The following is a 141,189-nucleotide window of genomic DNA, read 5'->3' as shown; positions in this document are numbered from 1 at the left end:
CACGTCTCATACGTCACACAATTTTAAACAATTTGCACTTTTAAGTTATTGTACAAGTATTTTATGTAATGTTCGCAAAAATATAATTCAAACTTACTGCTGCACGACCACAATTCTCACAAAACGTAATTAGGTACATATAGTCAACATGAGATGATAAACAATGTTGTGTAAATGTTGGTGACTGTCTGAAGAAAAACAAATTGTTGCCAAAAAATTTAATTGTTTGCTATTACCGAAAATTGCATAATAGTAGTTTTAAAATATTAACAATATGAAATCTCTTGCATAATACTTATAAAATAGTTAAAATTCATCGCTTGAGGAATACCCAGTTTGTACGACACGACAGCGCGACATTTTCCTCCGTTTTTCACATCGCGGGCGCGACGTGCGTCATGGGGCTCGCGATCTGTAGCTAATACCTAACTGGTAGTGCCTTAGGGTTGTCACAAGTTATTACTTAAAACAGTCATAATATATTTATAATACGTATAATATAAACTTATCAAAATAGCTTTTGGGAATGAAATGATCGCCTCCAGGCTGTTTCAAATAACTAAAATATAATTATTATTGTACATGCAAAATGGAAAAAAAAAAAAATATCCCGCTGAGTTTCTTTCGCCGGTTCTTCTCAGGTCCGAGGTGCTAAATTCCGAACCGGTGGTAGATTTTTGACAATCAATAAGCAAGTGTAAACACTTCTATATTGAATAAAGATTTTTGATTTGATTTGATTTGAGCTTATCACGGCAAATCGGTTTTTAACATCACACGAGCTAGATACGAATTGTAGTCTTGCAGAATAGTAATAGTCTGTTTAATTTAATTTCCGTATAGCCTATTCCAATGGAAGTAGGGAAATGATAAACAAACCTTAGATTTGCGTATTTCATGCGATTTGCTAATAACTCAGCTATATTGTGCACTACTGAGAGGATATCATTAATATATCTTTATTTATAATAAGTACAACACTATTGCACTAAACCACTTATTTCCACTTTAATTTTACTTTCTAAACTCCAATAAAAGTTTCGTCAACGTTTTAAACGCCATTTTCTCGCAAATCCATACTGAATATCATTCAGTTCTATCAAATAAATAAATATTGCTACTTGGCGGTAAAACACGGTATAGTATAACATTTGATTGGTTGGATAAATTTAACAATTTATAAAACCCCGCCGACCGATCATACAAATTCACACACTCGTTCGCAATAAAATATCAAACTTATACCACATTTATACGACACATATAGCTTGTATAATGTAAATATGTATAAATTGTATTATAATAAGTATTTATTGGCCTGGCGGGTGTCAATCCTGCGTAGAGCGCGCCGAGCTGACTATACGTGGTGCGACGTCAGCGGGGAAATATCTACGTGTGGAGTGGGCGACGGAGCGAGCTATGACACGACGATCTGTTGCATTCTGTACCGTTTTACCTTTTAACATTCATCAATGCAGTTTCATGAAAATAAATATCTGTACCTACAAGGTGACGTGGAAATGATTTATTTCATATTAAGGAATTTAAATTTTATTTTTCTTTTAAATACTTATATCACGAGTTTTGTAGATACCAACGAACTACTTTTCCTTTTACTTTTTCTTACTTTTAAATGGGGAAGCATTAGAAGATACGCCAGATTCTAGATACACCAGAACTTCTTGCTAATAGGTACTAGAGATTCTAAGCTCCAATGAAGCCCCCATATTGAGATTGGCGTCTAGCCTCAACTGTGCAGCCATCGCGGCAAAACAAATTACACTGATGTTGATAATGCTGGCTTAGTGTATTTCAGTTATTTCCACAGTAGGTGTAGTACCTACATATAAACAATTTGTTATGGAATTCTACTTTGAGGTAGTGCAGCCGATATCACCGCCATTTTATTATTGCAGACGAGGGCTATTCGTACAATCTATAACCTGGGCCCAAAGGATTCGTTTAGATGTAAATTTTAGCTAACGCAACATAAACATTTTTTTCAGAAATTGTGACGTGCATACTAAGTATTAATACTAGGAACAAGCGTAAACTTGTTACTTCAATTACCCGCCTACATAGTATTAGTAACTCTTTTACGGGACAATGTACCTAAGTATACGTTTTTACAATAGGATTGTTCAACTTTAAAGAATATTCTATTGCAAAATTTAAAGGAATCATTGAAGAGCATTGTTGTTGTTAAAAATATTATAAAACTAATGACTCCTTAGCTAACTGCACATCTTTGGAATTAGTGATGAAATGATCGCAAAAATAATTGAATGATTATCAAAATTCTGCCACCGGTACGGAAAGACCACCTCAGACCTAACAAGAACCGGCGAAAGAAACTTAGCGGGACTTTTTTATCTCAAGTTTGTGTCAACAATGATATACTTATTATTTATTTTTAAATCATTTTTATTGTACGTAACTCTTGTACAGCAAAATAAGACTAAGTATAAGTTACTACATTTCAAATTTCGTTATCTGTTTTAGTAATATTACTTTAATAAAATCTTCTTAGGTATTTCTTAGGTATAGGGATCACACGTTTATGAATTGTATTTTGAAAAATTATACCAATACAATTTGCTAAATTAAAGGAATAGAAATATACATTTGACTGAAACGATACAACAAAAACAATACGTACTCGTTTTACTTAGGTATGTAACCATTTTTTTATTTTAATTTTTAATCGCTTTTATTAATTCTTTAAATTCTGATTTAAACTTTGTCTAATTGTATTTTGTATCAGATATTTGTGGACACTTGATTGGTTTATGTGTTATTTGATTGTTTTTTTAATATTACTATTCTATGAGTAAAAAGTATAATTTGTAAACAGTAGGTACTTAATAAGACTTAACAGTGAAAAAAATCTTGTTTGTAATCTTACAAAGACTTAATATGTACCTTTGTTTTTGGGATGGACCGAAATGTATTATACATCCAGTTCAACTTTGACATTCGGCAGAAATTCGGTTGAAATGCCGAACATTCGGTGTATAAAAAAGTAAAATAAAATACCTACTTACGCTATTTTGACTTAAATTAATGAATCATGGTCGTTTATTTTAGTAGAATTAAGTAAGCCTTAACTTACAATGTGGTAAACATTAAATTTAATTAAATAATTTTATTAAATTTCACTTCTCCATACAAACTCTATCAGCTGCTCTGTTATGCGGTATGGGCAAAAAAAACTTTTTTTGATATTTTCATTTTTTTCAAAATTATTCAAAATTGAACATTTGAACTCTACAGTCAGTATCAAGGCGGCTATTTATATTTTTTCAAATAACCCTGTATAATATATAATACTTATATAAGAGCAGAAGATAATTTAATTTTTATCACATTGTAAGTCTAGTTAAGGATTACTTGTACTTGAACCGAAGTTCTCAAACTTTGTATAAAGTTTAATGCTGTAGTAGCCGGTGGGTCTGCCTCTACGACGCATTCATCCCTCAGGATATTTACCACTTGGTCAATTGCTTAGTCAATTTCGGTTGTGGTTTCCAAGGCAGCGAGTCGTTTACGTGTAGGTACCTAACTGATGTCTTATCGTAAGCTTTTAAGCAAAAAGTTTCATCTAAATCGGTTTAATAGTTTTATGTTCGATAAACTGACAAACCTTAGTATAGTTATATTCCTGTTTGAATGGAAATGAATCAGTGTAACTACAGGCACAAGTCGTGCCTCACAAGGGACATCACATCTCAGTTACCAAGGCTGATGGCGCATTGGCGATGTGAGGAATGGTCAATGGTCGGTTGGGAGTGGTGACTACCAACCATTATTCACTATTTGCTCGTCCACATCCCTATATAATAAAATAAAAATAACAAAACATTTCCTAAACAAACCTTAACCATATTAAACATAAGTATATATATCATCATTAACTATACCAGCTGAACCCGCGGAATTCAGTTTATTGCGAAAATCCTTCAAATCTGCCATTTCAATGTTTTATGATTACTATTTTCCTATAGTCCTTTATGTATTAGGTATACCTACGAGTAGATGTACAATTATTTTTTTTTATTAATTCAAGCTTGCTCCGTAGGTAACTCGTAATTTAAGTAAAATCGATTCAATGTGTTAACCGTGAAAAGACAACAAACGGCCACACAAAAAAAAAATTTTTGGTAACTTGAAAATAGACATTATTTTAAAAAGAGAAAGATTCGATTGTTCAATTCAAACAGACAGACAAACAGAAATAAAAATGGTTGCTTTGCTAACTCGCACTCAGCTGTTTGAACTTAAAAGGTTTGAGTTACTTAAACAGACACAGATTAATCATTTGTATAGAGTATAATTTATAATAGTATTCTTAAGATTATAATAATCTAACCGCCTTTTTCCCTTTCTGTAAGAGTACCTACACATCAAACGATTACAGTAATTGTAATAAGTCATTTTTAATATTTACAATTTTAAATGTCTTAATAATAAATACCATGAAGAATTTGTCAGGGACCAGACAAGTCAAGCCAGCGCACAGGCAAGTCTACAAAGCCGAATGCTCAGAATAAAAATTTTGATAAAATGAATAAACAATTTCAAACAAAAATAAAATATAAAATCATTTCAAATAGTCAGGCCAAAGACATAACTGAAATATATCTGTCAAACAAAGGGTCAGAAGGATAGGTTACGTAATAGTAAATAAATGTGTATTTACTAGAATCTCTAGATCGTATAAAACATAGTCGCTTCCCGTCGTGTGTACACGTAGATCTTTCAAACTAAGCGACGGATTTCAACGCGGTTTTAATCAATGAACCGTGATTCAAGGGAGGGTTTATATGTATCTACTTCATGGGATTTCTCTTCATTACTGAAAGTCCCGTCTTTGAAATTCCATCTCGTTCGGTTTTATGTATATTATAACGCATACATATTATAGTAGAGAACAGCAGAGAATTTCAAATCCTCCATAACAAAATCAATAATTTTTATTTTTATGTTTGTGGACCCTTATTAGGCCGTGACAGATAGCTATTAATAAACAAAGATTTAAAACTTAAATTATGTAGAAGTAATTGTCTGATAGTAGTTAGACTCAGTCGAAGAACTAAAGCCACGCAGAATGTTTTTAATATAATCCGCGCACTATAGGAACGCAGTGGAACTTTGTATGAAATTTCTTAAGCAGAGGAGCGTCAACAAAATAATCTATTCAATAATTATACGACTAGCAAAGGAAAAGGGGAAAATAGTATTAGCGGATGTGTATTAGACTGTATCGTATGTGTTAAACTTTTAGAATTATTTCGTGTGTATGACTTAAAAATATTTTTACTTCCTCCACTTATTATTTTAATCAGAATCACCAATTAATCAATTTAAAAAAAGGGTCTTACACGTTTTTATTACCTGTTGTTAACAATCTAATAATAAACGTTATTTCTTTTTACAAAAACAAAGGAGTACACAAATAAAATATTCCAATCTATAGTTTAATTTCCAAGCAGTACTCGCCCGTTAGGACCGCACCCTCGCAGCCAGAGGACACTTCTCTATCGCTGACCTGTCAACGAGCGATATATCCCAACTGGTATACCGGTAGGCTGTGCGATGCCATTCAGTTTAAATACATACAAAACAAGAAAGAAAAAAACAATGTATTTATTAAATAGCTTTATTATAAAAATATATTATACATAACTAAAATTTAACCATCAAAGAGACAATCAGTGCTGTCGAGGGACGGCTCCGCATCGAGAATAAACATTTCCTCACTTATGTTAAATACGAAAACATGAAATATCGACACATTATCACGAAATCGATGACACGACATTTGTAATGAACAGTTGTCAAATATTAAATATATTAACCGAGTCAATAACAATACAAGATAGATGGCTGATTTTGATCGTGTGATTGCTATTCCCGCACTCTCGAAGCGGATTCGGAATAGAATTCAGGTGCCATTTTTTACGACCACGTTAGCTGCTGTAGGAGACGCCCCCCCCCCCCTATAAACTACCTTGTACATTACAATGCAACCGCTCACTGTACCGGACGCGACGGTTCTGTTCAAAAAAGTAGTGTAATATTTTCAGGGTTCATGTATTTATGTGGATGGTTTTGGTTCCAACGTAAGTTTTTATGGCCTGAAAACATTTGAGTATCATTCGGACCCTTACACCATAATCCCATGTTACACCGGTGTATTTTAATTGAATAAAAAAATATATTTACAAATAGACAAAAAATATTCCAAGGCACTTATATAAACACAACGAATGTTATTAAAATTAAACAGTTCATTTTATATAATGATGTCCATAAAATTAACGGGTTCTTTATGTTTAAAGGTAAATAAACAAATGCCTCGTATTGTGATATGTAATTATGTATCATCAGACTCAAATGTAAGAGGAGGTAACATTTCAAAAATAATCTAATCGTAGGCAGCACTATGTGTAGCCCAGCCTCGCAGTCTCGTGCAATACTGCGTTATAAATAGTTATTGGCACTTTAAATACATAGTATTGTCGATATCGATGCTGTATACAAATCCAGGAATCGAAGCGAGCAAGTTATAGCGGGTCATAGCAAATATGATCATCTTCGAAGTGTCCGAGGTAGCGCGGGGCGGCCGGCGGCGCTCACACGGCCTCCGCGTCCGAGTCCGCGTTGTCGTCGCCCTCCTCCTCCTCGTTCTGTCCGCCTGCGCACAAACACACGTGGTTAGCCGGCGGGGGGAGCGGGCGGGTGTGGGGCGGTCGGGCGGCGGGCGGCGGGCGGGCTCACGGTTGCGGCGCGTGTAGTGGCGGCGCGCGGGCGGCGGGCGCTCGTCGGGCGCGTCGGTCAGCAGCGAGTTGCGGTAGGCCAGCAGCGGCGCCCACTCCTCGCCCCACTGCATCGTCGAGAAGCGAGACTCTGCGAACTGCGAGCGACATGAGAGTGGGGCTCGATTACGTCCGAAGTTTGAGCGGACGGCGGGGTGGGGCCGGGGGGGGGGCTATCGTACCTTGAGCACGGCGCGCTTGTCCTGGCGCAGCAGCTTGCCGGAGAACTCGGCGAGCGGCTCGAGGAACAGCAGGTGTCGCGGCGGGTCGAGCGCGGCGAAGGAGACGCCGGCGCGGTGCAGCGCGGTCAGCGCCTCGCGGTTCTTGACGGCGTCCAGTCCGAACATGACGGAGAAGCGCTTGGCCAGCTCCTTGAGCTCGAGGAACTCGGGCAGCTGGCGGTGCGGCGAGGCGTGGCGCTGCACCAGCTCGGCGTACAGCGCCTGCATGGCCAGCTCCATGGTCAGCGCGCAGCTCAGCTTGTTGATCTCGCGCGCCTTGCTCAGCGTGGCCTTGATGATGTCCCCGTAGTCGTTGTAGCACTGCGGACGCGAGGATCATGGGTGGGACGGCCAGGCGGGGGGTGCGAGGGGGTCGCGGGCCCGACACGTACCTTGATGTAGTGCTTGAAGACGTCGGCGGCTCGGCGAATGGGCGCCACGTTGTACACGATGAGCTTGCAGTACGCGGCGAGGAAGTTGCGTCGCTTGTGTAACTCCTCGATGCGTCTCTCGTCTTGACCGTCTGCAACGCATCTCCGATCTTTACGACCGCCGCCTTTCGTTACCGTCGCCGTGCCGTTCGCTGAAAACGTAACGCTCTGCGACGAAAATCTTTGAAAATCTTCGAGTTATAAAACGACTCAAAAACGATTCCAAAACGAGATCGACGGGGTCGTTTCGTAGCACCAGCGTTACGTTTCTACTAGACAGTTAGCTCAAGCGAAAAAAAGGCTACGTGATACGGCAGCTTCGATACCATCGAGCGGTCCTAGACATCGAGCAAACGTCAGGTACGGGTAGTACTAGGGACTACGCAACGAGTGCGGTCAGCGACCAGTGTGGCGAGTTCTACGTGCGTCGTGTACAAGCAAGTCTCGCATGCGGCAAGCGGCTACTCGTAGCATGCAGGGCGCGAGCGTTTCCCTTAGTAATGTCGCGGGCGCGGCGGCGGAGACAAAAATATGCATTATCGGAGCGGGCTCGGCATTACTAAGGCAAAGGGCGCGGGGGCTTACCGGGGTCGCGGCGCCGACGGCAGACATGCAAGCAGACACAGCGCGTTACGTATGTCTATCTCGTTTCGCTTCCGATCGATTATTTGTAACGAAATAATGCATATTTTTTCTCATCGTTACAGGTCCGATTCGTTTGCGCAGTATGGCGTTCGAGACGACGACTATTTACTGACGTTTCACACGAAAACGTTGATGTGGGAGGGTGACGAGTCGCTGTCGTTCGAGACGCCCGGGTATCGCTCGTAATATGTGCACGAGTGTGCGTGCGCTTACGTGTAAGCGTGCACGCGAGCGTGTGTGTGTCTGTGCGCGTGTTTGCGGTGTGCGTGTGTAGGTACACGGGATCCGAGAGTATACTTGTATGTGTTCGTGTTCTGTAATGTCCAGTACAGAGTGCGAGTGCGACCAGCGGTTCTGCATAGAAACGGGGGGTCGATAAGGGATCGCGGATTTAGCAAAAATATCATCCGGAACGCCATACTTGTCAAACTACAAATAAACGTAGACACCAGTGTCGCAACAATTACTTTTCAATCACCTATAATAATAAGTAATTAATTTTCATGTGATATATGGGACAAGCGAACTCGTTCGATGTATACATGTCTACGTGAATTTGTGAATACCGTAGTTTGGCATCAAAAGTCGCCACACGGTTTACGTTCGAACACCCTACACGATCACACCGTAGAGTATAAATCGACGAGTCGACAAGGAATCTCGAAAATCTCGAAGTAGGTAAATGAATAGAGACGAGACTACTCGAGCGCAGCACACGCGTCATCGTCGTCATCGGTACCGTAGTTGTGGTGCACGAAGACGAACTCCTGCACGAAGTCGTTGAGCAGGTCGCACAGCGCGGCGTCGGCCTCCAGCGCCGGGCGGCGCGCGCCGGCCTGCTCGGCGAAGAAGATGAGCAGGTCGCAGATGCTGGTGTAGGCCTCCTCGCGCAGCTCGGCCGACAGCCCGCGCGCCACCACGTCGCGGCACAGCGCGCAGTAGGCCGCCAGGCGCTCGCGCAGCGGCCCGCCCTCGCCGCGCTCCTCCAGCTCGTGCAGCGACCACAGCACGGAGTAGAAGCAGGCGCGCACCGCGTACACCAGCGCCTGCGCCGGCATGCCCGACTCGTTGCCCCGCACGCACTTGGGCAGGTCCTCGAACAGCGAGTCCCAGATGTTGGTGTCGTTGAGGTTGTGGCACATGTACATGATGGACACCTTGCGCAGCGAGTTGATGACGTTGAACAGCTCGTCGGCGTCGGGCGTCTCGCCGCCCTCGACGAGGCTGCGGTAGTCGTCGATGGCCTCCTTGTAGCGGTTGACGCACATGTCGGTGACGGTGGCCCGCGCCACGTTGCAGCGCGTGTACACGGCGTGCTGCTCGCCGCACAGCACCTCCAGCGTGCGGCCGCACGTCTCCAGCACCTCGGCCTCCGTCTGCACCTTCACGATCTCGCGGATCTTGTTCAGCAGCAGCGTCAGGTTCTGCGAGAGCGAGCGGTCAGCAGCGGCCGGCGGGCGGGCCGCGGGTTAGCTACGGTCAGGTACGTACGCCCTCCTGCCGCTGCGTGGTGTACAGCTCCAGGTCGAAGTACTGCGGGATGGCCACGAGGTTGGTGAGCTTCTCCGGGTCGGCGCCGAACTTGTCCAGCAGTGCCGGCAGCGTCACCATGAAGTGCGTCGTCATCTTGGCGCGGTCGTCGCTCACCATCTGCGAGACGCGTTCGTATCGTAAGTATCGTAAGTATCGTGTCGATCGTTCGCCTACGTCGAAAGCGGATTCCCTCGTTCGCATCACGGCTCAGAGGCGGCACCCGACCGACGACCGACGTACCTTGGCCTGCTCCTTCGACAGCATGTGGTGGTGCTTGCGCGAGGCTCCGCGGCCGACGGGCGGCTCGCCGGTGCTGGCCTGCCGCACGCAGCACACCATCAGCTCGATCAGCGACGACTCCTGCCTGTTGTCCAGCGCCTCCTCGCCGGCGCCCGCCTCCTCCAGCAGCAGGTCGGTCATGCACTCCCAGTCCTTCATCATGGGGTTGGACTCGATGAGCGAGTCGACGAGGTAGGCGCCGTGCTCGTGCAGCTCGGACTCGATGAAGAACTGCACGAGGTCGCGCACGAGCGGCGTGTTGGGCAGGCGCGCCTTGCCGCGGCGCGAGCGCGCGGGCGGCGGCGCCTCGTCGCAGCGGAACAGCCGCACGTTGAGGAACTCGCCCGCCGCCGCCGCCACGCCGCGCCACGACGAGTACACCAGCTCGTACACGTTCTCGCAGTCCTTGTCCGTCAGCACGTCGGGGTGCATCCTGCCGGCCGACATCTCTCGTTAGTCGACTTCCACCTGTGCCTGGAGCGACGACCCCCCCTCATCTCATACTCACTTGAGGATGGCGATGACGAGTCGCACGGCGTGCACGGCGACCTCGGTCTCCTTGTCCAGCGACATGGACACGATGCGGTCCTTGAACTTGGACGTGAACAGCTCCAGCTTGCCCTTCAGCTCCTCGCACTCGTAGAGCGGCTGCAGCGCTTGCAGACATCGCAGCCGGACTTCGCCCACCTGAGATGAACGTGTTATTCATTAAATATCAAATCTGAGTTGTCGAACTGTATGATGTTGTTTTCTTACTTTGTCGTGAAGAGTCCATCCAATATATTTAAGATACAGATCGTCGAGAAAGTGTGCAGGGAACTTCTCCATCCAGATACCTATTTCTGACATCGTAATGGCTCTGATATCGGGCAGCGTATCTCTGTATCAAACAGGAAACCAAATTAGTTCACAACATTCACATTTCATTGCCATCGGATTCATACAAAATCTGAACAAATAAGTACCTGTATCGGTGCACAAAGACGGACTTGAACATGTAGGAGAGCATGTTCTTGATCTCCTCCATGTTCTCCTCCAGCTCCTGGCGCTTGGCGACCAGCACCTCGAGGCGCTCGCTGGCGCGCTTGTCCCGCGCCTTGAGCCGCTCGGCCTCGTACTGGCGCAGGCAGTTGTCGCAGTTCACGCTCGTCAGCAGCGCCACGTCCACCAGCGCCGTCATCAGCTTCATCACTAGCGGGCGACACGACTGGCTATATAGATTTTGATATAGATAGATGGATAGATCAATAGTGCAAAATAGTTTCAAAGATTACCAGCGAGTGTAGCTGTGTGCCTGAAAGCTCTCACTTGCGAATCTGAGAGGCCAGTGAGCAAGGAGATGATGTTGTCCATCAGGTACTGGTCGTAAATAATTGAATACTGACACATTTTCACCAGTGTCTGTATAAACTCGCAAAAGTTTGAGCGGAATTTCTTCCATGTCTGTCCTGTCATAATGAGAGGATATTCCCCACTTTCCTGTTGATAAAATATTTTACAAAATTTATTAGAATTTTTACCAGAAGATATGTTTATTTCCTAAAAAATATATTGACCCATCAATACACTTACTTATGAATAATTACATAATTGTAGAAAAATTGTTTTGAATAAAATTTATAACAATTCTTTGTTGGTTTACTTGACATTGTCTCCAAATGTGCAACCTTTCACAAAATTTATTATATATTTTACTTATTACCCATTATTAACAGTTTACATAACCTTATGATAGTGAGATTGATATGGCTTCAAAAGAAAAGACGTATCTTAACCAATATCATGGATTCTAATCCAAGGAAAACACTACAGAGCAAGAGCAGAGCATGTCATGTGCAATCTGTATTTCTGTATTTATAATAAGTGAGTATACACTGTTAGTATCACTCATAGACAATGTTAACATCTAATATTAACAATGGGAATTAAAATATTGTATCTCTTATGCTATCTTATACTCCTATGCTCTTGTTACACTCGCTCAATCACCATGCACACCAGACCATAAAAATTCAAAATTTCGTTGTTTGGTTGTAGAATATGTGATGAGTGGAAAGTATTGTGGGTTATATTAGTAACTGTAACCTGAATATTTAAGTCAATAAATTAATCACCATCGCCACCATCTGTCAGATCTATAAAGTTAATCAAAGAGTATATTTAAATACCATAATACAATGATAATACCTCATCAAATTCTTGTGTCATCTTCTTGATAATAAGTGTGTGGTCCATCTGCGCCATGTCGGGGGTGACCTTACCGCGGCAACCAGATGAGTTAATAAAGAACTGCATCAATTGCACCAGGGCACTCTCCCTGTTGCTCTTGTACTCTTCTATCCACATGTCTACCACTTGCTACAAACATTATAATTCTAAATCAAAATTCAAATAAATGATTGTTCTTATGCATCATAATAATTTAATGGTTGAAATGGTAAAAATTGTATGGTTTATTTTACCTATTTCATAATTAGTAACTCTTCTTTAACTATTATTTTTTTTTATAAAATGCTTCTCTAAGTCTTATAATCAGTTAGTTTCTTAAATTTTAGTTTGATTATATTGAAAGTTTGCTTAATAAACAAATCAATTTAAAAAATAGGTTTTATTTAAAAGTGTTTCAACAATCTATGTATTGAATTAGGAAATACACCAGTATGAAGTAGTACAGTTATGAGTAAAATATTCAAATAAAATTTATATATAGTTAAAATATTCTCATAGAGCCTTACTTACTTTGAGTGTTTTATGATATTATGACTGAATAGAATGAAGTGATAGAATATTTATAAAAACATTTCTCGTTAGTAAATGTGTGTTGTAAACTTAGTGATATGCAAAATAACTTACATTTATCGCTGTTTTGTTAAAACGAAGTATATTGTAGAGACTGTTTTCATCATCCCCCGGTAGTAGAACGGGTGGCGGCGAGTACGCTGGCGGAGGAGCAGCACCTCTTCCACGGCCTCGCCCTCTTCCGCCGCGCCCACGTCTTCGAAGAGGCGGGGGAGGAGGAGACTCTGCTAATCTGCCGACATACCCACCATCACCGCCTCGTCCTCTGCTTCGTGTTATTCGTTTTGTTGGGGCTGGTGATGGTGATCTCGTCTCTTCCTCGGTGTGATCTTCACTTTCTTCTCTAGGGGCGGCTTCTGCTATGGTAGAATTAGCGACGGCCCCCACATTAAAGCCCGAATAATTCACATTGGGTGTTTCCGGTTCATGTACAGACTGTCCGCCATAGTCAGTCATAGGAGTTGCGGGAGTCATAGGGTTAACATACTCCGGTGGAGGATCATCCATCCGAATGCGTTTCCCGCCTCGTCGATGCATTTTGATATTTGTTTACTTACTATTTGGTCCTAGCATTAGGCATTTAAAACTTGGTTTTAGATTTTCTCATTGAAAACATCACTATTTAACAATCTTTTAAAATAAGGAGCAAGTACGCAAGACTATATAGTATTGATCCACTTTACCTATATCCCAAGCTTGATCAATAAATGAAAACACAACGTCAAAACGCTAAGGACGCGAGGTAATACAGCTAAACAGAGAACGAAGTAAAAGATACGATTTCGCGCCGCTTATGACAGAGACGAAAATAAGTAGTGTCACAGAGACTATAATATAGTCGAATCGAATCCACAGATTCTATAGGTATGGTATATATGGATAATAGGTATGGTAGATTAACTTAACATTTTTTTTGGATTGTAAGTCATATCCACAGGTTAGCGTATAGAGAATAGTGTTAAATGCTACTTAATTTGCAGATGTATTCATATTAAAGTTTTTATATGAAAACAAGGTTTACATACATACACAAGTAATAAAATTATTTAATATCAGAACGTTACCGCTATTGTAACAGAGTATTTTTGATGGACTTTGTTTTGTTCGTATTTTTGTAGTGGGTCACTTGATTTTTTTAATGTAGCCTTGCATAAAAATACAGATTTTTTTTACATATAGCAATAATGTTACATGGCTGATGGCTGAGGCTGAAGTATTAGCTGTCACATTTCTGATCGAATGATTTTTGATATAGAATAGCTTCGTTTATTTCATATAAAATAATAAAATGGCCAAGAAAACTTATGATCTGTTATTTAAACTGCTCCTTATTGGTGACTCTGGTGTTGGCAAAACTTGTATATTGTTTAGGTTTTCAGATAATCACTTCACAACGACATTTATTTCCACTATTGGTATGAAACTGAACCATCTTTGTATTTTTGTGTCCGTGCAGTGTTTAATTTCATGTTCATTTATTAATATATCTCATTGTTAAGTAAATTTAAATGTATTTTGTATGAATATGAAACAAATTTTTTCGTACGTTATATATTGGTAAAAAAAACATGGATTGATTATATTTTGATGGAATTATATTACTATGTTAAGGTGTGTAACAAAACTTATTTTTTTTTAATGTCTCTTTTTATTTCTTCAGGTATAGATTTCAAAATCAAAACAGTAGAACTTCGAGGTAAAAAAATCAAACTCCAAATTTGGGACACAGCTGGACAAGAACGATTCCACACGATCACTACTTCCTACTACCGTGGGGCGATGGGGATAATGCTGGTTTACGACATAACAAATGAAAAAACATTTGATGATATTGTCAAGTGGTTAAGAAATATAGATGAGGTTTGTTAAATAAATCTCTATTTGTTTTAATTTTGAATTAAGAAAGCTAAAGTATTCTATACCATCTTAAACTTTACTTTATAGCATGCCAACGAAGACGTGGAAAAAATGATACTGGGTAACAAGTGTGACATGGAAGAGAAGCGAGTAGTCAGCAAAGAGCGGGGAGAAGCAGTGAGTTTCAATATTTTTAACAAAAAATACTTGCAGTCATTTCACAAACATTATCTAAATAAATGGCCTAATGGCAAAGAGCCTCGACCAACACCATAAGAGGTTCTCGTTAGGCAGCTGGGTCAAGAGCCTGATGCAGAAGGCAGTACTCCTCGGCACGGCGCATATTGTGAGGAAGTTCCTCTCTCTGGAGCCCTGACCACCGGTGGCTTGGACCCTGTTCCCGCCACTGGTTGGCCTCTGTATTTTATATTTTTAAATATATTTTGTATTTTATATTTAAAAATGTATTATACATGAGTGAGAATAAATAAAGAAATTGAAATATAATTTTAAACATATATTTTTAAACGTAAAATTACAAAACTTCTGCCACGGGCGAATAAGAAAACAAACAGTCTAGAATAGAGCAAGATCATTGGACCTCACCGGCAGCCCGACACGCCCCATGTACGGCCGCGACGTTTCAGATCGCGCACGAGCACGGCATCCGGTTCATGGAGACGTCGGCCAAGTCCAACATCAACATCGACCGCGCCTTCTCCGAGCTGGCGGAGGCCATCCTGGACAAGTCGGCGGGGCGCGAGGCGGACGCGGACCACGCGCGCATCGCGGTGGAGCGCCGCCCGTCGCGCGCGCCGCCCGCGCGCGCCTGCTGCTCCTAGAGCCGCCGCGCCGCCCGCCGCCCGCCGCCGCGCCGCCCGCCGCCGCCCGCCGGACACGCTGTCGTTTTTATTTATTCTATGTATATAACCGTTTCGAATGTAGATAAATGATTCGCCCGGCTCTCGCGTCGCGGCCGCCGATCGCTGTTTTTCGGAACGCACGCCCTCGGCGTTTCGGTCGGACGCGGATCCGTCGCGATTGGCTCTGCGCGTGCGGAATGCCCTCGTTTGCGTCGCGATCGCTTTTTAAAGTTACGTTATCTTCGAAGCCACGATATAAGCGTGAGGTCTTTAGCTTATAGTCGTAGTCGGTCTCGTTGTATTTCAACTTAATCCTCGCTTCTTTGCATAGTACGTGTTACTTATTTGTTATGATGTCTCTTATATATGTCGGTGATCGTAACTGTTGTGTAGATGCGAGCCTCGACACCGGCTGCAAGCTGGCAACGGTGTCGTGTCGCGACGGTAGCCGCCTCGGCTCCGTCTGAGCTGTAGGTTTGAGTGATGCGTGTGCAATAATTCTCCACGACGACGGTGTTCAACATAAAGTAACGATGAACGAGATATTTTATTTACTACATTATTAACTTTTATTAATCACACGTCGGCTTGTTGGAAAGATAAAGTGCAATTGAAACAGGTAATTTACGGAACAATAGCAGATTACTTGAAAACTCCAATAGCGTATAGTGAATAGTTTCATATAAAGATTTATATTGAGGATCGAAAGCTACATGCTTCGTTGCATCTAACTCCAAAGCGCAGCTTAGCTATGAACAGCGACATATCTGCGGAAGCAATAGGTATACTTAAATTACTTTTATCAGCCAATATTTATGGCGACATTTTTAATAATACATTATAACTTACGTATAATCATAGTTTAATTTAGTGATCGCTCTTCCGATCGTATCGTTGTCGATTTCGTTGTATTCGTGTCGACTGTACTTAAACTTGTTTATAAGTCAAATTCTTATGTGGAGTCTTAAAGTTGAAGGTATTTAGAAAATTAAATTCTAAACGTTGTCGTTCGAAACCTACCTCCAGATTTTTATCGCTGATCAAAATCAGATTACTATCGCTCTAACTTGGCTTTAATTTGTATGGTCATTGGTCGGTTGCACCAGATGACGCAATACGCGACCAATTAGCGATTAGTTATTCACATTGGTAAAGCTGACTTTGATCAGCATTTCGAAAACTAGAAATAATTTCGGGAGTGAAGAGATTTTACTAAATTAGACTAATGAAATTTAGGTTATTATATAAGTGAACTTGTACTTTATTATAATGTACGTTGATGGATTATTAAAAAAATACTATTTTATCGTACGGTGTATGTGTCTCGTCGTCGGTTTTTACCCGCTTTTATAAATAAACATCGGCATTGTATATTATGTTCATAATAAACAACCTATGGTACACGATTGTTTTATTTCACTCAAAGTAACCTTTCCTTCTAAAAATTGTCTATTTTTTAACTACATAAGTCTATGTGTACATTTAAAGTAACTGTCATAGAAATTTTATCGGAATGGCCTTATTATTTAAAACAATATTTTATCATCGGTCGTCTATTTCAGATTGCTAGAAGCAATGACACTAGTGCACAAATTCACTCATATCTAAGAATATAGAGTTAACCATTCTATCATAGAAAACAATTTGGATTTACGAGAGGTCGCTTGACTACCGACGCAGGTATCTTATAAGGTAGCTTATAAGGAATATCTATGAAGCCTGGGAGGAGTCTCAGGATGCCTTAGGGATTTCTGCGACTTATCCAAAGCCTTTGATTGTGTTCAACATGAAACTGGTCAGGAAACTATATCACTATAGAATTGGAGAATGTGCGCTCGACCTTCTGACTTCTCATCTTAACAATAGAATTCAGAGGTTTCACGTTAAAGGAAAAAGGTCTCCCAGAGTCTCAGTTGGTTGGTAAGGTCCAAGTATTAATCCATGAGGGAGGTCCCTCAAGGATCAATACTTGGACCTTTTCTATTCCATATATTGTTGGGAATAAACATGATATAGTATTGTTTGCTGATGATACCTCTTTAGTTAAAATTACTAGAATTATAAATTACAGGTACAGTATGACAATGTAAGCAACGCTATCTCTGATTTAGCGTAAATAATCTTGGGCTAAATAATAATAAAAAAAAACTAAAATTTCCCTCATATCAACGGATTGGCGAGTAGACAGAGTTCTGCGGCATTTGCGGTAAAAAAAAATTGATTATTTACCGATGATCTATAGCCTATACATCTTCAGTTAAAAAACAAATTAGATTATATTTGTTTTACACATTGATAATTTAACGTGAGGGGCGCACATTCGTGAGTGAACAGGCCCATAATTGTTAATCTAATGCAAGCACTGAGACAATTATTCACTTACTGACCGCTTTTACTACAAATATTGTAGAAAACAATCAGACGTTCTATGAAGGATGTAGTCGGGGAGGTTATCGCGCGGTCACGAGTCATCGAGCTGCTATCTTAGAGCTGCGTCGCCGCGACCCAGTACTCGCTTAACAATGGACTGGACACAGTGCCTAGTACTACTATATTGTTTTTGTCACGGAGCGATATCAACAGAACGTAAGTCATTTCATATTATTGGGTTTTCTACGATGATAATACATATTTGACCGAACTCTGGTGTACTCTGCAGTGAATAATGTAAAGCAAAGATTACTTTATATCTATGATACACGTAAACTGGAGAATAAATTTGTAGTATTTCGAGTAAATTTGTAGAATTACTGTCGTTTTCGAAATTGCAACGCTCCAGGGGGCTGCCGTGGCACACTGCAGTCAGAGGCCAGTTAAAAATAAGAATTTCCAAAAAGTGATCCCATGTAATTCGACAACATGTAAAGTTTCCCCCCGGGCGGATACAGCGCCATGCGTGATCGAGCTGCAGTGCGCGGAGTGCGTGCCCGACAACATGCCGCTGGTGACGTCACAGCGCGCGGCGCACGGCGACGAGGTGGCGCTGTCGTGCGGCGCCGGCCGCCTGCTGGCCTTCCCGCTGGCCGCCGGCGTGCTGGCGCGCTGCGAGGCCGGCCGCTACCGCGTGCCGCTCGACGGCTCGCTGCGCCACCTGCTCGAGCTCGGCTGCCAGGAGAACGTCTTCGAGGACGTCCTGCACGCGGTACGTCGTCGTCGCTGTCGAGCGGCGGTAGATTCGACTTTTGACGTCCGACACGTTTCGGACGGCCTCGTGGAGTCACGTTTATGTCGGGTGAAAAAATTGATTTCTCGTTTCATCAGGTCGAGTATTGCTCTCCGCCGCTGAGGGGACGCGTCTACCAACTCCAGGAAGAAAATTCTAACATTCGGCACATGGCAACGCTGTGCTTCGACGAGGACCGCGGCATCGCGACGTTCGCCCGCGTCAGCAACGCCCCCGCCAACGCGCTGCGCCTGCCGCCGCACTCCGAGCAGCGAGCTCCGCTCTCGCTCTTCGGCAACTTCAATGACATGTTCGATTCCAACACCAGGAGCATCGCCGAGAAGCTGTACTCGGACGACGACAGGATGAACAGACGCCTCCGCGAGCTGTTCAAGCACGAGAAGTTCTCCTTCGCGGGGCAGAACCTCACCGCGGCCGGCCTGCTGAGCGCGCACTACTTCGACGACCAGAACATGCGAGTCGCAGACTTCGTGTCGAACAAGGTGGCGGTGTGGGCGAGCGTCGCGACGGGCAACCTCGAGCACATGCAGCGCGACGTGGCCAAGTTCGCGAAGATGACGCGGCCGCACGCGACCATAGACGTGTACGCGGGCACGCACGGCGCCATGTCGCTGCGGACGGGGCACTCGCGAAAGGAAATCTTCCTGCGGGCCTCGCGGTTCCCCGTGCCGCAGTACATCTGGACGGTCGTGCACGACAAGCTGGGCAAGCGCGCGCTGGCCGTGGCCGTGCTCAACGACCCCTTCGTGGCCGTGAGCGAGATCCGCGAGGCCGTGTTCTGCGAGAGCGCGTGCGCGCACGTGTCGTGGCTGGCGGCGCTGCGGCGCCACCGCAACTACGAGAGCCCGCTGTACGGGCTGGCCTTCTGCTGCGGCGTGCACGACTTCGCGCGCGTCGTGGCCGAGCTGCCGGCCGCGCTGCTGGCCGACGTGCCGCCCGGCCGCGCGGGCTTGCTGACGGACTTGTAGTGGTGATGTCATGTCGCAAATAAAACGCAAATAAAACGTAGGATGTGAAATACATTTTTTATTTAAAAAACATTATATCATTCATTGTTGTGGATTCCCTCAATCCTTTTCCGCTATGGCAGTTAGGTGCCTGTCGATTTCACTTTCTGGCAATACTCTAAAAAACAAAAGAAAACCTTATAAATTCGAGCAAACTTATGCATCCACGGTTTAGTTTGACTGATAATAATTAATTTTATTTTTATATGTAAACATAGAATCAATTTAAATGAATAACAGTAAAAATGCTATTAAATAAAATCATGGTAATTGATAAAAAAAACAATACCTGAATTTTGGATTTTCCTTTGAGACTACCCCAACCTCAATCTCTGAAGACTTGAAATCGACAGAGAGCACTTGTGAAAGACATGAGATAGCTAGCTGTATGGCATCATCCGAAGACAAGTCTGCACGTTTCTTAAGCTTTTTCTCGAGATAAGCATTTGCATCAGTGGCCTTGGATCCCGCGGCCACAGCTTTGTATGAGCAATAGTAGCCTGATGGGTCAGTCTTGTAAACGTTGGGGCCAGTTTCATCATCATATGCAATGAGCATCATACCTTTAAAAAAAACAAAGCATTGTATTAACTATAGCTAAATATTACAGTAGTAACGAATCATTATACTAAAAATATTGTATCACAACATCCAAACAATTCAAACTTAATATTTCAGGCATAATAAAATGGAAAAATTAACTTGTTTCTTGTTAAATATGCTAAGTAAGTTATGAGTAAGCAAATTCAGATCCTTCAAACTTACTGCAGCCAAGTGGGCGCATCTCAGCATTCTGTGTATATACTTGAGATATGTCAGCAATGCGTCGGCATAGAATGTGTACTGGTATTTCAGTGCCATACTTGTAAGTCCAGTTTGCTGCTTCGTACCGAGCCCGCTGTACTTGCGACCTGCTGTCAGCTGTAATAATGTGTTTGTACAGATTTCAACCCAAAAGCATCAGACTATGATCTAAGATAAAATTCAGTCTACATTGGTTATAGACCAAGTAATGAAATGAAAATATTTCAGATTACTTCTCAGTCGTAATTTTTTTTTAAATTTGCTTTCAAACAAAAAAGAAATGTATAAGTCTTTTTTACCCGTCATGCCGGTCATAACACATCCTATGCGATCTGTAAGACGGAAGAGATGAGTGACAGAAGCAGGGTCTAACAGGCGGTCGGGCACCTTGCGTTGAGCGGCTACTACAGCGCCATCAGCGCCTCGAAGTGCAACCGATGTTAGGCCGCCTTGATTTATAGCTTTTAAAGCGTACTCTGTGGTCATATAATAAACAAAGTAAATCAAAACTATTGTAGTTAACCTCATATAAAAAAAATAACAAAAAATATATATAAAGTTAATCTCTGTGCACCTCAAAAGATTGTGAAAAGTTAAAACTTAACTTCTGAAGTATTTAATGAACCTTTTCCTTACCGACTTGATATAATCTGCCTTCTGGCGAAAATATAGTAATATGTCTATCGAATCCAGCGCTACTTTCACGGGCCATTTTAATTTGTTTTTAATAGTTCAACAATTTTTTAAATTTATAAAGCTGGAAATATGACAGCCGCACAATGATTGACAGAAACGCTTTAATATTTCAATTTTCAACACTCATGATAGGTATGTTCTTTTAATCATATCCTTCCAATTTTAACCAATCATACTACATGCATATTCCCAGTCATTCTCCATAACCAATAACATTAAAGTATAAAGAACTTCAAAAAACTTTTTATTAGAAAGGCTAAGAGCGAAATCATTCTGCTTTATCCTAAAAACAACATTATTTATATTAATTTTTTTATCATTTTTTATTACAACAATATGATATAATAAATACTAATAAAAATAATTATGTACATTATTCAAAAGTAAAAGGTAAAAATTAAATCTGATTACCGAAAAGATAACTTTTAACAAAAAATAAAAGCGTCAAGTAATATATATATATTTACTCCATAATTTGACCAGTTTTTATTAATTATTTCTGTTTTGCAAGATCTCTTACTTATTTTTTAGTGAAAAACTTATTGCTTGTCATATAGTTGTTAAAATTAAAATGTCAATGACAAATTGTCGACTTATCAGTTGGGCAGTTGTCACTTATCACTTGTCAGTTGTTGTCCGTGTATATTTGTGAGTGGTTGTGTGATTATAATTTTTATTTTAGTTTAGTTTCGTCTTCCTCAGTTATCAGACCTTTTATGAATTGAATAATAATTTATTTCAAAGGTCTGGCTTATATAATTGTTTTACCTCCAACCATCTGTCTTATTATCTTCGGAAAAATTCAAACAGCAAAGATGCAAGAAACCGTTACAAATACAAACGAGAGGAAATCCTTGTTTTCTTCTTTCTTGGAAGTCCTGGAAGCCCGAGAAAAGCAAGCTCAAGCTGATCGGCAGATTCAAGAGGAAAAATATCAAAGAAGAACTCAACGAATTTACGATTTTCATGGTGAATTCAAGTCTTTTAAAAAAAAATGTGTTTTAAAAATATTTTCATTTAAAAGCAATGTGATAAAATCCAGCTCTACATCCATCATTGTAAATTAACTTACTAATAATACAAATTATTTTTATATTTATTAATAATTATATATATATTATTATTTATATTTATTATTATGACTTTACTTTATTATTTTTCATATAATTTATTTCATAAATAGGATATTATATATTAAAAATTATATTTATATATTATGTAGTTTCTTAAATTAAATTAATGTTTTTTTCTTTTACTTAGCTTTGGTAATAACGTTTGTGAGTTAGCAATTGAACATTAATGCTTAATTTTAAGTTGTGGTGACTTATTATTTACTGCTATTTAATACTTTTATATTTCTGTTTTTGTTGTTGAAAGTGCATTTTATATGATATAATCTTTTAGTAATATTTTCTCGCTACATGTCAATCACTTGAACTTAAGATTCATTCAGAAGATGTAAATAATTATGGTTTTTATTTTACTTAAATTGTAGGTTCTTATTCAGGCAGAACACCAGTAAAGTGGAGGATTTGACAAAATGCTCTATCTAACATTTTATCAGAGATATAGTCAGTTATGTCCTCTTACTCTTATGATGGTTCTGGACTGCAGTCTACTATGGTAAATTAGTAAAATGGCTTTACTCAGTGTCACCTTCTCAGAACGCCAACAACGTGATGCAGTGGAATTGCGACGGTGCCTAGACTATGTGTCGCAGCACGCACATGTGCTGGAGTCTGTGCTGCGTAGCGCTTCAGGAGAGGGCGTCCCGCTGTCGGCGGCGCTGGTCAGACAGGCGGCCGCTCTGCAGCGCTGTATGGCCCAATGCGTGGCCAACGCGTCCCGCATCCGACACTTGCTCACTGCCGCGCACCAGCCCCAGATGGATACCATGCTCGCTAAAATGGTAAGTTTGATTGATATAATGAATGAAATTATTGGAGCAATGAAATGAAGACCAATAAATTAATCAAATGATAAAACCTCGAGAGATCTTTTTCCATCAAGATCATTAAATTTGGAACTCGAGTCAAAATAGTTAGAGATTTTGAATAAATGGCCCTGAAAGATGCACTAAAGTAAAATAATAATAATAATCCCACGGCTAAGCCACACTTTCTTTCCTGTTATACATGTTATAAGTTCATAACGTTATACCGATATCCTTGAATGGTTTAGTTGTAACAGTAGATTTGAAGCTCCGAGAAAAAGCACGAGGAAGAGCTTCACGCTTAAACTCACTAATTTCAATTTAGAGTCATGCGAATCTGTTTCTACTTGTAGTGATGGACTTCGAATAGAATCGATGTAACTACTTATATTAGAAATGATTTAACTACTTATATTTAGATCATGAATATTCTTTCGTTTTACACATTAAAAACAATCAGTAAAACCAAAGAACGTTTCGTATTTACTTAATGACAAATTATTATTACTAAATACAAGTAACAAACACGGCCTAAATATAAGTACGTTTTAAATAAAAACGAAAATAAAATTGAACCTGCGATGGAGCAAAAACACCGCTTATATTAATGACATAAAGCCAGCGGTACAATAACGTATATTACGTCCGAAGACTTAACTATAACTGAAGTTTGTAATGAATCGGGTATGCCAACAAGAGGGTATGCCACAAAAAGCAATTTACTTGTTTTTATACATTGTCCGTTGCGTTCGATGTTAAACATATTGGTAACATAAATGCAGTGCAAATAATAAGTATAAAATATTGAACATAACACATGGCAGATTCGATCATGGAAATTACATAATCTTGTTTAGTCAGCTGATATTCGTATACATACAAAAGTAATTCATGTATTTTTTTCGTGTTTATGATCATAAATAAATCTTAAATGTGTATTTTTAATTTTTATTCATTTCTGAACATTAGAAACGCGTAACTCATTTTAAAAAATGATAAAATAAATGTGAAGTTCTAATCTATTTCGTATCAGCTCATTCTATTGCCTAGTACGAGTACGATCGGTATTATAATTTTTCTCATACATACATATCTGAGTTTTACTTTATCACAGAACGGTTACTGTATTAAAACAAACCGTTATCCGCCGTTAATGAGCCCTAATTAAAATAACTAAAAGCTCGACTTAACATACTTCCAAAGATAAGATTAATTTTAATAAAGATAATATAAACTGACTCATAAAATTGTTTTTGAATTCTAAATTTATCATATTATTTTTACTGTTAGCCCTATATAAATATGGGATAAACCGACGAAAAAAAAACAATGGTTTCACTGAATTGATTACTTCCTGCTTTTTAAAGTCGGCTAAAATTTACTATTATAACATTAATATTATTTTTTTTTTAATCCATCTCTAACGTATGAAAAGTTTGTGGCCTCATTTTAATATACGAAATTGTTACATTCAGAGTTTCTAACAAAAAAAACAAAAACATTTCCTCGTTATTGTACCAATAACGACACTATCTATCTATTTATCGATACACAGATGTAAGCAAATGTCTGCTTTTATGTTATTGTTTATCATAAAAACAAATCGCCGATGTTTGGTGAAACCAATACTAATACTTTCCATAGACGTTCTAGGAAAGCTTACACTGACACTGCGTGAGCTCAGCTGCACACAACGGCGTAGCTAAATGAGTTTTATTTACTTTAAAGTGCAACACGCTTCATACGATTTCATAATAAAGAACATTAAAAATCGATTTTAAATCTAATCACGAGTGTCGCATCATTTCGTGACTTGTCATAAAAATTCGGAGGAAGATGATTCATGTGGTGAGGCGAGCGATTACAGAGAGAAAGTCTCTTTGTCACGTCATGTTCATTTGTTTTAGGTAACGATTGTGATTGCGAGTCTCATTCATTGTCTCATCTACTTATAAAGCTAATGTATGTTTTTATGGTTGGTTGGTTTCTTACTTACCGAGTTCACTTAACTTTAAGTTATTTTAACATTTTACCCCATGATTATTGATATATAATTTAATTATATAAATAAATGGTATAATACTATTAGTGTCGAGCTAAGCCACTAGGAACTAACCTATCCATATACTGCACTGGAATTATTTACATTTATAATATTTTCGCTTACTCTACTCTACTTCCATTGGAATAGGCTACTATTCCAATGGAAGTAGGAAAAAAGATAATCAAACTTTAGATTTTCGTATTTCATGCGATTTGCTAATAACTCAGCTATATTGTGCACTACTGAGAGGATATCATTAATATATCTTTATAATACAACACTTTTGCACTTTACTACTTATTTCCACTTTAATTTTACTTCCATAATTCCGATAACAGTTTCGTCGACGTCCCAAACGACATTTTTTCGCAAATCTATACTGAGTATCATAGATAATGAAGCTCTCAACCAATGATATCGTGTAAATTTGCTGTCAAATGTTGTTTATTTGGCTTTTTCCTGTTATGGTTGGAATAGAGTATATGGCTGTTGGTCCTATATATGTATATTACAATTGAAAGCCACAATATTTGTATTAAAATATATAATATAATGTGGTGTATTGTTATTTGGAATATGTGGATTCAAAACTTTAGGTTGTTTTAGTACGGACACGAGACCCGCCAATTGAGGCGCCAATCACTGTGTGCGTATAGGTACCTGCTTGTTGCGATGCCTTAATGCGTTCGTATAATTGTGTAGGATTGTTACTTACCATATTTGTAGGATAATGTTTGGTACCACACGTGTACCGAAACAATTTAAATGTAAAGATCACCAATTTCAGTTCCTCATCTAATAAAAGTTGTTTGTTATCTAAACTATTTATCTAATTCCTGGTGAGCTTTCCTAGGATATTTAAAAATGTATTGAAAACTTAATTTCGCTTTTATATCCACTTCGGGCTATGTGTATTCTTGTGGAGTGCGAAACGATTTTGTAAATCACCATAGACAATAAATTTAGAAACATTAACAAAAACTATATAAAACAAGTTTTACACCACTTTTAAAACTTCTCTAATCAAGTCATTTAGTCCTGGGGCAATGAATTGGATGTTTGGGCTGAAGTGCTGCAAAAACTGGTACTAATTAATAAATTCGAAGTACTTATAATTATTACAAGAATTGACTTTTATTCAAGATTTGATAGATTTATAAAAGCGTAGCATTCATTGATTTTAAATAAAACAATACACACATTAGATTGTATACGATTAATGGAAAAAAATAATTACTGAGCCATTTATTGGCTCTTCTCGTCTTAATCTATATTTTACTTCCAGTCGCTTTAGATATATTGATTTATCTTATGTATTTTGATGTCGATTATGATTCATAATGAACTTATAATATCATTAATTACCTACTTACTTAACATAAAACGGTTTACTTTAAACCGAATCTAATGACACGGTTTTGAAACGCTCATTAGTGGAGAAGTCGTAATAGTTGCCTGAGCAATGCTACTTACTTAAGTCGGTCGCTTCTTAAGAGCTAAATACTTAAGTCTCATCCTCTTCTCTCACGACAGACAGTCTGTGCATCAACTGAGCACACTGAACCCTTTGTTGTGCTTTGCTTTCTAGCGTCATCTTCTAATTCGTCGATTACTTCGGTTTCAGCATTTCCATTACGAAAACTTGAAATGTGAAATCGTCGCAATAATTGTATATTTTTACGTTGATGCTTCCGTGATCATATGTCAGCAGTCCTTGTATATTTTTAATTCGTTTTTTTTTTCGATATTACAAATCAGTCTTTCTGATCTGCCGGTTTAGCAACACTATAATATATGACTTACTTCTCTTCCAATAAATCATTTAACTAACTTTCTATTATAGAAGTGCTGTCTTACTTATAAGAGTTTTCATTACCTTAGCCTACGTATATAATAAATCTCATTTAAAGACAATATTTTAATATTTGAAAAAAAAAACCAAAGCAGTGTACCTACTAGAGATACTCCGGTTTGTATAACATAAGGTTAATTTATTAAACATGTTGCATAGAATTAAGGTGGAGTTGCAAGATTCGACTCCTACACTAACAAGTGGAGTTAAGTATAAATTGTAAAAAAAAGTAAAGTCGTTGCACACGGATCTTGATTAATGACGAAGTGGACACTCGGAGGGCCTTGCGTCTAAATAAATAAGTCAGTATCATATAAATTCTCACGGTATTGCAACGAACTGTAAATGATGTTTTAACAAAGTGGTATTGTCAAGTGTTCTCACAATTGAATCTTTTTGTTTGTAAGATCGCGCGCGCCCTTTACCTCAGCTGGTTGGTTAATAAAATGCCTTGCGACTGCACGAGTCATCGTTGTGTAAGATTTACTTCCACGTTCATAACAAAGAAGATCAGTTTTTACCGGATCAATTCCATTATTTAAGTCAAACGCACACGCTTTTAACGCAAACTGAAACGCCTTCGTTTTGTAAGTGATTTCCATTAAATAGCTGATATTTGCATGATGACACATTTCACACTTAATCTTTATTGCGTAACTACTATTAATTTGGCGGTAGGGCACTCGTCAGATATTTTGCCGCCAAACAGCAATACTGTAATGTATTTTTGTTTTTCGGTTTGAAGGGTGCGTAATGCGTATAGCTACAGGCACAAGGTAAGACGTACACGCGGACGTGTCTTCAGATAATATGACTGGCTATACAGTTTATGGCTGGATACACTGTGTCCTAGTTGTTTTTTTAAAATGAATTGTGAAGTGATTTAGAGATGTGCGACGATAACAAATTACTTGTAACATTGTTTTGTTGATATGTAATTGGCGGTCGGTCGTTGCCTTGAAGCACTACCGCTGTAAAAACTGGCTCCATTCGTTTTTACTATTTTTTCCCCACACGGTTACTGATGGAAATCGCATTGTTAGTAGTTTACGTCGGTTTTTTGTCGCGCACCTATTCAAGACTATTTTTGTGTTCTTTAGCATTACGCACGGCGCGCTTACGATGACTGGGAAAAATAACGCACCCGGATTGCTATGAAAACTTTAACCTTATATGTATTTTTTTTTATCGATTGACTGACTAACAATGCACAGTCTAAACTGGTGTATCTAATGAGATAAAATTTTGCACAGGAATTCTTATAGGAAGTAGATGAACACTAAGATTTTCAAAATTCGTCACATACTGGGGTTAAGTGGGGGATGAGAGTTTGTATCGGAAATCGTTACCTCTAATGTTAGTATTCAAAAAATTGGAATTTACGTTTATTGTAATAAGATATAAGCGGGTGATGTATATGGAAATCGGTAAGCACTAAGGCTTACGTACATTAGTAAAAACCAGTTATTATAGTGATTTCGAAAATTCATCCCTTAAGGAGCCTAAATTGGGGATAAAATTCTATGTGGAAATTCATAATTTTTAAACAAAAATAGTATTCATTTGTCAGGAAATTTAATTGGTATGCATGATATAGTACACAGCTTTTCAAATATATATGTACCTACATATGAATGTACATACTTATGAATTACAGCAATTTCGTATGAAAACTATTACCTAACTTTTGCTTCAACCATCATTTGGTTAATTATTTTGGCTTTAATATACATGTAAGCTCGGCTTTGTTTAGCATTACAGCAAGTTTTTCTAGTTGTCGTAAAATCAATAACCGGTTAACTTCCAAATCTGGGCACAAAGTGAGGTTTTTTTGTTGAAAGTTATAATTGATCATTGCAGATAATTTTTTTGCTAGCACCGAGACCGAGCTAAACTAAGGGAATGGGCAGGTAATGCAGGTTATCTATAGTATCATCTAATAGAAAATTCAATGGGTTTCTGAATGTTTTCGATGGTATACCCCAACCGAGGACACGGCTTGTACATATTATAAAATTGGAACTGAATTCTTTTACTATAAATCCATGTAAATACGTTTGTATTTTTTCTTCAACAGAGTTCAATAGTCGGATCAACACCGTATCGCGCGTAGCGTTAATGTGTACATAAGTATGAAAGAGTTACTACGCACTTGTAATTTTATAGCATTCCATTCCATTACTTGCTCTGTAAGCCGTCTAGTCGCTTCCTTTTTACAAAACTTGTGTCAATGAGAACTATTCAACAATCTATGTTACCCATAACGTGAAAAAAAGAGTATTTAGTATAGATGAAATGGTTAGGCTAAACTTCGCACGCACATTTTCGTGCAAAATGTAATTTTAATAATATAATTTATCATTTCGGTTCTTCCGAATGATATTCAATTTTACAATAAAACAATAAATTAATTAACAATATTTGATACGACAGATTTTATGAACGTCTTTCAATTGCGTGTTTAAATCATCATCCTCCTGCCCTTATCCCGATTATACTTGGGGTCGGCGCAGCATATCTTCTTCCATACTTCTCTGTCGGACCAATTTAATTGCGTGTTTAAATACCAAAATAAATATATTAGACCACCTCACTTTATATCATCAAAATCGATATGAATAATAACTTTCTGTATATTTAAGTTCGTTTATATACTAATAAAACTTTGCAGCACTTAGACCACGCTATGCGTCGCCCTAATTCACACAGACGACGTCAAATATTTCTATTTTCTTGCAAGAACGCGAGCCGCGGTGAGTTTCTTCAACGCGTTAGTTTTGCAATACTAAAGTACTCCGCGTGTTGCGGCACTACAGCCAATATTTTCTTTACGTGCACGTAAATACCACCCGCTATCTGTTATTCATTGATACCAGTAGGTATATGGTACCAAATGAAATAATAGTAAAAAATTAGCCAAGTATTGACACAAACGATTATTTCTTTTAATTTTGCTATAAAATATGCTTAATTACTTACTTACTAGAAAATATTTTGTTTTTGAACGTAGTTGTAGGAAACATCTCTTTTAATAGGTAAATAAACAAACATGTATTTTAATTAGTATTTCTACCAGAGTTATATTTAGTTTAAAATACAACGCTATACAAGTACATTATTTCCTCAACTGTTTATTTTTCTTGTACACAGATCTAGTTTAGATCTGAGTGTACTAGATATTAGGCCAGTGAACAGTTGCGGGTTGTTTCGGTTTTCAGTGCTGAGCCGCTGCGCCGCCGGCCGGAGGGCGTCGACCCTCGTTACTCCCGCGGAATCACTTGATTATCCTCGCCCGCGCACACAATTTTTCACACTCACTCACTTAAATCATTCGCCTTCATTGCTCACGATTACACCTCATTCACGGAAGCGTGTTGCTGTAATTGTATTTGCGATGTTTCATCGGCGTCTTTGAAAGGGACCGCTTGACGACTTAGGGTCGTTGCAATACGCGAAGCGCTATGAATGTTTTGCAAATCATAAATTGCAAGTCTTCTGTCGTCTATATTTATATTTAAATAAACATGAGGACGTTTGAGCAGAAGCATTACCAGATAGAAGACAGATCATTTTTACGTACGCGCCCAAACAACGCGTGCAGTCTTTAATCTACATATGGTTTAAAAAATAATCACAACTTTTCTAAATTAGTAAGACATACCGTTCGTGTTCTTTGTTTTGTACTGAGCATACTTAAAACAGGCTCGATAAATAATGCGTATATAAACGGTTAACGATTCTCAAGTTGAAATTGAGCACGGTAAAGACATCATTAATTTGTTCTAATGGTTATAATTCAAGCGTATATTGCGAACGGAACGTGATCGTTCATCAGTAGCTCGTGACCGTTTCAAGTTCGCCTCGAAGATTAAAACACTATTAAACGCTTAGCACATTATAAACGCTGGCATGAGGCAGTTAACAGTAGCCTTAGCATTGGTCATTATTGGTAATGTGGTCAAGGAAGCTATTTCTAGTACCTGTAAATGTTTCCCATCGGTTATTCTCGAGTTAACTGCTAGTGGAAACATTAAATCACAGATGGTTATGTTATTATTATTGTAAGTTTATTTATGTGGTGAAAACAGATATATTTTTTTTATTTAAAATTGTAATGCTTAGGCGGCACATTCTTGCAACGAAAAATTTGAATTTAAGTATTATAGGATATAAAATCCTTTTGCACCGTCTCCATATATGTACGTTTACAAAGCGGCGGGCCCTGAAGGGAATCCTTTACCTCATACATGAGTTGTGTTTTAGATATTATAAAGTATTTAGTTAAGATGTAAATATGTTTTTTGAACAAGAAAAGAATGCGGACCTACTGGTATCTAATACGACGTTTCTCGGTACCGGTGTTAAAATATTGTTTAATCAATCAATAGTTGTAATAGTTTCCGTTTCTGCCTCGATCGAATCAGTTCAAGATTCGGTCAAGCTATTCGCTCGTAGTTGCTACATTTACTTGTAGTTTTTGTTGAAATTTTCGCTTTGACAAACAAATATATTCATTTTCTCTATTGCATCTGTCACAGACGCTATTGCAGTCTCGTTCCGCTTGGATAATGCCCAGCATCAAGTAGTGCAATTTTTAAAAGGAAATATGAAAACTAGTGTATTGTTATTGTAAATGTGTAGTGAATTTCAGCTCCGATGCGGCGGCGGCGCCGCGGCGGTGAGCGACGAATTATTTAAGCCTCGTAGGATTATCGATCTACATATAACTTATTTTTCGGCCATGTTGTTGTTGTATGTAGCGGCTTCAATCTGGATATGTAGTTAATTCTCAATTAGGATGTATACGGAGCGATTTGCAAGGCTGCGGGAGCAGGACCCCTCAGTGCCGCGTCGCGGAGGGCAACGGTCATCGAGGATGTAGGGAGGGCGATGAAATCACATGCAGTCGCCAATTAACCGCGCGGGCAATTGAGTCGGCAGCAATTATGCCGTTAACGCGGTAATGTCTCGCGCGCGCCGCCGCGCCGGAGCGGCTGATTGATCGCGGACATGTGACACGAGACACGAGGCAGGTGCCTCGACATATCCTAAATCAAATACCTCCTATTGAAGGTAAATATGAAGATAAAATCCTCAAAGCGAGACGAGGGCCCGCTTAAGTTAATTTTCTACATTATTATACAAATTGCAGGCCGGTGTTTCTTACGTGGAATTGACGGTTCAACTTTGACGAGCAACAGATTTATTGTCTTTTTAATGGTCGAGACCGGTGCCGCTCCGGGCCTCGGCGCCGGCTGCCAAGTGCCAACACTCGGGGAGTCGTCGACCGTCGCGCCGGAACTTTGTTGTCTCAGAGTCTCGACGCGACACGTCTAGCCGTAGTCTGATTCTATATTGCACATTTCAAAATTGCATTTTAAATTAAATGCGTATGAATTGTCGTCGTCTTAGATGTCGCTAAACAGCCGCGACCGGCAGATGTGATTGTATGAAACATAATCCCTCGCGCGTAGATTTGACGATCTCGTGTACGCTGTTATATTCTCGGAGCGAAACTTCATAATTTATAGCTCAGAAACGTTACCAACTTTTCCGGGCCATTGTTCATTCTTTATATTTCTTTCTAAGGGTAGTTTTATTTTCTGTTTATTTTGTTATTATTTTTATTTTTATGACTTTAGCTTTGGAAGATTGGATTTTTTTTTATTAAAACTTTTTGAAAAGTCTTATAAATCGGTTATGAAAAAAAAACAGGTCCAGTAGCCTTTATCGAAAATAATACATTTAAAATATAGCTTCTAATCGTGAGCTGATATTTAAAAACAACATAAGAACATTCATATGACAATCGATAAAGTAATACAGCGGTACGAATGTCACATTAACACGGTCACACTCACTGATGTTCTCCACTCGACGTTTGACATGTAAACACACAAATAGTTCACCCACCTTCGCGTTGTTTACGATGCGCCAGATACGACGTTCTCAATATAAATATCTCACGGTCAATCGTGAACAATACTAATCCAGCGATAAAGCGCTCATTATCTGTTATCGCATCGAGTTAATTAAAACAGAGACACTGATACGTACTTCGTGGACATCTATCGCGTCGTAAGTATAGTTTGTTCGACAGGTTAGCGACCCCGAGCGAAACCCGAGGTGTCGACATTAATCATTCCACGGTAACTATCTGATCGGGCCGGCTAAACAGGGGTCAATTGTTGGTGAGTTCTAACATTGGTCACGCAGCTTTTAGTTCATTTTAGACGGTAAATTTGATGGCCGATACAAACATATTGTTTTTGTTTTTGATAGTTACTTGGTGGTAGGGTTTTGAGGGATACCTCCCAGGTACCTCAGTCCAGTACCCCTCACCACATCATCTACCATCAGACTCGTGCGCCCACGCGCCTACCGTCATTATAAAAAAAAAGTAATAAAAAAAAAACGACAATGCTACAAATATTGGTACTTAGTAATTCCAAACGGGCTGCCAGGAAAACCCCAATTGAAAGTCTGTAATCGTCTCAGCGTGCTATACTTTCACACCTTAGAAAACTACCGTATTAGAAAAGGACTCGATTCATATTAATTGGATTGTATCATCGAACGTCAGCGGCCGGTCCCGATTAAAATGCGTCGACGCAACCTCGCACTGTCACTTTTAACGCAAAGCAAGCGCGCGAGGCGTCGCCGACCACCACTTAATGACTACATTAACGCTTCTTTGTGCATTTAATTGAATCGATATTGCATTATCACATTGTAGCAGTAGAAAATAAGTGAAATCAATTTGCGTGGTTTCGAGTCATTCGTCATTTAGAGAATCGACAAATACTGCCGTTTCATCTCCATTATGACCGTACGAGAGTGACTCATATTTATTCACTTTCATTAGGTCCGGAAGAGATATTCGCGTTTCGGGTCGGATTAACGTGTCATCGTAGCAGTCGTTCGATACAGTGGATACACTCTGTTAAAGGCGCCGGTAAAAGCAAAACAGCGGTACAACCAAATATGAGGGCAATTGTAATATCTCGTGCATGGGATTTGCATATAAACGGAAATTACCTTTCTAATGGCGCGGGCGGCGCGTCGGGCGGAGGCATTGTTCGCCTAATCGGTGAAAGCACAGGACGGCCGCCGCCGATTCCGCCGCCGCCACACGCACGGACCTCGACCCTCGCGTTGAATTATATTGACTCGTCGACACGTGTTCCTCTAGCGCTTAATGATTATATTGAATATGTTTTAGTATGGAGTCAAATGAAATTAGAACGACAAGTTTGCCTAACGGCATCTTGTTTTTCGCGTCGTCTGATATTAGACGCGTTTTCCTGTGGTTTGGTGAAAGTCAAGCCGATATGTTACACGAAGAAAGGTTCTAGCTAGAAAGTTTATTTATCGGCGACCATATGAGTATTATTATAACTCGACGTGCCTTGCGACGTGCGTTCAAAACGATACACGAAACATAAAACCATAATACAAAGGGCGTTTTTTTAACATTTTGGAAATATCACTTTAATCTTGAAAAGGTACAAGTACCGGAGTTCTTAGAAGAAACGTGCGAAGTTATTCTTTACTTAAAATTTGAATCAGGTCATCTCATATTTTATATATACAGATCTATAACAAGTAAGCTGTTAGCTTTAAAGAATGAAGAATATCTTTCTTTAGCCGGAAGTAAAATGGACTTGTCTAGGACCACCCGTGATCGATACCGATGACCGCTAAACATCAAAAGTTTGTGTTTCGGTTTTGAGGACGAGTGGGCCGGTGTAGTTACGGGCGCGAGTAATATAATATCTTAGTGGTGTCTGGAGCGGTTAGTATTTTTTTAATTATTTTGTTTGTGAATTTGCTAGTTCAAAATTGAAGATTACGTTTAGTCTCGGTTTGCAGAATAGTACGGTATCTGATAAAGAGAAGTGGGTCGCGTCGTATCTCTCCTGGATTCGCAATCTCGTGATAAATATGTAGATGTATGTCGAACGATTGTTTTGATCCGCGTCGCGTGCTGCGGGCGTCTGTTCTAGGTGTATTTAGTGTCCCACTAATTAAAATTCTATTTGTTGTTACCGTAATGTTGTAATTGTTGAAGGATAACAAAAGGTACATAAATAAAAATATGTATAAACATTCAATTTGGTCCAGTAGCGTTTTTTAAGACTTAGCGCCCAGGACATATAAAAATTCCGCTCCGCAAGGAAAACTAATCATACTATTAATTAAGAGCAGGTAATAATGAGTTATAGAGAACATGACTAATTATTATTTTTAAGATGTTCTTCATGTCATTTTAGATGAGTCCAATTATCTGTAGGGCTGCCACCGGCACGTGCCCCTTGGCCATAGGGTACATATGCCTGATATCTGACCGATTTGACCGCTTAGTTCGTTTTTCGGTAGTCATGAGTTCGTATTAAGTATTATTTAATGACGAATGACTCAATTCTTCTATATAGTTGTCATATAATTACCGGGTCATCGCACACTATTATAACGTTTGACACGGTGAGATCAAAGAAACGACACTGTCAGCAAATCGAGGTTAATTAAGAGGTCAACACGCTCCGTGATACGTTTTGCAAAAAGAATTACTTAAAGATTTTTTTGTAAAATCGCGAATTAGTACGAAATCAAATGAAACGATGAAACAGTTTGCATGTAGTTGATGTTAGAAAATCCCAAAATCTCTTAAACAAAGATAGAACAAGCGTGGAGGTGTGAGGGGAGGCGACACAGTTCGATGGTCCTTAACCTTGCTCCGACGCTGACCTAATTTTCTCCGTCGCAGAGCGGCCACGAAATTTGTTTTTATCAAATCAAAGGTCTTATTTATCCAAGTAGACTTTAGCGAGCACTATTACATCATCATTTTACAAGATTAATTAAAATTGACTTATTTTTCGGATTACCAAATGTTCCATCTGTACAACATATAATTTTCGCTCTCTACTAACGAGACTAGACACGTCGTTAGTAAAATCTCTCGTAGCTGAAACGTCTACGAGAAACGAAATAACTAAAGACACCCGAGAACGTAAAAGAAAGAACGATTCTTTATTTAAAATTTCCAAATTATATTTTAGTGATCGCATCGCGCGTTTAGTGGGCGCCGAGTCTCCTCCGTGTAATGTAAGAGGAGGCGGGAGCGTGGCGCTCGTGACGGCGACTGTTGTTTGTGCTCCGTCACGCGTGGGGGTCCTGACTATTGTGCTAACTAGCACTAACGCTCACTCGCAGCACCCAGTGCTTAACCTGTTTTGCTTCGAAAGTCACTTCTCTCGCAGAGGTACATACATGCTCCATTCTCGTCTTAATGTTTTCACATTCCCTTTGCACTTTTTGTAATATTCCAATCTCGATATTGAGATTAACGATTGAAGCCGCCGCCGTTCAATCGCAGATGCCGTATTGTGATTCTTATGTCATAGTCTATCGTTCTGTTTGTGCGCTTTACTTGGTCGACGATATATCAATATTCAGATCTGTTGGTGACCTATTTTTATGATTCAGACATTTTCGGTTTCTGTAAATGAAGCTCCGTGAGCAATCGAATTGGGAATAATCCAAATAAGCATACAAACTTTCTTTTTAGCTAGAATTTATATATTAATTTGTATAAGCTATAATAATGAAGATATTTTTTTGTTCTTTAATATTATTGTAGATTATTTTTCGCTTTTCGTATTTAAGATACGTAACCGGCTCATGACGAGCTAAATAAGCGCCCGGCCATCGGAGTTTCGGAGGCCTCGGAGTTTGCCACGGAACGAAGGAGCGGAGTGTTCTGATTATCAAAATATCCGACCGAGCTGAGAATATCACGATCCTGGTAATTATTGCAAAAAAAGAGATGAGAGAGAGGAGCGAGAGTTGAGAGGGATGCGCCCGCGGCGAGACACGCCACCGTCACCGCCATCGCCAGTGCGATGGTTGTAATAATAAAATAAAGTAAACAGACAAACTGGTACAAAAATAAACGTCACGTGATATAATCGAGTATCGACAACGGAAACGAATACATATAGCATATTCATTGAACAACAATTTAACAGTGTGGTCAAATATCTACTCGGGGTCATATCCCTCGACCATAAAATCGCGTTATGGATCGAAGATTATAAAAGAAATCTTAATTGAGAGTTTCTTATAGAACACAGGTTAATTTTACATAGTTTTAATTTAAATGACGCCCGGATAATATGTACATATTGTAAATCTTTCTAAATGGTCAAACCAATCATGTGCTTTAATTCCCAACATCGATAATATTAGTTGAACTTGATCAATTGAAGTTGTGGATAGACCAACAACAATTTATGATGTAATTTGAATTACAACAGCCACAGAATATTATGTTTAAACGTTAGCGAGTCATATGTTATTTAGCTGGCAGGCGAGAAGGATGGATTCATTGAAAGTCTAAATTTGATCAGCGTCATCGTTATATTGGTCATAGTAACAGGATCGCTTCGCGGCCTGACCGATTGACCTACTGCTAAGGCTCTTATGGTGTTCTCAGTGCGCTTATTTAATGCCTGAGTAACATTGATTGCCAAACTAACCCATACGAGTGAAGGTACATAACGGCACCTTTGGAGTGCTCATGTCTTAAGTAAACGCACTCAGTGTACTATCATTGCACACCGATCACTAAGTTACAATTTCTCTGTTTCTTTTTAACGAATGGTCCAAACAAATGTTAAAATCAATCTATCATCGTAGTATCATTAAGATGACATCAGCCAGCGCAGCCGAAACAGTGCAGCGACCGCACATCGCGGCCCTGACCGTCACCGCTATTTATACGCGCACGCGCCGCGCCGCGTTACGCGCGCCGAGTGCCGCGAGCCGCGTAACAGGAACTATTCCGCGCGCTGTTTTACTCTATTCAGTCTTTTTAAGTGTATTTCGGCTTCTTTTGGTCTATTTTCGTAAAGAGAGAGCAAACATTCAATCTAATTTAGGAGATCGAGAGAATATATCGTAATATGCTGAAAACTTCATAACCATATCGTTTTCATTATCAGTACGAAGTTTACCTCGAGTCGTGACGTTACTCTATCAAAATTGTTGAATATCTTTTATACATGCAATTAATATTCATAGATAATTAAATTGCCTCACACGTACCACAAGCTCGAACTCAGCCTTATGAGAGGAACATTAGTAGGGATAAATAATAATTGATACTTATCACTTTTAGTGAGCAAGCACGAGCATATTGTTAGTCTTCATGATGTTTTTTTTGTATAGTGGTGCACGTGAAACACAAATTATTTTCAATTATAACTATTTATTAATTACTTAATGTTGTTTTGTGAGGTCGTCGACTTGGATGATTAATTAATTTTTAAGGTATTTTCAATGGGAATTATAAATATTAAATACCCATCCCTCGCGGAGCATGTTTCACGTGGATTAATACGATTGTATGATAAGGTCTGTTTACAGTGTAGCAATAAGTATTTTTGTTTTCGCTAACATTGTACTGACATATGTTTAACTGTAATGCAATACGTTTTAAGATAAACGCTCTTAGTGTTAAACTAATACTATACGAATAGTAATATTTGTTGCTTTAACATTTTGAATAAAGTCACCTCATAAACTCGGGTTAGTTAACCTAGATTATTTGTAGTGTGACTAAAGTCAGCGTTGACCTGATTTGTGGTGTCCGACAACTCCGCCGCTAGGGAAGGGCGTCGTGCAACCCGACACCGGGAGGTACTCGTGGTCGTGCGGCTTCGCGGCCGCCGCGGGCCGCGCCGCTCGATATCCGACACACGGGCCTCCTGTCTGTACCGTTTTCGTTATATCCATTCTTTTATTATTATTCCTATTCTCGTACTCGGGGTTAAAGGAAAACAATCGGGAGGAATCCGACCGCGCAGATTTCATTGAACACGAGCACGTTCTCGATGAAATCTGCGCGGCCCTATAAGATCTTAAAATCTTCTCAAGAGAAGAGGTACCGGTACTTTGCCCGGACGCGGCACTTTAACGAGGGGTTAATTTGCTTATGTATTAATATATATTTGAAGCTTTTATTTATATTTTAAATGATTAAAAAAAATGCTATCTTCTTAAAATTATATTAAATCTATTTATCCTTAATAATACGAGATTAACCAGGATTAAAAGCAAATTGATGTCGTCATTTCGTAGTTTCCTGTGATATCAAAACGTTCGATAGAGCCGTGATACTAGGAGTCGAGCGCGCTGGTGGCCGACGGCAGATGTCATATTTTATTTTAGGATCGTTGCCAGAGTGTCTGACGCGGCCGAGGCTCCATTCAACTACAACACGCTAATTGTACGCACAGACATAATGTACTGCCGATAATCACTCATGACTTCCGTATTAGGAAACGCGGTGAACTTGTACGGATTCTTTAAATAGGACAATTTCAACAAAAGAACGCGAACCTTACTTACTGCTTACCTGCTCCTCCTGCTCGATACGTCAGCCTTTAAAGTGCTGATAAGAAATGAATTTTAATAGTCTCATGTGATCAAACTGTCATATACAGTTCTGGCATTTGTTACTCCACTAAACCTTAAATGATACTAACATTACAAAGGCGTTCGTTTGATTCGTTCGTTTGGAAACTCACTCCGTGTATTACTATCACTATCAAATATTAGTTCAACTGATGTACAGCTTTCACGTTATAATAAATAATAGTTTGTACGATTTAGGTTATATGATTTGTTGCATCTGTTGAGATGTGTTTTTGTACACCTTTGTGTTATATCGACGTGTTGGAGAGTTATCGCTCGACGCTGGCGTGTAGGATGGGTGTATTGTTACTGGGCTTTGAGTCGATATGAACCCGTGATGTAACCATAAGGTCGTGCATTGTCGCAGGAGGCAGAGCTCAGCACGTGGACAGCGTTCCTGCAGCGCGCCGTCGATGCTACGTACAACACGGAGGTGGTCATAGACAATGTGCAGAACCTAATTGGTAAGCTATACTAAAGTATAAGATTTAATTTGAAATTATATCTATTATATATAACTTCTTGCTTTTACGAAATCAGCCTTATACTGAATGGTGAAAATTTTCACAACTTTATATGAACTGACAATAATTAATTTCGCTTATCCCTTTAAGAAAGACGTAATGACGTATTAATAATTTATGAATTCTAACACTTTCGGTTATTTTGTACTTCCTTATGTATCAAATCGATGCGCTTCATATAAATCGGAAATCGTGTATCGAGGACGCGCACGTTACATTTATAATAAAATAAAATTGCAGCGGAGCAAAAGCGATGCGTGCGCGAGGTGTCATCGAGCAGCGTGTTCACGTCGCTGTGCGGGCCGAGTGCGAGCGGAGCCGCGGCCGAGGGCGGGGCGGGCGCGGAGGCGGCGGCGGGCGCGGAGGACGCGCAGGCGGCGCGCTCGCCCGCGGGCCGGCGCGCGCCGGCGGCGGCGTGCAGCACGCCCCTCGCGCGCGACTAGCCCCCGCCGCCGCGGGCGCTCCCGCCGCTCGCCCTGCTGTGCTGCGCGCCGTGTCCCGCCCGCGCTCGTGCCGCAGACTCCCTCTCGCGTTAACATTTATCGTTTAAATCGTCATCGACACCGTAATCGGATCGTCCGGTCGGGGATCGAATAATATTTATTTTACGTTTATCGATAATTATTCAGTCTCGACGACCGGAGCGATCCCGAAATTATCTCGCGAGAGCGTCGACTCGCATCTCCGCGTCGGTTCGACGACGACGGATCGGGGCGGTGCGAGATCTGAACACAAAGTGTGGAAATATGTACGTCGGGACGTGAACGAGGATAGTGTTCATGGAGCCCCGCGGCGTCGCAGCCAGCGAGCGAGCGGCTCGGGTTTCACTCCGGGGATGTCTCGTTTCCGCTCAGACAACTTGTAGAAGAACCTTAATTGATCACTTGGGACACCTTGACGAGTGAACGCTTACGTCTTTCCGCAATGTATGATGATGTGCTGCAAGAAGTTAGAGCTGCTTGAAATAAATATAATCGTCGTTCGAAGCTCGGGTCGAGAGTACGTTAGCGGAGGGTCGGACGGAGGAGGTGTCACTCCACTGCCTTATCGCGTGTGTTCAATTCGCGCAAACTGCCGAATGTATTGTTTCTGACTTGTTTATATTGTATAGTTCATAGTTATAGCGGTCGCGGATGTCTTTGATACTTTTGCCTCTATCGTATTTTTGAATAGATTTGTAACTTTTGTATTGCTCTTTACGCGTTTAATGTAATCACCGCCGCTTCGCGAACGCAGCGTCCGCAGGAGCTGCTAGCGCAGGCAAGCGGCGGGGCCTTGCGTGTGGAGCCATACGAACTCGCGACCGCAATGCGAGCGCGTCGTTCTGCTGTTGGGCTTTACATATTCGAGTATTTAATCGTTCTTATAAAAATTTGCGAATTACCTCGTTATTACTAGTTACTAAATGAATTTTGTACGCTACGAATTCCTGAACAAACCTGTAGCTGAAACTGCCAGAGCGTCGTTACACTCGGTCGCCGCCCGCGCGCCGCCCAGAACAGCTCGCAACTTGTAATCTCAACGTGTACTTTTCTGCGGGTTATACTTTCGCAAGTTAGTTAAATTTTCTGCAGACGTAAGATCTCTCCACCTAATATAAGCAAGTTTATCGCGCGCATTGCGTCCGAAAGTTAGGCCAGATGTACATTATGAAGTTGTACCGGACAGTCTATGCGATGATATTAATATAATGCATTAAGTTTTACGAGCATAATGTTGACGGACCGTTTTAAGGTACACGTTGTGTGCTCGTCTCCGCGCTGACCCAACATACTGATGTGTGAATATTTGTGTGATCTCTGGTACATCTGTGTACTTCTCCCGAACGCAGATTTTTTCCAAGCTTTAGTTGAAACATCATATTTGCGCACCCTCGCTTCAGGTGACGATGCTTAATACGTTACTGTACGGGGATTAATTACGTGGTTGCTTTTTCGCTTTATTTAAGCTTTAGTTAGAACCCTCGCTGCGATGCACTCCGCCTTCTCGCGTCGGCCGCTACGGCTTACTTCGTTTTATTCCAGATAAGTTCAATAATTACCGATACAATACATTAATGGTCCGACTAAAAGACGATCGCCAGTATTATATATATATATATATATAAAAGTGTATTTTAATTGAGATAAATGTCATTTATATAATAGGTACGGTATGTGTAATGGTGGCCAAATTTTCATTAGCTATTCGGGATAGTCTCGAGATCGTTTACGTCTACCTCTGTGCTTTAAGATACTGATTCGCCTCCCGTCTCCGTCGCGGATCGTCTCGGCTGGTATAGTTAAGTATCCTACGAAGCTCATTTCCGTAGAATTTTTACAAAGTGTAGTCATTTTCAGTCGAACTCGTTAACAGCGGGAGCCTCTAACGATTGCGAGATAGCCTTTGAGGCGTCGTACGCCTTGTTGCAGTTCTATCGCGAAGCATAGCCAGTAAGTGTTATGTGTACTCAGCTCAGTGAGTACTCTGAATGTCTATGGGGACCTGGTCGTTGCTGTTGTCGTATGACGCAGGATACTAAATATTTTAATGACTAGTTGTAAGTCTTTTATTGCATTTTTCGACTAAATCGTTTATCTACCGTTGTCTTGTATAGAGAGAAGAATTAATAGCTGTAAGATACGCTATAGTAGCGTGATCGTGTTGGGTGACATTTTATATAAATTCTTTGAGTGTTTTTCTTGATGTAAATTGTTGAAATTGTAAACTTTTGTATTTTACGGATTAGATAATAGTGGTTCGTGTAAAACACAGCAGCTATGATCTCCGCGCCGTGTTCTCGAATAGTGTGTCTGCTCTCCGAAGATTGCTCGGATGTCATGTTTTGGTACGGAGGCGGCCGTCCGCCGTCCGCTGCTTCCACACATTCCAAATGTATTTTGTGTATTGATTGTGAGTACAGCAAATATGAATAAAAGAAGTATTTTAATGCATTTGTTTATTTCTCATCTTACATTAACATATCTATTCAATATCGATCTCGAATACATAAAGGTATCAGACTCATATTGGCAAGTTCGTAGGAGACGCGAGCCGACCGAGTTAGATCAAAGAACATTTATGACAATCGCACGATCGATTTTATTACAGCTCATTTGATTGATTCGATACTGAAATATCAACAAGTTAGTAGACGTGTCAGTACGTTGACCTGCTGTTTATTAAAATGTCGATATAACAATACAAACTAGAAAAAAACAATAGAATAAACTTGTACTGAGCATTTTGAGCATGTGTAGTCGATTCTAACGGCAAGAGATGTAAAGATAATAAAAGTTGACCTTGAATTGACATGACATTATTATATAATCTATTGTACTAATTAAGGATTCGTGTAACAATCAGATTTTGAATGTCGTAAAATTAGAGTGGATTTAAGTAGAATAGTGTGGATATAAATAAAAATAGTGATGGATATTCATCAGCAAGAGATGGCAGTGCGCTGCACAGCAGACATCGCACGCAATATGTAATCAAAGGTTTAGCCACCGTTACTTCTCCTGCCATCGGAATGCAGCATTCCTTCGCCGAGGCGTCTCCCACTCGACCCACACCCACGAGCGTCGGCCACAAAATACATATACCTTGATTAAAATAAATCTTAACCGAACCTAATTCATAAAATAGTCTGTTATCTCCACAACGATATCATTAAATTATGTCTTCAGGGTAATACACTTCGATTATAGTCAATACATTGTATCTTTGTCTCAGTTAAGAAGCTCTTAAAAATACTCATAGTTATGTCCCGACATTCCCCTCATCTGGGCGAAAGCTCTGTGGACATGAGTCAACATTTGTTCCAACATATTTGCGGCGTTTTCTTGATGTTTTTTACTGTCGAGTTTGATAATTATAAATACAAGCACACAGATAGTCCAGAACTCACAACGCCCAGTTTAGGTTCACGTTTCTATCCCTGGCGCCATCTCGTCAATGAGCTCTTAAATATCCAAATTGTGAAAATGCAAATGTTATGAGACATTCAAATACAACTTATTTCAATTGAATTCGGAGTACAAATTAAAACACTGGTCGATATGCATAAAATGGTAACAGAAATAATTTCATCGTAAGCAGTAACACGTCCCGTAAAACATATGGAATACATAAGTAAATAATATGGAAGACAAGTCGTCGTCGATCGTGTAGTTCTATCGAGAAATGAATTTCAGAGGCGGAAAAATCGGTACTTGCAGTATTTACAGAAACGTGCTCGGAATTAAAACGTCCGTCCATTTTAACATCACAGAGGAAACGTCACAGCAGAGAGGCGGTCGACGGTAACGGCAGAGCGGATCGATTCTCTTACGTCTAAGCTAATACGAAGTAATACTGCTCCCTACGCGCGGACGCGGCGAGCTCCTGACCCCATAAATACCTAACTACTATGTACACCTACGCACAGAGGGCTCCGTCCTCGCCGCCGGCCGACCGCCTCCGACGATGCTTTTCCATTTGGCACAATTCTACGGCGCCGGGCCGGCGGCTCAGGCGGGCGCGGGCGGCGGCGGCGGCGCGGGGCGCGGCGCGCGGGGCGGGCCCAGCACGGCGTGCGGCACGGGCACCGTGCGCCCGCCCGCCTGCACCGACACGTGCCCGCGCCGCGCCGCGCCCAGCGCCAGCACGCAGTCGCCCACGCGCAGCCGCACGCCGGCCTCGTCCCAGTCCGCCGCCACGGTGCGCTGCTGCGGGTAGCCCAGCTTCACGCCGTTCGCCACCGTGTACGCGCGCGACGGCGGCAGCGGCGGCGGCCGCTCCTGCGACACGACCGGCGGCGGTGAGCGACTCTCGGGGAGGTGGAGCGGAGGAGCGGGGGAGCGGGGACGGCCGCTGGGAGCACTCACCAAGTCGAGGCCGAAGAGCGAGCAGGTCCGTTTGACGAGTTGGGGATCGCACTTGTCGGCGGGGTCGGGCGGCGGAGTGCCGGCGATGGGCGCGGGGCGGCGCCGCGCGGGAGGAGCAGGGCGGGCGCCGCGCGCCGCTCGCGCGCGCTGCGCCCGCCACGCCGCTTGGATGCGCTCTGCGGCCGCCTGCCGGCGAGCGCGCCTCATACGCTCCAAAACCTACAAATGTATAGAGTTTGTGTTTAATTTTAATCAAAACGATCGCGTCGCGGCTTGGTCGACTTCGTACCTGTCGCATTCCCTCGCTGAGAAATACGTGTCGTTTGCCGAGCGCCCAGCGCACAGCGGCGGGCGAGGCGGGCGCGGGGGGCGCGGCGGCGGCGGCCACGGAGCGCAGCACGCGAGCGCAGCCCGCGCCGGACTCGCGGTCCGCCCCGCTGGCGCTGCGTCGCCACAGCGCGCGGTAGCGGCCGCTGAACGCGCGAAACCGCATGCGATGCGGGTATCCGCTGGCCATGAGTTGGACGGTTTCCAGAATTTGCAAAGCGCGAACCTGCGATGAATGGAGGATGATATTTAAAGAAATGTGACTTTAAATTTATAAAAGCAAGTACTCCTAAAAAATAAAGATCGTAGACTGAACGAATGAATGCGCTCCTCGAGCAGAAAACTAATTCGGTCACCTGTCGTGCGACCGTGAGGCGATCGAAATGCATGGGGGTCTCCGTCGAGTTGGCTCGCAGACAGCGCACAAAGTGCGGACGCGCATGGACGAGTGTGCGCAGCAGGTTGTCGAGGCGCGTGTGGAAGTCCTGCGTGAGCGTGGAGGGGGGCGCGGCGGGCGAGCAGGGCGCGGGGGGCGCGGCGCCCAGCGCGCCCGCCGCCACTGCCGCGCCGCCCGCCGTGGGGGACGCGCGGAACTGCGCGCCCGCCGGCCCGCCCGCCGCCGCCAGCGCCTGCGACGCGGACGCGGCCCGGATTAATGTTTGTTCTACACGAGTACTTTCGGTAGAAATCGAACCCGACGATCGGGGCTTCGTTCACCTTGAGTTCGGCACCGAAGAGGTGTGTTGCAAAACCGAACTCGCAAGTCCTCGTATCGAAAGCGGCCAACAACTCGTCGGGTACCGCGTCGCGATTCGCATCCAGAAAATCGCTAGCGTCGTAGGTCACCTCGCCCGCGTAGTGTCTGACAGCAAAGCGCCGAGGGTGCGGCGGTCTCGGTTCCGCCAATCTCGGATGACCTCTGCGGGAAAAATAGCGTAGAATTATTGCAATAATTGAAATATTTTATTATCCCCGATCGTTTTAAGACTACGCGTTACCTATGAGCGGATTTAATGCGAGAGACGTATTGCTCGGCCGTGTTGCGCGCGGCGCACTCCACGTCGAGTGCGGCCAGCAGCCCCGTGCGCAGCGACGACACCAGGTCGATGCAAGGCACGTTGTCCACGTACTCCACTTCCAGCGCACCGGTCACTCCTTCCTCTCGACAGGACTCCGCCGAAGACTAAAAATGCGAGGATTCGAATGAAATATCTAATTTGGTCGAAAAATTAACTCGCTGGATTTCTATGCGATATCGAGTAGGATATATGGATACCTTGAAAACGTGGGTATTGTAGAAGTGTTGCATCGTTTCGGCGCAAAGATTAGCGCAGAGATGTTCGAGCCGACTCGGGCCGGCGTCCTCGAAGCCGAACATATCGAGGATGCCGACGAAGCCGTCGGTGGCGTGACGCACGGCGTCGTTGAGCGCCGCCATCGAGCGAGCGCCCGCACGGCCGCGCGCGCCGCCGCCGGCCGTCGAGGCGCGTCGCGACGCCGCGTCCTGGTGCACCTGTCGGCGTCCACGAGACAACTCACTCGCCTCGAGACGGTCGGTCGCTCGTCTACGCGATCGATAGCGTCCACTCACGGATTCGTTGGAGTCCGACGACAAGGTGCCCAGCGTGGAGCCGAGGCGCTTGAGCGAGTTGGCGCGGCGCACGATGGTGGCGACGGTGCGGCAGTAGAGCGCCTTGGCGAGCGCGTCGCGCGCGGCGGCGGCGGCGGCGGCGCTGGCGGGCGCGCGCGCCTGCCCGCGGGCGGCGCGCGGCGCGCAGCGCGTGCCCAGCCCGCGCATCAGCGCCGCCGCGCCCACGCCCAGCAGCGAGCCGGCCGCCACCAACTCCGCCTTGTGATACATCGGACGTGGGTGAGACGACGTCGAGACTGACGGAATACCTTCGCTGGCGCGACTCCAGATCGTCTACCTCTCCGTTCGGTTCCGCCGTTCCCTCTGCGTTGTCAGTGAAGTGGACGTTGCCGAGCAGCAGCACCGCGGCCAGCACCCTCAGTACGTCCAGAAATGGTATACCGAGGACTCCGAGACAGCTCTTCCACGCATGAAACCGAGCCCCGTCTTCGGCTTCGGGTCGTCGTGGGTGAGAAGAGGCCAAATAACTGTTCGGAAGACATGATAATAGTTCTTAAGTAAAATCTCGAATAAGCACGATGCACAAACGCCTTTTAAAATTTAAATGTAACAATGACGGCAACCCTAATTAATTAGTCAAAATATTCTTTATTCAAGTATGCTATATAATAATAAAAACACCTTTGAGACGTCATGTTACAGAGTTGAATTAATCGTAAAGTTACCACCGGTTCGCACAGTAGATTTTACCGAGAAGAACCAGCATGAAACTCAGCAGTTATTCTTTTTCACCATTTTAATTGTCTATTTTTATCTTTAACGTAGTCTTGGATTGAGTAAAATGCCTTATATGTCAATGACTTTTTGACGAGCTTTAATTTTTTTTAATAGGCCAAGTTAAAAATAAGTGTGTCATTTTTATAGAAACGAATACCGTGTCTTTGGAATGATGTATTAACATTGCAAAGTCGGAAATTAGTTGTTATTAGTTCAGCTTTCCTCTTCGTGTCTACACAATGATTGTCGCCGTTTCATTCGAAAATATCTATATTATTGTGAATATACATAATATTGTTGTTAAGATATTGTGAAGCAACCGTAAGTATACCCATGTTATCCTCTCCTCGGGATGTAAAAGCATCCCGAGGAGAGTAATACGTATATAGAGAGGCTCGAGCTCCAAGATTATAAATAAACCGGACAACTCTCTTTTGCAGTATAAAAATAGTTTCAATATCGGTAGCGTTACCCCACATCAAAATACCGTAAGACATAATACTATATCTAAAACTTTCCAAAATATTCTAATCGAGCAGTATCAACATCAATTAGTTCTTCATCAATTTAGATCACTATTGTTTAAAGTTAACTTTTTGCTTTCTTACAACGCAAGGCAAACAGTGCCCATTTTTCCCTTTTAGCATTTAGAACTAATTTTTTTTGTAAACCATATCTATGATAATGCATTTTTACATCATCATAATTAGATTGTTTCCTGCCAACTTTAAAGAGTAATGAGGTCTTATCAACAAACAATACAATATCAAAATTACCTTTAACATAAAAAGAAAGATCATCTACATATATATAATAAAAATAAAAAATTACCTTAAATGAAGTGGAACCCTTATTTAGTTCAGATCCAGAAGACTTTATTTCATTAATAGACACCTGTTGAATTCTTTGATTCAAGTATGAAGCAATGAGATCAAGAACTTTACCATTGACACCGTAATGTTTTAGCTTGTACAAAAGCGTGTACGTGCTCTACACAATCCAATACTTCGGATTAATTACAGAACACGCCATTCGCATTTTATGAAATAGAAAATTTTCAATAGTTTTGTACGTTGTCTTGGGTCTGGGTGTTAGTGGTACCGTCGTTACTTCTGATTTTCCATAACACAAGTGCTTTAGCTACTTACATTGGGATCAGAGTAATGTATGTGATGTTGTCCAATATTTATTTATTTAATTTAATATTTTTAAGTTGATTTAAAATATATTTTTTCAAATATTTTCCTCAACGACAGAAGTATAGAAATAGGCCTAGGTATAATTAAAATGGTCGCTTTTGTTTCCACTTTTTAAAATTTGTAATACTTTAAAATCAGGAATTGAATTTAAATAAATCAACAAATGAATCCGATTCTTTGAAATTTTTAAAAATTAGGGCTGTATACGGACGGATAACATCAATAATAGAATTGATTAGGTGCACGGCAAGACCCACTGCCTTTATAATATCTAATTAAGTTACTCGTTCAAAATTGAAAATTCAACGCTACTGTGGTAAAATTATTGATTAGTAATTTATTGGCTTCTGAAGACGATTTGCTGATGCTGATGATTTTAAGCGGGAAGTTATTTCGGCGGGTATTATTATTATATATTAGTATTACAAATCCAAATGTACGTATCTATTTCCAAAGGTTAATTCCATAGTCAAAATTTTCTTTATAGGTTCACAGCAAACACTGTGAACTACATCCCGTAGCCTTGATTTCATCCTTTGAGTCTAAGATTTTATCTCTTATAGTTGATAAATAATAAGAGATTAAATCTTAAATAAATTTAGCATGATGACAAGCTAATGAAAAAGTTTTTAAATATCGCTCGACTTGTTCCACAAAGGTAAGGCCGCCTTGACTCCACTGCCTTATATCATTATATAACTTATATAATTTATTTTTTTGCTCTTATAAATGCTAGTAGCCCAATCGCTAAATTTCAATTTTACACTTTTATAGGAAATATGTTTTAGTTTTAAATTTATTTTCAAATTAATTTAATATTAACTATAAATTTAACAAGATTGAATGAGGATTACATACCGCAGGTCGTTCGCCGTGTAGCCATCGAGATGTAGCTGCGAGCGCTCGTCGGTCGTGAGGCCGGCCAGCATCTGGTAGAAGATGTGATAGTTGCGCTCGCCCGCCGGCGGCCGCACCACGCGCGTCTGGTCCAGGAAGTAGCAGTGAATCTTGGTGCGGTACAGGGCGCCGTCCGTCACCTGCACCTCGATGAAATGTCCCTGGAAACAGGACTTAGATGAAACGCGTCATACCTTTGACCAACTTTATTTCATAGGATTAGGATTAACTATAACTAAAGCTTTTAGATATACGCTTTCACAGACTTATAGTTCCCTATACGTGACACCAATACCGATACCATATATGAGAAGACCGATTTCAAAGTGTTCATTGCATCGTAAAAATAATCAATAAGCTAGCTACTCACGATCCTACTGGAATGCGAGTTAGCGTGTGTGGCGGCGGTGCCGAGCGAGCGGAGGACGGTGAAGGCGGCCGCCAGATGCTTGAAGGCGTCGGTCTCCGGCCCGCCGCCCGCCACGTCGAATAGTCTCCGAAGCAGCACCATCGACGCGTACGTCTTACCCGAACCCGATACACCTGGCGCCGCGTGCGGTACATTAGATCGATAATCGTCGCACGAGGAGCGGTAAAGTGGCCGCAATCTCGCGAGGGGGAGAATATGCAAATAGGATTAGAAATCGCTCGACACCTGACAGTATGATGGCCTGCGGGCAGCCGGTGTCGGCCTGGTGGCGCACGGCGTCGTGCACGAGGCGCGCCAGCTCGGGCCGCTGCGCGCGCGCCGCGCCCGGCGTCAGCGCGTTGCCGGCGTCCGTGTACGCGTTCATCGCGATGAGTATCGGCCCCACGGACGTCTGCGGCCGAATATTATCCTCTATGGGCACTTCTGATATAGATTTTTCCTTGTACGGATAAACTAGCACTTACGTAGAATTTATTTTGATAGAATCGCGCCTGAAGTGCTCGCACTACGGCGTCCTCGGTGAGCGGGCCGCGCAGGTGGATGAGGTCGTCCACGTCGGTCCCCGCGCCCGCTCCGACGCCCGCGCCCGCGCATGCGCTCGCCGTGGCGGTCCCGCTTCCGCTGCCCGCCCGCCATCTCGCCTCTGTGACACGTATAAAAATATTTACAGTCTACTAAAGCCGGTGTTCGTTGCGCACCGTTTAAACACATTGATGTATATCGAAAGCGAGATTCTTGTTCGTTCTTCTCGATTAAAACGACATTCCGATGTCTAAACCGGTGCTCCGTGACTGAAATTCGATTATATAAATACATTCGAAAGTTCCTTAAATGTAATCGATTTGAGGGGACGGGTTCACTTTAAATGTATGAAAACGACGTTGCCAAAGTGAGTAACCTGGTGGAGGCGGCGGAGGGTGGTGAGGCTGCAATGGTGGCGCAGGTGCCGGTGGTGGAAGTAACAATGGAGCGCGAGGGGGCACTGCGGGCTGCGAGCCGCTGGACGAAGTACCGCTGGCGGCGGTGCCGGCAGCTCCAGCGGCGCCCGCTCCGCCACCGCTCGCTCCGCCAACGTGTAGATGATTGCGGAGGGTGACCAGCTCCGAGCTGAGGCTTAGCAGCCGCCGCTGGAGGTGCACCGCTTCGTTCGACGAAGATGCGTCTGCTTGACAAACAACTTACTATGATAAATCTTGTATATTTAATTTATATTGATTTCAAAAATGTATCAAAATTGACTTTTTCTTACGATTAATTAGTTGTTTATATGACACAAGCAATTACATTGATCTAATTATACTAGCTTGCAGGTCATATATTGATCGAAACCGAACGAACCATCGAGCTGAGTCATCAGAGTCACCGAGTGGAGGGAGGGGATGAAGATAGCGTGAATACTTTTGAACTCTATCATAATAATAAACAAACAGCACTTTGACCACCTTCTGCGCCCATCATCAGAACGGCCGAGGGCCGATATTACATTATGATTAAAATAGCGTGTGTTACAAGTAAACCAGCATGTTTTCGTGTACAATGGTGTAGCTATGTGTAGTCAAAGTTATCGTGCTACTCTTTTCGTAACATCAAATTCGGGTATGCTTTCCGAATAGTGAAGTTAATAAATTTTATTACTCCTTTTTTTGGAATGGCAGATATGACTTAAACATAACTTCTAGTGAGTTAAGTTTTAAATATATATAGATTAACGGCATAACGACGAAATGCCTTACCCTAAGTAATGGTCTTTTTACAAAATGACAAAGGTTGAAAACATTTATTATAAAAATAAAAATTATTCAGTGATTACATACTGTAATGTACCTGTGTCAGAGAGGGTGTCAAGTCTTATCGCGTCGTTCGTAGGTCTCAAAGCTAGAAGGGAACTTGTCAAGTATCGTTACACAAGCTTTTACTATTAGTTTGCGACTAGATAATGGCTAAAAAATTATATAGTTGACACATTCAGAGCCCTATTTACATTACGTGCAATCGTATCGCGTTGTAACGTAGAAGATATATTCATTATTAGTGCGAGGGGCACGCAGTTCTGTCGACTTGGCGACTTGACGAGGTAGTGCGCGAGCGCCGCGGAACTCAACAAGGGGGGGGGACAACCGGTTCTCCAGGCGCAGTGGCCTCAGCCGTATTCCGGACTCGTGCCATGTCCTGAAAATTCGACCTTGCGACTATCGAATTAGAATTTGTTTCAAATTGGAATTTGGAACACACGCCGCGTCAAAAACCTTTTTATTGGTGAACCATCGAAGGACACCGCCTTCCCGGCCGCCTTCGACGCGGCTTCGAATATTTGAAGCAGCTTTTGTTGATGCAAGAGAAACCGCTCCGAACTCGTGAAAGTTGCACTTTTGTCAGGCTGATATTACGCAAATACTTAAGCTGCTCGTTCTAAATGTACAAGGCATGGCCCTCACAGTCGAAGTACTCACAAGTTTTATGGCATTTTTCTGCGTAATCTTAAATCATATTATTAACATTTGAATTCGTTTCTATTCGAATAATACATAAATATATACGTAAGTAAAGATAAAGATCAAAAAGAAAAATAAAACTTGTTATAATAGTGCGATTGCGCGAGTCAAACCTGAGGAATTAACGGTAACAAAGTCGACGGAGTTTTAATATTAAAACACGTCCCGAAGATGTTTTCCTCATAGGCGGTTCTGAGGTGATGAGAAAATAAGCGGACATAACTGTGAGTGGGTCGATCGGTTAATTGTGTTCTCGGCGGCGGTGGAATGTCGAGGCGCGTCGAGGCGCGCGGCGTGTCCGGTTGTGTCCGGTTGTGTCCGGTCGCAGTGACAGCACCGCACTGCGACGACCACTCTGACGTTTAGTTATAGTACAGCGTATTCGATACCATTGAGGTGATGCTGCAGGTATGGCCCGCGAGAACGATTGCATGGGGTCGTTATAAAGTGCAAGCATGGTTTTAACGCAGCATATCTATAAATTACTGCCAGCCTTAGTTCTAAGTGTTAATACATACATTAGATCTACACGCCAGTTGAAAAGTGGAGTTTGAAGCAGTTTAAGTGCGGATGGTATTTCCATCAAATCTTAAGTTCAGGTTTCATTGCCGAACATAGTGGTAGATTTGTAAGTTTCATCATAGACTCATTGAATCTTGGTTCTGATTATTATAAAAATTCTCATTAAGTAGTAATCCCAACTGTTAACGTAACACATTGAGTTTAAGATGTATATATATTGTTAGCGATAGTATGTATAAAGTATTTACTAATTATAATCTTGTGTATACCATATACTACTGAAACTATATAACGTAGATCGTAGACATACATACACATTTTGCTTGTTGTTCAAGTATAATATAAGTAATTATTAAAGCGTTTCTTTTGACATTACAGTCGTAGTATGCCGCATAATGTATGAATCTCTGACTGACCTACTATTGCTTCAATTATTATTTAAATTACACTTTATACAGATATATCTAATATCGGAACAAACTGATATGTATATATATGTATATGTATGTACATTGTAAAAGCTGGCTGAACTCTACTAGATAGATCAAAATAATGTACTACAGAATTGTACACCTCAAAAATGTCTACAAAAAAGTCCGCGATGGTATGTGTCTATCTGTAAGTGAAAACCCACAATAACATTTTTTTGTTATTTATTTTTTACCACAAATATTGGCTAATTTTCGAAGCGATTTTAATCTATACAGCATTAATCCTTATCCAATGAAATACCTTAAATACATTGTTGATTTAATATTGATCTATATGGCCCTTTACTGCATGTGATTTAAATGAATATTTTCGAAGATATTACAGATTTAAAAATTGCGGAACGTAGCGTTTGCGGTGGTACCGGCCGGCCGGGGCGGCGGGAGCGTGATATAGGCGCGTCGGAGGCCGCGGTTCTCCCTGTAGCACTTTGAAATTAGCAGCGATCGGACGCGGTTATTATCGGAACTCTCTAGCGATTGAAATAACAATCCATACTTCCATACTAATATTATAAATGCGAAAGTAACTTTGTCTGTCTGTCTGTCTCGCTTTCACGCCAAAACTACTGGACCGATTTAAATGAAATTTGGTACACAAATAGTCTAGAGCCTGAGAAAGGACATAGGCAACTTTTTATTTGGAAAAAAGTGCTTTAAAGGGTTGAAAAGGGGGATGAAAGGTTGTAAGTTGTTGAAAGTATTGTCATGTTTAGAATTTTTAGAACTAGAAGCATAAAACTTATATTTTAGGCTGTACACTTATAAAATATCATATCATGACACCCACTCGGGAGGGAATTTTGGATATTCTACCCCTAAATGGGTGAAATAGGGGTTGAACGTTCGTATGGATTTTTTTAAGTTAGAAACATGAAACTTTATTTTTGGGATACTGATTAAAAAGGAGTAGATACTTATTTAAGTGTTTCTGCACATTCTACCCCTACGGGGGTGATATAAGGGTTGAGAGTTTTTATAGAAGTCCGTCATTTTTAAGATAGAAATGATGATGCATGAAACTTTATTTTTCAGCTACTGATTAAAAATGAGTAGATACGTATTTAAGCGTTTCTTGATATTTTAGGCCTAAAGGGCAAAATGGATGTTGACATTTCGTATTCAGGTTAGTCTGGAAGTCTGTCATTTTGAAGTTAGAAGGTCGAAATTTTATTTTTGGGCTACCGATTAAATATGAGTTGATTCGCATTTAAGCGTTTCCGGATATTCTACCCTAAGGGCTGAAATACACACCAATGTGGTATTATACAAAGAGGTATTACATTAACTTAACCTTTTAAGTTAATTTGTAAATATATTCATATTCTACGCGGGCAAAGCCGCCGGTAACAGCTAGTATAGTATATTACGTTGTTAGGAATATGTCAAACTAGTAAATTGTCTATGGAAAAGACTTATTGTCTTTGATTAGAGCTGAAATTTAACAGTGCGCCAGGAGAGTATGCGTTAGCAGAATCTACTCGGGATACGTTTCTGATAAATAATGAATGCATATATAGTCAATCGGTAGAGTGCTACACAAGGCCTGAGACTTGGCATTGATACATACGAACCAAAATGTCATTTAATTGAGAAATTATATGGTCGTCATGCTTTACCTGTGATAAGGTATAAACAGTTCGCGTAATTAATTCTTTGTTTTATTGTCGTTGACGTGAAATTTTGTAGGAAACAATGGGATCTGGAAAGTTTAAAAGCCATTGTATAATAACGAATGAAAAGTTGTATTATGTTCTCTATACTAATGATAAATAGTACAATTCAATGATCTCGGTAAGATACGTATGAATGATCCGCGCACGTGACGACGAACATTCAAGCGGTAGCAGTAGAAGGATAGTTCTGGTTTTTCTTCTAATATTTTAGTTTGCTGTGTTTCATTGAGAAAGTAAGCACGCACCTTATGAAGATTTTACTTATCGTCGTTGCAATCCAAACACGTAACTTCATTCTAATGGTTGAATGAAAAAAATATATTCATACTGAACAGAAACAGGTCCAAGTTATTGAGGACTTTCATAACTCTGCAGTAGTTAATTGATCGTTATGATGAGAAAAAACCGCGCTAGTTCCGACCGCACGACCTGTCCCTACTCACACAAGTGTAGGTAGATGAACCGAACAAGTGCTTCATTGATTAGCTTTTCCTTTTTTTTCCGTTACGCGGTCTGTGGTTTTCATTATAATTATAATAACAAAAAATGCCAAGCTTAAGTTATGTGTTGGTAAATACTAAGGGTGAGCATTACAAGGACAAGTAACGATTGTTTTCGTTGTCGCGGGCAGTCGAGTAAGTTTTGGGGACAACCATCGAGTACAGTCTGTAGTTTGTGTGCACACATTGCATGTAGGTAGGAGGTATATTCAATTTAGTTGAGTGTTAACACGTGACAAAGAGGGCAAAAAAAAATTTTTATCCCTCATTTAAAACGGCCCAACTGACAGCGCCTTTAATCGAATACCTGTGACGAAATTTAAGACGAATATTTGTAATGGAACTGGATGTCTCACGAAACATCGGATTGAACACCTGCTGCAAGTAATAACACAGCAGCTTATTTACACGACCCACTTATGAAAAATATTTCCTATGAAAAAAATCCTATATTAGTGTTCCAATAAAATAAACACTACGACAAAATATTTAATGGCTTGCACGGGTATATCAGTCGCAGGAGTGTGTAAATTACATTTAAATATACTAACAAAAAGTCGACAGAGGCGAGCTGCTCACACGTCAGAGATAAAGAGTCCGGTTGAGTGATGACTTCTTACATTTTAAATAATCCTAATGTATGTAGAGCACTGTAAAGGGAATGTTAATAAAATCATTACCTTTTATGGCTGACTAGCTACTGTGAGATTTCTAATGGCATCAGAGCCGTGCAAAAAACGCGTGTGTTATTGGTCGGCGGCGATGCGCGTGCGCAAGAATCTCATCACTTATCTGCCGGACAAACGCTTCCGTAGTTGCGCTGTCCTGGTAATGTTTCTTTAATATACATACTTGCAATTATTATGCGCGTATTTAGAGTTAATTTGACTACGGTTATTATTTTAGGTTAAAATATAGAAGAATAATAATTAATCTCTAAACATGCTCGGTCATACTCGTCTCGGTCATCAACCGATACGAGTCTAGCGGCGGTTTGAAGCGAGGTCTACACAATGGGGCAAGCGGATAAACCAGAAGTGGACCGGGGCTAAGTCGTATAGGCACGTATCTAATCAAGCGGAGTGAGCGAAAAAACCTTCCGAGAGTCGGCACGGGCCGTCAGTCGTCACCGCTCACACGTGCTAATCAACTCGCAGATGCCATCGATGTATTGCGAGGAATTTTCTCATTAAACGACAGCAAATTCCTCCTCACAGATAATCTTTGCCTTATCAAATACGCGCCACAGTCATGGAGAGTTTCGTTAAACCGTCCCCAGCGTTACTTACGAAAGCTATTTAAAAATGAACAGGTGCGTGAAGTGCCGTTTATCTTATTATTCAATCAAATTAACTGTATATTTAATAATATATAATTACAATATATTGAAATAAATGTAGAATTTATTGCGAAGTAATAACATTTTATATGTAAAAATATTAACGAATAAATTTCTAGAACCGGAATGTAATTAATGAAATGATATAATCATTAACGTTGATATCGAAGCTCTATAAGTGTAATATCAGAAAAATAATCTTATTTTATATTTTTAACAACATGTCATGAATAAATAAATTTCTCGTTTTTTTTTTCATATCCGAGGCCATGGAATTCCACACGGCAAGTTCTATTGATGTAAATATTTTGTGCTGGAAGTGTAAACGGTTCAGTAATTTTCATTATTATGGACGGTCAAATATTGCTCATTCGTCAGCCCGTTTGAGCGTTTGTTTTGTATGAGATATGGAATAATTTCCGACTAGTGTAACATATATACGTCGTAAACGATCGAGATCTCACCTTCTCGACCGAGACGTCTCGCTTTGTATCGCGATAGCTGATGATGGCAGAGTGACTGATTATTCAACGCGATTGTCGGAGCCACGGGCCGCAATACTAGGAGGTAAGGATAACGGAGGGAGGGGTCGGTGAGAGGCGCGCGTCGTGCGCGGCGGATAGATAGCATCGCCGACGCCGCGACCGTCGGGATCATAAACTTTATGAAAACAACCTCTACCACTAATATGAGCCGCTTTAAATTTTACGCAATCTTTTTAACGGTTACAATGCAATACATAAAATCATAACAGGTATTATGATTTTATATTCATATTGTAAAAAAATCGTTTTTTTTGTATAATACACACATTGAAGTAATTCACGTCTTACGGGGTTACGGGTCATCTTTAAACAGTTTTATAGTTTAGATTACGCTAATGCCATCGAACGCTATGTAATGCTTTGTGAATGCAAATTGAAGGTCTATTTTTCTAACACGATTAAAATATCTTTTATTTTAAGTTTGTTAAAAAGCAATATATAACCAATAAATATATTTTTATACTAAAATGCTGAATAGTTCTCAAGGGAATTGAGAAAAGATACGCATTTATGTGAGTGCAGGAAATACCAGTCTATAATTGGTATTTTATTAAACAGTTTTGTTTATCTCTCTAAAGTTGATCGAGATAGCCCGAACCTGCGCACACATACACACTTATCAACAAATCTGATGTCTTTGGGCTAGCGTATCGTCACATAAACATAAAAATGTAAATTTATAAATGTATCGAATAAAAAGTATAACTATGCATATTAATAAAACGTAACTATTTACCTGTGTATTCGCTTTAGCGATGGCAACGCACACTTCGACGACTCCACCTTATTTATATATATAGAAATTAAAGTTGATTTTACCTTCGCTGAATATTTTAGGCATTTATTTCTAATGTGAGTTAATATTGATGCGCGGTGGTTATGTACATTGATTTCTGAGACACGGAGAAAATCGCCTTTAAGCATTTAAAAAGATCAGACGTGCACAGTGTTGACACGACGAGTGTGCAATGTATGAATCTCTCAAGAAAACAAAACGCCCAAGATCACTGAAAAAAGGCAAATGAAAGCCAATAAAATCAATAATGATATTTTTCAGTAGGGTATTTGATCTTACAACAGTACTCAGAAGCAATGACTATCACTAAGTTTTACTGTGCTCGTAATCATGAGCCACATCGTGTACGACGGTCGAGTGCGCGTTGAAATCTTTTCTGCAGAGACACGTGCGTCACACACTTCGCGCTGCATTTTGCGATGGAACTGGGCACAGACATTTGCACTAGGTAGGTTCAGCATAGAGCGTATAAACAGTTTGTACGTTGTAGGTTTACTAGCGACCCGCCCCGGCTTCGCACGGGCGCAATGCTGATACTAAATAAACTACAGAATGGCTTACAACGTTCACACCTTTTTTGTCATTAGGCAACACAGACCGCTATGTCCCTGAATTTTAAATCTGTAATATCTTCGCAAATATTCATTTAAATGCTATAAAGGGCCATATACATATATAGATCCCTATATAAGCAATATAGGGATCTATATTGCTTAAAGTCACTTCGAAAATAAGCCATTATTTCTCGTAAAAAGTAACGGATAAAAAATTGTTATTGTAGGCTATTCTTAAGAGATAGACATATAATATCAAGGACTTTTTTGAAGACCTTTTTGAGGTGTACAATACTTTACATTATCTTGATCTATCTTGTAGGGTTCAACCATCGTTTGCAATGTAAGCGCAAACAAATTATTATTGTTTATTTACGACATCACTTTAGAAACCTCTAAAATTATCAGTGTTTCTTTAATATATTCGTCTTCAATCAATCTATCTATTGGAAAATTAAAATCCGTCGTGTAATTTTAAAGATCTAAGCACACACAGGGACAGACAGCGGTACCCGACTTTGTGTTATACTATGTAATGATTTTCACACACCAGAAAATGTTTTAAAATTTAAAATATATATACGTATATCTTAAAAACTATTAAATCGAATTCGTATTCGCTGCTGAAGCAAATGACGGTCAGAGGGCGATAAGAAAGAGATCTAGCGCATGAAAAAATATTCTAAGATCATATAAACTGCACCCGATTTTAAATTATTTGCCTCCTCTTTTTCACAACTTCAAGCATTGTTCGAGTTTTCTATTGAAATATTTATCTTGAAATATTTTTAGGTGTACACATTTAATTACTCTTTATTATTTGGTACAGAATTATGTCATTATTATTGTATATCGAGTTTAAAGCAGCGTTGGATACACGCCCGTCGACTGCAGCGCGTGTGTCATGTAACTTGTATTAGTATTTGCTTCTCATAATGCGTTACTAATCTATGACATGATACCTCCATTCGTGATTTGCCGGTTTTTGTGACAGCGCGTGGTCTGTCGTGTTGTACTCAATGGCCGTACATCGTGTTTATATATAAATCTTTACTCTCCGTGCGGACACGAAGCGCGGGGAATCGCTTAACATAATGACGTTAGCTCGAAGGGCACAAAAACTGCGCGTGCACCGCGAGCGCGTGTAATTGCAGCCACACGCAACACGCACACAAGCTAAACGAGGCTTTGGAGGTGATCACGATAATTATTTAAGGTATGTATATAATATTTATCTATTTGGACTCTGACAGGTGACATTGCGGAAAGAGAGCTTCGCGTTTTGGATACTTGTATCTTTACTCGTAAAGGCTAAGGGACTGACACGCTAGCGGGAACGGTGTGATTCACGGTGATAGTATTTCTTGTTGCTCGCGGGAACCTGCCGAGAAACTCGCGGCGCACTCGAAAGGGCCGAATTTACTTAGATACCTGCGCCTCTCTCCCCCCGCGCGGGCTCCACTTGACCCCACCCGCGGCCCGTGCTCGCTGTCTATGAGCTACGCCGTTAGTCGTTGGAGCATACGCAGCCTCCCTGATCTTTTACATTCGTCTACGTTTGTATCGATATACGAGTACAATTAATTTAATAATTATTTTGTTATTACTCTTAAAATATAAATTTAAATTATATTAAATGTACCGTGTCAAGAGGGCTCGTGAAATTTCATTCAAAATATACTTGATGTATAACGGTCGATTACATGTCAGAATAAACACACGAATGTGGATAATGGGGGTGGGCAAAGGGTGAATGCGTCTTTGTATGGCAGAGATGATAACGGAATAACAATAAATACCTCAGGCGGCGACAACGAAACCCAGCACACACCCAAACACAAGACCTATCACTCATTCGAAACTAAGCGAACCTTCTGGCGCTTCAACGTCTCTAACGATCTACAAGCAGGCTGTCACAAAGAACATTTGTATTGACGACTTAGGAACTCGATAGACCAACTCCGTGGTCCTTCTTGTCCGAATTATAATAACTTGCGTAAATAACGCTATTAACCACACATCAAATTTGAAAGCCTTCAACTTTCTGGCACAGTATAAGAAGTAATAAAATGATCACAATCTCGCGGCCGGCGCTCGCGCAGCGTCGTCGGGCTGCGGTCGGGACGCGGGGGCGGCGCTCGCTCACCTTGCAGCTTCTTCTCCGTCTCCCAAAACTTTTGCAGCTCGGTGAAGTATTTGTCGAGTATGAACACCTTGGAAAGGCCGAGAGTGGCCATGGCAGGCGGCGCGCTCGCATCACACTTCGCGGTCGCGCCGCTCTTGGCCGACAACGGCGACTACTCTCTCGCGCGTCTCCCCGCGGACTGCCGGCCGCTCCGCTGTATCTGCGGCGCACTTCCCCGCCCCGCATTGAGATCCTCCGCCACGCGCCCACAAAGCCTTCGTAGTCAGCCCTTTATTAGCCCTACTACATTTTCAATATATACACACTAAATATTTGCAAAAAAAAAGTTATCAAGTAATATTTTAATTTTATTAAAACAGTGAAACTTCAGTTTAAGCTGTTCTGACTAAGGAAGGATACCTTTATATTGTATAGGTAAAGCTAAAGTCAAATACACTTATTTTATTATACATACTGTGGTCGCACAGTTGATTTTATGAATTTTAGTCTAAAAACGACTGCGTCAGCGGCGGGTGAGGCGGAGGCTGCGAGGGCGCGGAGGACAGGGCCGGCCGGGGAGACTGGTTTGTTTGTTTGTAAGTTCGAGCGCCGAAAGCTACGTTCATCGGTCGGACCTCGCCCGCGAAACGCGAACGACTCTAGACCTACGGGACTGCGACCTGAACCACACTCACCAAATTGCGCCTCGGGTCGGCACCTGCGGCCCTATCGGGGCCACATGTACCAGCAACACTTTTTGCGCAATCCAATGTCGAACATAAATCTCGCGCTCCGATTGAGTATAATCCGTCAGCGCCGTTATAGAGCGCATTACAAACGTAAACCATTCTTGAATAATTCGAGCGATGTGAACTGTTCACAACGGAAGTGAATAAATTCATTTAATGGCAACAACAACATCAAAGGCAGAAGGATATCAATTATATGTTAACGCCAATTACGTTACAAGTTATTTTAAGTGAATAAAATTAAATTTATACATATCCTAACTAAAACTCAACATGCACACTCCACGCTTTTTATCAACTAAGTATACAATCTTGTATTGAGTAATATGCCATAATTATTAAAGATGTTTTAAACCCAAGATTTAAATTTATTTTATTTACATTTATTTATGGCAATAAGACATAGAATATATTTCATAGTCAGAAACTTGGCGTTGTTAACTCATATAGTTGCTTTCTCATATTTGTCAAACTTCAAATTTAGTTCAAGTTGAATGCCTCAAGCATTCAAAAAATAATAATTTTAAATGATTTGTTGCAACTGTGTAGGTAAACGATCCATCGTTAGCACACAATATAATTTCACGAATATCTTCAACATACAAAGAGAAAGATTTTTTTTTTAAATATTTGTTACGAAATCTGTTAAGAAGTTACTTTTAAAGTCTTTACGGCCTATTTTTCTATAATAAAGACTCGGTAGTGTAGGAAGGTGTCGTGACGCGTCTCTGGAGCTCAAAGTTACTTGCAAATAATTGTCTTAGTTGTGTTCGTAGTTTACAAGCTACTCATCCCGTGTGGATATGATAAGAGCTCACATAAAACGTTAATAGCGAAGGACATATGTATACACAAAGTAAAATACAGTCAGGGCCAGGCCGGGCTTCGCTCGCGCACGCAGAAATCCCTCAACAAACTTTCATCACAATCGGAACAGTTTAGAAACAACAACAACAAACATTCATTTTGAATAGAATGAATACTTTATAAATTCCAAGTTGGTGATTTTTGACAAAGTTTTCTTTGAATTTGTTAAATGTTTATATCATCAGCACAAAATCATCCAGCAACATTTTGTCTTTGAGGAAAACATCACTCGAGTCACACCGTAAAGTCCACAATCGCATTCCACTCTGATGTCTATTAGATACATCCACGTCACCCAAACCTGAAAAATATTTTTTATTTTTGGAATAAACATTTTTAAAATAAATTTTCGTTATAAATCTACTAATATGAATACGGGAACATTACTTGGATTCAGATATATCTGTAACTATAACGTATGAAAAATGTCGATAAAACTCGATACAAATATTTATCAATTGCAGGATACTCATCCTATGACATCCGTTACTTTAAAGCGCGCCATCTGTCTTTCACGCACGAATCTAGTTTGGTCGGCCAAGGCAGTGTAGAGCCGAGTGAGCTTACATATCCTTGGTTAAAGCCGCCACAACTCGCAAGGGGTCGCGAGTTGCATCGAAAGCTCTCGGCGTGGTGTCGCCCACGACTCAATGATTTCATTTAAAGTAAATCGCTTTCGGTACATGGTTCTGTTACATACATTTTTAAAGTTTTCAAAGAGGAGATTAAGTTCGACCATATTTTTTGTCCTCGATATTTTCGCCGGCTGCGAATCAATTTCGAAGTTATTATTATTTTATTAACAAAATATGAGTTCTAAGGACGATATAATGAAATCTGAGAGTCTGTTACATTTTCTGTGTACCGACATCTTCCCCAAATATGAACCGATTTTCATGAATTACTTTTAAGAACTGGATTTTTCATAGAAAATGCTCGCATGTAAGTTAAAAGAAAAATCAACTGCCAACTAAGGATGGCAAGCTGGTGGAGTTATCATCGTTTTCTTTAATATGTGCTTTCTCATTATTAATATAAAACGGTAGAATATTATTTAAATGTTACTTATTATAAATATTAAATATATTTTAATATACCACTAAAAGTTAAATAACACAATGAATTTACTAAAAACAGTTTAAGCATGGATTTGGGAGGATACACACACACTAACAGGAGAAGTTAAATAAGAGCTCGGAATAACTACTAACTAATAAAAACGACATACAACCTTCTTTCACGTTTATTGAAAAACGAAACAATGTAGGTACAACATGTGAACATACTTTTTAACCTGCATTCATGTCCCGCAAAGTTTTGAACAGTATAGTAGCATATATCTAAGTACATGAATTGTAAAACCTCAATTTTCGCCTTTAACTTCTAAGCGAATTTATTGCCAAGATGTCTGCGAAAATTTAATAACCGATCTTTACCGGCAAAGCATGCAAAAATATAAATGATATCTTGCTTACCTAAATAAATTAAATTCGAAGCAGCGCACATGACTTAAAACACAAAATATATAATAAACTTAAAATTCAAAATCACGAAACTTTCGCCGGTAGTCGTAATCGTTGGAGACCGATCGAGTCACTTCACTGGCTAAAAGTAAACGGATTTTAAAATATATTTACGGTTACCTTCACATAATCGACGCCGCCTCTGATTATCATGGACCACGCAAAGTTACATTCGATAACACATCGGTAACGGACCAATCGACGTTTCACTCGTGGTGCGAGTGCCCGACGAGCCCGCCGAGTCAGCCAGTCAGTCAATAACTTGCACAGAAAGGAAGCAGGCTTACTATTACCGGCGTTAATTACACCGGTGTTGACTAATCTTGATGAGTTTTTGCAGCGAATGCACAATTATTCGCGTCAGTAACGCGGTCTAACAACTCAACGCGCGTGATTCACTTGCTGCTACGACACGCGCTAAACGGCCGACCGTACATCGGGACGCATGGTATCTCGGCCGGTCGGAGGCACCACCGTCGGCACACGCCATCGGTGACCAATGACCGACCACCGCCGCCTGCGTGTTGGGTAATCGAGCGCATTAACTCTCTGATTGATAAGTTGGCCCTCATGACTTTAATAAAGTATTATAACCGCAATGAAGGCCTGCAGGCTGAAAACACTGCAATGTACTTTTACTTATAAACAGAAGCTGAAACACCGATTTCCATGAGTTAAACTTAAAAATTACGAACTTCTGTACAATGAATTTTCAAAAATGTTAAAGACTATTCAACTGCCTCTGCAGGAAATGATTTGTTACTCAAATCAGTGCGCAACACACACACACAACATGCTCTCTCCATTTCGTCACTCTCGTAATCCCACGGGGCGCTCGCAGATTTCAGGCGTTTTCTGAGGCCCGGCGAGGGTAACACTGGTGTTATTATCGGGTTGACTTATTAAGATTGCGATAAAACCCATTAATAAAATAAATGTAATTTATCTATTAATACAATAATTTATGTAAATTTTACACAACTATTTTTCAACTCGAGGGTCCTCACTTGTAGTTGCAAAATAATAATAATTGTGGCTTTTTTCACCTGGATAAGAACTGACTTCGAATTTCACTTAAAAACATGTTTTAATTCCAGCAAACGCTCAATTGAAAAGAGCAGTTTCCATTTCAAATTGGACAAGGGTTGCGAATTAAAAAAATAGGAAAACACATTAAGATTATTTTTATTTTTGTTCTATATTAGAAACGTATTTTCCGGTCACGGCCTGCTATTCGATTTAAAAATATGAACCGATATACCGCACATAAAAAAGCAATACGTGACGTCGGTTACGTTTCATATCAAAAGAACAATGGTCTAGGGCCAATTACGCCTCAGGGCGACACAGCGCGACACTTCGCCAGCGCCGTGCGGCGTTGCCGGGCACCGTCTTGATAACGCTAAGCAATGCTGTAATGACTGTGATATACTGCGCTACTACCTAAGATAATAAATTATTTAAGATTCTCAACGCTGAGCTTTTTATGAGAAAAAACGGAACGGAAACGGATGATTGTTCATTTTTTTAGTGTCCCCGATTTTCTTCCGACACGTTACGACCTACGTAAGCACATATCGAATCCCTCATGAACTGAGCGATATATTGTACCCACTACGATACACGCAATCGACAATGATTTGTCGAAAAGAAAATACAGCTGAAATAATCTGCAATGATGTAAACGTTTAATAAAACTGCCCAAACGGACTGCACAGATATACCGTTGCCGGGTGCCGCCGTAACTCTAAAGATGGGCGCTTATTTACTCAGCGTTTTATAAATATAATATGTCAGTACAAACCGAGGCGTTGAGAGCGCACGCGACGCGGTCGGTGCACTGTCTGACGCCGCTCACCGGGCTCCTCCAGCGTCTCTTCTTTCTTCTCTTGACCCACCGACGTCTGTCTGCAGACAAAGTTAATCACGGTGCAAAGGCCATCATAGTAACTCATTCCGCTGGTATAATTAATATACCTATGTGTGTGAATCTGTCGAGACCGGTATGTGCAGAAGAAGTCTGGGCGTACGTGATGCGAACGCAGCAGCGCGGCCAGCGGTGCCAATGTGGGGGAGGCGGTGGGGGCGGAGGAGGGGGTGGTGGCCGAGGCACCCTCGTACGTCTGGTCCGGCAGCAACATGCCGCATGCATGGCGGCCCGTCTGCACCACCTCCACCGCACTGCGACCGGAGACAGCCTTGCGCCTTGCTCAGTTCCTCACTGTCGACGGGGTATTCCCTTATAATGTTGCGCAAGATATCTATTGTTGACTCCCACAGAGTAGCACGTGTATAAACCTCAATCACAATTAGTGACTTGCTCGCTGTTTAGGACCCGATATAGCGTCGAGTGAATTAATTTAAACGAAAGATTATGTCGATTATCACATGATGGGGAGTACTGAGGTCGATAAATATATAAATGGCATTCAAATTACAAAAAGTGTGAGTTAATTACTCTTTTTAGCCACTCTTATACAGCACTTATAATATGCAACATTTGAAATGAACTACACCTTAAGTTAGGTTCACAGGGCGCGCATGGAATCTAACAAGGATGTTTATATTTGAACGAGGATGTGTTCGCGGCACAAACGGTCGGTAATATTATTCAAATCTAAAGTTGGTTTACTCCAGTCCCTCTAAACCCAAGAAAAAACATTTTCGCTTAACATGGCTAATGAAATTTTTATATACCTTTGCTTTACGAAATAATTTGTTAAAAGCAATAAAAACTTTAACTCTCATTCATTATTTTTTCAAAATTATTTTTTTTGATTTTTATGGTTCGCGATCTGACAAAGTAATATCAACATTCCCTTATAAAACTTTATCTTTAACAATAAAATAATAGGTATTTTTGAAGTATTAATGTTTGAGATGTAACAACTAAGAAACTCAGTGAGCATTCATTACGGGCGGTGAGTCGACACAAATGGACCAAAATCCGAAGAGTTTTTCTTCCTTCAAACAATAGTAACTAAACTTCGTTACGACGAAATCGTTTAGGTCAAATAATTATTAACAAATTAAAGTGGTCTGTTAGAATGATATACTCGTTAGCTCAAATAATCACAGAAGCAGACGTAGCTGGAGAGCGGGGAGGGCGGAAAGCCGTGCGCGTGCTTTTTGCTAGGATTCGGCACCGCATCGCACCGCTTGAGACTGCGAAACACAATCCACTGCACTGTTTGCACATAACTAGTCTACCCCTTATTATAAATATAAATAAACAAACACTCAACAATCACATTTAATGAATATCACTGTTCTTTTGGACCGTGTCGGTGACACAATTATACTGGCGATTCAATCAAAATAATAATAAAATAGAAAAGCTTAAGTTTTAATTTTAGATGATTCGCGTATTTGCAGTGCACACGTGACGGAGACGTCGTTAGCACGTGCAGCACGAGACGAGAGTTCGCGTCGGCGGCGCAGGACGCAGTGCCGCAGTGCAGTGGAGCAGTCGGTCAGCGCGCGCGCAGTCCACTCTGTCCCACCGCTCGCTGGTGAGAGCGGAGCGCACAAAACGTTCGTGGAACGACCTCCTCATTTGGAAGCTGTCCGCATTTGGTACACAACCACCACATCACATCGGCGTCCACCGGAGCATCGAAGCCCATGATTACATATAATAAATACCTCGACGAAAATGTCACTTTGCAAATTTGTCGCAACATGTTCAATCATTGTAGGAGTCACGTGCGCCATCATTTTAAGTATTTACACATACACATACCTATAGCATTGCAACGCGCATCTGGTTCCCAAAACAAGAGACATCTCAGAAAAAGCCGCGCGAGTGAACTCGTCACATTATAAATTTTAATCCTGCGACCGATGCGGACGCCGCCCGCATCGACTGGTGCACACTGCACCGAGATCATTTATATTAACTTTAAATACATTTGGACACAATATAATTATATAATTTTAATCACGTTTTAAATGAAAATGTTATTGTTCTTTTTGTTGTTGTGGCTTTAAATAATTACTAATATTTCTTCTCAATTTTTTCCTATTGAAAATGATTCCTTTAAAGTCTGGCAAATAACTGCAACAAGTTCAGTTCAAGATTAGATTTAACATTCCTGGGCGTAAAATATCCCCACGTCTATGTTGGATGGGTGTAAATTATATCATAGTATACGCTCAAAGTTTAGCTTCATTGCATTTGGGCCTCAGTAAAGTTTGACCTGAAGAATCGAAAAAAAAAATTGTGTTGAAGTAACTTATTTAGTTTCTTTCTATGTATAGTAATTACAATCAGTGTTCTCGACGACGACGAACGAAGCGGGACGTTGCGCATGTACGTGTGATCTGCTCTATACAGTACGCTGTATACGACTACGAGGTAAATAACTGTCAAGCCGCTCTATATTTTTTGTAGCGAGTGTGTCGGGACGCGGCCGGCCGCTGATCCGCGCTCGCGCTAGGACTGTCACACCGCGTCACACGCGTCACCGCGCCGCGCCGCACGGTGTCTTGACTTCGTCTCTAAACTGACGCGAGTGACCTACAAGTGACTTGGACATCTTTGGAATCGAAAAAATAAAATATTGCTTTAAAAATATCCATAGTTTTATGGTAACGAGTACTTGTTAGCCTAAAATTGTATGTAAACGTATATAATTGTTCGCGTCTACGACTACGATTTTAATTTAGATGTATATATAATACAGATAATTGATTTCATTTTAAATAACATTATTTGTCATATAATTAAACCTTTTTTTACAACATTTATAAAAAAGAATGTGTTAAGGCGAGTGTGCTGTTTTTTTCTTTTGTTTTTTGTTCAATTACTTATGCCAACGAGATTGAGGTGTACTAGATTGCAAGAACATCAGTGTTATACTAGTTTTTGAAGTAAATGTTTGTTTTAATTGAGTTCGCTATCGGACTCCAGTGTCTAAGTAATAGACAATAATTATAACCTGTAAATCACACCAGCAACAATATTAAATGCATTATTGTGAGATGGTCTATTGGCTATAACTAAAAACATATTACAGTAATTATGTTGATATAAATTAACAAATAAATGTCGATTTAATTAGTATGCAAAATTAATTTAGGATACGTAAATTTATAATACTTTATTTTGCATAAGCGTCACCGACTTTTAATAAATATAGTCATGATAACTGTAGGTACCAAGTTTTGGTAAGCACATAAATTTCATAATATTCCCACATGGGGGTGTATTTGATATTAATTCCAAAAACGTTTAATGGAAAATTATATGCACCTACCATTACTCTACTTTACGTAAGAACAATAATAGAGTTGCAAGTTTCCAAATACGATATTTTGTAAACGAATAACTATACAAAGTAGTAAAATTATCTGTGTCTAAATCTCATTATCTTGAATTAGTATCTATATTATATTATATAAAAAATATAGAATTAAAGGAAGTTGATAGGATTCGTGACTTAGGCATCATATTGGATAGCAAATTGAATTTCAACCTACATATAGTTCTGATTTAGCAAATAAATCACTAGGCTTCGTTCTACGATGCCCCAAAGACTTGAAAAGGAGCCTCTTTAATTATTCCGAGCGTAGCAGATTAGAATATTGTTGCTTAATTTGGTCACCGTATCAAAAATTGCATATTAATAGAATCGACAATATACAAAAAAGTTTATTCTTCAACTGTCATATAGATTTAAGATAAACTTGAAGTCTCATAATGAAAGATGTAATCTGTTTAACATACAAAGTATGGAGAATAGACGAAAAATAATGACAATTAAATTTTTATTTAATTTATTTAACAATTATATTGACTGTCCGGAACTTTTATCAAGGTTCTACTCAAACGTCCCTTACATTAATTCCCGTAATACGAGTCATTTCTTTTATACCAGATTATATAGAACGCAATGTAATTAGGAAAAAAATCCATCACATCGAGGTTCCCATTGTCATACATCACCATCGGTAATCAAGTTAAAGATTTAGACATACGTATGTCGCGGTAGCCCTCAGTTCAATCGAAAAATAAAGATTTTTATCTGTGCTCATTTCGTATTTTATGGTTTTATTAATTATTATTTATTATATAATAGTTAAAAAAATAATTATAATTCTTATTTCTAATCATTGATTATTATGTTTCATTTATATTTTTAATACATATTGTGCAATGTGACCGTGCATGGTGAGACTACCTGTAAAGAGTAGAACATTTGCCAAGATATTTTTGATATGTATTTTTTTATTTTGATGTGATATTGTATCTACTGTTGGTAGTCCTACTGACAATAAAATAAAACAAAATAACAGTTGACAGTATGCCAGAAGGCTATGTTCGAGTGGGGTCTATGTCGGGGGACTCTGTAGTAACGATTAATAAATAGTTTCCAAAAAGGCTCTAATGTAAAGTCACGCTGACCTATTTTTTTAAAATGTAAATAGGCGGTCTGGAAATTGGGCCGTTAATTGATGGTAAGTTTTCACCACTGCACATAAGTACAGGCGCTGTAAGAAATATGTATATACTAAACATTCCTTACATGGCCGATGCGCCACCAACCTTCGAAGCTAATAATATATCCCTCGAGACAGTGCCTCGCTGACCCTTCATACCGGGACATATAAGTCAAGTAAAGTATTGCTATTTGGCGGTAAAATATATGATGAGTGGATGGTACCTACCCAGACGGGCTTGCACAGAGCCGAGTGAAATCTTTGTTTATACGTGATTTGTTGCGTCGAATCGTTTAAGCTCCGAAGTGCGTACAACTATTTGTATGGAATTCGGCAATGGTCGATAAAAACTTCTAATGAAGCGTATAAATAAGTATATACACATATATATTTTTCTTTTTCAGATGTTTTGGTCGGAATTGTAACAATCTTTTGAATATTGTATATTAATTTATAAAATCAGCGAATATTCTAGTTAAATTATCAATTACGATAAAGTACTATGAATTATAAAGATCGATGTTGAAATTACATACAATGACTAATAAAACATTATGCACGCACCGGTGAAGATTTTCCTACATCCATCTACATCACAGAGGAACTAACAATACACAGATCGAAATTGGAACCAGATTTTAAAATGTATTTTTAAAGACCAGACAGCGCTGTCTTTCTGTCTTTTACGTCACGACCGGCGGCAGTCGTCAGCTTATAGACGGATAGACACGAACGACTGCTCAATAAAGACATTGAGATTTTTTCCTGGGCACACCGCAACGGCGCCCGTCGAAACTGGTATGCCTATCGTGCCGACCATGTTAACATTTATCTAGCCAATGTGACTTGAATACTAGTTATCTTTCTTTATTGCTAAGATTTTATAGAAACTTTTGTGGTGAACAGAAAATGCTTCATACTCCACCTGCGAGCGCATTTGGCCAAACGAACTGACCTACTGTAGAATAAAATAACACAGATTCCATTTATTATTATTTTAACATTACTTTTTTTATGTAAATATGCCGTGCAGTTGTTTTTACAGATAGGTTTGACTAAAAATAAAAGTAGCACCTGTAAATGTCCCACTGCTGGGCTAACCTGCTTCTTCTTTTTGGAGACGATTTTAAGCTCTACCGCGCTGCTCAAATGCGGCTTGGTGATTTTGTTCGACACGAGGCAGATTATCATGCGCCACATGCAGGTATTCTCACGATGTTTTAGTTCACCTCTGAATTATAAATATAAAATAAGCACATGATAATTCAGCGGTCCTCGCCCGGGTCGAAATCGGAATCGATAGTTGAGATTAACGTCTTCTAACCACTGGGCTCATGGCTATATACGAGTATAGTCCATATCTGTCATGAAATAAAACCAAAGATTAAATTTGTCGATTAAAGAGTGTTTTGTTTGAAGTAAGTACATTGAATTTAATATATATTTTTCTAAAGATTTATTCTTACCCACGTGGACAATAACAAATTACCGATTTGAAAATTGTAATTCATAAATCACAATACTTATATGTACCTACTATTAAATTCAGTAGCGCACGTCCGTATAAAATTATTCATAAAATCAATTGATGTTGTTGTTATTAATATCCGAGGCACAGTTTGTATTACTTATCAAGTTTAAAGTGACATCGGGATCTGAGGCGTCGATTCTGAAAACTTATTTATTCTTAAAGTAAATCTATGTCACGCTTGTGCAGTTTTATTTACATGACCGTTGATCTCTATTGTCGAGCGAAGTCCGCGACCTCTTCTCTGCATTTCCCATCAGCGACCTTACTGACTTTTATAATGAGACAGATTTCACTCAGCTTTCTTTACGTTTAACCTACAGAATATTTTATATTCATTAAGTGTGTTCTTCTATTATTTATAAGAAAACCTTAAACTAAATCCACCGATACATTAATTTGGTATAGCTTTTACGATATTAGGATGCTGGCGAAATTGATTTGAGCGTCTTTCCGACCGCCATCGCCATACAGTTTCAGCTTCACTTCGATCGCGTTGCTTACATAAAATGCAAGGGACCAATATATAAGTAAAACATAAGGTACCAATTAGTGTACAGGAACTCTAAAAACGTCGCAACGTATCGGAAAAAGATCCGCTACCCACTAGTGAAGCAATAGATTTAATTGTAGCGATACTAACACCGCCTTGTAAATTCCTGCGGTGACTCTGCGAGCATCCGATCTGCCACCTCGCACAGACCACACGCGAGCCCGACTTAACATTCCTCGCTATTTATTTATATTGACATTTTACACTTTTCGTTACTAAATCCGTTTCAAAGAAAGTGTCAGTAATTATTTTGTAATTAAAAATATTGATTTTCATTTTTATAATCTGCAGATGAATCAATACACGTTGATTTCCTTTAAATGTTTAACCTGTGTTAAGTGATAATTACAATAAAAGTAAATCAAGTATATAACCAGAACATCTCAAGTTAATTAATATAATTACAATTTATCACGTAAATTTCATTTGAATAATAACGCGTTTTAATAATTAAGTGTTAAGGATTTTTTTAAAAGATATTCACGCCATGATGAAAAGTTTCCACACCTACGGAGTAAACTTTTCGCTTATTAAAATAATGTAACTTGATAATATTATAGTTCGAATTAAAAAAAAACAATATTGTGAGACACAAGTCACTCGTAATCCAGCGGATGTCGGCCGTCGTCGGCGACCGCGTCTCGCGAACTGTCTCGCATCGTGTCGGTGTCGAGTGTCGGCCGGGCCACGTGTCTGCCGTCGGCACCGACTGATTGTAACGTACTAGTCGGTCTTAATTAATTTCTATATCGTACTTTAACAAAACGTAAATGCAAACTTCAGTTACACTAAAATTATCTTAACGAATAGTAATGGTACCTTCGTCGATAAAATAAAGAGTATCATTCAATTACACCTGAAATGCGTTATGTCTTTTCTTATATAATTCAGTATTTGTATACAACGAGTGAACATTGTGTTAGTTTTTAACCTTCGAGATTTATATGTAAGCAGAATAGCATCAACAAAGAGGTTGAATAAAACAAGATTTTCAAAAATAATGCATTTTTAATCACAGAGCACTTGCGCTAGTTCTGCAATAAATAAATTACCACAACAACCACACACAGGAACTAACTACTTACACCTACTTATTATATACTAAGTGCGCCAAGCACGATCGCTCCGGCGCCGCGAATGTGGCGCGACTGTTGCGCGACTGTGGCGCGACGTCGCGTCGCCGGAGCGAGCGCGCCGCGTCGGAATGTATCGTATCACAAGCGGCGAGCCAAGCTCTACTGTGTAGTAATTTAATCTATAATTACAAATTCTACTAATTACCCCGCATAGTTAAATAGAGAGGCCATTGCACTTAAACATAAATTAAATATATAAAACATCCATTGTCATACCCAACGGAAGGACGTCATTCTCACGACCATCGTTTTTTCGATTGAGATTTTAATAATATGTTCTTTTACTTACGGAAGCTTGACACTTCCACGAAATATAATTTCTTATATCTACGTACTATGTTTAAGTTTTCGAGAGGTCGTGCAGATATATGTTTCGATACATAAACTTATGTACTCCATACAGTGCGTATATAAAAACAAACCACGACCGAGTCGACAGATCATATCTACATTTACGTAGACAACTATTCCAAAATCGGTTTCCGTCAAGACGCATGTTACGTATTCTACGATTACAATCACTCCATCGAGAGACGGTCGTCACGTTCACACAGCAACGTTCGTGCGGCGACTAGTGCTTGGTGAGCATCCCGGACAGGTGGTCAGCGATGGAGGCGGCTGCGGCGCCGGCCAGGATGGAGCGGTGGTTGCCGGGCAGCCGGTGCGTGGCCAGCGGGCCCGAGCACACGGCACTCAGCCCGTAGTCCTCGTCCAGCGCCACATAGTTGTCGCTAGCCGTGAAGAGCGTGACGGGCGCGCCCAGCTTGCCGGCCGGCCGGTAGGCGTCTCCCACCACCAGCTTGCGGTAGAAAGCGGCGGCGGCGGCTGCCAGGGTGTCCACGTCGTGTGTGGTGGCGCCCGACACGAGCGCGGTTGTACGTTTCACGCGCTCCTCCCAGCTGCTGAGCCGTTCCAGTTCCGACGACAACTGCCGACCGACAGATACGTTATATCTCGACTTCTGTTACTCATTTATTACTGCGGAGGACTATAGTTAGCCAACCGAAAAACTAACACCGACCTTGACAGCGTCGACGTCCTTGAAAAGTTGAACGAAATAAGCGAGAGCGTCGGCCTCGTCGGCCTGTGCAGTTCGCGTCACTCGCTTCTTTTTTCCTCGCGTCGTGTGCGTGGCGACGTAGGCCGGGGAGCCGTCCACCAGGACCAAGCGCATCTCGCAACCCGCCTGTGATTTTTATCGATTCGTTTCATTACTATTATATTATTTATTTCGCTATATCGTAGAAACTCCTAATACTAGAAATTATTAAATATTTTTTTAATAAAATAGTTAGGCGGCCACGTGTTGGATAATCATCGCCTTTACACATTGGTTATAAGGAATACACAATATTATAACGATAACCTTCAATAATGCACCACCATACTTGGGAACTAAGACGTTATGACTCTAGTGCCTGTACAGACTGGCTCATGCATTCTTCAAGCCGGATGGCAACAAAACTCATATTTTGCTGTTTGGTTGTAGGTAGAATATTTGAATGGATGGTATCTACCCTGGTACAAAGCCTGGTACAGCCAAACAATTTGTTTAAGCTGTATTTTGACTTGAAACAACAATCGGCATCTACCTGTTCGAGCTGCAAGGCCATCTCGAAGGCGACCCCGGCGCCGAAGGAGTACCCAAGCAGCGTGTACGGCGGCTGCGGCTGCAGCGCGCGCATGTGCGTGACGTAGAAGCGCGCCAACGCCGCCATGTCACTGAGCGGTGCTGCCCCCGTGCACTGCAGACCGTACACCGGGCCGCGCACGCCAGCCGCCAGCCCGCGCAGCGAGTCCACCACCCCCTCGATCGGGTGAACCTGCGAAATTGCGATCGCAAATTTACTCAATATGCATTCGATGAATCAAAGGATAGTTTACAATGCCTCGTTGGAACCGAGCATACTCACCATGAATACGGGTGGCGTGTCGTCGGAGGTCGAGGCGCTCGGTAGTTTGACGATGACCTGCTTGGGAACGAGCTCTCCGTGCACTGCGAACTGCCCGAGGTCTGTGGCAGCCGGCTCCGCTGCAGCCGGTGCGGCCACTGCGCCCTCGCCCTCGCCTCCGAGAGCGCGCAGCTTCGCGAACGTAAGCCCTCTGATCTCCTGCACGCCCAATACGACGTCGTATCCGCGCTCCAGCGTCTGCTTTATTTCAGCACCCATCAACGAGTCCATACCGAGTTCCGCGAGGTTAGCAGAGTCCGACACTTTGCTGGGATCTTTGATGCCTGTAGATCGAGTGAAAGGAATGAGTGATGCCTCAGTATTTCGAACTAGCACGTATGTCCAGTACGATTCGCGTACCGAGGATGTTGGCAACAGCGTGCAAGAGGTCCTGCTGCGGCGCGGCGGCGGCTCGTCGCTTGTCGGCCAGCACCATGGAGGCGGCCACCGCGTGCGGACGCGCCAGCAGCGCCCCCAGCGCCTCCATGCAGGACGAGATGCGCTGCGGAACGGTTCCGCCCACCACCGCCTCGTCGCCGCCCATGGTCTCGACGATCAGGCCCACCTCGCCTATGGCACCCCACTGCACGGCCAGGCCGGGCAGCCCGTCGGCTTGCCGCTGCTCCACGATTCGTTCCATAGCGGAGTTGGCGAGACCGTAATTGCTCTGCCCAGGGTTACCGCGCCCGCAAGACACCGATGAGAATACGACGAAGTAGTCGAGGTCCGGAGTCAACTCACGCGTCGCCACGTCCAAGGCCTTCGTTCCTATGATATGCAAAAGGTAAATATTGTAAAACGACATAGGCAAAAACAGGAGATCTCATATTTTTTTGTTTAATCAATTTTTGTATATATCAATTCTAAGTCTACGAGACGAGAGAATTAGACGGGAACGTAGCAGTCACCGTCGATCTTGGGCCGAGCGACGGCTCGGAAGTCGTCCGGCGTGAGGTTCTCGAGGAAGGCGTCGCGCAGCACGGCGGCCAGGTTGAACACGCCGCCCACGGGCGCCAGCGCCGCCGCCTCGCGCAGCAGCGCGCGCGCGCCGCTCGCCGTCGTGGCGTCCGCCGTGGACACGGCCACCTTCACGCCCTTCTCGCGCCATCTGCGGAGAATCACTGCCACTGACTATCTGAGATCTCACATCCTCGTAGTCTCGGGTGTGTTGTCGGAAGGCGTACCTGCGGATGCACCACGACTGGTATCCGGTGCGTACTCCGCTGCGCGAGTTGAAGACGAGTGCGGTAGCGCCGCGCATCACCAACCACTGCCCGAGTTCCAGACCGAAACCGCCCAGACCGCCTGAGCCAAGAAAGTGAATAACATGAGAGATCTGTGGTCGGCTGCGACGCAAAGACGACGTGAGACGAATGTGTAGGATGCCCACCGACGAGCACGTAGCTGCGCGCGGGGTGCAGGTAGGTGCGCGGGATGGCGGACACCAGCTTGTTCGCCGGGCGCGCCCCGCCCGCTTCCTCCTCGCGCACGCGCAGCAGCACTTTGCCGATGTGTTTGCCCGTCGCCATGTATCTGCGGCAAGAGGTAACTCGTATACGTCTCGTCTTTGAACGTCGTTTCGATTGGATCGCAGCGGCAATCACCTGAAGGCCTGCTCGAGCTGCTGGTCGGTGTAAACAGTGGAAGGTAAAGGACGGACGGCTCCGTTCGCGATACCCTCTGTTACGCAACGCATGACCGCCTGTTTCTCTTCGTTCTCCGAGACTGCGTCGAACAGTGCGTCCAATAGGATGCCGTGGAAGGTCGTATTCTTGAGGAAGATCGCCATGCCCTGTCGCCGATAATAGGTCGCATTAAAAAGATATCTCACCCCAATTCTCGTCTCGTCGAGAGGGATATGCGATCGCTCACCAGCGCCGTGTTATTGGACAGGTCGAGTTTGCCGATCTCGAGGAAGCGGCCGCCGTTGGCCAGACAGCGCACCGAGGCCAGCAGCTTGTCTCCGGCGAGCGAGTTGAGCACGAGGTCGACGCCTCGGCCGCGAGTGCGGCGCTGCACGAGCTGCTCGAAGGACGTGTCACGCGAGTTGCCGATGTTCTCGTCGGGCAGCGCGGGGAAGCGCGAGCGCAGGAAGGCGCGCTTGTCGGGCGTGCCCACCGTGGTGAACACGGTGCAGCCGGCGTGCAGCGCGATGGCGATGGCGGCCTGCCCCACGCCGCCCGTGCCGGCGTGCACGAGCACGGCCTCTCCGCGCCGCATGCGCCCGCGCACTGCCAGCGCGTAGTACGCCGTCGCGTACGCCACCGGCACCGTGGCCGCCTCCTCCAGCGACCTGCACGCACGATAATATATCAGTAATATTATTGATTATTTAATTGTGGAGATAACACTTATATGAGATAACTCATAAGTTTTTTCATATTTTAGATTTCCAAGGTTTTACTTATGTTTGTAATTCATATAACGATATATCATTATTAACGCAGGAACTTATCAAAGTCTGTGTGCTCACCAAGCCGCCGGAACTTCCCAGAGAAAGCCTCGATCGGCCATGACCGTAGTTGCGAGACCTTTCGCCGCGACCATACCCATCACTCGCTTTCCATCCGTCGACCGACCGCTGAACTCGAGACCCAGAATACACTCCTAAAAATTGCGATCGATGAATAAAACAAAATGACAATTTAAACTGGCCAGTAGTTTTGTAAGAACCATCCAGTTCTGACGTACTGATGAGCCATATCATTCTAAGCGGTAAAGGATATCTGTATTTCTCATCACATCAAATTACATTAGATTTATATTCACTACATCCACGTGGTGGTTCCGAGTGCGTGAAAGGTGTAGGCTCACCTGTCCGGCGAGGTCGCCCGGCAAGGCGTCCGGCGGCAGCTTGCCGGTGGCCAACATGATGTCCCTGAAGTTGAGCGGCGCGTAGTACACGCGGCACAGCTCCGAGCGCGCCGGCGTGGGCCGCGCGTGCGCGAAGCGCAGGTCGCTCTCTATCCAGCGCAGCGACGACAGGTCTCCGCGGGTCAGCGTGTTGACGTAGGCGTGCTCCACCTGCGGAACGGTTACATCAATACATAGTCTCATAGCACGCTCGAATGTTATCGACCGATCGATCGATGTTCATACCTGTAGTTGAGCGTCGGTCGTGTCCGCTAGCGGCAGATGTCTGTAGGATCCCCAGACACCGGCGCGCAACACGTTGACTGCGATGTCCTTGCGCACTTGCGACGCGTAGGCAGGCGCATCGGGTGCAAAAGGTTCTTTCGCGTTTGGAAGGAAAAAGACGCGCAATGAGCGCCCGCCGGCCTCTCCGCGCAGACACGTGGCGAGACCCAGCACTCCGGCGCTGGCGGAGCGGGACACCGCGTACACGCGCAGCGGCTCGCTCTCCGCGCGTTGCATGGCCTCCCGTAGGGTCTCCACCCAGGCGTATTTGCCGTCCTCACCGATCTCCACCACGACGCGTTCCTTGGGCAACACGGGGAGGCGCCGCAGCAACAAGTACTCGCAGTTGGCGGCGACTTGACGCGATACCACGCCGAGCCCGGCCTCTTCGATCGTTTTGGCGGCTCCTCTCTCGTCGAGCGCGCCGTGCGGCTCCTCTAGTAGTACCAAACCGGCCTCGCCGAGCGCGGCGGCGAGGTTCGACAGCACCGCCGCGCCGTGCCGAGTCAGGACGTCTGCCGCTATAACCAGATGGCAGTCGGAATCCGGCGGTCCGCTGCGAGCGTCCTTAGTGGTCACCTGAAACCGATACAAAAACTGCGACTTCACTATCGGAGCACTAATATAATTCATAATGTAATAAAACAATAGAACAAACGAGCTACCTTAATGCCATGGGGCTGCATGGGGGCCGCGTAGGGCGCCGGCTGGGCGCCGCCGGCCAGCGAAGTCTCCACGCGCACCTGCGGCTCGTCCTCCAGCACGGCCAGCGCGAGCGGCGCCAGCAGCGCCTCGGGCGCGCGCTCCAGCGCCGCCTCGGCCACCTTGAGGCGCAGCGCGCCCACGTTCTCCAGCACGAGCTGCAGGCTTACGGTGAGCGCGTCGCGCTTCGACCGCGACGTGTCCTCCGTGCCCACCGTGGCGTTGTCGTACGGCAGGAACACGTATTTCTCTATCTTCGGCGCGGCCTGCGCGTTGGCGCGTCGCGGCGCGAGGCTGGTCTTCACGCCGCGGAACTCGACTCCCCCGGCGGAGATGGTGTCGATGTCGCGACGCATGCGCACCGGTATGCTACCGTCGGCGGCGGCGGCGACGGCGGCCGCCTGCGCGGCCGGGTCGATCACGGCACGCTGGAGTCGCGTGGGAAGGTACAGTTCCCGCGTGTCGACGCCGATGATACCGAACTGGAGCATGGTGTCCATGAAGGAGATCCAGTTGTCGTCCCAGGCGAGCGAGCCGGCGGTGCCGCGCGGGTCGGAGGTACGGATGCCTCGGAATATGCCGCCATAGTTGTAGCCGCGGAGCCGCAGCTCCTTGTAGATGTCGTCGGTGACGAGCGGCAGCAGGTCGGGCTCGGCGCGCGCGGGCTCGGCGGCGGCGGGCAGGCGCTCGGCGGCGGGGTCGTCCGCCACGCGCACGAAGCCCGTCACGGCCACGCCGCCGCCCTCGCACACCTCGAACTCGCCCGTGCCCTCCAGCACGTTTATGAGAAAGCGGACAGGCGCGTCCCGGGACATGATCGTGGCGCGTTTGAACTGAACGTTTTCAAGTATCACCGGGGTTTCTTCGACTTTTTTGTTATGTAGTTTCGCCACAGTTCTCCAAACCAGAGTCTGTAATGGAAAAAACGGACGGCACCATGTTAATAAAACCAATTACATATCGTCTCTTATTTTCAGTATAACTCGATACCGATAGCAGCGAGATCTGTGGAGATTACCAGGTATCCCGTGGCAGGGAAGAGAATCCTGCCGTCGATGTTGTGGCCAGCGATGAAGGATTCGTCGGTTTTGGAGAGGTCGTACTCGATGACGTTCTCGCCGGAGCGCGCGGCGCCGTAGTGCGCCACGCTCCACTCCACGGAGTGGTCCCAGCGCACGCGCGATGCCAGCGCCGGCGTGCCGCGCGACACGGGCCACGCCACGGGCGGGTACAGCGCGCCGGGCTGCGGCTGGCCGCCCGCGGCGTGCAGGCGGCCCAGCGCGGACAGCAGGTGCACGAGGGCGTCGGGCGCGTCGCGGCGCACGAGCGGCACGTGCGCGGCGGCGGGCGCGGGCCGGGCGCGCTTGAGCACGGCCTGCAGCAGCGCGTGCGGCGCCACCTCCACCAGCACGGCGCGCTCGGGCACCTCGCGCACGGCCTCGGCGAAGCGCACCGGCGACAGCAGGTTGTTCACGTGATACGCGGCGTCGCTCAGCTTGGCTGGAATACGACCGCCCCGACCGAACTGAGGACTCTCATTTGCAAGAAACTACCGACACTGACGGAATGTCTACGATGGTTTTTATATACGAAACGTTTCCTACGTCGGATCGTACTGTTGGGTGATATTTATTTCGATTGCTCCTCACGTATGCACGATCATTCTAACCTATTTCTGAATTCCATTGGTCCTTGGGCAGCGACGAGGACAGCCAGCGCGAGGTGCGCGGCTTGGGGTTGGGGATGACGCGCTCGAGGCTGCGGCGCAGCTGCGGCGCCGCGGTCGCGATGTACTTGCTGTGGAACGCCACGCCCGAGCTGTTGACGCGCCGCGCGAACACGCCCTCGGCCGCCAGCGTCGCCACGAACTTCTCGATCGACTCCACTGGCCCCGATATCTGTCCGACCACCGGTGTTTTGAATCAATGTCGAACGATTAGTTCACGTTGGACTCTGGGTTGCGATCCGGCTAGCGAGACCGTACCGTGACACTGTCCGCCGCGTTGTGGCACGCTGGTACGATGTCGGGGGGGCAGCGCGCTACGCACTGCTCCCAGGAGAGCCCGACCGCCGCCATGGCGCCGGGAGGCAGTTTCGCGTCCACGATGCTGCGACCTCGCCAGAATGCCGCGAGCACGGCCTGTTCCGCCGTCAGGGTCTCGTCGGCATACGCGCAACCTAGCGCAAATCACTCTTTTAGTATAAGATTTCGTATGCAATCCAGTCGAAAAGATCATTCGATCAATCGAGGTCGCCTACCTATTTCGCCGACCGAATGACCGACGATCCCGTCCGGTCGGATACCGACAGCGCGCAGAACGTCGACGAGGGCGACCTGCACGGCAGCGATGGACACGAAGGACGTGACGACGTTGTCGAAGGCGGCGTCCGGCGCTTCGGACAGCACGTGCAGCAAGTCGATGCCGTGCGGCTTGAGCGCCGCGGCCGAGCGCTGCACGCTGCTCGCGAACACGGGCAGGCGCAGCAGCGTGCGCGCCATGCCGGCCCACTGCGACCCCATGCCCGAAAACACGAACCAGATCGGGCGAGGCTCGCCGCTCTCGATCTCCTGCGCGACACAAATGCGACGTCAGTGACGAGTCGCCGACGGACCGGCCGCGCGGCGGCAGAGGTGGCGACGCTCACCGAGATCTCCTCCACGGGGGAGTCGGCGAGCAGGCGGAAGCCGCGATGCGCGTGTCCGGGCACGTTGTGCGCGTGCACGGCGTCCAGCAGCGCGTGCAGCTCGGCGTCGCGCGGGTGCTCGGCGGCCAGCGCCAGCAGGTCGCGCACGGCCTCCTCGGTGCGGCCCGAGGCCAGCACGAGGCGCGGCGCGGCGTAGCTGGCGGGCGCGGGCCGGCCTGCGCGCTCGGACTCCAGGATGATGTGCGCGTTGGCGCCGCCGAAGCCGAACGAGTTCACCGCCACGAGGCCGCCCTCGAAAGGCGTGTTGCGGTCCACGACCTGTCGGAATATATTTATTTATTTCGCCTTTGCCCTCTCTTTGTATTGTTATAGAATATAGACGATACGAGCCCAATATTTTTTTTCTATTGACCCAAAACGAATGAGTTATGAAGATTTTGTAATATTTTATAAATCGACTTATCCAGAACTCGACTACGACTAATCGAGCAATATTTTTACCTTAATGCGGCCGTCGCTGAGCGCCGGTATGTCAGCGTTGGGCTCCTTATAGTGTAGGTTGGCCGGAATACTGCTGCGCTCCATGGCAACGATCACTTTGGCAATGGAACATAGACCGGAGGCGGGTTCAGAGTGGCCCATGTTAGATTTAACCGAGCCCAGCAGTAAGGGGCCTTTCCGGTCCTTACAGAATAACTCTGCTATCGCATTGACTTCTTGCGGGTCGCCCACCTGAAAGCAACGATCATTCAATACTTAAATGTAGTATATCTATCTAGTAAAATATATTGAAACAATCCCCCATTAGGTTAGCCCAAGCAGTCGGTATCAGAATTCACATTTATTTATGAAAACTACAAAACATAACGAACAATACATTCATAGCATCAAACTAATGAACAAGTATAAAATAATTTAATTACAGCTCCCTTCCCCCCAACTCCCCCCGACCGATTATTATTAGCTAAAGAAAAAATATTGCCTTTAGTTGTTAACCTGTAGTTACTGTTAAACTAAGTTTTAAATATTACCATTATTATCTTAAATGTATTTAATGTATAAATATTATATTGTTATTTTATATTTAAGTATTTATTTTAATTACTAGCATAGACTGTCACAATCAGCGTTGGCTTTTTGGAACCCAACTTGGAAGCCGAATGCTACACCTGTTTAGTACACGATTACTATAAACGCAGCCATACCTTGGTGCCAGTACCGTGGGCTTCAACATAGACCACGTCCTGAGGCCGCAGCCCCGCCTCCGCGAAGGTCTCCGTGGCGAGCTGGCGCTGCATGTCGCCCGAGGGGAAGGTGATGCCCTGCACCTTGCTGCCGTCGGTGTTCATGCGCGCGCCGCGCACGGTGGCGTACACGCGGCGGGCGGCGCCGCGGCGCTGCAGCAGCACGGCCACCGCCGCCTCCGAGCGCACGTAGCCGCGCCCGCTGGCGTCGAAGGCCGCGCAGCGACCCTCCGGCGACAGCATGCTCAGGCGGTGGAAGTTGAGCGAGTTGGCCGGCTTGAGACACAGGTTGGTGCCGGCGACCACTGCCGCGTCGCACTGGCCGGTGCGCATCGCGTTCACGGCCTGCGTCAACGCGAACATCGAGCTCGAGCAGGCGGTGTCGATGGCGTACGAGGGGCCTTTCAGATCGAAAGTGTACGATATGCGATTGGGAAACATAGCGCGACAGCAGCCGGTGAGCGCGTAGCCGTTGATCTTATCCGGGTCGGCCGTCCAGAGCTCCTCGGTCTCCGAGTTGGACACGCCGACGTACACGCCGGTGCGTGAGCCGCGCAGCTCGGAGGGGTTGAGGCCCGCATCGACGATAACTTCATGCGTCAACTCAAGCAGCAGCCGCAGCTGCGGATCCATCAGATGTGCTTGTTTTGCGTGCACGCCAAAGAATGTGGCATCGAAGTGAGCGAGGTCCTTGAGTTTACCATTGCGCTCCGGCAAACCGTGTAAGCCTGCCGAATAATTAAAAGTTTAATTTATTTAAAAGAACTACATTAACTACATTACGCTAATTCTTAATGTCTATTTCTATTTAAGATTTATTTTTGTATACACTACGATTTTTATGACCAAATATATTTTTGTTATGCAAAACAAATAATTGTTCTACTACGTGTGAATAGATTTTATCCGACGGTTTATTATTTTATTATTTTAACTAGTGCCTTGTATAATTGTGTCCGCGCAGTTTATAATTTTTTTTAAATAATTGAAATTCTAAGGTCAATTGGCATGTTTTTAAAGTTTCTACTTGTAATGCGATAACTACTCGGCTACTATAAATATTTTTTTAATTTAATTTTAAGTTTAAAAACGATTTAATCATCCATTGTTAACACAAATTAACATTTTTTTTTGAATACGAAGGTGTGTTTTTTATTTCAGTATTTAATTAATATCAGAACGTTCTAATTATTATTTATTCTCACTCATGTATAATATTTTTTTAAATATAAAATACAAAATATATAAAATATATTTAAAAATATAAAATACAGAGGCCAACCAGTGGCGGGAACAGGGTCCAAGCCACCGGTGGTCAGGGCCCCAGAGAGAGGAACTTCCTCACAATACGCGCCGTGCCGTGCCTTCACCCAGCTGCCTAACGAGAGCCTCTTAAGGTGTTGGTCGAGGCTCTTGGCCATTAGGCCATTCGCTGAAACGACTATCGGCACAATAACTGCTGTATCCACATCCCACATGTCGACAACCTCGTGAGCTAAGTCAAGATATTTTATTTGCTTATCCTTCTCAGCCTTCACGAGATCCTCGTAATAAGGGATGGTGACGTCAACAATTATCGTGCGGCGCTCTGACCGATCTATCACAACTATATCAGGCTTGTTGGCGACAACAGTCTTGTCAGTGATTATAGATCGGTCCCAGTACAGTGTGATATGTCCATTCTCGAGAACAGGGTCGGGCACATATCTGTAGTAGGGTACCTCTGATACCACAAGACCGTATCGAAGTGCAAGTTTTTGATGGATAATCTTGGCCACTTGATTATGTCTGTGCAAATACTCTCCGTTAGCAAGACGAGAACAACCGGAAATAATATGTCTAAGGGATTCACCCGGAGTGTGACACGCCCGACATATGTCCACCGTGCCATCCCTCACAATATACTTCCGGTAATTATTCGTCATGATAACTTCGTCCATAATTGTACAGACAAAACCTTCGGTTTCACCGAATAGGTTGCCGAACCGTAGCCAAGATACGGACGCCATAAAGTCCACATCGGGTCCATGAAGGGCCCGATAGAAGCGTCCGTGTAACTCCTTGCTCTTCCATACCTCCTTGCAGTTCTCAGTACTTAGTACTACAGGTTTGCGCCAGTTCTCTTTGCCTAAGGAGAGCGGAGTTAGCCCCTTGTCCATTGTAACTACATCTCGGTGCATATCCAAGTCAGTGTGGAGAAAATACTCCCTGAGTTTGTATACCTCACGGTTATGTAGGGTCTGGGCATTTAAAAAGCCACGGCCACCACATCTCCGTGGGATATACAATCTCATCACCGAAGACCGAGGATGATGCATCCGATATGCAGTCAGCAGGACACGGACTCTCCTATCCAAGGCGTCTAGTTCTTTTTGAGTCCACTTGAGTATGCCGAAAGAGTACATCAAGACCGGCATGACCCAACCATTGAAGGCGCGAACTTTATTGCCACCCGACAAAAGACTTTTGAGTACTTTTTTCAGGCGACCAAAGAAACGCTCTTGCAGTGATTGTTTCATGTCGGTCACATTGATGCCTAACGCTTCAAACACACCCAAGTATTAGTATGATTCGTTTGCGGACAGTGATCTAAAGTTTATGGAATCTGAAAGTTGTAATCCGTCAGATTCCATAATCTCTCCTCGCTCTACATGCATAACCGCGCACTTGTCAACTCCAAATTCCAATTTAACAGAATTACTAAAAGTTTCTGTTACCTTTAGTAACTCCATTAGTTGTGAATCTGAAGGTGCAAAGAGCTTTAAGTCATCCATGTAAAGTAGGTGGGATATTACTTTACATCCTCTCCACAAACGATAGCCTAACCTTGAACTCTCTAACAGAGTACTTAGAGGGTTCAAGGCTAAACAAAACCACAATGGACTCAAACTATCGCCCTGGAATATTCCCCGCTCAATCCTTATCGGTTCGTCATTACCATGAATCGTTCGGCATCCTGGATAGCAAAGGACTGTCCGCCATTGCCCCATACATGATCTCAAGAAACTGCATAGAGTTGTATCTAATTTATACAACTCCAACACCCTCAAGAGCCATGTATGCGGCACGGAATCATAGGCCTTCTTATAATCTATCCAGCATGTCGACAGACTATTTCGAAAACGACGAACCTGTTGGCTAATGGTCATATCAATGAGGAGTAGCTTCTTAGTGCATCGTGATCCACCCCTATATCCATTCTGAGAGACAGACAAAATACTATTATTCTGTATGTGACTATTAATCTTATCTGTCACTTTAATTTTCGGTAGAGTCCACATTATTGTTGATATATATTTATTCATGTTTGTATATACGTATATTTTATTATGATTGGTCTTAAAATATCTGTTTTACACTTTTTCAGGTTTAAAACTCAGATTTAAACTATTTTACATAAATTTCTTTAAATAATTATTATTATTATTTGTCGTGCCAATGTAAGCTGTTGCGCCGCGTGGGTGACGCCGCTAAGTGCAGACGATTATGTCAAGTGCAATGCAGGCGCGGAGGATCAATACCTCTATATGAAAAAATAAACAAATGCGTTCCGATCGCGAGTATCGAAGTCGTCATATGAGAAATAACGCTACTTAGTCTCCAACGCGAAAATGCGATCACTAAGTTTTCTTATATATACATATATACACACACTTCAGAAAATACTACGATTTAACACCACTATTAAATTTTCTTTCATTACTGTTCTGACCAATGTGCAGCCTATTTTGTCCTTTTTATGAATGTATATTTGTATGTTATTCAACAGAAACGAACACATTTAAAAAAAATAATGATGACAAAGTTTTTACCCATTTAAAAAGCCTCAAGTGTTCTAAAAAAAAATAGCTTATTGTTTGGACGATGAACCTTTTTTATAATACCAACATTACGTACATATAACAAAACTTGTAAAAGACGGACTTGTTTAATTTGAATCGGATTGATTACGTAAAACGAGATGGCGCGCAGAATGGCGTAAATAACACTTTTCCTGTAGTAGTGTGTGTATTCCCAGCGCAAGAGATCATTTGTTTTGCTCTTCGTATCTCTCATAGATGACTCAATCCGAAGTATCCTCATATTTACTATTGTTTTTTTTCCTCGCAGTTTAAGGAAAACAATTTAAGGATATTTCGATGGATAAATAGATCTGGACTTACATTGACGCGTTCCTATTTATTTACGTATATTTCGAGTCCGCGGTTAAGGGTTTATGTGTGGCATAATTAGATGGTAAGTCCACCGTAAGCATTCATATATTTTTTAAGGAAATCGAAATTTGCTGTTCTAGATCAGCTGGCAGTCCCAATCGAATAACGTTCTTACTAATATTATTAATGGAAAAGAACCCTGTAACTGCTTTTGTTCCACAGCTAATATATAGAATATATTTTTATGTAATTTATGAACAGAGTTTAGCCCCAAAATAGGACATAGGCTTGTTTTTTGTTATTAATCCTTCGAAGAGGTACAATGATGGAAAAATGTTTGGAAGTAAGTCTTTCATTTTGAAGTCGCCAATGTTCAAACGAATATATAGGCAATAAAATTTATAAAATGTGATTAAAAGGATTTTTGTAAATAATAACAGTAGTATTTACGAATAGGGATGACGCACATACCGTGCGTTGTTGCCGTTTGTTTTTAAATATAGAAATGTGGAAAACAATATTTTGGCTTTTGACAAATCACAAACAGGAATTTCGAGATTTGGTTTAATTAGGCCTCAAATAGGTTACTCCAATAGGGAATGAAACTCATAAAATTAAGTATGTATTCCTAGGTTTAGAAAAAAGAATGTGAATGTGAAATGTCTTTACTTCCTTCTTAATCGTTTAAATATTTTTTACCGCAGTAATTTATGCCAGAGGTCAGTTTTAGAAAGAGTTACTACTAACTTCTACCTAGCTAAAAAGATCTGCCTTGTCTAGACTCGCTAAAACAGTTTTCGGAAAGAGTTTTTCAATTGTTTTCGTTTACAATATTATAATAAAATTTAAATACGTAAGCATTAGTTCCATAAATATAGAATATTACCAACTAACGAACAATGACGAAAATAAATTGAATAAGAGAAGCCCTTATTATGCTGAGAACATTGGCTCGCGTTCACAATCCGTCGGCTGAATTACACTACAATACACATCGCAACGATCCGAACATCTGCTATTACTGACGACATGGACACGAAGTGAACAATCGGCACATTGACTTCTGTTTTTTCGGAAATACATTTAAAAAAATACACATACCGGGAGTCCAACGTCGGTCATCAGCGGTGACGAGGTCGACCCCATCAAAAAGTTGTTGTGCAAACTCCTCGATATTATTGGATTCGGGAAGGCGACCCGATAACCCAGTCAATACGATGTCGTCCGACTCCCCTGCTCGACTTCCGTTCATCACCGCACCCGGCATCTTCACCTTCTGATGTGATATTCACCGCGCTAATGATCTGTAACCAAACGAACACTTGGGTATAAGAACTGGTCGTAATGAAGTACTTAAAACTATACGAAGACTGCAGGTCGACGTCCTCTCACCGTGGTTTGGAAGCCGTATGATTAGCCGTGGAAGCTATCGGTACTCAATACTCAAACGAAAAGCGACGGACGGTGGGGCAGCGAGCGGGGTAGCGAGCGGACGTCGAGCCGCACGCAAGGAAGTGCACGCGTAAAATGAAGCTGCGGCGGCGCGACGTACGGTTAAAAGGGCGCGATAGTGGGGTCGCGACCCGGCTTACGTTTCCATGAGACCCTGACTGTCTTATCATCTCGCAAGGACGACGAAGGTCGATGAATCTTCTTTGCTGAACTCGTCCTCCGCCTAACTTCTATTAGTTGAGCGTGAGAAGAGATTACGTATTCTAAAATTTGAGGTAAGCGATGTCCGATTCGACCTTCGTACGATATCGCCGACGTCAATCAGACTCTTGACCCCTCAATTACCGACGCATTTCATAACATATAACATAAGTCTATCAATCGCACCCAACATACTAACATGTGCGGCTACGATACCGTCGCCAGGTAGTCGCCGACTGCTTCCCGTTACAAGAAAGAGCAAAGTGGGGCAGGGACGAGGCACTGAAGGAGCGGCGGTCTCACAATAGCGCTCTTTGTGCGCCAATTGACGCGGGCCTCAGAGGCTCGTCGTCGGGCCCGCTTGCCTGTTTCTACGAGAGACGAGATCAGGACATGTCTGTATCTGTTCATCACTGCATTATTATGATAATTATTTCAGTGTTGCATTATGATATGGCTTATATAAGTAGTTGATACTCTTTATCTAGATATTAACGCTAATATAATATTTATCACATAGAGTCTACTTTGTAGTGACTAACACTCTAGAATGTGCGCAGTACGTTCTATGTACATGACGTCTTTACTGAGTTCAAACATTGTTTTTAACATGTAAATAGGTTTACGTCTTCTATATTTTCTCTTTAAGTTATTTCAATTTCAATATAATACAATATTAGGTAACTAAAATGGTTTTCAAAATTTTAGTTGGCAACGTTTGGTACAATTGGGGCGTCATCCGAAGAAAACAAAGTACTGGCAATAATTATTGTATTGAATATCGAGTCGACGGGCTCGGCGGACTGCGCTACGACGAGGCAATTATAATATAATGATGACGTCATAACACCAATGCATTGTTATTTTTTCATGAACCGGTTCCCAGCTTAAAAAACACTGGGAAATAATCAAATTGTTTATGATTTGGTAGTAAAAATTATTTTTGAAAGCATTGTACGTTAATTATATTAGTTAAAAACACGGGCGCTATACATATTTACATACATTAGGTAAGTATTGATTGTAACAAAGCCACAAAACTATTTAGGTTATGCTTATACTTCGAGCGGATAGAATAAGAGGACAAATGATTGAAAACAGAAAATAAACATTCTACCTCATATTATTAACCAGTATTTTATGGAAAATCCTACGAAGGAAAATCACAAGGAAACCTGTAGATATTTAATGTCTCGAGGTACTGTTTACGTTAGAACATTTTATATCATTGTATACAGCGACGCTAACACTCGTAGAAGCAATTCGTGAGACTGGTATTGGGTAGCAGTACCGACAAGTTCGCGGTCATGTTTCCCCGGAAGCGCAGAGAATAAAGCAGCACATCTGTGAAACAGTAACGACAGAATTGGACCTCGAGAGTCGGAACAAGTTGCATAATCGTAATGACGCTGTCTCCCCGCGCGTGTTTGCACTTGGAAAGGTCGCCCTTATCTGCGATAGCGAAGATCGCGGGGTCAGAGTCGAATCGCATCACACCTTACCGTCGGTATCTGGTGTTGGACTCTAGAGTACCTATTTGTAACATTCTACGTCTTATATTATATCCAATCCAAAAAACTCTAAAAATGATGATATTACTAAAGAGATTCATCAAGATTTGCTTTACTTTAATTGTCATTATAAATAGATACAGATCTACGTAGTTGTCGTTGTACAGACAACGCTCAACATTTTAACCCAAAACATTATTTTGAAACCGTCTGAAATATCGGATTGCAATTCATTATAAATCCACTCCATCACTGATTCATAGCAGTCTCAACTAGCTCTTAGTTCGACCGATAGATTACAAGATAATATTATGTTAGTTAAACCTACTGCGGAAAATTGTCTCCATTATCAAACTCGATGCAGGCGCGAAAACGGCTTATTCAAATTGTTGTGTCTGCGTATATTACATATCGCTAATAATGTTCAATTGACCTTTCCGTAAATATATAACGGATAACGGTAACGTGTGATTACTCGGCTCGCTGTCCATGCGCCTGCTTTAATAACGTTAAGCTCGCGGAGTACCGAGCCAATGTCCGTCATCTATAAAATGCGTTAACAAAACGTCATAGGGATAATTGGTACGAAGCATTTCAATTAGCTTATATGCTATACCATGCATTTTTTCTTGTTTTAGGTTCCAATTTTCGTCTCACCGCTTATCCCACAACAAATTAAAAACGTGACAGTTTAGTTCACCTCATCTGTATGGAAAACTATATTTTTTTAAAGTATTGTCTGATTTATTAATAATTAGGTACTAATAATTATTATGGTATAAAACATAACTTCCGATTGTAACTGTTGATTGAGGTATATCGCGTATTTAATATACCACAAATTTAACTTCGTATGTAGAGCTCCAATCAACATTCTAGTCAGATTCCTATAAGAAATCGGTCCGTCGTAGCTATTGTTGATATTGGAATTTGTATTCACTGATGTTCCTACAGAATACATCAAAATAATTATGGGGCAAGATCTACAATGGGGTTAGATCGTAACGATCGAGTTTCCCGCTGATTGGACCACTTATGATAATGAAAAAGCTTAACTATTGGGTTTCATGAAAATTAATCTTTTAAAATAGAGATTCATAAGAGCCTATATGAAAGTATATTTTGATTGCCTGTAAATTATAAGTACAATAAATTGTACATTACAAGTACAATAAATTGTACATTACAAGTACAATAAATTGTAAGTACAATAAATTGTATTTCAAACAGTCCCCAAAAAGTTTGATCTAATATTTAAAAAAGCGGCAAGTGCGAGTCGGACTCGCCCATGAAGGGTTCCGTAGCAGCAAGTAACAAGGTCTATGTTTATGATTTTTTTTTTTATTTCAAATCAAATCAAAATCAATTTATTCAAGTAAACGTTTTTGAATCGTCGATATTTAAATACTACGACAGTTTCGGAAAGCAGCTTCCAGCGAGAAGAAACGGCAAGAAACTCGCATAGTTGTTCTTTTCAAATAAACAGATTTACAACGCTGTTTTTTATAATAATTACTGTCCTGTGATGGAACGCGAGCCTAAATCCAGGCGTTTTTTTTTTAAAGTATTCTTTTAATGAATAATAAGATTTATTTAGTCTCAATAAACTTTTTAAATTTAGTAAATGGTATATTTCCCGGTATCTTATTATACATGCGTATACCATTGCCCAAAAACTTTTTCTGTACCGTATGCAAACGGAAAGTAGGGGTTACAATTATTATCCTCTTAAGCTATATCCTCTATGGTCCTGTTTTTTGCCTTTTGTCTACGGAACCCTAATAATAAAAGCGTTGCGTTAAGGAGTAAACGAAATTGTGACAATTGTTCTCGTATTTAAACTTGTCGTATATCGCTTGCGTTTCTGTGCAAATAAAATACGTTACATCAGTAACGGAACCTGGATTGTCGTTTGTAAGAGACTTGTCCCAGCTGAGGTTTATTTAAATTATAATTATCAAGTTTACTTTAAGATTTGTCACGGAAGAACACAAGAGAATCTCTCCTCTCTATTAGAGAGGGCTTGAATCTACTAGGCGCGTACATATCCGTCCATTACGTCCACGCCTTGCTTTAGAGGAATATACTTTTTTATTTAAAGTGTGCATCTAGATCCACACTTTAAATATTGCACCCGGACGAAGGCAGTACTAACAGTTCACATATAAACAGGCAGCATCAAAGGCAATAAACAAGTTAAGTAGGATGTTAGATAACATTACGTTACTGTACAAGTTTTGCTATTCTTATTCTATGGAATTCCGGTTGTTGTTAAGGTTACAAAATTACCTACACAATTGGAGATATCCAAAAATAATAAAGAATATTTAAAAATTATAATGGTAGCCCTGTCCTACCTTTACTTTCATAAAACTGAAATTTCACGAGAATGCATCCGATCTAGGCAATACAATTGATAAATATGAATGAGCAATCCCTTATAAAAACCTGTCTGGAAGGTATTTTTATTAAGAATATTAAGAGTATGATGTGACAATGCTCATAATAGAACCGAAATCAATACAAAACGAACGTATAACAACATTAGTTGTATAAAAAGTTGTAGTTAAATCAGTTCAGTTATTTTTTTTCTATATTGTATAGTATGTAAAGCATTGTTTTTAGATGGTATATATTTACATATAGCATTATGAATTTTATATTTACGTTTAAAAGCTTATTTTTTGTCCTTTAACTGTACTCAGTCGTAAGAGTGTAAGTTAGCGACGCGCCGCGCCGCGCAGCTGCGCGATTATATCGCGATAGTACTAACCTGAGGTACTGTATATTACAAAAACATAAGAGGACTCATTCATTTGTTTACCAGATTTACGTAAGGACCTCCTATAAATATTGTATGGATAATAGTTTTTGTATGCTTATCACTTCTTTACGTATCAATGAAAAACGAAGATTCAATTCAGTGGAGTGGAGACGGTGAATGGAATGGAAGTCGATAAAGGCGATAGTCTGTGTCAGCTGGTCGATGACGTCACGCCACTTGATCTACGCACCGCGAATCATCAAACATTACCACGAGCAATATTATCTTTCAAACATTTTTTTTATCAAAACTATCGTTATTCTTTCCGGCTGCTTTAACTGCACATAAGTTAAATTTATAAAAAGGAAAAATATCTTCAAGGTAAAATAATCAACTGGTTTGAATTACATTGTTAGTTGCAGTTGTTGAGCTCTACTTGACGCCTGTAGCGAGTTCGAGTAGCGAGAGCGAATCGTGAGTTGTGACAACCAAGCCGGCAATCTGTACCCAATCAGCTGTTTATGTTTGTAGGTAAATAAATTATAAAGATCGGAACAAAATAGAATAATTCAAAAGTTTATTTTTAATTTACTGTGACAAATTGTGAATCAATCTTACGGATAGCTTTCCTAATCGGTAATCCTACAAGTTATTAAAATAAAATACTGAATTAGTATAGTATGGACTTCGAGAGTGAATCATTTATTAAATAGGTATTATATATCTTATCAAATGAGATGGTTAAATCATTCATTAGCTTTTACAAACAATTATTTGGGGTTGAGTATCTAAGCATCTTGAAAAAATATTTGACAAACTAAAGGCATGCCTCCTGAATAACTAACCATCCCTCAATATGCTATTGCTGGTGGATTGACTTGCCGCCACCATTCTGATTTTTGACGTACTCGCTTGCTCAGAGATCCCTAAAGTCTGAGTTAAAGATCTATTCTATTCCGCACATTCTTATATTAAATTATATTCTATATTCATACACCTATCACTATATTCGTAAAGATTTATATATTAAATGCATTGCAACATGCTTTGATGTAATTTATATAAAATTCAAATAAAAGTTCGCGTTGTATTAGAATGATCATAATAATCATCCCGAACCCAAAAATAATATTAACCTATTTGATCGTATGTTTATAATATTTTATGATGAAATATTAAGTAAAAATTGAAACTACTTACTCAATAATTACAAAAATGCGAATGCTGAATGCGGTCTTAGACCTCAGCTCTTCAGCAGAAAGAAACAACTTAATGGTAAGGGAATTCAAACCACTACCATTAACACTCGTATTAAAAGTAAACAATGCAATAGCGTAGCGCTGTAAGGATTCGTACTTATCGACCGACAGTCGATCTTTTATAATACGAATTCGTAATAGAAATTATCAAACGAAACGTCAAAGCAACGCAGAACTGCGGCACGACTGTGAGTCAGGAGACGGTTCCTTGCGCGAATATCTAACGAGGGGCGTGCGGGGCCCGGGGCGAGGCACGTTGCTATGGTGCGAGATCAGGCCACGTGCACGCGGCCAATGGCGGGCGACGGAGCTCCGCGGCTCGCACTCCCCGCGCCGGCCACGCCGCGCCGTCGTGTCGCATCGCTCGACGCTCACCGAGTCGGCCGCGGCGGTCGGTCGTCCGAGACCGGTGACGAATCACCTGCGCCTCGGCTGACCGGCCGGTCCGTACGGAATCCTCGGCCTCCGGCCTCACGAGACGACCGGTCACCGTACTCGCAAAACAGCTTGCACGCTAGCGACATGCACTTGTCACTCTAGTATTGACATCGCCTCTTTATGAACTTTTGTTAAAGATGCCTTCATCGGTATCAATATCAAGTTTATTTATTATTACAAAGACAAACTTTATGCGTGACTGTATACAAGTAGCTTATTATTATGTAGTTTTTTTTCAGTTAATTTCAACTATTAAACATTGCGAGAGTGTGTGTAGTGCGAATCAAGAAAGCGTTTTTCTTTGTCGCTAATCTATTTGTAGTTATACTAATACGGCGAAATGTTATAATTAAATCTTAAAATAAATATTATATTAACAGGAAGGCATCTAATGAAACTATTTTTAATTGACTACAATAACAATGTTGGAGTACAATTGCATATGAACCAGTGGTAAATAAAAAAGCTTAAATCGGCACCTTTGGGCATCGATTGACTCGCCACCACCCTAACACCGTAACACTTATCCATTGTGTATTGAACGCAAATACGGATTAGGTAAGAATAAAATAACAAATATCTATCTGCAAGTATTGTTTGTGATATCAAAACCTGGTTTATTCGTCTTCGGCACGGATCGAAGAGGCTACGGGATATTGCCGATATAACGTTAATAGATGGCGATTAAAGAAACTTCGCCAATAATTCGTTATTTTCGAAAGATAAAAATTTAAAAGATAAAAATGAATACCGTGAGTTATCTTTAGAAACCAGAATATGTTGTCGTTGACTATTTTTAGAAATTTTCATGCGGTCACAATTCAGTCACACATTATGTTCGTGTAACTACAACTATTTCTGCAGCGTACGCAATGGAACCTTTATATACTCGTATATGCTCGACTTAGTGAACGAATATCACCACGAATTTAGATAATCACATATGGCCTATGACCATCTGGAATCATGTAAGTACTTTTCAAACGGTGAAAGTATTCTTAAATAGGTACTTCGATTGCGGAGATTACTTTCGGAAGGCTAACTCACTAAATCTCAAACTCACAAAATTGCGTTATAGTATCTATATACTATATATTCTATAATCTATAATATACCTATGTATATTATAGATTATAGAGATATTTATAATATTAACATATGTCCGCGGCCACTAACATATTATTTTACGGATAAATAATGAAAATCGGTTTACAAATAACCTTTAGTTTTTTAATTATGTGTAATAGATTAAAAAAGTTATAGAGTTTGCCTTAGAAAAAAATGTTTGTTCTATTCTGTGGAGTGTTAGTTCTGTGTCTAACATCCCATTGAACGATTTTCTATGGGCCTTTTTAAGACCTACAATTTTTAGTAAATATTGGATGCAGCTCCTAAGGTTTGGCCAGCGATAGCCATACGAGCGAGGGAAAACAGATTTTTGTATAGAACACCGTCATGTTTCAGCGATTTAGTTCAAAATATTTACAAATGATATATAAAAACCGTTCTCGGTTATCGCTCTTTCTATTTCTCAAAACCGGAGATTCGCATTAATATTATTTATTTGATTCTGAAATTATTATGTATTATCTATAGAAATCTGCAAGACAATGTTACGAAGTATGAAAGAAGACGCTTACATATGGACACATATGTATGGATCTGTATATTGCACACGATGATCTTATGTTATACAAACATTATATATTACGAAGGTTACATCGTTCAATATTCAATCGCAATAAATAAATATTATATACATTTTGAGTGCCTACATAAATATTTGTTTGAAATCAATATTTAGTTTGTTGGAACGACAGTTATTCTATGTAATAGGTTGGCGGACGACCAATGGGTAACCTGGTGGTAAGTGGTCACCACCGACCGATTAGCATACGCTAAGAAAAAATATATATAATCATTCTCACGGCGATCTCTTCTGGCCAATATTCAATTAGCGATCGTTGGGCCGGCGTTGCTCAGATGTGTATGGGCCACAGTGATGAATGAGTGCTGTTGCACGTTGACGTATCATGACGTTCATGCGGCATTGGCCGTTTGATGACGATAGGTGTAGAAGCTACGTATTCCAACCGCTGTAATATATTTTACAGCAAGCGATCTTCATAATAATATAATTTTAAGGGATTAAAATATACGCTTCCTTACACGAAACCTTTTATATCTATTTCATACAAACAACGAATTCTAAAAAGTAATTATAAACTCATGCGCAATACAACCTGCAAATTGACGCGTAACAATGAATTGAACAGTTGGCCGACGTGTGGCGTGTGGCCGTAGAGTAGAGCAGTAGAGCAACCACAGTCCTTCGAACCTCTAAGGAATACATCGTATCAGTAAAAAGTTGTAAAATTGTCTGTCTAAATCTCATTGTCATTAGTATCTAAAATGGTTGACAGTATGCCGGAAGGCTATGTTCGAGTGGGGTATATGCCGGGGGACTCTGTAGTAACGATTAAACGCATCTCATAATATATGATATGTATCTAATAACATAATGTATGTATCGAAAAATGGAAGACACATAATTATTTTCTGATAAACAATAATAATGTAAATAGATATGAATTTCGCTCAACGAATTGCATGAGATAAAGTATACTATAATCAAAAATCATATTCTAACTATAATAATATAAATTGAGATGTACTTTATAATTTTTAGTTGTATTCGGTTTATACTTTATTTAAAGTTACATGATTGAAGAACGTTGGAAGCGAACATAAGTAAAAGTAATAAGACTATCAAAGAAAAACTACATCGTATGCTGGGACATATGACATTTTTATAATTTAGAATTAATGTGTTAAACTGAGCTCTCATTATAATAATGACTGACTCATTTTAACATTTTAATTCTAAGTTATTTAATATCTTACAGATTGAATTGTTATTTTACCTATACAGATTGAACATGATTATTTAAATACGCGACATGTATCGAAAACTTAATGTATTATTTTCAATTTCATAATGGTCAAAACTTGACAAGAAATATGATAAAGCAACTGAGATGTGACAATGGAAATATGAATCAATTATTACAGTTTTTCAGTTTGAAGTTTAAAACAAAATGAATAGTTCAGTCCATGAATCAAACGGAACTGTAAAGACATAAAATTTATTTTAAATGGATATGGATAGACGTTCTTTTATCAGAAGCAAAGGTACAATCAAAATGTTGGCCAGAAGTCATTAGATCATTTGCGTATCTAAGAAATAGATCTCAATGACCTAATGCCGTCGAGAGAATACGCACCGGCTTTGGTATGAATGTTCATGCTTTTTGACAACCCTTAATTTTCGCAAATAACTTAATTGCAAATAATCGAAACTTCTATAACAAAACTAGGGAGCGCTGTTCGTGCCCCTATCAGACTTGCATTAGGATTTTGTCTGGAGACTCTTAAGCTTTCTTATCATCATCACTTTACTTAATATCACTTTCCGAGTGTCCAAACAATTGATACCTTAAATTTTACCACAAGTTTGTACATAACTTATGTAACAAACCCGGGTGGGTACCTGGGTTTGTTAGGAAAAGAAAAGACATCGCGAACGGCCAAATGGGACACCTGATGGTAGGTGGTCACCACCACCCAGAATCATTGGCGATGTATTAGCCATTGCTTACATCACATCAATGCGCCATGAGTATTTTCTAAGTGTTCGAATTGTGTGGTTTTGCCTGTGTTCTAGTTTGTTGGACAGACTTTCCTTGTAAATGTTTCGTATCAAATATAAGTTATATTTATATGATTTTCAACCACAATTGTCATAAATAGTATCCTTCTTTTCTTTTTCATTTGTTTACTTTTACTACGCGCTGTATCGTGCTACTTTTGCTACACTTTATGTAGGTATATAATGTCTAATTATTATTTTTTTATTTCTATTAATTTAAAATTATTATTTTTCCGGTATTCTTTGCATTCACTTTTAAAACTTGCATTTATTTACGGCTGTTTAATTATAAATGACATTATGAATTATAATACGTAATTATGTAACGTATTTATTTATATAATATTCTTATTATTTTATATAACTATAATTATTTTTTATTCATCACTTTGTCACGGCTCGTCACAGCCACAAAGGGTACCATTAAAAATCAGCGTTGCGTTTTAACCCAAAATAAAAGATGAATGGACCTTTTCGGGACATATCACGATTGCAGACATCATGAGTTAAGATTTTGTTTGTTTATTTATATAAATTTGTTATGTATTTTTATTCTTTTTTAATTTTTTAGTTCTTTTTTTGTTGTTTTCTTATAGTAATTAGTTAATGTTTAATTTTCTATAGTTTTTTTTTCTATTTTTATTTTTTTATTATTTATGTTTGTAATGTATGTTTGTCCTGAATAAACATTTTCTTATTCTTATGCTTTCAGATACACCCAAATAAAATGAGACGCCTAAGTTTAATTTTAAAGTGGGTAGCGAAGAGTTTGTTAAGGGGATTTCTGGTTTGTGTATATATTTTTTTTGTATTAGTCTTTTCAGACTGGCTAGGGCGTAGATAGAGGGGAAGGAGTTTTATACATTTATATATGTATCACTTTTTATACAGACACTCCAATCGACTATGATCTCATTTAGCTAGATTTTAAATGTCTCTTATTCTTCTTGATATTTTGCTTTGGTTGTGGTATAATATTTAGTATGCAAATTTACATATACAGATAACAATAATATAAACAATAATGTTATATATAACTATTGTTCTGTTAAACGGATTTATATCTATCGATAAGATATTCTTACCGTAAAAAAGTAGATTATAATTGAAATGTAAATTATTCCGAACGAAATAACAATTACAACGAAACTGTAATGATTATTTTAATTACAAAAGTCAGTTCCAGTGTATCGTATCAATTTAGTAGCTGTTGTATAATGTGTGTTTTCGTCACTGGCGATGTTTCCGTAAGGTCGTGGCAATGTCAATTTATCCATTTAACCTAACGAACGAATAACTTTCTTCTCAAACCGTTTTCTTTGATAAATGTAGTGATCACTTTGTAATATTAACGGTTATTTTTTGTAGAATAATCGTGACAAATACTCAATTTTGATAACGACTGCTCGGCGGTCATGTATCTCTTATGAGAGTGGCTTGGAACTTATTCACCATGCTGCTCTGTTGCGGGTTGTGTCTCGAGATGAATTCTAAACACGATTGATGCACATACAAACTCAGTGGTGCTTACGCGTACTTGAAACTGCGATCTTCGATCGATATCCTGTGGGTCATCTCGTATCTTATATGTAATGATATAAATGAATTACTCATTTATTCTAAAATCTAAAAAACGTGATAACTCAAAATGGTTCACTTTTGCATCATTCATATGGGGGTTCAAATTATCGCAAATAGTCACTCCTATCACCTCCTAACGGAAATACGTCGAATTACCAATAACCTGTATAACAATATGAATGACCTCGACCTCGACCGGAGCGCTGTCACTCGATGACTTAGGAAAATGATTTCGCCAACTTTTAATTTTGCACGTTTGCTGTCTTTAATACCTATATAATAAAGATTGTAATTTTATTCATGTTAAATAATTACGTAGGTCTTCCTTCATATTTCACATCCAAGGCCAATCGTGCGACGATTAAACGACCGTCGATGATGCGAATTTGTTGTTTAATGCGACTCGTGTACGGTGACGGATCGGACCTTTATGTGACTAAAACTATATATAACTAATACGAATATTAGTTACTGCGGTTCGACAGTCAATTTACTTGTAACATTTTGTATTTTTTGTTTATATTTGTAATTTTTACCTACTCATTTCACTACGATGGTCGTCTTGGGCACGGATCGGAGTAGCTACGGGATCTTGTTAAAATAACGCATCTGCAGACCATTCCTTATTTGGCTCTGCTCGTGGCTCGGCATAACTCTCATCTCATATACATGGCCAAGCCTCGTCTTAAGCACCTGGGTGACGGAGGAGCTGCCATTGGATATCGTCCTGCGTTTGGTTGGGGAACTATTCTCCCAGCCAGGCGAGCATGTCCTTCCACATATAGCTCCTCGCTCCTTGATGGGAGACGATGTAGCTTCACCACACATTACGGAGCGACTGATGGAGATTGCTCTCACCCGTTTAAGGGCCTGAAATAGCGCGAGTTTAGACAGGGTTACAGGGTGTGCAACATAAAATACCTAGGTGGCTTTGGGAACTGTTAGACGAGTCTTTCGAAAGGATTTTTTTCCTTTAAGTAGGTTACTTACTATAAAAAAATGTTTTCTGTATTAATAATTTGTTTAAATTATCATTATAAAGTCGGTATAAAGAATTGTTTTTATTGGCAACGGACAATTGTTTCGGATATTTCCTGTGCTTTACGAGTCTATCTCAAATGTTAAAGCGGATTTTAATAGAAATGATTGTTTAAGCGTGTGCGGGATTTAACGAGAAAACTTCGATAGAAAAAATAATAAGACGTGTATCAGTGGTGAACTGCTATATTCAGAATGACGACAAAAAAAATGTAACTTAAATCTAAATACATCTAATTGTACGACGGCGCAATAAGTGCAGCTGCATTAAATTTCTCGCAGGCGCTTAAACATGCCCCCGGGCTTTTTTTTTTGTATCTGGATTGAATATTGCTGTTGGCCTTACTGGCCTTTACAGCGTCACCGAACGTTGGGGCGAGTGTTAAGACTTTGCCTTAAGGTGAACCCTTTTGGGCTCGAGAGTGACGTTCGTCCTGAAGGTGTCTCCTATGAGATCGCACCTCGACTCAGAACGTAGTCGGTGGGGTGTGAATTTAAGCACTGAAAGAATTTACTGACGTCACGGCCGCCTCCGTGACGTCGCTAATCTGGGTCCTCGTTTCCGCCGGCGAAAACGCTGTGAGTGTGAGTTGTGTAGTGTGGTGGTTTTCCCTACTACTAATGGCGCGTTTGCGATAGTGAATTTATCGTCGTTGTCGTTCAGGACGTGCATAGGTCGCCTGAGTCTGTTGGTAGATTACCTCTTAGGGAGGTGTACTGACAGGCCTGTGCTATCAACGGATTGCTATGTTGCTTGGATCTCTCAAAATACGCCGTAGAAAGTATTTTGAGGTGTTTCGCGATCGAATCGAGCTACCCCGGGCGTTGAAAGCATGGCTTTTAACCATGGAAGGTTATTATGATGACAGAGGCAATGGACAAATTCTGTTGAATGCCCTTCTGATAACACCAGTAGACGGCCAAATATCCGCCACGCGAACAATACCGTCCGAACCAGGGTGGACTGCAACAACTCTTCCAAGTCTCCACTTCAAGGGAGGAAGATTGTCCTCGTTCACAACAACCATGGATCCTAACTTAAGCCCATCTTTACATGAGCGCCACTTGGTCCTCTGTTGGAGTTCAGCTACGTACTCCATACTCCACCTTGCCCAGAAATGTTGGCGGAGTTATTCAATTCTTTGGTAGCGAGTACGCTGGCTTGTTGAAACATCCTGAAGATTAGGTTGTGGTATTGAGGTGAAGGGTCGGCCAATTAAAAAATGTCCTGGCGTAAGCGCTGTATCGTCATCAGGATCTGAAGAAAGCGGTGTCAATGGGCGGGAATTTAATATTGCTTCGATCTGTGTCAACGTAGTGTAAAGCTCCACAAAAGTTAAATGACTACAACCCCACAACCGCTGCAAATTATATTTGGTTGACTTCACACCAGCCTCCCAGAGTCCGCCGAAATGAGGACTATACGCAGGTATAAATTTGAAAGAAATTCCATCATTAGCATCAAAGATTCGCTTAAAGAAGCTGAATTAGACTTAAGAAATTTTGATAAGTCGTTATGTTTGATAAGTCGTTTTGATTAGTCTTGAATAGGTTCGTTGTATAGAAAACAAACACTCTGTTGCTCTTTTATAAGAATCTACCAGCACAGAAGGGTCCTGTTTTAGAGGTATGCGAACACAAAAGCGGCCGTCACTTAATCGCGTCGTATGTTTCTTAAAGTGATCCTCACATAACCATTCCTCCGGTAAATAATGAGATGAATTGGAACTCACTTCTTCTAATTGCCAGAAACGTGATAAGTCAGATCTAACATCATGGTTACAATCCGTTATTTTTGTAAAATTACAACGAATATCACTCGAAAGTATTGTGGCGTAATTATGAGAAGTAGGACCGGCAACTATCCAGCCTAGTCTAGTCTCGCAAAGTACTAGTTTACCAGAGCCTAATTTAATTCTTTGCGATCCTAACAAGTCCCAAAAGATATCTGCGCCAATCAAAATGTCTACTTCATTAGGTTTATAAAAGGTGGGATCGGCTAAACATAAATCAGACGGAATATGTAAACTAGAAATATCAATTTCACGACACGGTGAAATGTTTGTAATAAATGGCAAAACGAAACACTGCATTTTACAAGAAAAATTATCATTTAAAGACGTCATATATACATGACACATTTTGCCTACGTGCGAAGATACGTTATTTATTCCCCAAATCAATCTGTCAACTTGAGTCGACGGAAGATTTAACAATTTACAAACACTTTCTCTCATAAATCAAGACGTACTACCGCTATCGAGGACTGCACGAACAACATGCGCGCGATTCTTATAATCATACAGTTTGATTAAACCGGTGGACAACAGCACGTCGCCTTGCTTACGCTCAGCGCACTGCACGGCAACGCTTGCTGGTAACGCTACGTTATTTAAGTCGCAAGTGGCAGACGAAGATGGAGACAATGAATTATTATTCGAATAATTAATGTTATTCTGGTTTTGATTACTGCTATTTATAGTATTTTTACCATCCGAAGTGTGGATCAGTGTATTATGTCTACGTTTACGTAACTTGCAACCTTGCTTCTTATAATGATTCGCAAAATGACCGGGCTTTAAACAATTAAAACACACCTTGTATGATGGCAATAATCTGTGACGTGCGTCGTTACTGAGTGCGAGGAACTGCGGACAATTTATTAAATTGTGGTCACCTTTGCACTTGGGACATGACTTCTGTGCTGATTCCGTGTGAGACATGCGAGGAGACGGTGTACTTACCATAGCTTTGATTTTAGGACTGAAGTCTGAGACTGAGTACGGGACAATTCTAAAGTTACGATTAAATCGGCTCGAGCGCGTATAAACTGCACAAACTGGTTGAATGTAATAGTGTAATCCTTATCGAGACGACCCTTAAATTCCTCCTACTCTCGAAACGTCTTATTATCAAGCTTGCGGGTAACTATGTAAATTAAAAGAGTAACCCAATACGCAGGTTTTTGTTTAATTGATCTATTAAAATTCAATCCCTTCAAAATAGACGAAGACTCTTCATGAATCATTTCTACATTAAATAATGCTGATACATGATTTTGCACCAATAAACGCTTATTACTAAATCGGTCGCATAATAACTTCCAAGCTACAGAGTATTTACTAGCAGAAAATTCAACTGATTTAATAACCACGGCAGCAGACTCATCGAGAGGAGCTCGTAAATAGTGAAACTTGTTCACTTCGTCAATATTATCGTTATTGTGAATAAGACTAGTGAAAGTATCATGAAATTCCAGCCAATGGCCGTAGGAGCCACTAAATTTCGGTAACTGTATAGTAGGTAACTTAACTGGCGTATGTGTATTGCTATGAGTACATTTATCACTATTACTAGATTGAGAATCTTTATTAAAATTACTTAATAAATTGTTTGCTTTAGAAAGCGTCTTATACTACGACGACTCAAAATCTGAACGCTCAGCAAACTGCACTTTAACGTCTTCGGTGATGCATTCTAAACGCAACTGTACCTCATCACATTGCTCATATAACGACTCCATCTTCCCAATACGCAGCTGTAGTTCAGTGACATCACAACTCGATAATTTATCGCTCAGCTGATCAAGATAATTTATGAAAGCAGTCAAACGACCTTTGAAGCTCCCTCGCTTCTTAATAAATTCTTTTTCCTCAGACATTATGGGAGACGAGTGCGATGGTCAACCTGAAATTTATATAAACCAATATTGAGCAACAAAATATTTAAAATATAAACAATAAATAAATGTACTTACTTAGCAATTTCAGCCCTAATACAATAATAGCAAAATATAAATTTATAACAAATATTTTATTATAATTATTTATTAGCCACTATTATGGATTCATTATATCTACAGTTAACAATATTATATGCGAATAAGCAAAGCAAAGTTAATTTAACTAATCACGTAAGCAACAAATGTTCTAGAAATAATCTAATAGTTTGCTAATGACTCGACATTCACATGCAATTTAAACAATATACATGTAGCAGCACATCTGTTTGTCGTTACGACGCTAGCCACTAGATAGCCACTCCAAGCATATACAACATCTGCACGCCATCATTACGTCGTAAATAACTCCACAGGCTATTCCAAGCGCATACTACATTTATGCACAAAAAACTGCGTATTTGAAACAGATTAGAGACTCTGGAAGGGGTCGTTTTTGCTACCGAAACTTTTGTATATATACCCGAAACATTTATCTTATATAAACACTCATTTTCATTCATTCATCCATTGCATTCCACAATACTGCTCTCTACAAATCAGTCGTTTTATTATAATGCCACACTTCCTTTAAAGACATAATAAAATAAGATAAAAAATAATTGACAATATTTAATAGCAGTAAAACAAATAAACTGTATCATTAATTCCTTATCTATTTAGGTAGGACTCGTAACAATCTTACTATGTAAAAGTACCTACCGGCACACGAATAAGTAAAAAACTAATAAATTGTAATATCAATTAAATAAAAAACGAAGCAAATTGCTTACAATACTGTAATACCTTTACATATATGTTTATTTAATTGCAGTTAATTATTACAATATACAAAAAAAAATAATTACTTATTTAAAGGTTGGACACAGTAAAATGGAGTATATAATAATTTACTAACCTTGTAAATCCTTAAATAACTTATATACCTACTACCTTTACGAGTGTTGGGTGACCCAATAATAGTGGAATATAGAAAATTAACACAAAAACTTCGGTTCAAATCCACGTTCAAGCTATTTAACCTTGACCGGGGTTAAGGTTCAACTTATTTATTTCTTCGAATAATTATAATGTTGTATGTTTCTCAATAATCCACGATTGATGCAGCTTGTCTTCCGCTGATTCAATACAATCCGGGTCGGTAAAGGACCATGTGCGGGATTCAACGAGAAAACTTCGATAGAAAAAATAATAAGACGTGTATCAGTGGTGAACTGCTATATTCAGAATGACGACAAAAAAATGTAACTTAAATCTAAGTATATCTAATTGCACAACGGCGCAATAAGTGCAGCTGCATTAAATTTGTCGCAGGCGCTTAAACAAAGCGGATTAAAAATTTTATACATTTCAAATGGGTTTGTCACTACGAACGTAATGTACGTATTTAAATAAACTTTAATACGAGTTAACACGTTTTTTAACTTGCGATTCGTAACAACAAAGGTACGTTTCGAAGAGACTGGCGATTACGTACGTACGATCAATATTACGAATGACAATTACGTTGTATTTGTAAATCTGTTTTGTTTGTATGTTATGTAATCTATTGTTTACTTAAACTTTTCTATACGTAGTAGTTATAATCTGACATTGGCACTGAGACGTGAACGTAACGTCTAGTTTGTTCTCTGAAGCTTTATATAGAGCGTAAATAGAAACGTTCACACTTTAACCTCTTTACATTGTGTCAATAGTAAGTATAGTTATTCAGATATAATGAGTTAAAAATGAGCCATAAGGTAGGCAGAGGCAGTCTCTATTATCACCAGAAAAAAATACTGTCCTCATCTAGACATTATTTTATTATTCAGATCATCGTTCAACGAAGGGCTTAAAATTGTTCCTCGTAGAATTATTGTTCTTAGTTCAAATCCAGAAGACTACATTAATGCAGAATTGTTAAATTCTTTGTCCTAATCCTGTTAATCGCTTGTAAGAGCTCACAACCGCACAACCTTCTTAACAATTGTGGGTTATAAACAAAAATAAGCACATAAAAATTCAAAGGTGCTTTCCCAAGTTTGAGCCCGCAATTCTCGATTAAGACTCACATGTACCTAATCACTGGGCCATCGCGGCTCTTACGAATTACTATAAGTAGCGGCACGCTATGATGGCCGTTTTGACGTTTGCCCGCTCATGAAGTTTCGTATTTAATAAATAATTACATCAAAGGAGCAAATTGTTGTTCTTTATTGTCAATAGTGACGTGCAGTTAGTCATAAAATTTATCGAATGTGATTTCTAAACTACAAATATTAGGGTACCGCGAAGATAACTTTTTTATTTATTTTTTTGCGTAAACGTGTACGTCACACTCTCACACTCGACCTCGTAGTCGGTGTTATATTTGTGTTTTTTTATGTAATGTGTTTATAAAGTTATTCATTCTAATTCCAATTTTTGATTTAAATTGATTTCGTTCGAATATATTACTTAAACTTATTTTATATTTTTTTTATTAAACCTTTTTAATCAGATACTACTTGCAACAAAAACTTGAATTAAATTACTTGCAAAAAAACAAAGATTTGAATATATTATATCGATAATAAATTTACATTTCACATCACTTTTTTAATGTGTCAAAACGGCCATCGTATCTTGCCGCTAGTTTATAAATAACAAGTAATATATAAATTATTTGACCCTTTTTTAAACTTAAAGAAAAATAAATTAGATAGATTTTGTTTTTTACAATCACCTGTGACAAATCACACACACACACACACAAAGTGTCAGTATTCAATGCGAATTTTAAAAGTGAGACACGCTCATAGAACCCGGACATTTGGTTCATACGTGAACTGGAATAGCAAAACGAACACGAACACAGTTCGACTTGATTTCTCAAATAAACGCCGTGACTTCTCTGTGTCCGTAGACCCGGCTCCACCATCCGAGGCGGGCGATGGTGGAGTTAGAGCTAGAGATAGAGATCCCCTGCCAGTTATGTACGAATCATTTTGTAGTGCCCCATTGATTTAAACTTTTTGAGCACCGGCTACACATAAAGTCAAGTCATCAAATCATGTAACGCAACAAATGTGTTCGTCTGTTCGTGTAGATCGATTATTAGGAGGTACATATATCGGAGCTATTGACTAATATCGAACATTAACATTACATTTTCCAAAATAAGTACATAGTGTGGTGGAGGAACCTCTCTTTTAAATTTGCTTACAAGCAGTAACAAAGTTAAACTTTGGTTAACGGAAAGGTCAAGGTATGCTTAAGGCATTTGTGATATAGTGTTGTTTGCTGACGATACTTCACTGATTTTTAAAACGGACTATGACGATGTGAACAGTGTATTATCACAGGTACACGATTGGTTCACAGTAAATAATTTATTGTGTGTTAAAATTTAATAGTTTAAAGTAAATTTAATTTAATAGTTTTGAGCGCTCAAAAAGCAAAATGTGTAGTTTTTAGTCTACCAAATGTTAGAAAGCAAAATTATAATATGGCCGTCTTAATATAGCCGATACTACAGTGTTTTTAGGAATAGCATTGGATTCCAAAGTAGTGGCCCTCATCTATCGTCCCCGATAGGCAGACTCAGTAGTAGTATTAGTATATTTTTGTTACTTTGATAGTATTGCAGATATCGAATCTGTTTTTATTTTAGAAAAGAGTCCGGTCTATTTATAATATTGGATATAATATTGGATAATATTGGGATGTTTTTTGATAAGTAGGAATGCTCACTTTTGCGTCTCAATAAATTTACAACAATGTTATGAATATTCACAGTAAGATTGATCACTTTGATAGAATCAGTGATAATCATTGTATGTGCACGAGACGTAAGGATAAGCTTATAACGCCAAGTGTCCGACTCCGCAAAGTCAATAAATCCTTCGTGGGGCAAGGTATCCGTTTCTATGATAAAATTCCGCAGATATTTTTAATTTTGCCGATTGATAAGTTCAAATACTTTGTAAAAGTTGCATCGGTAAAGAAGGCATTCGATACAGGATTATATAGATAATAGAAAGGCGTGGAGCTAATAGCTCTCGACTTCCAGGCAGAATATATTATACAGGTACATACTACATATATCGTTGTATTTGGCTAACATCCCTTTTATTTTAAATGTTGAAAAAGAGTAACTATTGAGTTTCTTGCCGGTTCTTCTCGGTAGAATCTACATTCCGAACCAGTGGTGTCTTCGCTTAATATCGTTTGTAAAATGATGATACAAAAGTGCTCGTAAAAGCCTACTCGAATAAAGTATATTTTGATTGTTCCTTTTGCCACCGGGTTCGAAGCCTAGGTTTCGGAGCGCTGCCATAAATACAGCACTGAACTGAACTATTAAGTCAATATATAAGTAAAACACAACCACATCTCCACGCCTCGTTTAATGCAACAGCCGGCCATGTCACTCGGATCTCACTCGTTACATTGGATACATTGTACAAATACAAATATTCTAATTAATTAAATCACATCGTGTGGGAGTCAGTTCGTGTCACATATCACGTCCGTCCGGCGAGTGTGTCGGCGAGTGTGTCGGCGAGTGTGTCGGCGCGACGGCGAAGTCCAAGAGTATCTTGCCGCGCGCGTGCGCCCCCCCCGCGCGCTCGTAGGCCGCGCCCCCCTCCCACCACGGGTACGTGCGCTCCACCTGCACTGAAAACTGTTGCGCACACATCAGTAGGGTCACCTGTCTGCCTCACGGAACGTGCTCATTGACCAATATGTGCGAGTACAGCTGTAAATAGTCTAATACAAAGGGCTTCAACCCGCGGCCCGCCGTGGCTGCCTCTGCGGCCCGGCGACAGATTAAATAAATTAAATTGACATTACTTACTTACATAGAAATTAAAACGAAATAGGTATTTAAACTAAAGCGAGTGATCCGCGTGAAACTACGAGTGCGGGCAGAGGCGCGGACGCACTGCCGCGAAATACGTCCCTACGCAGATTTTCCTAAAATCAGAGCGAATGCCCTAAAAATGACCTCTCCGCTTGACACGACGTATCTATGCGAGCGGTTATTTTCTCGAATGAAAAACGTAAAGTCGAAGGCGAGAACAAGAATCACCGACGTTCACTTTGAAAACAGTTTGAGACTCGCAACGACCACTGTAGGGGCAGACATTGATAAATTAGTTAAGAGCAAACAATGACGTCTCATTGAATTTTAATAAAATAATTTCTTTTTAATAAATACCTTCGATGGTTATTATTTTTTTAATTACTTAAGTTTATAATGAAATGTTTTGGTCGAGTTGCAGCCCACCGAAAAAAGAATCATAGTATACTTGGCCCTTGACTTCTAAAAGGTTGAAGACCCTCGGTCTAATAGGTATATCATGCCGTTACGCATGAAAAAGACAAACGAACCTTCCCCCTTTCCGCCAGCCGCCTAAGCATCTCGATGTGTTCGGTGGAGGGCATGAAGTAGGCCCATCGCACGTGCGGCGGACACGGGCCGGTCGGCGCCGGGCCGGCCCGCGCCGCGCCGGCGCACTGGTTCGCCAGCGAGCCCGCCGCCCGCAGCGAGCCCTCCAGCACGCCGTGCGCGTCCGTCTCGCGCAGCAGCGGCGAGCTCAGCGTGACGTAGCGCGAGAACCGCCAGCGCCGCGCGCCCGCCTCCGCGCCGCCCGCGCCCGCGCAGTCCAGGATCGCCTCGTACCTGCGAGATGGTCGGATACGACATTCGTCGGCCACTGCGTGGGCGGACTGTCAGACGAGGTGACTCACGGGCCGGACTCCTCCAGCAGACGATCATAATCCGGTGAATTTCTGTCCAACGCGGCCACCGCGCCGAGCTCCGTGGCTCTCGCGCGGAGATCGTCGGAACATCCTACGACGACCTGCTTCAAGAAGTGTCGGTTCATGACTTTGTCGAATACAACAAAAAGTGTAAGAAGGTTCGACGCGACGACCTGCGCGCCGCCGCAGACGAGCAGCTGCAGCGCAGCGTGTCCGACGCCACCGAGGCCGAGCAGCAACACGCGCGTGGAGCGGCGCGCCGGGCGGCGGGCGGGCGGCAGCCCCGCCGCGCGCAGGGCCGCGCACGCCGTCAGCGCCGCGTACAGCGCGCCGCCGGCCTGCGAGTCGCTCAGGGTGCGCGGCGCCGGACCTATCTGGCAATAAAATGTACGCGGCATTCCAATCTGACATCTACTTCTGAGCGGGCATCACGTTGTGAACTCACGAGCGAGCCGTAACCGTAACCGTTGCATGTCCTGTTACCGAAATGAATAGTGTGTAGGTGGTGCGCAAACTTGCTGCGAGAGTTACGCGTGCGACTGTCATCGAGGTGCGTTGCGATAGTTCGATGACATGTTACTCATGTTGGAGTTGCAGCTCCGTAATTAGTTAACATACTCACCCAACGGTTCTTGACGAGCACGTACTGGGCATGGGCCCCTTGCCAGTGCGGCGGTACCACTCCCCACACGCGTTCGCCTGGACGGAGACGCGTCTCTGCACCGGCGAGTTCCACTTCTCCCACGAAGTCACGTCCCACCACGAGAGGAAACTCAACGTCGGCTCCCTCCAGTTTTCGTAGAGTATTCAAAACGCGAGCACCGTAACCTCCTATTTTATATTAAAATAGTGTCAACATACTGTCATACTTTCGTGGTTGTAAAATATAAGGGCGGTTTCAATAATCGACATGAATTTATTAAGAATCTCAGTAACAAGGAGTACAAATCTTCTGTTGGTCAAATTAGCGTTTCACTCTCTGCTTCAGTTGCACTTGAGATGGCGGTTTGAATATGATTAAAACACAATCTGTTTATACAGATAAACAGGAAGACAAAACGAAGTCGGCACAGGCAGCTAGTTTACTAGCTAGACTAGACTAGACTAGACTTCGTTCGGATAAAATAATGATTTTATTTCGTGGTATTTTTAATCAATGAGATATAACACAGACGATACATTCAGCAATAGATCTAGAATATATCTCTGTACTAGCGACCCGCCCCGGCTTCGCACGGCTGCAATGCTGATACTAAATATACTACAGAATGTCTTACAAAGTTCAGTTTTTGAGCCATTAGACAATACGAACCGCTGTGAAACACAAAAACACAGGGATGTTTTTAATCTGTAATATCTTCGAAAATATTCATTTAAATTACATGCTGTAAAGGACCTTATTGATCTATATCAAATGTACAATGTATTTAAGATACCTAATTGGATAAGGATGAATGCTGTATTGCTTAAAATCTTTTCGAAAAGCCATTATTTCTCGTAAAAAGTAAACGATAAGAAATGGTTATTGCGCGTTATCCCTAATAGACAAATATCGATATGGACTTTTTAGGAGACCTTTTTAAGGTGTGCAATACTTTAGTACATTATTTTGATCTATTTCGTAGGGTTCAGCCAGCGTTTGCGTTGCCAGCAATGTAAACGCAAAAAATGTGTTTATTCACGACATCACTTTAGAAACCTCTAAAGTTATCAGTGTTTCTCTACTATATTGTGCATGTGTTATAGATATAAATCTCTTGAATCAATCTATCTATTAAAAAAACCACATCAAAATCCATTGTGCAATTTTAAAGATCTAAGCATACATAGGGACAGACAGCGGTAAGCGACTTTGTATTATATTATGTAATGATGTATATTTAAGAAATATCCAACATAAGTTTAAATAAAAGTTGGATATCATATGAGTAATATGTACAACAATAAATATTTAACAATTGGAGCGACTTTCAAATGCTGTCTTACAAATTTATATTTATATACACCTAATTTATAATATTAAGTTTTGATAAAAATTACAAATACATACTATTAATAGTAGGAACGAGGTGTTTATGTCCGAACCGGTGGTACATTTTCGACTTGATATCAATAAGCAAGTGTAACACTTCTATATTAAATAAAGATTTTGACTTTGACCACAACAGAGTTCTAAGGCATTTTCTGCCATACACAACAACCCTGTGAACTAGCGGAAACGAACCTGAAAGCCCCCGGTATTGCAGATATCCGGGTAGGCGGTGGTAGTCAGTTTGCATCAGGTGAACCTCCTGCCCGTTTGCCACCTACCTCATACAAAATCGACTCGACTTACTCGACGAATTTAGCTATTAACATATACGTTATAATCTACAGCCTATACAAATAACTCCTCCTACACAATAGGGGATGCGGTTCCGGAAAAACCGGCGAAGGAAACTCAGCGGGATACTTTCTTTTTATCCTTTCATGACCACGGCGTGTAATCGTCTAAAAATTTATTCGTTTTGTAATATGTTTTAACAAACAAACGTTCCTTAACGATTCACGTTGACCGTGAACGTTACAATTTCTGGTAAAATGAACGTTTTTGTGAACATCCATAACATCATCAAATACACATTGAGAAACGACAGACATCATTTGAATATCGTTAAATTTACATCTTAATATTAATCTTCTGGGTGCAGGTTATAAATTGCACGAATAGCCCTCTTCTCCAGAACAAAAATTGTATAAACGTCAGCTGCGTGACCCTAAAATAGAATGACATAGGACATTATACTGTGGAAATACCTAAAATATGCCGTGTCAACATTAGTTAACAGTATAGTAGATGAAGCTTCGTCTACTTGCCAATCTATTTATATGAGGGCCACATTGAAGTTTAAAATCTATAGTGATACCAAGGAATTATTTTACATTTGAAGAAGTTAATTTAATACATTTTGTCTGTTTATTGTCTATGAAGAAACCAGTCGGGGTGGGTACCACTCACTCATTATATATTCTGCTACATACAGTAATACTTAGTATTGTTTTAAACAGGCTCGGAGTGAGTGTGTCAGTGCAGCCAAACACAAACAACATACCATCTCAGTTCCCAAGATTGGTGTAAATTATGTAAGAAATTCTTCAAATTGAATACAGTGCAAATGTTTATAGGCAGTGACGATCACTTACAATCAGGTGACTCTTTTACCAATATGCCATAAAATAAAACTATACCTATTTCAGAGAGTGGATTGTTCACATGGTCATATATTGAAAAAAAAGAATAGAATTATTAAATTATAGAAATTATGATAAGATGCAATCACATCAATTACTGAATTTACTACCTTGACAGAGATCACCCCAAGATGTACCACTTTCTTTTTTTGATTATTATATGTGTAATTCAGTAGAATTAATGTCAATAGGTTGAAATGGGAAATATTATTTCTGACTCTTCCACTTTGCATTCACTTCACTTTAATTTTATCTGGTGTTCATTTTAATTATTTTTTTCATCAAGTTTTTTCTTATGTATACCCGGCTATGGAACTCACTTGTTTGAATACTTTAGAGTAGGTCTTGACATAGAATAATTTACCAATCATGCCGAGGTCGAGAGGATTGAGCGAAGTGGCTCGCACGCGTACGAGCACGTCGTCGGGCGCACGCAGCGTCGGCACACGCGCCTGTTCCAACCGTAACTCGCCGGGGCCATAGGCGTGCACGCGCCAGGCTTGCATGCGGCCGGCGTTAAGCCCGCGGGTCCACCCAGACATTTCCTAATGTAATATGTAAAAAACGTCATTTTAAGTTACTGCTTAATTAAATGGTGTTCAGATGATGCATTTCCTCTTTGTAGTCGTTGAGTCAAGTGTCGGTACTGGCATAAGAAGAATTTTAATATAAGTATTTAAATAAATGATTAATATCGTCAAATATGAAGTTATAGTTAGTCTTAATATAAATACAATCATCAAATCCTACTATAACTTATCAGATAAAACTAGGATTGCTTCTGACCTCTACTGTATTATTTACCACTAAATTAAATTTAAATCTGATTTATTTTAGTAATTAACTAAAATAAAAATACTCTACGATTGAGATTGTGAATTGCCAAATTTCGACATTTAAGCAGCTGATTGTCATGTCATTTTAACTGTATATTCTGTAAATAATGTGCATTGTGCATTATGGTATGGAGTATGGACGTATAGATAAGGAGAAGTACCTTCGTGTATAAAACTGTACCTTCAAATTAGATAGCGTTTAAAGTTGGACATCCGCCTTTAGAAGGTGCTATTTTAAAATAGTTATGTTAATGCAATTTCAATACATCAATTATTAATTTTAAGATCTCAAGGTTTTCAGACAATTTCATCATCATCATGATCAGCTTGTATTATTCCACTGCTAGACAGAGGCCTCCCCCAAGGCGCGCCACTGAGCTCGATCTTTGGCCCTTCTCATCAACATTCTACCAACCACCTTCCGTACATTATATTCTTGGCAGCCCCTGCCATACCGTTACCGTAGTCGCCGCCGTAACGAAGAATAGTAGCGTCGCCGTGGACTGGGGGCCCTCGGTACAATTATGGAACCCTTATTATATATATCTTGGTATACATTTTATTGGTTAAAGATTCATATGACACTTCTTACATTTATACTCTGTAAACAATAAAAGTTAATAAAAAATATAAACAAAATAAAATTGTTAACATCAAATTCGTTCCTTGTCCGTAAAACATTATTCGAAATCAGATTGCAGCTTACCACATACTCAATATTTTATTCATTCAGCTAATTATTTTATTGAATAACACAAAACATTTACAGCACAAATTAAAGGCGTACTAATCAATCTACTGTCCATCTAATTTAACCAAAATAGAAAGTGCGGAAAAGTTATATACGAATTTAAAAGAAAAACTATTAACTAATACATACACATATATAAAAAATATATTAAAAGGCATTTTAATTATGTCATCAGCTTATTTACTTATATAATACATTTCCTAAGTTTTGCATTGGCAACAAACCAAATTACCTGTCATTTGATAAATAATTAGATGTATATAGTTAATAGTTATACTGTTATATATATGGATTTTAAGAATAAGAATTGAAAGATGTATGAAAAATAATATTTAATTTGTACACTAATAATCAAAAATAAAATGGTTATTTTTAAAAAGACAATGGCACTCGCAAAATACGGGTTTGTGTATTGTAAAAGACGTTTAAAATGGGAATTTCGTGGTTTATCTAATATAAGTTATCAAGTTAAGGTTAGTTACTAACGTAATGTTTCATTAACCAAATAATTTTGATGTCAGCTAATTTTAAAATACATTCTTTTAGGACCGTGAAGGAACTAAAATAGATACTAAGGAAATAATAAATTCAGAAGTTTGGAACCGGCGAGTCGTTTCGGGATTGCAGCCGACGGGAGCTTTACATGTCGGAAATTACTTCGGCGCTGTGCGTCGCTGTGTTCGTCTGCAGGATCAAGGAGATGACCTCATGTTATTCATTGCTGATCTTCATGCGCACACGACTCCACAGGTATGTATTTATATTCTTAAAAGAAAGTATTAAAAATGATTATTATCATGTTTTTTTTATAATTGCAATTTTAAAATTCTTATCTGTTACTTAGGATCCTGGTAAAGTTCAAGAAAACTCGCTAGAACTCACTGCACTCTTGCTGGCTAGTGGTGTGGATCCTGAAAGAACTGTTCTATTTGCACAGTCGGCTGTGCCTCGGCATGCAGAGCTCTGTTGGCTGCTGGCATGTCTTGCTACACATGCTCGTCTTGCTCACTTACCACAGTTTAAAGAGAAATCTGCTAATATGAAAGAAGTTCCAATTGGCTTGTTGCTCTATCCTGTTCTTCAGGTTCAGTAATTCAGATTGACTTGATTTAAAAAAAGAATCAAGCAATCGGGAAAAAAATAAATTATGTAATGTGTTGCAGGCAGCAGATGTGTTGGTTTATCGTGGTACTCATGTGCCTGTGGGGGCGGATCAGGTACAGCATCTACAGGTGGCCTCACAGCTTGTGCGTACCTTCCACCACCGTTTTGGGAAACTTTTCCCCACACCACGTCCCATCCTTCCAGGTAATAGAATATTTTAGACTTCAAATTTGCCATTAATGAAATAAAGATATTACAATTATATTAATAATAATTTGTGATTATTTTGTACAGTGTGAAAGTAGTGGCTGATGACACATTTGTACTTTTACTTAATCTTGTACAGATGATGGAAGTGATCGGGTCAGAAGTCTGCGTGATCCAATCAAGAAAATGTCAAAATCTGATTCAGACCCAAAGTCTAGAATATTACTAAGTGATTCTGATGAAGTTATTAAATTAAAAATAAGGAAAGCTGTCACAGACTTCACACCACAGGTAAGTTTCCCATTATTCCAGCAAGAGTAAGTATTATATTAAAATAAGCTCTGTTGATTTAATGTACAAAATAATTACATACACATAATTTTAAGAACAAGACACAGGTTAATATTCAATTCTGTGCAATTGTTCTGTGCAATTCTTTTGTTATTTAGGAATATTTAAGATATACAACCATTGAATGCCAGATGGCAATTTATTTCAAACTCAATATGTAATCTTTGTCCTTCCTCGCAAAGTAGTTTTCATTTGATAAATATAGTGAAAGGTAAACAAAAAATGTTTTTTTTGATGAATAATCTCTTCATAAAAAATTTTTTAGCAGGATAATTGAGACATATTTGATGATAAAACATTGTGTTATGCCATTAATTCTTTTTATTATCCTTACTGTTTTTTCTTTCCTTGATTAATCATTATTTAATCCTATATTTCAAACTTGTGGTGAAAGTTCAAATATATGTGACCTTATTTAAACTTTACAGGTAACATTCGACCCCGATACGCGACCGGGTGTCTCTAACCTCGTGACGCTGCATTGCCTTGCCTCCGACAAGTTGATCGAGGAGGCAGTGGAGGAGGCAGACGGTCTTACTACTGCCCAGTACAAGAGAGTGGTTGGTGACGCGCTGTGCGAGGCGTTGGCGCCGATCCGGGAGCGCGCCCGGCAGTTGCGTGCGCGGCCTGACTTGTTACGTGACGTATTGCGGCACGGCGCGGCACGAGCTCGCGTGCGCGCCGACGTTGTGTATGCTGATGTCGCCGACAGATTAGGCCTGACAACCATCGCTTCCGAACCTCGTGTTCACACTCACGCTTTACGCCTCGCGTGATCAAGTTGATGACTCTGTTACATCAACATGTCATTTAGATCGTGCGACGGGGTACATTAATGAAAACTGCATTGGTATTTGTTAAATAGCTATATTGATATTGATTGAGTGTAGCTACATAGATCAGAGTCGATGATGGTGGTGCTGCATGGCAAGCGCGTGATCGGGTGCGGGAGGTGCGTGCGGTGCGTGGGAGGGTGCGTGTGCAGGCGCGACAGGCGCAGTACGCTCGCGCAATAGCACGACGAGATCGCGCAGCAGTTCCACGGCCTGCGCCACGGCCTCAGCTTGCTTCTCGGCTGCGAGCGCGCTGCGCATGGCCGCCTCGGCCAGCAACTCCTCGGTAGCGAGACGCGGAGCGTCAGCTGCGCCTGTACCAGATCCCTCCGAATACATGTCCTCGTCCAGTGCCGGCTTGCGCTCCTCGTCCGAGTGACTACCGCCACGAGTGCCTGCACCAGCTGTTAAACCATTTTTTATCATGTCATGTTTGTTTATACAATTATAATTAATAACTAATATAAATATAGTGAAAAAATAAAGGAAGAAGGTAATTTATTTACTGCAGATAAAAACTTGTGCCTTATTATTACTTAATAATATATTGATCTATCTGACCCTGAGGTGACCATGATCTAGGGCATTATAAATGAACCTTTCAAATACAAGGCTGATTACTATTTGTATTCTATTATTCTATATATATATATATATATATATATGTATTCTATTTTTTTTGTGTATATTTTAAGTAAAGTAAAGAAATTAAAAAAGAATCAGACAAATTATTTTAAAATAATTTCTTAAAGAATGTTTACTGGATATTACACTATTTCATAACTTTATTAGCTGTATTATCTTATTACGACTGTAATCACATGATTGTCAACCAGGTTAGGGCAAGAGTGGTTTGGCTCTGGGAGAGAAAATATGAGTCTTGACAAATAAAAGACAAGATTACAGATAAAAAATACTAACAGTCACTTGATTTAGTACCAAGAAGATTTTGTAAGCGTTCTTCAACACTGGATAAATCACCAAGTGCTCCACCAGCTGCTGACTTCTTACGTGCTTTATATTTTATATCTGCCCAAAACTGAAATGTGCCAATTAATCAAATAAAACATTAATTTTTTACACTAGTATTTTGTTAATTATAATAAGTATTTCTCACATCTTAAAAAAAGCTATTGCTCAAGTAATAGCTAAAATAGAATTAAAGTTTTGCTTATAATTGAACAGCAGTTAAAAGTAAGTATGTGATTTGTTTTATAAATCCATAGTTATGATTTTCATAGTTTTATATAGAGATTTTTTGTGTTTAAAGATTTGACAACAAATTCACATAACACAATTAAAGAAACGTCAAAGTTTAAAGATCACTTACCCGACACCACTTGTCAGGTGATTTACGAGCTCCTCCCGACTCTTCAGCAGCCGCGTTAAGCCTTTCGGCTAATAGCCGCCACAATTTACATGCGCTGAATCTGGAGTATATGGATTGTTTTCCCGCCGCGAAGTCGCGGTGCTCTTCCATAAACGATAGAAGGAGATGCAGTTGCTCCGAGCTAACTCTGCACCTAGTTAACACGCCACTCATCTCTGTGATGCATATCGCGGTACTCTAAAATTTTTCTAGTGTTCCGTAATCAAATATTTAATTTCTTTTCGATATTCTGATGTTATTAAAAATACACAATTATCTATATGTATTTCTCTGTAGCATTAATATTATTTTAATAAACTTTGAATGAAGTACGAAATATTAAGTTGAAAGTCAATGCTATCATGCTAATCTTGTGCAAATACAACACAATAGTAGGAGCCAGGAGGCACAAATATTTTGATCTGCAAGTTTAGCTAGCTAAGTAGTCAGATTTGTGTGTATTTTGTAATGACAATAATTATTGTCATTAATTGACTATAGAGACGTCAAATTTTTGTCTTTGGGAATTTTATTATATCTATGAAAAATAATATTTAAGGCTATAATTTTGTTGTTTTATTAAGGAGTTATTAAACAAAATTAATCACTTAAAATATAAAGACAAAATCTGCTACAATATGTATTTGTTCCTATTGTTTTTTTTCTACAATATGTGAAAATGTTTATTCTGTGATCCTACGTTCCTTAACAGGAAAATTGAAGACACAGCCAACTAAACAAAAATCTATTGTTTGTAATTTTTTATTATAAACGTCCAGTTTGTAATGCCCTATTTATTACTTATGCAAAATAATTGTTCCTATAATGTCTCCAAAAAAAAGAGATTTTTTTTAATTTCATCGAATCATAAATGTTACACGGCATGGGTCAGCGAATGCGTTTGCGAATATGATACCATTTTTTTACTGTTCTTGCTAATCAGCTCAATCTAACAAAGAAATAGTTTTTTAATGGTGCTAAAGTGTGTAGACGCGCCTTATTTTAGAGCGTCCATTATTTGGTAATGTATCACCATAGAAACAATGACTGCTTCGAATTTACAATAAAATACATTACTTTCAGATGTATCGAATTAAAGTTATTTTAAAGTTGTATGTTATAAACAACGTACAATACACAAATAACAATAATATTATATAATCCCACAAAGATTTCCTGAATATAGTTAGTCCGAGGGAGGTAAGAAATTCATACATGGCATATTATTATAATACTATCAAAAAGCTTTTGTTTTTTGTGATGAATGTAGACAAGTAATTAATAGGGGTTGGTATAATGAATCGCTACGTGGTACTGCAACAACTCGGCGATGGTACTTATGGTTCAGTCGCACTGGCGCAGCGACGGGACACCGGTGAAAAAGTTGCCATAAAGAGAATGAAACGAAAATATTATTCTTGGGACGAAGCTATGAACCTTCGGGAGGTTAAATCGCTTAAGAAACTTAATCATGCAAATATTGTTAAATTACGCGAGGTTATCCGAGAAAATGACACTTTATATTTTGTGTTTGAATATATGCGTGGAAATCTATATCAGTTGATACGAGACGCAGAGAGGCCGTTTGCAGAGCCAATTCTGCGTAATATATTGTACCAAGTGCTTCAAGGCCTGGCTCATATGCATCGGCATGGCTTTTTTCATCGAGATCTAAAACCTGAGAATTTATTGTGCGTGGGACCAGAGTTGGTAAAAATAGCAGACTTAGGACTAGCTCGTGAAGTGCGATCGAGGCCACCTTATACTGACTATGTATCAACTAGATGGTATCGTGCACCTGAAGTTTTACTGCACGATACACATTACGGGGCTCCTATTGACTTATGGGCAGTCGGCTGCATTATGGCGGAATTGTATACTTGTCGTCCCTTGTTTCCTGGAAATTCCGAAATCGATCAACTGTATAAGATCAACGCAATATTGGGGACACCATCACGCGAAGAGTGGCCTGACGGTTACATGCTTGCTGAAACTTTACGCTTTCGTTTTCCAACGTGTGCAGGCGTGCCTCTGACACGCGTCGTACCGACGGCTTCGCCTCCTGCTCTAGCTCTTCTCGCTGCCTTGTTGAGATACCCACCTCGTGATCGTCCAACAGCACCCCAAGCTCTCAGGTATAGTTAATTTTTGTACCATAAGTAGAAATAACAAGTTTGAAATTTCAATATTAATAATTTTCCATCAGATTCCCTTATTTTGCGGTTGGTGCTACGCTTGTTCTACCACCACCGGCATCAAGAACACGTCGGTTTGTAATTATTCATGATATATTCATAAATACTATTTTAAAGACCCACATTATAAGAGCTTTGTTTACAACATCGTTTGCGTGTTTTATAAAAATTGTCTGACTGAAATGATATGAATCTTACGCATGACTTGACTTAAAAGCTTGGAGGCACAGGGCCAAAAAAGAAGTTGAGGTTCCTAATATTTTTTTTACTTCTGATTAATTAACAGCTTTTCAATTATTTGTACAAATTAACAAAGAGTAATAAAAAAAAGAAAGCATTTTCTGAATTTGAACGTTTTTATTTGTTTGATAGAAGATATTGTTTTGACAGATAAGAATCTGTAAAAAATATATAAATATATTATAATATTGAGAACGCCCCAGGGCTGCAGCCCGTTGTACTACTTACTCGTACTTATAATTTTAATTATTCTAATAAAGGAGCGGAATTCGCGCTGAGACGGAAAACGCAGTTCCTCCGGCCATCAATTCCACGACACAACCGACGGTTCCGACGCCTTTACGAGATCGTTTTGCCGACATTTTAGGGTATCTCTTTAACTAGTTAACTACATTTCAAAAGATATATTTGATAGGACATAGTAATTTATTTTGTACAATTCTAAACTAAGATTATCACTTTATCATGAAAGAGGTGAGGTGGTGCACTCGGCACGTCGCTCACGAGCCGGCGGAGGAGCAGCACGCGGGCGCAGCGTGTTGGCTGCGTTGCACGTCGGCGGCGCGCCGAACGCCGGGGCCGCGCCGGACGAAACGCGCCCGGGCCCGGGCGCGGCGGCCGCCTACCTCGGCACATCGCGCTATGTGGCCGGTGCTAGGATTGATACCGCGCTTTTTCACCCACTCGCATTCCGCACCCATAGAGGTATCGATTTAATTTTCATATCATATTACAAGGTGTTTGATATCATTCTTAGACGATGCCGTTAATACGATTCGAATGATTACAGAGACGACCGCGGTGGGCAGCGGAGCTGCGAGAGTGGATTGGGCGGCCAAATACCTGCGTTAGTGACGTTAGAAGCATTAGTTATTTAATGTAAATAGCGTGCCCTAGGCGAAATTTAGTCTGTATGACACGACTACAATTATAATAAAGATAATAAGTATAAATTATGTATTATTTATTTATATTACAGTGTTTATACGTCGAATTAACTTATTCGGTCTATCACGTGTCGGTTGGGAATATGACTACTATAACGAATAATATGCCGTTATTAATAAGTCACAACGATTGTAGTTTGATTCTTTCGCATTCAGTTGTTACATTTGCGTTTTACCCATTTCATATTATGCATATATAGTCCAGCCATAACGTCACATGAAATGGTGTAGGTATTTGTAAATGCGAGTAAACCGAGAACGCAATTTGTTGAACAAGATTTCCTATTAGCTTTCTCCGCTATTTTGTAGGAAAGAGGTAAGTTTTTGTTTTTTCGCGATAACTCGTCTTCGTCTTAATGAAAACATAAATTAATCGTGATTAAATACTTTTTTTGTTACTTTTATTACGTTCTACAATTTAGATCATTTGATTACTTTTTCTATCGTTGATTGTTGTTTCGATATCGAATGAAACAGTAATAAGTGATTGATATTTGCATTCTTGTAATACATATCCAAAATAAAACACCAGTTTTTATTACGTTACACTATTATGTTAAACTTTCTTAGAAATTTTAGAACTAAATAGTTATTATTGTGTGATAACGTAAATATCTTAAAAGTAACAGGCGAACACTCAGTGCAACTGCGGTTCGTACAAGTGATTGGTTCGCACAGCGCCCGCGCCTTGGGGCTAATGGCTATGAAGTGACATAACTGATTATAAAAATTTCTTGTCTTAAATGGAAATGAACCTATGGGCTACTTGTATTCTTGTACAGCACATTAAGGAAAAGCCGATGGAGTGCAATCGCGAAATCCGAGATTTATAGCTGGATTTTAATACGATCAAGAGTTAGTTTTATTCAAGTCGGTAGCATAATGTTAAAGATAAAATAATTGAGTTTTTGAAAACTTACCATAATTATAAAATAACCGTTAACTTTTTGAAGGTTAAAAATGAAATATATATACCTCTTTATAAATAAGCTTAAATAATATGTTATAAGGTGTCTTGCATTTTTTATGAACAAGTTCAATGAATTAACTTTTCCAAATAAATTAATCTATAATTTAAAATAAAACAATTCAATTTATGATTAAAAAAAAATTAAGAATTTAACTTTATTATACAAGTTGTGTTTCAACCTAAATAACCTGTATTTGTTGAGTATAAATGACCTACGGTGACTTGCACCATATTCATCGGCATCGAATGAAAGAATCCAATGGAATTGAGATAAGTCACCAGTAACAAAAATTGCAAAGAAGCTTATATAAAACAACTGTTTCTCTTCCTCGCTTGAGCTTGAAATTGTGCACCTTTAATAATAAATGATTACAGAGAAGAGAATGAAAACTCCAATTAAAAACTTTATCATTCTATATTATATTATTATTTACATTTATTTTCATATAAAATCTGTGAGTTATTAACAAGGAGGGCAATGGGGTTGTTACTCATATTTGAGGTAGGGCTTGGCATCAGGTGGTGCAGTCGAGTGTGCCGAGTGAGCAGAGTGGGCAGAGTGTTGCCACGCATCTGGTGGCCAACTGTACACTCGGGGAGCACCTCCTTCCAGCAGACCCCAACCTAGCAATTGTGATCGTGCCCCACGCTCACGTTTAGGTGATGCTGTTGAGATATTAACTGACACACCTTTAATAATATGGTCTTGTCCACAAAGTGACTGAGCCACTTCTGGGTCCAAAAATGTGACAAAACTGAATGCACGAAAAGGTTTAGGTACAAACACATCTGTCACCTGACCAAATGCTCCAAAGTACTCTCGCAAGTCATCTGCAGTGAGGCTTTCAGTGCATCGGCCAACAAATACCTTTCGGTGTGCTGCCGAGCCACCATCTTTACTATTAGGGATGCGTACATCACACCAGCGGCCATCTATCATATGTCTGCGACCTAGGGCACGTAACTGTGCATCATAATCTGCAAACTTTATGAAACCAAATCCTTTAGATAAGCCGGTTTTAGTGTCACGTTTCACTTGAACCATGAGAAGTTCACCAAATGCAGCAAAGTAGTCCCGGACAGCCTCTTCACCAGTCTTCCAAGGTAATCCAAGCACAATTAGGTCTGAGCAGCGCGGCCGAGGTGTGGGTGTTGGGGCATCGGTTCTCGGAAAAGCACAGAAATAATGATGAGCCGCCCAGCCTTCAGCAGGCGGGAGGACTCTATCGTCTGCCAGGCGAAGTCCGCGTAATCTTCCACCAGCTCGGTATTTAAGACCGCTGGCTCCTGCAAACTGAGCCGATATTGTACTTAACAGCAATGAGCCGTCTTCTTCAGTAGGCAGCTCAATGGGCTCGTCTTGCTCGCCCTCGCTTACTACCACGTACTCTATCGACATCGCGTTCACCGAAACTCACCGACCTTCGTACACTTCATCGTTGTTTACATTATCAAACGTTAGGAGACAATAGTCTTCCTGAAAAAATGCTTTTGCGTTTTCTGTGTAAAATTAACTTATTTTGTATTTCTGACTTGTGATAGTATTTAGTATTTGAATGACGTTTGACGTATGACGTGACCGTGACGTTTTTCGTAGCGATAAAAATAGTTTTACCTTATAAAAATATAGAAGTAACAATTCTGCTTATGAACTTAGTTACACAGCCTATAAAAGTATTTGTGCTGCATTTTGTTATACTTACATTGTAATAATTAATGAAAATATCCTAGAGCAATATCCTAAGAAATTTAAAAGAAATAACACAGTTAGCTAGAATTTTTAATTAAAAAAAACATGCTAAATACGAACAAAAAAATAATTTGATCGAATAATGAAGATTACTCAACGAATAGATAAAATAGCTAAAGATATACAGGGTTATTGGTAATTCGACGTATTCCCGTTAGGAGGTGATAGGGGTGATTATTCACAATAATTTTAACCCCCATATACATGATGCAAAAGTGAACCATTTTAGAGTTATCACGTTTTTTAGATTTTTTCAAAATAAGTCAAAAATGCAACTTCAAAAATTTATTTAAAAAAAAGTATCAATTAAAATCTATTTTTTTTTTCTGATTTATAAAAACGAATAAACACTGGTTATTTGTCAATATTAAAACAATAATTATCGGTCAAAATTAAAAATTCGAGACGGAAGAAGATATTATTTCAATTTTTTTTTTATTTTTTTTCCACAAACATGCCTTAAAAACAAAAAAAAATCGTTATGAAACTTGTCCTGCAGATTATTTTAAAAACATAACTTTTTTATCAGATCTCCAAAAATGTATATCAACTAGGATCTTATTTCAAAACAACCGAAATAAAATGACCACAAAGGACGGTGGTGGAAATTCGTATTCGAACATGAACGAATTTGGACTAAAGTTCGCCTTTTAAAATTCACACAAAATTAATTAAAAACAATACCCAATCTAAATAAAACTAAAATACAAATTTAAAATAAAATTTAGAACTTAACTACCGAATTAGTCAAATTATTCCGCATCATATTTGATGCGCTTTTTTTATTCTTATTTTGAGGTCTTCCGCGGATGATACAGGCGAGACGGCGAAATATAGGGATTTCATGTGAGCCCAGACAAAGAACTCAAACGGCGTTTAGTCCGAACTCCTAGCAGGCCACGGAATGGGTCCTACTCTACTCCAATTAGGAAAATGTGCAGTACATCTGTCTTGCTGGTATATGATATTTTGTCTCGTAACCTTCTTGGTAATCTTCTTCTTTCTGTAAATAAGTCTTTGAGAAGGATAGTATTTTTGTGCAATTTCTCACTTCAATCATGCTCATTTTGGTATTTAGTAATCCCATTTTGATCGATTTTGAATTCAAATTTTCAAACAAGACGCGACTCCTAAATTAATGCTTAATGCGGTAGGCATAAATCTACAAAAAATAACCCTCCTTCGTGAATAATTTGCGCAGGAGTATAATGGTAAATGGTGGTGATGGAATCCTGCATTATGCACTGTAGACCATGCTGTGTGTTCTGTGCTCTGTTACAGAGAGTCGTGCGGCGAAGGTGTTTGTCGAAGTGGTTCGAATAGTTCATCGATAAATTGTTATCCTCTCAGTAATTAAAAATATGGACTATTAGTCTTTCGACATTAATTTGTCTTCTCTGAACGCTACTAGTTACTAGGATTCGCTTATTATAAACTGATACATGGGGTAGCCGGTGAAGAGGAAACTGACGTGAATAATCTTGCATTGGTTAGGTATGTATTAAACTTATTTGCGAGACATTCAAAGAGCGAATTAAGTTTTGTTCGAATACAATTTTTTTTTTGTTTATAAATCAGAAGAAAAAAATAGATTTTAATTGATACTTTTTTGATAAATTGAAGTTGCATTTTTTTTCACCACTCAAAAATGGTTCACTTTTGCATCATGCATATGGAGGTTAAAATTATCGCAAATAATCACCCCTATCACCTCCTAACGGGAATACGTTGAATTACCAATAACCCTGTATAGATAAAAATTAATCTCCCGTTATCTTAAGTGACTTACATAAAGAGCATGGAGTATTGTAATTAATCGGACGTGATAGTAACGAAATAATCTGTGCCTTTGATCAATACTATCGATAGTTTTTTTCGGAATAATGCACATAGTTTAGTTTTATTTATTTTAGTCCAGTATACACATGAAACAAGTAAAATTATTTAGTATTATTACCATGATCCATCAGGCCCTTCTTCATAATTTACACTAGAGTCGTCAGTTGAGTCCTCGATAACATGAATAATTAATTCTTGTTCATTTACATTGTCAATCGCAGACCCAGACCTACTATTTTTTCGAACCGGTGCTAAAACTTGAATAAGTGGCGCCCCCTTTTCAGTGTTTGAGAAAAACTGTTAAAACTGCCAATGAGTAGCAATTTTGTGACCATTTGTTAAAATAATAATCCTTTAATAAATTGAAACTTTTTATTATCTAATACCTAATAACTTTAATTTGAGACATAAGTATAAACAAGTATAAACACAAAAAATATATAACCAGGGAAGACTACAACTTCACAAGGCGTGCTTTCTTTTCTGCGAAAGAATCTATTAGCTCCTCAAAGTCCGTCGCATAGGCAGTTTTGTTTTCAATGGCTAGGATCACGAGGCCAGATAGACGATCCTGACTCATTGTAGAACGTAGATAAGTTTTAATTATTTTCAATTTGCTGAAGCTTCGCTCACATCTTGCAGAAGTTGTTAGTAATGTACATTAAATTCTTAAAGCTATACTAACATTGGGAAACGCTTCTTGCAAGTCATGCTGGTACAGATGTTGTAACAGGTCGACGGCACTTCATTTTCATTATTTCATGTACTAGCTCTTTAAATACGGAAAGCTTCTGGCAAAAACAAACTGCATTCAAGTCTTTTGAATATTTAAAAGCTAGATCGGCATCATTTTTTTGCAGATCTTCTGTCGACATTTTTAAAAAAGCGTGGCCACTGAGGAGAGCGAATTTTTCACGTAGACTCGTTGCACTCTCTACTCTTATAATATAATTTTGTAATTATAATACCTATAATATGTATTTTTTTCTTAGCTGATAGTTTTCTTGCAAATTGTTGATTTCCACTACGATAATATGATTTCACTAATAAATTACTTATACTACTTACAGCTGATTACTCGCAAGTCGCAAACACAATCAACCAAATAAACAAAAAATGTTGTCAGCTTACGTTCGACTCTTTGTATTAATTGTTCGACTCGGCTCGTATAGATGTGACGGGATTCCCCTAACAGAAAGGTCACGGACACCACGCGTTCAAAAATTTACTTAATCTGTTAAGATGCGTTCATAAATCAAATAATATGTGTTCAAAAACTAATAGGGCGTATGGAAATAGAAAAGTTTGTTTAACAAACATTATGTTAAGATTCGATTACTTGATGAAAACCTATGAGATTATAGGAAAAGAGGCTTCATTTGATCGATATTTCGCATTTTTGTCTCAAGGATTTGGCGGCCCCATGAAACTGCCGCCCGGGGCAAGTGCTTCAGTTTGACTCCCATCCCACCCTTATATCCGGGAATGGTCAATTATAGGTAAAAAAAAAAAGGAAATTATTCAAGTTATAGTGGACGGATTTCTGAACGCATCAGGAAGTCGCCCGCGCCGCGTGCGACAACTGCCGGCCCGTAACCGTGACCGGGAAGTTTGAGACAGTCGAGGCAAGTCAGAACGCGCGGGGAATCAACTATGGCGTCCACTCTTGCGCCTTATTAGTTTATTTCAATTGTTTGTTGATTTTATTCATTAGTTACAGACAGTAAAGTGTGTGTGTTGTATTAAGGGGACTACATGAGCTAAATGAAAGTTTTATACTGCAAAAAAGTACATGACCCAATGCAGTAAACCAAATGAAAAAAAAAAAAAATGATAATCTTCAGGGTACATGCTAGTTATTTGTTATCTTGAAAACACGATGTAATTAATTTGGTACGATAGAAAAAAAATCACAAAGTTACCTCTAAAAAAATCTTTCAATAAATAATAACTATACCGTATATACGTTATGTACTGTACGTTATGTACACTGTGCGCTATACGTTACCCCACGTTTACTACACTACAGATTTCGAACACTTACGATTTTTAAGAAAGAAGAAAGAAAAGAAAGAAAAAACATTTATTGACATACACACATATAAAGAAAAAAATATATACAAAAATGGATATAAAAACAACTGAAACAAAGAAAGATATAATAATAAAGAAAAAATAATTAAATATAATGAATATGACACTTGTGTGCAGTTAAAAGGAGACAGCTCAGGCTTTGAGGGATTTTTATCCCTCTGCTGATTTTCAGCTGTCTCCCTTGTAGCCATGCAATGACAGTATCAACTTAAACATAAACATTTGAGGGGCACGGGACGCAAGACGCAGGTTGCGACCGATCACACCACCGCTTCGTCTCGGGAGTGTTTATGAAAAAAAAAAAAAAAATAAGACAGGTTTCGCGCGGGGCGGGGGGTGCGCGGCCGCAACGTGGATGTGGACATAACGGAACACCGTCGACGACCGACGTCAGTGTAATCGTCACCGCACGCCCATGTAGATTGCGTCACGTTGCGTCATTACAAACCTAATATGTTACTTATTCTGTGACGTGTTATTACTACCTTAAAGTGATTTTATTTGCTTACATGAATTGTAAAAACAATACAAAGTGAACAACAAACATAGAAAAAGCAACACAAAAGAAGTACCATAGGTTAATTGAAAACATTTTTCATTTTTATGCACTAAACGATATTCAGCAACACATAATGCAAATGTCCTGTGCTACTGTAAGGTATGTAAGGTATTATTTTATTTAGTATATCTGTTAATTATATATAAAATTTAATCTGTTTGTGTTATATATTATTTACTTTGAAATATGCATATTATTAATGTAATCGCATTTTTTCATTGTTCCAGATTTTGCTCGCGGAGTACCGGAAACTGCCTCGAAAACTAGCGGAGCTGTGCTTATGCTGTTTGAGCATGTATGTGGTCGCCCTGGTGCCATACGAGGTATTTTCGTCTCTCGTTTATTATATAAATAGATTATCAAAATTGTAAAAAGTGTTTAAAAGTAAACTAACATAAAATTCTAATAGGAAATAATAAAATTCCTAGGTAGGTAGGTAGGTAGGTAGGTAGGTAGGTAGGTAGGTAGGTAGGTAGGTAGGTAGGTAGGTAGGTAGGTAGGTAGGTAGGTAGGTAGGTAGGTAGGTAGGTAGGTAGGTAGGTAGGTAGGTAGGTAGGTAGGTAGGTAGGTAGGTAGGTAGGTAGGTAGGTAGGTAGGTAGGTAGGTAGGTAGGTAGGTAGGTAGGTAGGTAGGTAGGTAGGTAGGTAGGTAGGTAGGTAGGTAGGTAGGTAGGTAGGTAGGTAGGTAGGTAGGTAGGTAGGTAGGTAGGTAGGTAGGTAGGTAGGTTAGGTTAGGTTAGGTTAGGTTAGGTTAGGTTAGGTTAGGTTAGGTTAGGTTAGGTTAGGTTAGGTTAGGTTAGGTTAGGTTAGGTTAGGTTAGGTTAGGTTAGGTTAGGTTAGGTTAGGTTAGGTTAGGTTAGGTTAGGTTAGGTTAGGTTAGGTTAGGTTAGGTTAGGTTAGGTTAGGTTAGGTTAGGTTAGGTTAGGTTAGGTTAGGTTAGGTTAGGTTAGGTTAGGTTAGGTTAGGTTAGGTTAGGTTAGGTTAGGTTAGGTTAGGTTAGGTTAGGTTAGGTTAGGTTAGGTTAGGTTAGGTTAGGTTAGGTTAGGTTAGGTTAGGTTAGGTTAGGTTAGGTTAGGTTAGGTTAGGTTAGGTTAGGTTAGGTTAGGTTAGGTTAGGTTAGGTTAGGTTAGGTTAGGTTAGGTTAGGTTAGGTTAGGTTAGGTTAGGTTAGGTTAGGTTAGGTTAGGTTAGGTTAGGTTAGGTTAGGTTAGGTTAGGTTAGGTTAGGTTAGGTTAGGTTAGGTTAGGTTAGGTTAGGTTAGGTTAGGTTAGGTTAGGTTAGGTTAGGTTAGGTTAGGTTAGGTTAGGTTAGGTTAGGTTAGGTTAGGTTAGGTTAGGTTAGGTTAGGTTAGGTTAGGTTAGGTTAGGTTAGGTTAGGTTAGGTTAGGTTAGGTTAGGTTAGGTTAGGTTAGGTTAGGTTAGGTTAGGTTAGGTTAGGTTAGGTTAGGTTAGGTTAGGTTAGGTTAGGTTAGGTTAGGTTAGGTTAGGTTAGGTTAGGTTAGGTTAGGTTAGGTTAGGTTAGGTTAGGTTAGGTTAGGTTAGGTTAGGTTAGGTTAGGTTAGGTTAGGTTAGGTTAGGTTAGGTTAGGTTAGGTTAGGTTAGGTTAGGTTAGGTTAGGTTAGGTTAGGTTAGGTTAGGTTAGGTTAGGTTAGGTTAGGTTAGGTTAGGTTAGGTTAGGTTAGGTTAGGTTAGGTTAGGTTAGGTTAGGTTAGGTTAGGTTAGGTTAGGTTAGGTTAGGTTAGGTTAGGTTAGGTTAGGTTAGGTTAGGTTAGGTTAGGTTAGGTTAGGTTAGGTTAGGTTAGGTTAGGTTAGGTTAGGTTAGGTTAGGTTAGGTTAGGTTAGGTTAGGTTAGGTTAGGTTAGGTTAGGTTAGGTTAGGTTAGGTTAGGTTAGGTTAGGTTAGGTTAGGTTAGGTTAGGTTAGGTTAGGTTAGGTTAGGTTAGGTTAGGTTAGGTTAGGTTAGGTTAGGTTAGGTTAGGTTAGGTTAGGTTAGGTTAGGTTAGGTTAGGTTAGGTTAGGTTAGGTTAGGTTAGGTTAGGTTAGGTTAGGTTAGGTTAGGTTAGGTTAGGTTAGGTTAGGTTAGGTTAGGTTAGGTTAGGTTAGGTTAGGTTAGGTTAGGTTAGGTTAGGTTAGGTTAGGTTAGGTTAGGTTAGGTTAGGTTAGGTTAGGTTAGGTTAGGTTAGGTTAGGTTAGGTTAGGTTAGGTTAGGTTAGGTTAGGTTAGGTTAGGTTAGGTTAGGTTAGGTTAGGTTAGGTTAGGTTAGGTTAGGTTAGGTTAGGTTAGGTTAGGTTAGGTTAGGTTAGGTTAGGTTAGGTTAGGTTAGGTTAGGTTAGGTTAGGTTAGGTTAGGTTAGGTTAGGTTAGGTTAGGTTAGGTTAGGTTAGGTTAGGTTAGGTTAGGTTAGGTTAGGTTAGGTTAGGTTAGGTTAGGTTAGGTTAGGTTAGGTTAGGTTAGGTTAGGTTAGGTTAGGTTAGGTTAGGTTAGGTTAGGTTAGGTTAGGTTAGGTTAGGTTAGGTTAGGTTAGGTTAGGTTAGGTTAGGTTAGGTTAGGTTAGGTTAGGTTAGGTTAGGTTAGGTTAGGTTAGGTTAGGTTAGGTTAGGTTAGGTTAGGTTAGGTTAGGTTAGGTTAGGTTAGGTTAGGTTAGGTTAGGTTAGGTTAGGTTAGGTTAGGTTAGGTTAGGTTAGGTTAGGTTAGGTTAGGTTAGGTTAGGTTAGGTTAGGTTAGGTTAGGTTAGGTTAGGTTAGGTTAGGTTAGGTTAGGTTAGGTTAGGTTAGGTTAGGTTAGGTTAGGTTAGGTTAGGTTAGGTTAGGTTAGGTTAGGTTAGGTTAGGTTAGGTTAGGTTAGGTTAGGTTAGGTTAGGTTAGGTTAGGTTAGGTTAGGTTAGGTTAGGTTAGGTTAGGTTAGGTTAGGTTAGGTTAGGTTAGGTTAGGTTAGGTTAGGTTAGGTTAGGTTAGGTTAGGTTAGGTTAGGTTAGGTTAGGTTAGGTTAGGTTAGGTTAGGTTAGGTTAGGTTAGGTTAGGTTAGGTTAGGTTAGGTTAGGTTAGGTTAGGTTAGGTTAGGTTAGGTTAGGTTAGGTTAGGTTAGGTTAGGTTAGGTTAGGTTAGGTTAGGTTAGGTTAGGTTAGGTTAGGTTAGGTTAGGTTAGGTTAGGTTAGGTTAGGTTAGGTTAGGTTAGGTTAGGTTAGGTTAGGTTAGGTTAGGTTAGGTTAGGTTAGGTTAGGTTAGGTTAGGTTAGGTTAGGTTAGGTTAGGTTAGGTTAGGTTAGGTTAGGTTAGGTTAGGTTAGGTTAGGTTAGGTTAGGTTAGGTTAGGTTAGGTTAGGTTAGGTTAGGTTAGGTTAGGTTAGGTTAGGTTAGGTTAGGTTAGGTTAGGTTAGGTTAGGTTAGGTTAGGTTAGGTTAGGTTAGGTTAGGTTAGGTTAGGTTAGGTTAGGTTAGGTTAGGTTAGGTTAGGTTAGGTTAGGTTAGGTTAGGTTAGGTTAGGTTAGGTTAGGTTAGGTTAGGTTAGGTTAGGTTAGGTTAGGTTAGGTTAGGTTAGGTTAGGTTAGGTTAGGTTAGGTTAGGTTAGGTTAGGTTAGGTTAGGTTAGGTTAGGTTAGGTTAGGTTAGGTTAGGTTAGGTTAGGTTAGGTTAGGTTAGGTTAGGTTAGGTTAGGTTAGGTTAGGTTAGGTTAGGTTAGGTTAGGTTAGGTTAGGTTAGGTTAGGTTAGGTTAGGTTAGGTTAGGTTAGGTTAGGTTAGGTTAGGTTAGGTTAGGTTAGGTTAGGTTAGGTTAGGTTAGGTTAGGTTAGGTTAGGTTAGGTTAGGTTAGGTTAGGTTAGGTTAGGTTAGGTTAGGTTAGGTTAGGTTAGGTTAGGTTAGGTTAGGTTAGGTTAGGTTAGGTTAGGTTAGGTTAGGTTAGGTTAGGTTAGGTTAGGTTAGGTTAGGTTAGGTTAGGTTAGGTTAGGTTAGGTTAGGTTAGGTTAGGTTAGGTTAGGTTAGGTTAGGTTAGGTTAGGTTAGGTTAGGTTAGGTTAGGTTAGGTTAGGTTAGGTTAGGTTAGGTTAGGTTAGGTTAGGTTAGGTTAGGTTAGGTTAGGTTAGGTTAGGTTAGGTTAGGTTAGGTTAGGTTAGGTTAGGTTAGGTTAGGTTAGGTTAGGTTAGGTTAGGTTAGGTTAGGTTAGGTTAGGTTAGGTTAGGTTAGGTTAGGTTAGGTTAGGTTAGGTTAGGTTAGGTTAGGTTAGGTTAGGTTAGGTTAGGTTAGGTTAGGTTAGGTTAGGTTAGGTTAGGTTAGGTTAGGTTAGGTTAGGTTAGGTTAGGTTAGGTTAGGTTAGGTTAGGTTAGGTTAGGTTAGGTTAGGTTAGGTTAGGTTAGGTTAGGTTAGGTTAGGTTAGGTTAGGTTAGGTTAGGTTAGGTTAGGTTAGGTTAGGTTAGGTTAGGTTAGGTTAGGTTAGGTTAGGTTAGGTTAGGTTAGGTTAGGTTAGGTTAGGTTAGGTTAGGTTAGGTTAGGTTAGGTTAGGTTAGGTTAGGTTAGGTTAGGTTAGGTTAGGTTAGGTTAGGTTAGGTTAGGTTAGGTTAGGTTAGGTTAGGTTAGGTTAGGTTAGGTTAGGTTAGGTTAGGTTAGGTTAGGTTAGGTTAGGTTAGGTTAGGTTAGGTTAGGTTAGGTTAGGTTAGGTTAGGTTAGGTTAGGTTAGGTTAGGTTAGGTTAGGTTAGGTTAGGTTAGGTTAGGTTAGGTTAGGTTAGGTTAGGTTAGGTTAGGTTAGGTTAGGTTAGGTTAGGTTAGGTTAGGTTAGGTTAGGTTAGGTTAGGTTAGGTTAGGTTAGGTTAGGTTAGGTTAGGTTAGGTTAGGTTAGGTTAGGTTAGGTTAGGTTAGGTTAGGTTAGGTTAGGTTAGGTTAGGTTAGGTTAGGTTAGGTTAGGTTAGGTTAGGTTAGGTTAGGTTAGGTTAGGTTAGGTTAGGTTAGGTTAGGTTAGGTTAGGTTAGGTTAGGTTAGGTTAGGTTAGGTTAGGTTAGGTTAGGTTAGGTTAGGTTAGGTTAGGTTAGGTTAGGTTAGGTTAGGTTAGGTTAGGTTAGGTTAGGTTAGGTTAGGTTAGGTTAGGTTAGGTTAGGTTAGGTTAGGTTAGGTTAGGTTAGGTTAGGTTAGGTTAGGTTAGGTTAGGTTAGGTTAGGTTAGGTTAGGTTAGGTTAGGTTAGGTTAGGTTAGGTTAGGTTAGGTTAGGTTAGGTTAGGTTAGGTTAGGTTAGGTTAGGTTAGGTTAGGTTAGGTTAGGTTAGGTTAGGTTAGGTTAGGTTAGGTTAGGTTAGGTTAGGTTAGGTTAGGTTAGGTTAGGTTAGGTTAGGTTAGGTTAGGTTAGGTTAGGTTAGGTTAGGTTAGGTTAGGTTAGGTTAGGTTAGGTTAGGTTAGGTTAGGTTAGGTTAGGTTAGGTTAGGTTAGGTTAGGTTAGGTTAGGTTAGGTTAGGTTAGGTTAGGTTAGGTTAGGTTAGGTTAGGTTAGGTTAGGTTAGGTTAGGTTAGGTTAGGTTAGGTTAGGTTAGGTTAGGTTAGGTTAGGTTAGGTTAGGTTAGGTTAGGTTAGGTTAGGTTAGGTTAGGTTAGGTTAGGTTAGGTTAGGTTAGGTTAGGTTAGGTTAGGTTAGGTTAGGTTAGGTTAGGTTAGGTTAGGTTAGGTTAGGTTAGGTTAGGTTAGGTTAGGTTAGGTTAGGTTAGGTTAGGTTAGGTTAGGTTAGGTTAGGTTAGGTTAGGTTAGGTTAGGTTAGGTTAGGTTAGGTTAGGTTAGGTTAGGTTAGGTTAGGTTAGGTTAGGTTAGGTTAGGTTAGGTTAGGTTAGGTTAGGTTAGGTTAGGTTAGGTTAGGTTAGGTTAGGTTAGGTTAGGTTAGGTTAGGTTAGGTTAGGTTAGGTTAGGTTAGGTTAGGTTAGGTTAGGTTAGGTTAGGTTAGGTTAGGTTAGGTTAGGTTAGGTTAGGTTAGGTTAGGTTAGGTTAGGTTAGGTTAGGTTAGGTTAGGTTAGGTTAGGTTAGGTTAGGTTAGGTTAGGTTAGGTTAGGTTAGGTTAGGTTAGGTTAGGTTAGGTTAGGTTAGGTTAGGTTAGGTTAGGTTAGGTTAGGTTAGGTTAGGTTAGGTTAGGTTAGGTTAGGTTAGGTTAGGTTAGGTTAGGTTAGGTTAGGTTAGGTTAGGTTAGGTTAGGTTAGGTTAGGTTAGGTTAGGTTAGGTTAGGTTAGGTTAGGTTAGGTTAGGTTAGGTTAGGTTAGGTTAGGTTAGGTTAGGTTAGGTTAGGTTAGGTTAGGTTAGGTTAGGTTAGGTTAGGTTAGGTTAGGTTAGGTTAGGTTAGGTTAGGTTAGGTTAGGTTAGGTTAGGTTAGGTTAGGTTAGGTTAGGTTAGGTTAGGTTAGGTTAGGTTAGGTTAGGTTAGGTTAGGTTAGGTTAGGTTAGGTTAGGTTAGGTTAGGTTAGGTTAGGTTAGGTTAGGTTAGGTTAGGTTAGGTTAGGTTAGGTTAGGTTAGGTTAGGTTAGGTTAGGTTAGGTTAGGTTAGGTTAGGTTAGGTTAGGTTAGGTTAGGTTAGGTTAGGTTAGGTTAGGTTAGGTTAGGTTAGGTTAGGTTAGGTTAGGTTAGGTTAGGTTAGGTTAGGTTAGGTTAGGTTAGGTTAGGTTAGGTTAGGTTAGGTTAGGTTAGGTTAGGTTAGGTTAGGTTAGGTTAGGTTAGGTTAGGTTAGGTTAGGTTAGGTTAGGTTAGGTTAGGTTAGGTTAGGTTAGGTTAGGTTAGGTTAGGTTAGGTTAGGTTAGGTTAGGTTAGGTTAGGTTAGGTTAGGTTAGGTTAGGTTAGGTTAGGTTAGGTTAGGTTAGGTTAGGTTAGGTTAGGTTAGGTTAGGTTAGGTTAGGTTAGGTTAGGTTAGGTTAGGTTAGGTTAGGTTAGGTTAGGTTAGGTTAGGTTAGGTTAGGTTAGGTTAGGTTAGGTTAGGTTAGGTTAGGTTAGGTTAGGTTAGGTTAGGTTAGGTTAGGTTAGGTTAGGTTAGGTTAGGTTAGGTTAGGTTAGGTTAGGTTAGGTTAGGTTAGGTTAGGTTAGGTTAGGTTAGGTTAGGTTAGGTTAGGTTAGGTTAGGTTAGGTTAGGTTAGGTTAGGTTAGGTTAGGTTAGGTTAGGTTAGGTTAGGTTAGGTTAGGTTAGGTTAGGTTAGGTTAGGTTAGGTTAGGTTAGGTTAGGTTAGGTTAGGTTAGGTTAGGTTAGGTTAGGTTAGGTTAGGTTAGGTTAGGTTAGGTTAGGTTAGGTTAGGTTAGGTTAGGTTAGGTTAGGTTAGGTTAGGTTAGGTTAGGTTAGGTTAGGTTAGGTTAGGTTAGGTTAGGTTAGGTTAGGTTAGGTTAGGTTAGGTTAGGTTAGGTTAGGTTAGGTTAGGTTAGGTTAGGTTAGGTTAGGTTAGGTTAGGTTAGGTTAGGTTAGGTTAGGTTAGGTTAGGTTAGGTTAGGTTAGGTTAGGTTAGGTTAGGTTAGGTTAGGTTAGGTTAGGTTAGGTTAGGTTAGGTTAGGTTAGGTTAGGTTAGGTTAGGTTAGGTTAGGTTAGGTTAGGTTAGGTTAGGTTAGGTTAGGTTAGGTTAGGTTAGGTTAGGTTAGGTTAGGTTAGGTTAGGTTAGGTTAGGTTAGGTTAGGTTAGGTTAGGTTAGGTTAGGTTAGGTTAGGTTAGGTTAGGTTAGGTTAGGTTAGGTTAGGTTAGGTTAGGTTAGGTTAGGTTAGGTTAGGTTAGGTTAGGTTAGGTTAGGTTAGGTTAGGTTAGGTTAGGTTAGGTTAGGTTAGGTTAGGTTAGGTTAGGTTAGGTTAGGTTAGGTTAGGTTAGGTTAGGTTAGGTTAGGTTAGGTTAGGTTAGGTTAGGTTAGGTTAGGTTAGGTTAGGTTAGGTTAGGTTAGGTTAGGTTAGGTTAGGTTAGGTTAGGTTAGGTTAGGTTAGGTTAGGTTAGGTTAGGTTAGGTTAGGTTAGGTTAGGTTAGGTTAGGTTAGGTTAGGTTAGGTTAGGTTAGGTTAGGTTAGGTTAGGTTAGGTTAGGTTAGGTTAGGTTAGGTTAGGTTAGGTTAGGTTAGGTTAGGTTAGGTTAGGTTAGGTTAGGTTAGGTTAGGTTAGGTTAGGTTAGGTTAGGTTAGGTTAGGTTAGGTTAGGTTAGGTTAGGTTAGGTTAGGTTAGGTTAGGTTAGGTTAGGTTAGGTTAGGTTAGGTTAGGTTAGGTTAGGTTAGGTTAGGTTAGGTTAGGTTAGGTTAGGTTAGGTTAGGTTAGGTTAGGTTAGGTTAGGTTAGGTTAGGTTAGGTTAGGTTAGGTTAGGTTAGGTTAGGTTAGGTTAGGTTAGGTTAGGTTAGGTTAGGTTAGGTTAGGTTAGGTTAGGTTAGGTTAGGTTAGGTTAGGTTAGGTTAGGTTAGGTTAGGTTAGGTTAGGTTAGGTTAGGTTAGGTTAGGTTAGGTTAGGTTAGGTTAGGTTAGGTTAGGTTAGGTTAGGTTAGGTTAGGTTAGGTTAGGTTAGGTTAGGTTAGGTTAGGTTAGGTTAGGTTAGGTTAGGTTAGGTTAGGTTAGGTTAGGTTAGGTTAGGTTAGGTTAGGTTAGGTTAGGTTAGGTTAGGTTAGGTTAGGTTAGGTTAGGTTAGGTTAGGTTAGGTTAGGTTAGGTTAGGTTAGGTTAGGTTAGGTTAGGTTAGGTTAGGTTAGGTTAGGTTAGGTTAGGTTAGGTTAGGTTAGGTTAGGTTAGGTTAGGTTAGGTTAGGTTAGGTTAGGTTAGGTTAGGTTAGGTTAGGTTAGGTTAGGTTAGGTTAGGTTAGGTTAGGTTAGGTTAGGTTAGGTTAGGTTAGGTTAGGTTAGGTTAGGTTAGGTTAGGTTAGGTTAGGTTAGGTTAGGTTAGGTTAGGTTAGGTTAGGTTAGGTTAGGTTAGGTTAGGTTAGGTTAGGTTAGGTTAGGTTAGGTTAGGTTAGGTTAGGTTAGGTTAGGTTAGGTTAGGTTAGGTTAGGTTAGGTTAGGTTAGGTTAGGTTAGGTTAGGTTAGGTTAGGTTAGGTTAGGTTAGGTTAGGTTAGGTTAGGTTAGGTTAGGTTAGGTTAGGTTAGGTTAGGTTAGGTTAGGTTAGGTTAGGTTAGGTTAGGTTAGGTTAGGTTAGGTTAGGTTAGGTTAGGTTAGGTTAGGTTAGGTTAGGTTAGGTTAGGTTAGGTTAGGTTAGGTTAGGTTAGGTTAGGTTAGGTTAGGTTAGGTTAGGTTAGGTTAGGTTAGGTTAGGTTAGGTTAGGTTAGGTTAGGTTAGGTTAGGTTAGGTTAGGTTAGGTTAGGTTAGGTTAGGTTAGGTTAGGTTAGGTTAGGTTAGGTTAGGTTAGGTTAGGTTAGGTTAGGTTAGGTTAGGTTAGGTTAGGTTAGGTTAGGTTAGGTTAGGTTAGGTTAGGTTAGGTTAGGTTAGGTTAGGTTAGGTTAGGTTAGGTTAGGTTAGGTTAGGTTAGGTTAGGTTAGGTTAGGTTAGGTTAGGTTAGGTTAGGTTAGGTTAGGTTAGGTTAGGTTAGGTTAGGTTAGGTTAGGTTAGGTTAGGTTAGGTTAGGTTAGGTTAGGTTAGGTTAGGTTAGGTTAGGTTAGGTTAGGTTAGGTTAGGTTAGGTTAGGTTAGGTTAGGTTAGGTTAGGTTAGGTTAGGTTAGGTTAGGTTAGGTTAGGTTAGGTTAGGTTAGGTTAGGTTAGGTTAGGTTAGGTTAGGTTAGGTTAGGTTAGGTTAGGTTAGGTTAGGTTAGGTTAGGTTAGGTTAGGTTAGGTTAGGTTAGGTTAGGTTAGGTTAGGTTAGGTTAGGTTAGGTTAGGTTAGGTTAGGTTAGGTTAGGTTAGGTTAGGTTAGGTTAGGTTAGGTTAGGTTAGGTTAGGTTAGGTTAGGTTAGGTTAGGTTAGGTTAGGTTAGGTTAGGTTAGGTTAGGTTAGGTTAGGTTAGGTTAGGTTAGGTTAGGTTAGGTTAGGTTAGGTTAGGTTAGGTTAGGTTAGGTTAGGTTAGGTTAGGTTAGGTTAGGTTAGGTTAGGTTAGGTTAGGTTAGGTTAGGTTAGGTTAGGTTAGGTTAGGTTAGGTTAGGTTAGGTTAGGTTAGGTTAGGTTAGGTTAGGTTAGGTTAGGTTAGGTTAGGTTAGGTTAGGTTAGGTTAGGTTAGGTTAGGTTAGGTTAGGTTAGGTTAGGTTAGGTTAGGTTAGGTTAGGTTAGGTTAGGTTAGGTTAGGTTAGGTTAGGTTAGGTTAGGTTAGGTTAGGTTAGGTTAGGTTAGGTTAGGTTAGGTTAGGTTAGGTTAGGTTAGGTTAGGTTAGGTTAGGTTAGGTTAGGTTAGGTTAGGTTAGGTTAGGTTAGGTTAGGTTAGGTTAGGTTAGGTTAGGTTAGGTTAGGTTAGGTTAGGTTAGGTTAGGTTAGGTTAGGTTAGGTTAGGTTAGGTTAGGTTAGGTTAGGTTAGGTTAGGTTAGGTTAGGTTAGGTTAGGTTAGGTTAGGTTAGGTTAGGTTAGGTTAGGTTAGGTTAGGTTAGGTTAGGTTAGGTTAGGTTAGGTTAGGTTAGGTTAGGTTAGGTTAGGTTAGGTTAGGTTAGGTTAGGTTAGGTTAGGTTAGGTTAGGTTAGGTTAGGTTAGGTTAGGTTAGGTTAGGTTAGGTTAGGTTAGGTTAGGTTAGGTTAGGTTAGGTTAGGTTAGGTTAGGTTAGGTTAGGTTAGGTTAGGTTAGGTTAGGTTAGGTTAGGTTAGGTTAGGTTAGGTTAGGTTAGGTTAGGTTAGGTTAGGTTAGGTTAGGTTAGGTTAGGTTAGGTTAGGTTAGGTTAGGTTAGGTTAGGTTAGGTTAGGTTAGGTTAGGTTAGGTTAGGTTAGGTTAGGTTAGGTTA

At 40.6% G+C, this 141,189-nt stretch overlaps 12 protein-coding genes across 23 annotated transcripts in view; 5 read left to right on the top strand and 7 right to left on the bottom strand.

Moving 5' to 3' along the window:
• Positions 1-21,297, bottom strand: part of LOC113403563 (proteasome subunit alpha type-6-like) — a 30,874-nt gene extending 9,577 nt beyond the window's left edge. The window contains exons 1-5 of one of the 2 annotated variants that reach the window (XM_064217260.1): positions 21,078-21,297; positions 20,741-20,917; positions 20,403-20,558; positions 19,927-20,200; positions 19,697-19,755 (exon numbers count right to left, since the gene is read on the bottom strand). In XM_064217260.1, coding sequence (XP_064073330.1) covers positions 19,698-19,755; positions 19,927-20,200; positions 20,403-20,558; positions 20,741-20,917; positions 21,078-21,153 — 741 coding nt within the window. In that variant the 5' untranslated portion in view covers positions 21,154-21,297 and the 3' untranslated portion in view covers position 19,697. Of the gene's footprint in view, positions 1-19,641; positions 19,756-19,926; positions 20,201-20,402; positions 20,559-20,740; positions 20,918-21,077 lie in introns of those variants that run through there. The other variant, XM_026644143.2, reaches the window with a different exon arrangement.
• LOC113403552 (cohesin subunit SA-1) lies at positions 5,646-13,522 on the bottom strand. Its single transcript, XM_026644128.2, has 13 exons — positions 12,781-13,522; positions 12,115-12,285; positions 11,202-11,406; positions 10,893-11,118; positions 10,684-10,807; positions 10,436-10,614; positions 9,889-10,360; positions 9,607-9,765; positions 8,855-9,539; positions 7,432-7,562; positions 7,001-7,360; positions 6,781-6,916; positions 5,646-6,697 (listed from the first exon to the last, which is right to left on the bottom strand). Exons 1-13 carry the CDS (start codon positions 13,261-13,263, stop codon positions 6,636-6,638), a joined length of 3,393 nt encoding a protein of 1,130 aa, XP_026499913.1. The 5' UTR covers positions 13,264-13,522; the 3' UTR covers positions 5,646-6,635.
• Positions 13,929-16,847, top strand: LOC113403571 (ras-related protein Rab-10). Of its 2 annotated transcripts, XM_064217262.1 has the most exons (5): positions 13,929-14,141; positions 14,387-14,586; positions 14,671-14,760; positions 15,231-15,434; positions 15,473-16,847. In XM_064217262.1, exons 1-4 carry the CDS (start codon positions 14,015-14,017, stop codon positions 15,423-15,425), a joined length of 612 nt encoding a protein of 203 aa, XP_064073332.1. In that variant the 5' UTR covers positions 13,929-14,014; the 3' UTR covers positions 15,426-15,434; positions 15,473-16,847. The 2 variants fall into 2 exon arrangements, with proteins under 2 accessions (XP_064073332.1, XP_064073331.1); XM_064217261.1 differs by having other exon boundaries at positions 15,231-16,847.
• On the top strand, positions 17,901-19,931 carry LOC113403572 (uncharacterized). The gene is made up of 3 exons (XM_026644156.2): positions 17,901-18,032; positions 18,335-18,588; positions 18,708-19,931. Exons 1-3 carry the CDS (start codon positions 17,969-17,971, stop codon positions 19,596-19,598), a joined length of 1,209 nt encoding a protein of 402 aa, XP_026499941.2. The 5' UTR covers positions 17,901-17,968; the 3' UTR covers positions 19,599-19,931.
• A 458-nt stretch (positions 21,298-21,755) lies between the features above and the next one.
• LOC113403574 (uncharacterized) lies at positions 21,756-40,413 on the top strand. Its single transcript, XM_026644157.2, has 4 exons — positions 21,756-22,106; positions 22,802-23,046; positions 39,814-39,910; positions 40,211-40,413. The coding sequence occupies exons 1-4, from the start codon at positions 21,953-21,955 to the stop codon at positions 40,411-40,413; spliced, it is 699 nt and encodes a 232-aa protein (XP_026499942.2). The 5' UTR covers positions 21,756-21,952.
• A 2,480-nt stretch (positions 40,414-42,893) lies between these two features.
• Positions 42,894-66,799, bottom strand: Dachs (dachs). 7 transcript variants are annotated; one of them, XM_064217323.1, is made up of 16 exons: positions 66,192-66,799; positions 66,019-66,122; positions 50,937-51,203; positions 50,503-50,681; positions 50,264-50,429; positions 49,979-50,151; positions 49,570-49,769; positions 47,073-47,262; positions 46,736-46,993; positions 46,421-46,657; positions 46,143-46,327; positions 45,862-46,063; positions 45,501-45,773; positions 45,107-45,370; positions 44,818-45,036; positions 42,894-44,730 (listed from the first exon to the last, which is right to left on the bottom strand). In XM_064217323.1, the coding sequence occupies exons 1-16, from the start codon at positions 66,353-66,355 to the stop codon at positions 44,461-44,463; spliced, it is 3,351 nt and encodes a 1,116-aa protein (XP_064073393.1). In that variant the 5' UTR covers positions 66,356-66,799; the 3' UTR covers positions 42,894-44,460. The 7 variants fall into 7 exon arrangements, with proteins under 7 accessions (XP_064073393.1, XP_064073395.1, XP_064073394.1 ...); XM_064217325.1 differs by having other exon boundaries at positions 46,421-46,648; XM_064217324.1 differs by having other exon boundaries at positions 50,937-51,200.
• A 6,925-nt stretch (positions 66,800-73,724) lies between these two features.
• Fasn1 (Fatty acid synthase 1) lies at positions 73,725-95,107 on the bottom strand. Of its 2 annotated transcripts, none has more exons than XM_026644159.2 (23): positions 94,837-95,107; positions 88,810-89,012; positions 83,516-84,282; positions 82,812-83,042; positions 82,311-82,628; positions 81,924-82,233; positions 81,649-81,842; positions 81,334-81,562; positions 80,683-81,164; positions 79,628-80,575; positions 78,924-79,541; positions 78,639-78,848; positions 78,298-78,431; positions 77,697-78,117; positions 77,429-77,616; positions 77,215-77,357; positions 77,009-77,129; positions 76,733-76,932; positions 76,185-76,592; positions 75,786-76,108; positions 75,465-75,695; positions 74,894-75,058; positions 73,725-74,800 (listed from the first exon to the last, which is right to left on the bottom strand). In XM_026644159.2, the coding sequence occupies exons 2-23, from the start codon at positions 88,973-88,975 to the stop codon at positions 74,444-74,446; spliced, it is 7,164 nt and encodes a 2,387-aa protein (XP_026499944.2). In that variant the 5' UTR covers positions 88,976-89,012; positions 94,837-95,107; the 3' UTR covers positions 73,725-74,443. The 2 variants fall into 2 exon arrangements, with proteins under 2 accessions (XP_026499944.2, XP_026499946.2); XM_026644161.2 differs by lacking the exon at positions 94,837-95,107 and adding an exon at positions 89,101-89,472.
• A 14,677-nt stretch (positions 95,108-109,784) lies between these two features.
• On the bottom strand, positions 109,785-115,262 carry LOC113403556 (reticulon-4-interacting protein 1, mitochondrial). 2 transcript variants are annotated; one of them, XM_064217393.1, is made up of 7 exons: positions 115,148-115,262; positions 114,726-114,906; positions 111,753-111,961; positions 111,304-111,504; positions 111,119-111,231; positions 110,759-111,050; positions 109,785-110,048 (listed from the first exon to the last, which is right to left on the bottom strand). In XM_064217393.1, the coding sequence occupies exons 2-7, from the start codon at positions 114,901-114,903 to the stop codon at positions 109,881-109,883; spliced, it is 1,161 nt and encodes a 386-aa protein (XP_064073463.1). In that variant the 5' UTR covers positions 114,904-114,906; positions 115,148-115,262; the 3' UTR covers positions 109,785-109,880. The 2 variants fall into 2 exon arrangements, with proteins under 2 accessions (XP_064073463.1, XP_026499921.2); XM_026644136.2 differs by lacking the exon at positions 115,148-115,262 and having other exon boundaries at positions 114,726-115,006.
• Positions 115,263-116,226: 964 nt separating this feature from the next.
• On the top strand, positions 116,227-118,386 carry LOC113403555 (tryptophan--tRNA ligase, mitochondrial). Its single transcript, XM_026644134.2, has 6 exons — positions 116,227-116,421; positions 116,495-116,698; positions 116,793-117,032; positions 117,112-117,256; positions 117,399-117,550; positions 118,039-118,386. The coding sequence occupies exons 1-6, from the start codon at positions 116,311-116,313 to the stop codon at positions 118,384-118,386; spliced, it is 1,200 nt and encodes a 399-aa protein (XP_026499919.1). The 5' UTR covers positions 116,227-116,310.
• A 75-nt stretch (positions 118,387-118,461) lies between these two features.
• Positions 118,462-120,269, bottom strand: LOC113403557 (uncharacterized). Its single transcript, XM_026644137.2, has 3 exons — positions 119,774-120,269; positions 119,365-119,482; positions 118,462-118,847 (listed from the first exon to the last, which is right to left on the bottom strand). The coding sequence occupies exons 1-3, from the start codon at positions 119,984-119,986 to the stop codon at positions 118,510-118,512; spliced, it is 669 nt and encodes a 222-aa protein (XP_026499922.1). The 5' UTR covers positions 119,987-120,269; the 3' UTR covers positions 118,462-118,509.
• Positions 120,270-120,857: 588 nt separating this feature from the next.
• Positions 120,858-123,185, top strand: LOC113403559 (uncharacterized protein). Of its 2 annotated transcripts, XM_026644138.2 has the most exons (6): positions 120,858-121,012; positions 121,098-121,947; positions 122,019-122,081; positions 122,508-122,615; positions 122,720-122,952; positions 123,038-123,185. In XM_026644138.2, the coding sequence occupies exons 2-6, from the start codon at positions 121,109-121,111 to the stop codon at positions 123,097-123,099; spliced, it is 1,305 nt and encodes a 434-aa protein (XP_026499923.2). In that variant the 5' UTR covers positions 120,858-121,012; positions 121,098-121,108; the 3' UTR covers positions 123,100-123,185. The 2 variants fall into 2 exon arrangements, with proteins under 2 accessions (XP_026499923.2, XP_064073380.1); XM_064217310.1 differs by lacking the exon at positions 120,858-121,012 and having other exon boundaries at positions 121,047-121,947.
• A 1,375-nt stretch (positions 123,186-124,560) lies between these two features.
• Positions 124,561-125,745, bottom strand: LOC113403560 (TAR DNA-binding protein 43-like). Its single transcript, XM_026644139.2, has one exon. It carries the CDS (start codon positions 125,561-125,563, stop codon positions 124,652-124,654), a length of 912 nt encoding a protein of 303 aa, XP_026499924.1. The 5' UTR covers positions 125,564-125,745; the 3' UTR covers positions 124,561-124,651.
• Positions 125,746-141,189: the final 15,444 nt, after the last annotated feature.

Source organism: Vanessa tameamea, chromosome 16, assembly GCF_037043105.1.
Source record: "Vanessa tameamea isolate UH-Manoa-2023 chromosome 16, ilVanTame1 primary haplotype, whole genome shotgun sequence".
Taxonomy (NCBI): domain Eukaryota; kingdom Metazoa; phylum Arthropoda; class Insecta; order Lepidoptera; family Nymphalidae; genus Vanessa; species Vanessa tameamea.
This window is presented reverse-complemented; position numbering and strand designations above follow the sequence as displayed.

Excerpts from the sequence above, each read along its gene's own strand:
- LOC113403552 (XM_026644128.2), bottom strand. The coding sequence starts at position 13,263 with ATGCATCGACGAGGCGGGAAACGCATTCGGATGGATGATCCTCCACCG. Across the intron at positions 11,119-11,201 it reads GCACACAGCTACACTCGCTG|TGATGAAGCTGATGACGGCG; the intron begins GTAATCTTTGAA and ends GTCGCCCGCTAG. Across the intron at positions 10,361-10,435 it reads CTCGTCATCGCCATCCTCAA|GATGCACCCCGACGTGCTGA; the intron begins GTGAGTATGAGA and ends GTCGGCCGGCAG.
- LOC113403571 (XM_064217262.1), top strand. The coding sequence starts at position 14,015 with ATGGCCAAGAAAACTTATGATCTGTTATTTAAACTGCTCCTTATTGGT. Across the intron at positions 14,142-14,386 it reads GACATTTATTTCCACTATTG|GTATAGATTTCAAAATCAAA; the intron begins GTATGAAACTGA and ends TTATTTCTTCAG. Across the intron at positions 14,587-14,670 it reads GGTTAAGAAATATAGATGAG|CATGCCAACGAAGACGTGGA; the intron begins GTTTGTTAAATA and ends TTTACTTTATAG.
- LOC113403572 (XM_026644156.2), top strand. The coding sequence starts at position 17,969 with ATGGACTGGACACAGTGCCTAGTACTACTATATTGTTTTTGTCACGGA. Across the intron at positions 18,033-18,334 it reads CGGAGCGATATCAACAGAAC|CGCCATGCGTGATCGAGCTG; the intron begins GTAAGTCATTTC and ends GGGCGGATACAG. Across the intron at positions 18,589-18,707 it reads TCGAGGACGTCCTGCACGCG|GTCGAGTATTGCTCTCCGCC; the intron begins GTACGTCGTCGT and ends TCGTTTCATCAG.
- LOC113403574 (XM_026644157.2), top strand. The coding sequence starts at position 21,953 with ATGCAAGAAACCGTTACAAATACAAACGAGAGGAAATCCTTGTTTTCT. Across the intron at positions 22,107-22,801 it reads ACGAATTTACGATTTTCATG|AACGCCAACAACGTGATGCA; the intron begins GTGAATTCAAGT and ends TCACCTTCTCAG. Across the intron at positions 23,047-39,813 it reads ATACCATGCTCGCTAAAATG|GAGGCAGAGCTCAGCACGTG; the intron begins GTAAGTTTGATT and ends GCATTGTCGCAG.
- Dachs (XM_064217323.1), bottom strand. The coding sequence starts at position 66,355 with ATGTTGCTGCCGGACCAGACGTACGAGGGTGCCTCGGCCACCACCCCC. Across the intron at positions 46,994-47,072 it reads CGGCGGAACCGAACGGAGAG|GCGGAGTTGGTGGCGGCCGG; the intron begins GTAGACGATCTG and ends ATGTATCACAAG. Across the intron at positions 45,774-45,861 it reads TCTTCGGTGCCGAACTCAAG|GCGCTGGCGGCGGCGGGCGG; the intron begins GTGAACGAAGCC and ends TCCGCGTCGCAG.
- Fasn1 (XM_026644159.2), bottom strand. The coding sequence starts at position 88,975 with ATGCCGGGTGCGGTGATGAACGGAAGTCGAGCAGGGGAGTCGGACGAC. Across the intron at positions 81,843-81,923 it reads TCATTCGGTCGGCGAAATAG|GTTGCGCGTATGCCGACGAG; the intron begins GTAGGCGACCTC and ends GATTTGCGCTAG. Across the intron at positions 78,849-78,923 it reads CGACCGACGCTCAACTACAG|GTGGAGCACGCCTACGTCAA; the intron begins GTATGAACATCG and ends ACCGTTCCGCAG.
- LOC113403556 (XM_064217393.1), bottom strand. The coding sequence starts at position 114,903 with ATGTCTGGGTGGACCCGCGGGCTTAACGCCGGCCGCATGCAAGCCTGG. Across the intron at positions 111,962-114,725 it reads TCTCGACCTCGGCATGATTG|GAGGTTACGGTGCTCGCGTT; the intron begins GTAAATTATTCT and ends AATATAAAATAG. Across the intron at positions 110,049-110,758 it reads GGCTGGCGGAAAGGGGGAAG|TTTTCAGTGCAGGTGGAGCG; the intron begins GTTCGTTTGTCT and ends TGTGCGCAACAG.
- LOC113403555 (XM_026644134.2), top strand. The coding sequence starts at position 116,311 with ATGGTTATTTTTAAAAAGACAATGGCACTCGCAAAATACGGGTTTGTG. Across the intron at positions 116,422-116,494 it reads ATATAAGTTATCAAGTTAAG|GACCGTGAAGGAACTAAAAT; the intron begins GTTAGTTACTAA and ends ACATTCTTTTAG. Across the intron at positions 117,257-117,398 it reads ACCACGTCCCATCCTTCCAG|ATGATGGAAGTGATCGGGTC; the intron begins GTAATAGAATAT and ends AATCTTGTACAG.
- LOC113403557 (XM_026644137.2), bottom strand. The coding sequence starts at position 119,986 with ATGAGTGGCGTGTTAACTAGGTGCAGAGTTAGCTCGGAGCAACTGCAT. Across the intron at positions 119,483-119,773 it reads CACCTGACAAGTGGTGTCGG|TTTTGGGCAGATATAAAATA; the intron begins GTAAGTGATCTT and ends GGCACATTTCAG. Across the intron at positions 118,848-119,364 it reads TGGTACTAAATCAAGTGACT|CTGGTGCAGGCACTCGTGGC; the intron begins GTTAGTATTTTT and ends ATGGTTTAACAG.
- LOC113403559 (XM_026644138.2), top strand. The coding sequence starts at position 121,109 with ATGAATCGCTACGTGGTACTGCAACAACTCGGCGATGGTACTTATGGT. Across the intron at positions 121,948-122,018 it reads ACAGCACCCCAAGCTCTCAG|ATTCCCTTATTTTGCGGTTG; the intron begins GTATAGTTAATT and ends ATTTTCCATCAG. Across the intron at positions 122,953-123,037 it reads CGCATTCCGCACCCATAGAG|AGACGACCGCGGTGGGCAGC; the intron begins GTATCGATTTAA and ends GAATGATTACAG.
- LOC113403560 (XM_026644139.2), bottom strand. The coding sequence starts at position 125,563 with ATGTCGATAGAGTACGTGGTAGTAAGCGAGGGCGAGCAAGACGAGCCC.